The sequence below is a fragment of the Chelmon rostratus genome, chromosome 20 (genome assembly GCF_017976325.1).
Source record: "Chelmon rostratus isolate fCheRos1 chromosome 20, fCheRos1.pri, whole genome shotgun sequence".
Classification (NCBI taxonomy): Eukaryota; Metazoa; Chordata; class Actinopteri; order Chaetodontiformes; family Chaetodontidae; genus Chelmon; species Chelmon rostratus.
The window spans coordinates 18,343,032-18,487,210 of NC_055677.1; positions in this window are offsets into that span (position 1 = coordinate 18,343,032).

Sequence of the window (144,179 nt, forward strand, 5' to 3'; positions counted from 1 at the left end):
CCGGTGAAGTGATCTAAGTACAGGAGGAATATATTAGTTCTTGTCCCACTGAGTACTCTGGGACGGCTCCAGCTCATTCAAAATTTTGCAGCCACAGTCTTTTTGAGAAGTCCAGCCAGCGGGGCATTAGATTAATCTACCCTGGAGGAGAACTAGTTTTGCATGAACTAGTTTTTCAGCATCGAGACTGGATTTAACTTAACAGCAAGTCATGTTTGTTTCACACCCTGCACATACTTTTACATTTACTTATGTGTGTGTGACTTATGTGTGTAAACCACACCCAAAAGGTTGATGGTAAACATACAAAATCACCAATACATTTAAAATATGAGTGCTTAAGGTTTGCACTTTTTTAATAAGTGAGAATTATAGTTTAGAAAATGTTGAAGAGCCAGATCAATTGTTGTATGTACATGATGTACATCAGTTTCATTATTGTTTCAAATCCAATGTTTGTGACTGCACTTTCTTTTTGTACACAATGACACTCCATGATATTTCATAGAAAAATGACCATGGATGTTTTATACAAAGAAAGATAAACATTCTTAGCCTGTCTAATTCGGTAATTAATGAATTGTGATTTTTTAACAAAATGATATCTATACCTATAAAGTAACTCTGTATTCATACCTGGACTATCTGAAAAAGTGAGTAAAGTTCTATGATGGCAGTTCATGAAGTCCAAGCCCTTTTGATTTTTAATGTTTAAGTAACAGCAATTACAAAAAACTCATGATTTAAGGAGGATAAATAATGCACCAGCTCATCATGATTTTTAGGGAGTCTGCGAATATTTAAGTGAAAAACTGAAAATAGCTCACAATAACTCAAAATAATTCCATGGAGAAGTGGAATTTCTTGTTATTCACAAGAGCAGGAAATTTTAATGGCTGGAAAGTTCTGATCAGGGTCAAAATCTGTGTCACGACAAACATTTTGATCTCTGTTAAATTCAGATACATTAAACATACTCATCAACTGTCAGCTCATGTTTTGGGGTAAGACTGTCAGACAAAAATATAAGAAATTCTTTAACAGTAGGTGCATGGAGGGGAAATACGGGGGCACAATTAGTGCAGATCCACGATGTCCAAATACAAGATGTCATGTCAGGAATAGGTGCATGTTTTAAATGTAGCCCATTTTTACACAGAAAGCTATGAATACCTGAATACACGGACTTTTGGCATTTTGAACGTTTGTTTTTCTTACACATATAATATTGAGAGATAAATGTTTTAAAGAAAAAGCATGTGAACCAGTGTCTTAGTTCCACTCAGTCTAATCTGAAGGGGATTTACTACCCTGTTCCTTTTCATTTCTCAGATGAGCAATGTCCCCTCTTTTCCTGGCTTATTTTATCACTGGGATCAATTCCTCGCGTTTCTGTCGAACAGATTCTGAGTAGCCTTCACTAACAAAGACGTCTGTACCTTGGGGGAAAATTAACTTTTTTGAGTACAGTAAGCCTTTCCTTACATCTGAGAAACCTAACTACTGCTGGCCTTGGTTTTTCTCCTGGGTGGTTTCCCAGTGCAGCAGGAACAACGTGCTTGTGGTCAAGTTTCTGTGTTTCTGAGATGATTTTTCTGATCTTCTGCTCAGAGTCAGACCACTTCTCCCGGTCCGTCTCCAGAATTCCTTGAAAGATCAAATTGTTACAGCTGATTCTCAATAAGTAATCGGCTTCAGTCCATTCATATTGTCGAGGCTTGAGCTGACTGTTTTGATGTCATTGTTCAGGAATCCAACATCTTTGTTGAAGAAAACCCACAAAATAGGATAAAATATGTTATTGCTACCCCAAATTAGTAGCCCAGGGGAGATATTATAATTATCTCAAGTACAAGATCTCAGGAAAGTGTGTTTATGGGCATCAGTGGGCAATATCATTATTTATTTATTTATTAAATTAACTGTAAATGGACTGTATTTATATAGCACTTTTCTAGTCTGCCGACGACTTAAAGCGATTTACAACACGAGCCTGCATTCACCCATTCACACATGGTAGCTAGGCCATCTGCTCATTACGAGCATTCACACACCAATGCACAGCATCGGGAGCAACTCGGGGTTCAGTATCTTGACATGCAGGCTGCCGAGGCCAGGGGTTGAACCACCAACCCTCTTATTAGTGGACAACCTGTCTGCCTGAGCCACAGTCGCGTAACTACAGTATTAGTTATCTATCAGCTTGGATTATTATTTATTCACTTGTTTGTGAAGCAGTCATTAGCTGAAACACAAGAGGTAATACTTGTTTTTATTTACATTTACTGCTTTCCAAAGTTTTGATGGGTTTGTAAAAGAGCTAAATATTAATTCTACCTGATAGTTGACTTGTGCTTTTTCTCAAGGAGGATGTGCATTTATTTCTAAGTTGTCTAAAAGTCAGTCTGCTGCACCACTGCGCCTCGCTAGAGCTCAGGATTTGCCCCTTGCCTTGAACATCATTGATCATTCTGTGGTGAACCACAGGCTTGATCTATCCTTCACCAACCCGAAGCTTTTTAAAAGGTGTGTGTCTATCAATTATAGCAAGCAATGAATTGGTAAAAGATTTCAGTGGCAGTTCTGCATTTGGTTTTCAAAGATGTGTTGTACATTCTAGTCAGCAAGGTCACTGAGAAAAGCCTTTTAATTAAAATGCTTCAAATTTCTTTTGATAGCAATTGTAGAGATTGATCTTTCCTGTCTAGTACTTATAACACAGGCTAGAGGGCAGTGGTCAATAAAACAAGCACAAAAGCTCAGCAGCAGTAATTTTGTCCTGTCTAATCAGAATCAAATCTATCAGTGTTGATTTTGAAGGACCCTTCAAATTATGTCTGAGATTGACACACATCTCTTTTATCAAACACAGCAGCAGAGACTGAGAGTGGGGGACAGGACGCGTTCTGACTGTCACATCTTCATGCAGCGATGGCTTTGCAGGAATGTAGTGTGAGCTGAGTCTTTACAGATAAAAGCCAGGATCGTGCATGGTTTGGGTGGCAGCAATGATGTTAAAATAGAGATCCATTCTGTTGTAGAAGGTGGTGAAGATGTCTGGGTCGGGCATGTTTCTGGTACCACCGTAGCCTTAAGCCAGAAAGTGCAGCTGCCCTAGTCACTGCCAAAACAGGGGAGGACACTGGGCCTGAAATTATGCAAACAAAATCCTGCTAAGTTTCTTTGAATGGTGCATCTTAGAGCCATTAATGCCAACATGCACCCCAACAGCAGAGTCAGACGTGTGCTGACGTGGCAGCTGTTAGGCCGAGGTGTCAATGTCCTTAATGAGGGCATCCGGTGGCAGAAGGTACGGCAGCTGCTGATCACATTTTGGACCATGGAAGACCAAACGACAAGCACAGGGCCAGAGATGGTATGATCATCCTCAGCAACTGCGTAGGCGGATGTAGCAAGGAGCACATCAATGGAGCTCATCCTTCTTTCTCAGATCGTCTCACAGTCGATAGATGTCTTTCGTAACCTGCGAGTAGACAGGCTGACAATACTCACACACACCCATGGCCGAATTCGCAACTGGGCTGCAGCCACTAGGCTAAAGATCGGCAGGTCGATAGCAAGGGTGATACAGCAGTCGCTCCAGACTTGCTTGAATAGTTCATGATCCCAATGTTCACTTATTTGTGTGTACTTGAACATGATTGGTCTTTTTGTGAACACCTTTGGAGCAAGTCTTAATACCTATGTGGTGTTCTGTTGATAAAGTTTGACTTTCTGTAGGTGGTGCAAAGTCTTTATATCTAAACGACAAAACATGTGAGTCACTGGTTATCAAATTCCATGATGACCCATATGAGCAGTTACAGAAATGATTCATATGAGAGTTTTCTTATTAGTGGCACGAGGCAATGCACAAGCCACTGGCCTCTAGAGCTCAAAGAGCTATAGAGGCCAGTGGGTGATGTCATCAGCTAGAGTGCGAGAGGCAGTGAGAAATCGCTTGAATTTTTTTTTAAATTGCCATAAACTCCAAACGGTGAATAGGAGACACATAATTTTTTGATCTTTTTGTAGAAAAACCTTTCCTCTCTCATCAAAGTTGTCAAATTTTAAAGGGTTAGCCCCCACCAAATTTAAATAAAGAGGGATCTTGCACCAGCTGCACTGCTCTGCTGCTTCATGTAAGGTGTGCTCCAGCACACCTGATTCAAATGCTCAGCTCGTTACTGGGCTCTGCTGAGGCCTGATAACGAGCCATTCATTTGAATCAGGTGTGCTGGAGCAGGGATACATCTAAAACATGCAGGGCAGTGGTACTCCAGGACCAGGCTTGAGAAACAGTGGTATAGATAACACCGGCAGCCCCCTTGTGCCACTGTCAAAATTTCGGCGGCGCCGGAATTGTCTAATTACTACCTGCAAGGCTGTAGTTTGTTTAAGATTAAGCAATTAAAATGACTTGATTAAAGTTCCCCTGTAGTAACACGTACAGTAACAAGTATCTTCTTACCTCAACAAAATATCTTCCTCCTAAGAGGAAATGTTGGTTGGAGTAAAAGGTCTCAACATGTTTGATCCATCAAAGATGGAGCTCAGTGACACCTAAACTCACCAGTCTTGTGTGTAGAAAAGCACAGAATTTAGTGTACCTGTCTTCTCTGAGCCTCCTGCTGTGTCGGGAGATTTCAGTAATTAAGGAAGGCACACAAGCTCTTTGATCCATGTGTAATTACATGCATCCCTTAAATTAGGACTGAAGATGTAACACAGACATTGTTCCTGTATTTAATCAACCGCTCAGCTGTAGATGAGAGTATTTATATCAGTCACCCATTACAGATTCTACTTCAATTGCATTAAATTGTGTGTACACCGTTCACACCATTGCATATGTGTATAACTACTGACAGCATTTCTCCCAAATTCCAAATAAAAATATTGTCATTCAGAGCATTTATTTGCAGAAAACAAGAAAACAAGTTCATATTCATTTTTAGACAACACAATACTAATGTTTAAACTTTACACTTCATTCAGAAATCAATATTTGGTGGAATAACTTTGATTTTCAATCACAGCCCTCATGCGTCTTGGCGTGCTCTCCACCAGTCTTTTATATTCCTGTTGGGTGACTTTATGCAAAAAATCAAGCAGCTCATCTTTTTTTGATGGCTTGTGACCATCCAACTTCCTCTTAATCTCATTCCAATAGTTTTCAAAGGGGGTCAGGTCAGGGGATTGGGCTGACCACGACAGGGTCTGGATCTGGTGGTCCTTCATCCACACTTTGATGGACCTAGCTGTGTGGCATGGAGCATTGTCCTGCTGGAAAAAACAATACTCAGAGTCAGGGAACATTGTCAGAGCAGAAGGAAGCAAGTTTTCTTTCAGGACAACCTTCTACGTGGTTCACGCGTCCTTTGCAAAGATGCATCTGCCCGATTCCATCCTTGCTGAAGCACCCCCCCCAGATCGTCACCGATCCTTCATCAAATTTCACTGTGGGTGTGAGACACTGTGGCTTGTAGACCTCTCCAGGTCTCTGTCTAACCATTAGATGACCAGGTGTTGGGCTAAGCTGAAAACTGGACTCATCAGAGAGGATGACCTCACCCCAGTCCTCTATGGTCCAAACCTCAGCCTGGCTCTTCTCTGTTCTCATTGATGAAGGGCTTTTTTCTGGCTTTACACGACTTGAGCCTGTTTTGAACCGTTCTCCCGTGAACGTCACCCCATCTGCCATTGGCGATTCTTTTTGTAAATCACTTGTTGTCATCCTACGGTTGCTGAGTGACATTGGAATGAGTTGACGGTCATTGACGGTGGAGAGGCGTTTTCACCCTCTGCCTCTGCTGAAGCTTTGTTGTCCCCATTGTCTGCTGCTTGACCTTGTTATAATGAACCACCGTCTTAGAAATTTAAAGGATGGAAGCAACCTAACACTCACTGTATCCCTTTGCCAGTAAAGCCAGAATTCAACCCTTCTTTTCCACACTCAAAACTTTTCTTTTCAACTCTTTAGGCATGGTCAGTAGTTATTTTTTGATTCAAATTACTTTTGAGGTCCAACTAGCACTGCGTTTGCCATCCTGCTGATCCTGTTGCAAGAGGACAATGATGACCACAGTAGTGGTCTTTATACTTTTCCTTGTTAAATAAGATTTGGTTGTACCAAATCAGTACCTCATGAAGTATAAGGATTTGCTTGTGTTGGAATTCAACAGAGACTGGAATGGAATGGCTGTCATATATATATATATATATATATATAGACACACACATGCACAAAGATATATATGGTACCAAAGTTGTTTTGTTGAGATTAGAGGTCAATTATCTTGTTGACAGCTGACTGCACGCACCAATAAAAAGGTAATAAGTTAATTATGCAGTTATCTTGAGAAAATTACTGAAGAAAAGCAGAAAGCGCTGCTGCATTTGAGCTTCGGAAATAAGCTTGTGTGGACACTGCTGCAATGCATGATCAATAAAAGAAAGAAATAGGAAACAGCATCATTACCACCTGAAAAATGTGCCCAACATAACAACGTTAACATCAGCAGGCAAACGTTCACAATGGCTGTACCTACTTGTTGATAGTTAGTAGGTATGATGTTAGCAGCTGAGGCTGATGGGAGTGCCATTAGTTTTGCATGGACTTGGTTATAAACCCAACTGAATGAACTGAAAATTAGAACTGAAATTAAAAGTGAGTTTTCAAAATCCACAATGAACGCGTCCTGAATGAGCCTGAAAGTCACTCTGAACCCAAAATGTCAGCCCATACTTGATGAAAAGATAAGATAAGATAAAACGTTATTTATCTCCCGTCGGGGAAATTTGGGCATTACAGCCGCATTGAAAGCAGTGGGAAGAAAAAAAAGCAGCAGAGGTAGAAAACATTCAAAAAAAAAAACATAATACAAAATAAAAAGTAGACTATATATGTGTACATATTATACAAGCAAAAAGGAATTGATCCTCCTGAAAACCAAGGGAAAAAAAGTGTCTTACAATTTGGATGGACTTACCTCTCCTCTTTCCATAAAATATGCTTGTTGGTATCTTAATAGAGGAAGACGGTAAAGCTCCCAGCATGCAATCCCACAACATGACACATCACTGGAAAGCCCAGGATGTCCTCTACAGAACACTATATGGGTTGGTAGGGTAACTTCAAATAGTTAAGGAAGATGCAGGTGAACAGAATGTCCATTATAAAGGACATAAACGAATGGGCTGGGTCTCAGGAGGAAAAGAAAAAATAAAATATGTAGAAAAAATATATTTATATAAGAAATGTGTAAAAAGTGTGTTTTGCCCCAATAGCTGTGGAAAAAAACAAAACAATATAAGATGCCTTCAGATTAAAATTAACAATAAATAGTGTCACCACTATTGCACAGAAGAATAAAATATACAAAACAGTGAATGATATGTAATATTGCACAAAATGTAAAAGGAAATATGAAATATTGCACAAAACTATGGATATGAGCGTTATTTGTCAAACAAAATCAACACAGTCTTATGTTAAGTGATGCTGGAGTTGAATAGCCTGACAGCTGATGGTATGAAGGACCTGCGGTAGCACTCCTTCTTACAGGGTGGATGCAGCAGTCTGTAACTAAAGGAGCTGCTAAAGGCCCCCACTGTGTCATGCAGGGGGTGGGAGGTGTTGTCCATGATCGATGTCAGCTTGGCTAACATCCTCCTCTCACCTACATCCTCAGTGGTGTTCAGAGGGCAGACCAGTACAGAGCAAAAGTCATTAGGGTCATTAGGAAAAAATAATCTCTACCACATTTTGTGCCAATTCCACCAGTAGACATCAAGCTTTTTTACTGAATAAGTAAAAAGGTTGACCTGCTTTGGTCAGGGTTCATCCTCTGGATGGACGTACGTCCAATACTTGTCAAGATGTTTCACCCAAAAGCAAATATCTCAACCTAATGGTGGTGCACGAGGGAAAGTCAGATGATCACCAAAGAGGATACATTCTCTGGGACCATACATGCCAAACGATGACTAGATGGATCGTCATGAAATTTTGTCCATTCAGTTGCTCAGTTAATATTTCCACCTCGAGTGGCCTGACTGATGTCATTTGAGCCAAAGTGCTTGTGAGGCCAGTTTGTCACAGCCGATGTGACTTTGACACTCGTCGAATATGGTGTTCATCCGAGCCTCATACCAGCTGTTTCATTTTTTTTATCGTGTTGTTGGGAAACTATTAATCTACATCCTTTCTGTTTTGCATTTTCAGCCTCTGAAATTCGACACATTACTGAGAATTTCTTTCATTAATTTAAGTAGCTCTCGGTAGAGCGATTTTGCATAATTGAGACACTTTAATCAGAGTGGCAGATGGATTGTGAGAATTTTTCATTCAATTCTGATGAGGAATTCGGCCCAGCAGTTTTTAAAATCTGCATTTGCAACCATTTCTATTGTGTAATCCCACAGAGATTCAGTTTTCATCAACATATCAGGCAGCGTTCAAATTAAACATAATAGCCAAAGGTTCACTCTTAGTTTTTTTCCCCCCTACAATAACTTGTGGCATCTAAAGCATGATTTAGGAAAAAAAATATTAATCAACTTAAGGCCGGGGAAAGGTATGGATCCGGTAAATGACCAGGTATGGTTAAGGTGAGGCAGCTAAAATCATTAGATTAAGGTTAGGAACGGGTTTTGCTCATGGTTGAATATTGCAGATGTCATCACTGAATGCTGGTATGAGACAGGATGTGAACCCCTGGGCTCCAGCATTGAGGTTAAACGCAATAAATGTGGATGTAAATGCTGTTGCAAATTAGTCACATAAGCATATCATTCTATGAGACAGCTTGCCTAATGAAGGTGTGTCTCTTCCCAGTGCTATTTGATTGTCATCAACAAAAAACAATCCGACTGCCGCCTCCTTTTTATCTGCTTTCAACAGATCAGACCAGCTAGCACAGCACCACGCCGCCAGTTGTCTCGAGCTGAGTCGCCCTGCCCTTCTAAAGCTAATAATGCAATAAACCTAATCTATCCTTAATGCAATCACATCTATTCAAATCTAATCCTATTCCATACTCCTAATTGGATCTGGTGGATCATGTTACACCCTCTGGCTGCCTAGTTGTCATGGTGATGGGTGGTAGATACTTTCAGGGCCAGTGGGGCTGGGGGAGAAGACACATTGCATTCATTGGCTTTAAAGACAACATGTCCAACAAGAACTGTTTAATCTGCCTGCTGCAAACTGAAGGACACATCATATTCTGATGATTGTAACAGTGTGCAAAGACTAATAACAGAGTGTACATTCACCAGAACTGCTCATGTAAAAAAATCTAATAAAACATCTTCTTCTATCCTTCCTCTGACACATACACAATGTTAGAATTTGATGAAGGGTGCTATCTAAAAGGAAAATGCACTCTTTATATTGAAGCTTTGATCATCTGAATTGTATCTTCATGTATGTTTTTTTCTTCAAGCCATAAATTTACATAGAGATGTGCCAAAGAAACAACCATCACTACAAAACAGTTAGACAGTGAGATGTAGTTAATAAAGATGTACATTAAAAAGGTGGGATTGTGGAGGCAGTTTGGTGTAATAGTGGCCACGCTGTACACCTGCATGAATATGATGACACTTCTAGTCAGCTGGCCATGGCCATGCAGCTGATCGATAAGCTGTGATTGTTGAGCGTGACTTAAACAGCACAGTGCTCTCTCTGAACTGACGATGCTGCACTCCATTTAGTATGACGTGAACATTTGGTACATAAATGGAACTGTTAGAAACGAGGTTAACGAGTGCAGTGAAACTGAACCAAAACAGTAAGATTAAGGGCTGTAAAACCAAAACAATTCGATAAAATGGGCTAAAACCTCCGTAGAGGGGAAGGTAGCTGCAGGCGGTGATAAAGCTCCTGCGGGTTCGCACCTTTCACATCAGACATTCCTTAAACCCATCGATAATATGAAGATTTGACCATACCAAAGTTTCCTAAACACATGGCCCCCGGCAGGCGGTCTAGGAAGGGACTTGCTAAACTTTCATCTTATGGACTGACCTGAGCGTTAGACACATCACTTCTCAAAAGGTTGCAAAAAAGATAAGATACCCTGACTAATATGATCAGTGTGATTGACAGCTGAGTTGGGCTTTTGAGAGACCAGCGCTAAGTAGATGGAAATAGCCTAACACAGACCACCATGACCCAATCAGTATGAACACAGTTGTATAAATTAACAACATGGACCAAACCACACATTCACATTTTGTGTGAAATTAAATTTTCCATAGATTTGGGATATTCTCAGAATTCTCATTACAATTATTCATGTCTGAATTTCTCTGCAGGGCTGTTCAAAGGTTCTGATCGCCGGTAATTCCACGCTGTACCAGATTGATTTTCAAGGTGGCCTGAAACAATTTTAGGTGAGATTTAAATCTGCCAAGGGTCAGAGCTGCCCCCCTTCCCTGATTCTCTCTTTCTCTCTTTATGCATCTCCTTTTCTTCCTGGCTCTCACTCTCTGCCTGTGAAACTACATCTCCAGCCTTGTAAATAATTTAACTTTCAATATGATGTATTTAATTCTACTCAGAAAAGGATATGAAAATGTAATAACATTTGCATAATTGTGCATTAATTATACATTCAGTATTTTTTAATGAGTTAAGCAGACTTTTGGAGGCGGCAGATCCAGTCTGCAGTGCAAGGCGGGGTCAGTCGCTAATAAATCAGGCACAGCTGAAACCTGAGAGCGGGACCACGCCAGTGAAACTGGAGAGGTGGTGCAGGAAAATGATCCCATGTGAATGAAAGAAAATCGGGCAGCAAACGTTCGTGTTCTCTGGATGTCTGTGCAACAAAGACGATCAGATCAGTTTTTCCTTTGAACACAAAAACAACAATGAAAAGAAAATGGATAAAAATAGCAATAAAAGATGGACTGTGTGTCTTTTCTGCCTCACTGATCAGCATTTCCCCCCAGATTAAAGATAGCTGGCAACCCACACCAGATGACTTCACCAGTCAGACCTGACAGACACTAGATTGGTGGCTGGTGTTTTCTTCTCATTTCAGCGCCTGGTACTGAGCACACCACAGCTTAAAGAAGGAGCACACAGCACAGCTGAATGTCCAAGTGCCTCGAGGGGCACTCCCTAATGTTTTTTTAGGGTTTATTGATATTACCCAGAGATGATCATGACTTTTTTTTTTCCCTTTCCTCGCTACAACCCCAAGTAGTGTTTTGATTCTTCCCCTGGATACCATGACTGAATGTACAATGTTGATGAGAAATAGTCTAATAGACCAAACGAGCTGACGTTGCCATTGCTGGAGCCGTGCTACTCGCTTGACAAAAACATCCAGGCAGCAATTACATTTGCCTGCAAAATATATTTGGTCCATCCATGATATTTGATAGCTACAACCAGGACCTTTTTAACATTTCTCCAACTATAGCAAGTGCCATATTGCCATAGGTTTATATTCCCTGGTTGTGTGAAGCTGTGCAGTTTTGCCAATATCGTTACTGATGTGAGTTATTCGGTAAGAAGGTCTGGCTTTTCATGCTATGTCAACCCGCTGTGACCCAAAGAAGCGCACAGAATTAGGTAGTGGCATGCAGAGAGGACAGCTTTCATGGATTTTTATGCATTGCTGTGAAGTCTTGCAGCCTGCAACCTGTTCAGGTGCAGATTGTTGTTGGTGCTCTTACATAATAATATACAGGACATTTTTCTTTATACTGTCACAAGACTTCGTGCTGGGCTTAAAGGTGATGCCTGGTTGTGAAGTCTCAATCTTCAGTCAGTTGAGTGGGAAAACTGATGAAGCATCAGCCAGGCACAAGCAATACGGACAAGCATGCATGGCACGTGAATGGTGAAAAACTCTGAGTAATGCAAAATAAAGGCCAATACCAGCGCAAGGGAGAGCCATTATACGTGATTTGTAAACTCTGTGCAACCAAAGGGGGGGAAAAAATTAGCATCGTGTGACAGCTCTGTGCATGGAAGCTTTGTGAGTGCTCCAGACAAATTCTTGTCAAATAATCCTGTTATGTGTTGCTAGATAACAGAGCCTGCTGGGCAATGTTAAATTTACCACATAAATTTTGCTGTTGTATTCATGACATAGATCACAGTAACAAAATAGCAACAGTTCGTTCCTGCTGTTCACCTTTTTACCCATTCAGCAGAGGAAGAGTCTTGAAATGGGCCTTAGGGGTTCAGTAAGAGTGTCAGCCCAAAGCGTAGAGCATTGTATGACATATGAACCAATATGTCTTATAGCACAATTGCTCTTAAATTATTCAGCAGCCACAAACAAGAAACCCAAGTCCACATTTGCTCACATTTCACCCGGATGGCCTTGTAAAAACCGCTCACAGGGCTGGCAGCCGTCAAAAGCCTCTATTACAACCACATATTTTCCTCTTCTCGCTTCCTTTCCACTCTGGCTTTCTCTCATTCTTACATTTAGGCCAAGAAGCACGGTAATAGACCGATCATTATGACTGCATTGTAATTAACCACAGTGCAGGACCTTCAGCCTGAAGGCAAGTGTGACACATTGGGGTGAAGCCAGTGACTAACTGCGAGAGATCCGGCAACACCTAAAACTTGAATCCTGCTCTCAGAACATCACAAAGCGTATCACCGGTGACACTGCAGAACAAATTGTAATCACTGCTGCAAGCAAGGGTTTCAGTTCATTCTTGACCTTGGAAATAATGGTTTGACAAAACAATCTCAGCTCAAGCACAACCATGCCGACCATCCACAGTCTTCATCAGTAGATGGAGTTTGTCAGTCAGTTGTCATGGAGAAAGTTCTGTTGAAATGCAAATTCAATAGCTGTTTAGGCTTTTTTCTTTATTATTATTACACATGTTCAAGGGGGTACATACACATACTCGCATGAAAGAATAGAATAACAATGCAACCAGATGAAACAAACACATTTTAAAAGAGAGAAAGAAAAAAACGTAATTAAAAAGCTTCCCATTGTAACTTAAGCGTTACTGTATGTGTACATCAAAGAATGCAACACAATACGTATTATATGTAGAATATGTTAACAAACATTTATTTGAACACACTTTTAGGTCTTCCTGGTCTTCCACACTTTTAGGTCTTCCCTTCCATTGAGAATGAATTTTGAGTAGGTATAAATACTAAAGTGAATGATGTCAGGTTTAGGGTCCTGTTATTATGCTCTCTAGTTTACTGTCACAGTGTCATGGCTTACTGGGACACTTGAATAGAACAGCTATTAAGGTTACTAGTAACACCTTCACTTTTCCTGCTGTTACCAGTCACAATATCTGCTGTGAGATGGCGGGGCTATTCCTGTTTCTTCCTATGGATTATATTGTGGTACAGCTATTCTGCATGAACGAGATATTTGAGAGGAGAGAAACGTAATCCCACCAGGATTTCTTGGTTCAGTGTATCAGAGAGAATACTCATACTGAACATACAACTTCATGTCAATATTGGAGATCTTTCTTTTAATTACATCTTTCTGTCTGTGCATGGAAGCTGCTCAGTGGTTAAGTCTAGGGAAAGGTCATGGTTATGATTTAAAATGTGACGTGAACTTTCCTGGAGAAGCTTGGATGCAATGCATGTACTCACCCCTCTGCTTTGCTATATAAAAGGCACACCCTTTATTGGCACTAAACAAAAATAGCAAGATACAAAATCCTTCAATATGGACATAAGTCCTAGGGATGCTGGGCAGGGAGCATATCTGCAATTTGTTCTATATGCACAATTACAATGGGTCGGTTTTGACAAGAGTGTGGACGTGAATATCAACAATTGGTTTTCAGAGCTCTCTTGAAAGCACCTCATTATAAGAAGAATACATAACAAAAATCAATATATTGAAGTATGTATCTTGTTCAGTGATTCTCTGTTTCCCTCCATCTTTGCATCTTTTAAACAGAGGAATAAAAAGCACCAATTAATCTATTCAAAGCATGTTGGCCTGACAGACACGCATTAAAGCTTTAGCCAAAGTTTTACTGTGCTGCGGCTCTACTGACGAGAGTCAAAAAGGTACGTTTCACAGTTACAGACCACAGTGTTTTTTTCCGTTGTGAAGATCAAGGCTTAGATCCACAAAGCTGGACATCCTGGTATAATTAGGATAATAGGACTTCCTGTGATGACGTTTGTCCTGCCATTTCCCTCTTACTGAGCGAGACACCTTTAATGATACTGGCCCCAATAGCAGCTCGTTTACATCACCTCTATTAGACTAAAGAGGTGCTGCTCTGTGAATGTGTGTGTGAGTGTGTGAACATGTGTGTTAATGTTACCTTATTTCTGATCCTGACAAAACAAAGGATATGTAGGCACCTAAGTAGTGAATGTCTTAGAGACAGCAACAGACCAGTGGTTTGTTGTTTTCTTGTTACTCCCTATTGTGTCAATCATCATTACCCACAAGACCCTGGTAAAAGTTGAGTTAAGATACTGAAGCTTTCATTTGAAAGTTGACTGCATTTGACAATTTCACTAACAGATGACAATAATTGCTCTTTCCTGGTAAAAAAAAAAAAAAAAGTGTGTGTTGATGTAGAAATATAATGCTATGATGGGTTTTATTTTGCCTTTTGTAAATTTATATCATATTAATTTATAGATTTAAATCATGCTTTTACAATCAAACTATTTTTGGTGTTTTGTTGGCTTTTTAACCACAGGACCAAGTCTTCCTCAGTGAATGGAGGGTTTCATCATGTGACCTAAATCCACAACTTTGGTCACGAGAGGTGACGGTTCTGATAGATGCATCTGTGCAACAATTCTGCAGGGTGTTAGAACCAATAGAAATTATGGCCCAAACTACAAAATCGCTCCTTGGCTTGTGAAAAGACATTATATTCCTTTAAAGCTGGGTCATTTCAAACTTTGCCAGCCCTGTGAGGGGCTGCTGATACCCTGGACATGCAATGCCTGTCAGTCAGACAGGAAAGTTAATGTGTCTGTGACACTAGAGGGGCTTAAAACCATCCTCCCACTTGTTTATCTGGCCTATCTCCATTTGGTGTATTACACTACTGTTCACTGATATTTACCTTGCCCTGGGCTCCGGCCAGCAGGCCAATAACACCTGGACCGTCCTTCAAACCCAGCCCAGATAGATCCCCTGAATGGGGAAACGTCAATGAATCAATGTCAGCCCTGAAGCACATGGTGATGGTCTGATTGTTTGAGCGGGATTAAGAGGCCACAGGCTGCTTTGTGTGTGTGTGTGTGTGTGTGTGTGTGTGTGTGTGAGAGAGAGAGGCAGAAGCAATAGGGCTTGACAGGGCTTGTGCCCTGGATGGGGACCGAGATTGTTGATTGCAGGTCATCTTTCTTATCAGCTGCTGAGTGCCTGGATGTGAGTGTGAGAGTAAGGGCAAGTGAGGAGGCATATGACAACATTTATGTGTGTGTGTGCGTGTGTGGGTGTCTGTTTACAACAAAACTTTAAGCAATTCATCAACCAATTATCAGCAATGTTAATCATCAATAATTGATTCACCATTAACACGATAAAATGCATATTTTCCTTGAAGAAAGCTTTACTGCAGTAATTGTCTATTGACACAAACGCTACTTTTAAACTTGTATTGCCATACATCGTTGGAAAGATTAGACTCTTGTGACTCGAATGATGCACACGATTCCAAGGTACAATCACAAGAGCAGGTACAATTAATGCCCACAGCAAACAAACAACTCAAACAAATTGAGGCAACTGGCCAATGAAGTTTCACAGTAATCCACAGAACAGTACCACTCCAACAAAAGCAGTCTTGGTACATTGGCAAAGGTCCGGATGATCCAATCCAGTAAAATATTCCACCCAAAACACTGTAATCATCCACAGAAAGCAGTTTTATCATTTCAAATTAGCCAGCAGACATGCTCATTTTCTCCGCCATGACATTCTACACATGGGCAATGTGTTGGTTTCAAAATGGCTGCTGCACTCGGCTCTTTTGAACGACTCTTTTGACCAGGCAGGATCTTCCATGTCATGTCCACAGCCGACAATAGCAACAAGAGTCTGCGCCGAATAGAAATGCCTGCCTCTCTACTTTTGTGTAAAGAGCAAACCAATTCCAACCGACTGTGGAGATGACTAGCGTTTCATACAGCATATAACGAGGATGTGCTGATTCAGTGGGTAATCAAAGAATCAAATCAAAGAATTCAGTGTAAATAGGACCACAGAGGGATTACACAAGATTGGAAATGATAAATTTAGTAAATGCCCTCAATATAAAGATATATAGCCTAAATATAAAGAGACACAGAGTATAAATGAAGATAACACAAATATATTTTTGTCTAAATAATATAGTAAATGGCCTTTTTTGGGGGGGGGCGCCTTGACAAACCATTAGAAAAACGTGCAAAATATTCATTGTCTGTGGTATTGTCAGGATTTTTTCATAAACTTGGACTGGAGTAAGGCTGCTTTGGTCTCATTGTATTTTGCGGCTAATAAGGCCCAGATATAGTTGTCAGCAGGCAGCTAAATGCAAATAAATAAATACAATGAAACGAAAATTCAGGTAGAAACCAACACCTTCTCCATCAGTGTGTTTAAACTTGTACTACTCAGTGCCAGTTGTACTTACAGTGATTCTGAGTTTTATCTCTCAAAAGACGCAAAACTGTGTGTGTAGGAAGGAAAATGTCCTGTGTCATATTTAAAATCAGCATTGGATTTTTTTACTAAGGCCAATCTTTTCTAACCTTGACCAAGTGCTTTCAGTGCCTTAAATGAACCATACAAATATCAATCATGCTTTAGTCGCCACAGACGGAAGCTCAAAGGAAAACACACTCAGGATGTAGTCAATGAAGATTTCACAGATATGTTTAGTATCAACATTTTGCAGCAACTGGAAATCTTTTTCACATTATTTAACCCAATCTGTGCTGCTTAGCATGTCTTTGTTACACACTAGTATATAAACATATTGTCAGGGATGGTGGGGATTTAAGGGAGCTATGGGTAGGACCCAGATGCAGACTCGAGAGGGCACTTGGTTCAAATTCATTAATTTATTCAACAAAAAGAAAACCAAAGAAAACCAAAACTATGGGCTTACACATAAAACGAGGCAACACAGGGAAACACAACGGGGCATGGGTTAAGACAAAGAAAACACTGGAGATGAGGCTAAAGGGTCTGGGGAAAAAACTAAACAAATATTTATGAACATGGCCTGGACATGAAAAAAGACGACACAAAGGAATACACTTACTAACAGGCATATGGCAAAGACAAGGGTGACAGAGACTGGGAGGAAGACACGGACTTAAATAGACAAGGGAGGACAACTAATGACACACAGGTGAAAACGATTAGCCAATCACAAGGGCGGGAAAACAAAGGAAGTAAAGCAAACAAAGAAATATAACATGAACCTTCAAAATAAAACAGGACATGACAAAAACCAGACTATGATAACAAAAGGAGAATCTTCGACATAAAACAGACGTGACAAACACGGATCATGACACATTATGTTTGACTGGACAGGCTCGCTCAGTTAAACTGGCTTTGGTTCGACTCAGGGTCTTCACGTACATTGGGTCGAGCATTTTTACTCAAAAAGAGCATGAACCACAAATGAACTTTCGACTTATTGTTGATACGATGGTCTATCAACTCTGTTAGATATATTATTGTCATTACTATAAAGCTATATAGGCTTATTCTTTGCCACTTTTTTCTACGTTTCTTTTGTGTAACAGGTTGCATTGTCTGTGACTCAATACACAAAAGTATTCTGTGTGAAAAACACATATCTCAAACATCACATACACCTGCTAAACGTTTATGTTGCCTGGTTTCATTCAAGTGAATGAGACAGCTGCATTATTTTCTCTAAGGGCAACTGTCAGTCTGAGCAAGTCTTAAATGTTGTTGTTCCATATAATATAAACATGGAAATAAGCTTGTCGACTGTTTGCGAGAGCATCTGCTGGAAGTGCAGGGAATCAATGTTAGAATGCGGCATAGATATTTTTCTTTGTTAACCTTTTTCTGTTGCTGAGATAAAAATGGTGCAAGCCCCACCTGCCTTTTTCATCATATATATGTTTTTTTAATTGATCCTATTAGAAATAATTTACCACAGAATGAAGTCATACGTGCTTTTTTATGAGTTGTGTTTAGCCTTGAACAAATATTCAGAAATCCTCTGCAGCTGTAGCACCAATAACCATTAACTAATTAATATTCAGGCTCCACTAAATATCACAGAGTCAGAGCAGCCAAAACTTACAAGTACAATCATTACCACATACACCATTCAGACCTGCTCAAACTGCATGCCTCTGTGGCTGTGATTACAGTTTGCTGGTCTGTATAATTTGGGCATACTTGAAGATCTTTAACTCACAGCAGACAGTTTTGACTGGTGTGGCACCATCATAAAAGGACCTATTTCCACATCTTCTCCCCACCATCAATCTGCACTGCTGTAAACGCCATCTGAACCTCTGAAAGTTATATCACACAATAAAACACAAATATCTTGAAAGGAATAATATACTGACACAATCATACTGCCTTTTTATTTCATCTATCAAACTGGAATAGCTACCATATTCATATAGTGGAGGAAAAGGTTGAGATATGGGCAGGGTGAGATTTGCAGCAGCAGGTGACAGGGGGTTTAGAAATGATTATTATTGTCAAACGGTGCTGGTGACTGTAAGTTTTTATCTTCTCGCTGAAAACAGTTTATTCAAGCGCTGTCATTTTAGTGTCCTCTTAAGACTGTCAAATGGCAGATGTGCTGTGAGTAAGTGGCGGACTAGGCGATGGACCTGTAGCAATGGTTATTGCCATCCCATTCTGGTGGCATGGCTCAAGGGAAAATTAGCTAGGTATTTATAGATACAGGAGCAAATAACGAAGGTGTTACAGGTAATTCATACAAGGGCATCGCCTCAATGAACATAAACTCACCAACTGATATGAGGCAATGTTGGGGAAATTATAACAAAGGAAGTATTTGAGGAAAAATCCAAATTAACTGGAACACTTGCTGAGGGAGTGTGGCTCACTCGGAGGCAGAGTGTGCCCTCATGCTTACTGTCCATACAGAGAGCCTTTTGGCAGAAACTGGTGCATTTAATGTCAAAGTTACTTGGATTGAGTGCTGATGGTTTGTTTCTCTCTTTGTGTTTTGGAGATTTGCCTAAAGGTTTGTGTAAAAGTGATAACCACTCCCTGATATCATGATAGTCAAATAGTGACATAGTGATCAGAGAAACCTTCCTATGGATCTTTACATAGAAACTGTCACTCACACCATCTGACGACAAAACAGCCAAGGGTGAACTGTACTTGATGAAATGAGACTCTCTTAACCAGACTGTTTAATCCTTGTTTAACATATTTCTCATTTCTCCTCTTTGTTTCAATACCAAGAGATGACTATGCCTGAATCCCTATGTAATGAATTGTACCCATGTATTGTCTGCTTAACAGATGGCCTCATTTTACTCCTGTACTTCTTTTGTATTTCCTCCCCTGTTCTGAAAGTTTTCGCAAAAAGCAATTGCAGCAAAAATCTTTCGGATTGTTTTTCAGGCTTTTGGTAATTGTGATCTCATCGAACGCTTTGTTGAGATGTACTGGAGCAATATTTAAGAGATACAGTGACTCCGCAGGCCAGGGCCACAGGCTGCTCCTCACCGTAAACCGTGCCATATTTTACATTAAGTATAAGCAGTCTCCTCGTCAGCGAGCAGCGAGCACAATAGCTTTATGTCTTCTCCTGCCATCGGAAATTATAGCAGGCGCAGGGAAGTGTAATCAAAGGCAGAGGGCCTCATAAAGTCAACAAGCAGTTTTATCTGAGGTCTGGCCCATATTGTTCTGGAATCAGACAGCCCTCTACAATATGCCACAGGCTGCTTTCATCGTCAATCATCCAGGATCTGGTGGTCACAGCCTACAGAGGATTAACCAGCTCTGTGGAGCTCCTACTGCACACACACAGACATGCACATCACTAACACACAACTGAACAGGTAAAGAATCATGAATCCAATCCTAATGAGCACTCTGCCAACTCGGCACAAATGAACGGAGGCCAGTTTGTGGTGCTCGCAGCATTTAAAAAGTCCACAGCAACGTGTCCCAGTTCTTGTGGACAACTCACAGGCCAGAATCACTGGAAGTAATTCCCACCTGAAGACGAGTGCCAATTAAAGGTGTTAACAGAGAGGTCGTCGGATTATCCAGATGAACTGGGGCCCTGTTTCTGCGAGGAGAAGGTGCTGTTGAATTTTCTAAATGTACTTTTTAATGCTTTAAGCAAGGGCTTTCCCCCTGGGGGCTAGGACCACACAATGGGGTAACAGGGTGAATCCGCATTCAGCTCATGAATCATCACGCACGTCTACATGAGAGAATATTACCCTCCTACTTCAGAGAGCGCTCGAAAAAAGGTGAGGAATCACTGATTTAAGCAATTCTAACATCACCTCACAGTCAAAGCAAAGACACAGAAATCTGAAAACATGGACAAATAACACCCAAACTATGGCTGACTGCCACTAGAGTTTCAGTAGCCACGTTCAGTGTTTCCATCTGTTGTCGAGCGAATTTTAAGCAAAATTTTGAAATGTTTTTAAACAAAAAAAAAAAAAAAAAAAAAACAGACAAAATCCATAAACTGGTTCGGGGTGAATAAGCAAAGTGTTGTTTCTCCAGAAGTTGGAGGTATAAGATATGTTGTGCATGGCTTTAATAAACAGAGTAGAAGAAGAATACTGAAAACCAGAAACAACGACTTGCCTTAGCCACCTGAGACAAAAATGGAGAGCGGAAACAGCTGATCACTCATGTATTATGCCCACTACATCAGAACTTACTACAAAATTTAGGATGTTTTCATAATTTTTGCCATTTGCACAAAAAAAAAAAACCTTGATGGAAGCACAGCTAGTGACCTGAATCTTTAATAGAAATTATACCTTCTTTCAAGTTTTTGCAGTAATTTGTATTTCTCATTGAGTGTGGACGTCATTAAGCCTTTATGAAGAATGCTGATTCATACTTTTGTTCTGATCATAAAGAGCTTCCAATGAGAGCCGGTGTAGTCGTGATCAAATTTACAATTTTTCCAATTCAGTATAGTCATGATCACAATTTATGTGATCAATCAAACTGCATCATATCCGTCCAATCAGAAATGGGCCAAAATAAAGGTCAGTCTCAGCCTCATTTATTGGTCTAACCCTACTAATAACCTGCGCTGACACACACACACACTCACACGCACACACACACAGACTGTATAAAGCCCTCCCTGGGCCTGAGGCCATCGATCATCTGGCTGTGGTCTGGGAGGAGATTCCCAGATAAAACAGCGCCTGAACAGGCAACAGATTGATGCTGACCTCTCCCTCCTCAACCACAGCAACAACTGCTGCCACTTCCAAGCACAATAAAACATGTCAGCCCTTCACTGCCAGATTCCTGATTCCAGCTGCTGAAATTTTAAGCTGTGGCACCGACATGTGACATGATGATTTGCATCCGCTGCATTGATGCGATGTGACAGGACAATCATGCGCCATAAATATCATGGCTCGCACCAGCAAAACAAAGAAAACGAGAAATACAATCATACATACGTGGCAAAAATAAAAGGAAAAAATAGATTTTCGAGAAATGCTTTGTACTGTAGATAAATATTTGTCAATGTTGCTCGTGTCTTACAGAGAGTGAAGGCCAACCAACTTTTTCATACAGAGCTCAGTCATCCTGAATTTATCATCCGTGATAAATCTAAAGTGGTGAGAGCTGTACTTCAATAGATAATGTCCCCACAGTCCCGTACAGAAAGAAAGACTGACTTGATGATAATAACTCTGCTAAATAATGGAAAGCAATTTTAGTTTCTATGTAAAAAAAAAAAAAAAACGAGTTTAATCTGCAGCTTCAGTGTGGATTTTGTCAGCCACTTTGTCATCGATCCAAACACCAGGATTTGAATAATGATGTTCTTTCAGCTGCTTTTTATTTGATGCACTCATATGGATCCCTGTTAAATTTATGTTTTTGCCTCTGGAACATATATTTGGTTTTTATCAGCCTCTAACACAAGCTCATAAGCATCAAAAACATCTAAAGTTATTGTATATTCTATGCTTAATAGTAAAACAATTGGTCTGGAGCTTCAAGGAACACCTTTTCTTCCAGGTAACAATTTAGATTAGAGCATTATCTTGTCTTATACACCATTATCAGTCTAGGAGGCAGTTACTGAACCATTTGTGAGCACTATAACTAAATTCTTTGGCATGGAATGATGTAAATCATCGAAAAGTGCCCCAAAATGTCTTTTACTGTTCTCAGCAGATGCAATATTGTTTAATACAAATGATATTGCAGAAACTGTACTATGTTTGCTTTTTTTCCTGAAGCCAGACTGGTGTGAGCTCAACAGAGCTGCTGTTTAACAAAACCTTCCAGGTGTTGTAATTAAATGCAATAGCTTTGTAATTGGCAGTAACTTATTTCCAGGCTTTATGCAAAGGGAACATGTGCAACTTTCTGGTCTTTGGGAGTTATCCATAGTAAATCGTTAGGGTAAAAGTATGTGTTGTATATTTGCAATGATAGGAGCAGAGACTTTCAGAAAAACAAGTCCAGACTTTCTTCTCTCAGTAGTTTTCTTGGGGGTCGGTGGCCAAAGGCGCTTCAGCAACTACACGGTAAGAAAAAAGTTTGAGGCTGAGCTGATGCTACACTAAAGGCAACAGGATCATTTTTATGGTTTAATCTACTGAACATTTGCTCACAATCCATGATTATCAAATGTGCATCTTGATGAGCCCTTGCTGATTCCTTGAAAAAAATTATTATTGACACTCAATAGCTGTTTGAAGGATCTCAAGATTAGAGCAACTCGCTCCCCTGTCCTGTTTCTGGTGGTGCTGTGGCGTGGTGTGGTGTGCTGTGATGTGGCAGGCCTCTAAACCATCAATTAAACTATTAGACTAAGAGCGGAAAATGAGGAATTATCCGCATCAGTTGTAATGATTCGTAATTGCTGGCTAGCATTAAGAATTTGTCTCCCGATCAACTCTGCAAAGCCAAAACCTCCCCGTCTCCCACTCCCTCTGTCCCTCCATCTCTCTGTCTCCATCCAACCTTACAGATCTAATTTGGTGGCTTCAGACTTTCTCATGACTTTATTAAAGGATTTTTCAGATCTCCACTTTTCTTTTACTCTGAGTGGTTCAGCTACACAGGCACAGGCTGGGGCGGCTGTAAATTAGATGACTCGATATCACATCAAAACCGATGAAGGTGGACCCCGAATAGCAGCGGCCTCCTTCTCTCTACTCATCTCATCTGTTGTCGCTCATCGGCCCTCTAAAACCAGCAGTGGGAAGCAATAATAGGACCTTGATGTCACTCACTGGTCGAGCCTTTTAAAGGATGTGCTGTCCTTAAAAACCCTCTGGTTTGATAAACATTTAGATGAAAGGCAAGTGGGTGGTGGCCAATGGGAAGCTGCTTGATCAGTCTTTTGTTTCACTGGATGCAAGCTTCCCATTCTGTGTAGAGGAGAGAATAATAAGATTTGGGTACAATTTAGTTTCAATATTTGGATACACTTATGCTGTGGCCGAGGCTGCCTGTCAGGTTCACAGTGAAAATTGGTAAAATTATGACCAATACTGCCATTATAAAAACTAAGGCAAAGCATGAGGAAGCTAAGATGGTGTACCCTAATTTGCCTGATATGTATGACATGAGTTAAGCTAACCCTTGAAAAAAACTTGTCTTTTAAAACTGAAATGTTGGCCCTGTCAACTACCAGTTGATTCTGACGAGGAAGGCAATGCCTTGAAACGCAGACACGATTGTTGTCCTCTGAATAGAGGCTTGTCTTTCACTTCAATTAGTTTCTCTTGGAAAGTATGACACTCGGCATCTTCTTCTCTTCTCAAAAAGTCAGTCGCTACATGCGTGTTGTGTTCGTGGACCACATTAAAGAACATGCAAATCTTCCATTTTTTTATTTTCTTTTTTTCTTATGGCCTGGAGGCCAAAGGGTCCCCACCCCAGCATTGCAGCACTGACAGACGGCAAAATGACCTCAATCTTTCTTTGTTTCTGTGTTTCTTTTGTTGGAGATAGTTTTGTTGTGGTTTCACAGGCTTGGCTGTCTGACAGCATATCATCCCTATAGTTTTGCACCTTTGCTTCTCTTTGTATCTCCCCGCCTTGTCATAAAAGGGTGGTCCTCTGCAATTGGACGCTCCAATTTGTCAACTCAACAGAAAATCCTCATTGGCACATGAGTTTGGAGCAAATGGTCTCTCTCTGGAGGTTACATGAGGTTCCCATGAGGTTACACTCAATCCTACCGGTTCACACCACTAATTGGACATTTCAGTGGGCTGGTTAAATTGGGCTCTCTTGGATATGCAGCTCATGCATATTGAGAGCTGTCCCATTCTGCATACAGGTCCCACTTAACCCAACATCACTGTTGATGGGTTGTCCAATCAGGGCTGATCCTTAATGACTGACCTTTCTTGGGAGAACTGCTTGGAGGTCCCTGAATCAATCCTTCATTTCACCACAGAAACAACCCAGACCACACTGGGTTCCTCCCAACCCACACTGAACCACACATATAAACACAGAGACCGCAGACACACAGTCAGAGCCATAACAAGCTAAGGTGAGAGATACTATGATTCTGGACCACTAATTCTGTCTGACCACAAATAACCTAAATAACTCTGCAACATCACTTCTCAGCCTACCCGTCTCTCTTTATTTGATCTCAAAGTGACCTCACCAGACTTCTTTGGTTTCAGTGGCATCCTGAAAATCAGCTCCCACAAGAGCATGCAAGCAGAGGAGTTGACTCAAGGGAGGAACTTTAGTTCAATTTCAGCCAAGAAAAGCCTGTTATGATCAGAAGACCTTCCAGGAAGTGGGGGACAAGACCTGGTACTACAGCTTTACACAACCAGCATGACAACGTCTCTCCAGGAAATCCCTGCCTCATTGGTCAGGACCCCACAGAGTAGTGGACAAACTCTCCCCTGTGGCATATCAGATCAAGACAACCAGGGGATCCCATGAAGCTTGTCAGTGATGAAACATGAGAAACCTGTTGATACTCTAATGCTTCACCAGGCCCCATTTGTATAATTCATTTTCTAGAAATATATTGTCCATGCAGAGGGAGGAGGTCCAGATTCCAAATAGATTTTGTTTGAAATGACTCTTAAAAACATAAAAAAAAGCTACTGACAAAAAGTTGATGCGCTCCCTTCACATCTGTCTGTTGAGATGGTCCATGATGATTTCAGCTGCTCAGTTTCCATCTGTCGTCAAGCCATGTACAGAAGCAGGCTTCAAAGCTAGATCAGGAGGTAAAAGCAACACCTGAAGAACATCAGTCAGGCTTTATTCCACACTGCTAATCATCTAAAGACAGCGATCACCTGGATTACTCTGAAGAATCTGATGACTGACTGATGATTGTAAGTGTAAGTTTGTGAGTAGTAAAATATACTAATAGTATGAAGCAGGCAAGGTGAGAGGGAGACATCCACAGAGAGAACTGAAATTGAAATAGCTTTCGTGAAATTCCTCATTTTGGTACATTATTACGTTTCTGTGCTGACTCAGTTAGGTGAGAATCTCTCATATCATTTATCTGTAATTTGCAGGTGTTATTTCTAACTTTTTAAATTAATATAAGGGTTCTGTTGAGCAGTTTAGAAGTCAGAGTATGTAGATATTGTTTTTGCCTTTGTGTTTTTATGAGGAAGCACTATAACTAGGTTCAGATAAATTGCAGTTTTCACTGAAGCTAAAGTAGAATATAATACTTACTTGTAGGGTATTGTAGGATGTTTTTGCATCCACACGGCTTCATTTTCATGACAGTAGCTAATCGCTGCTGGATTTGGTAGGTGGGCTGAACCAGGTTGTGAGACAGCTGCTCCGGTGAAAAGAGAGAACAGGGAACAAGTGGGGGTGAGTGCCCACATGAAGGAGGGTCATCTGCGAAACAGATAACATGACTTAACGCTTTCAATGCATACGCTGCCATCCTCCATTGTCACTAACTAAACCCTTTAATGGCCTTCTCAAACATTTTGAGCTGTGACATCTTGTTGAAAATGACTCTTACACAACTCAGCCCGACCAAACGTCTCTAGCACTTGAAGTTGAAGTCTAGTTGAGTATATATATATATATATATATATATATATATATATATATATATTGTATATCTATCTTCTATCTTCTTCTATCTGAAATAATAATATCAAATGTGAATATGTACAGTCCTGCTGAAAGGTTGCATCAAGATTGAACAACATGGCGGCCGCCAGCTGAACAGTACACTGCAATGTTTTCTGAAAACATTTTAGGTGAGAAATAAGCAATGTGGTAAGAGAATCTTACACTGCCTAGTTTGACAGTTTGATCTGATGTTCGCGAGCCTGGTGCCCACTGTTTCCCATTATCACTCTCACCTCATCCAGCTCTGACTGCTTTCATGGCCTTCAGACTGATTATAACTCTGTTCTTCTGTGGATTCTTGTGCTTTTATAAAGAAAACAGAGAACTCTTATCAATGTGTCTGAACCCCTTGCAAGGCCATAATCTTGCACTCTCACGAGCAAGCTTGCTTCAACGATCTTTATTTCAGATTCCCATCACAGGATCCATTGATTTGACACCCGCCAACGTGTCCAATGTCTCTGCACCTTAAGAGTAAGAAAGATGTTGTATTCTTTGTGAACATAAAAGACAGGACACTACTGTTGGTATTTCAAATACGTCAAGGCAACTGGCACGCTGCAGCTAAAAGACTGTTGTGGGCAAAATATGAAAGGCCTGAACACAGCTAAATTTACTTCTGACATGCCACAATGAAACCAGAATCCTTTCAGATGGTGTCACACTGTCAGAAACTTTTTCACATCAAACCCCAATGGTTCGCAGTGCAGGCATCTGTTGCATTGACATCACACATCCTTTTTATTCATTATTTTTCTACACCTGTTTTCACAGATTTGCAACGGAGATTTTCAAGTTAATACTGCATGACTTTGTAATTTACTTCCTTCTTTTTTACATGACAATGTCTGTTTTTGCCTCTAAATTGCTGTTAAAAAATGTTCTTGCTCTTCTTTGTTTCCAATGTTTCTGAATGCTTTTGACTTCTTATAACTACCGTCAGTGTCATTACAATAAATCTGTACAATGGTGCTGATGTAACTATGATTGGCTGCAGGGGCAGTTAAAGGCCATGGACTAAACAGGTAAGACGTGACCTTTGTGAAGATTTACACATCCAATCAGCAGCTAGTCAGAGTCATTAATTAGAATTACTCGCCTTATTGTAACTCAACTCCAGCCACATCACTCCATGTTGTTTAAAGAGTACTTTCACTCCGTGCAGTTATTAACTGCATTATGCTGTAAATTAACACAGGTCTTTTCTATTAGGCTGTTTTAATCATTTTGTGGTACAATCTTAAAGCTGTGACTTTATCAGCCACCGTATCTCTTTGGTTCGTGAAGACCATCACAGGGTAGATGAATACAATTATTTTTTCTGTTGTCTTTAACTTCCAGTCTTCAGCCCCAACCGATGCTGAATGAAGTGACATCACTTGAGGATGTTTATCATACCTCACACAGCTCCCTCTGGAGACAGCAAAGGCTTTGTACAGCATGCAATAAGATAAGTGTCATGTCCCGCCGTGTCTGATGTGTCTGTCCACAGTGTTTAGTCTTGTCGGGCACTTCCTGTTTTATTGTGAAACCCTAACTCTCCTCTCGTTTCAGACCCTGACTTCCTGATGTGCTTCCCGCTTGTCTGATTGTCTGCCCCGCCCTGATTGTCTCCACCTGTTCATTGTTACCTCATGTATATATAGTCCGGTCTCCCTTTGTCTTGTGCCAGATTGTCTTGTACGTCATGTGCCCCGTCTCGTGTCTTGCTATCTGTCCTGCTAAAAAATATCTACGTAGTGAATTACCTTTGATACCTTAGCGTCCTTAGTTCTCTTTTGAAAGCCTTAGCGATTTTTGTTCTGGTTTTTGACACATCTCTGAGCCCTGAGTTTTGCCTGTATCGCCTTCTTGTTTTTTTGTTAATAAATCAGCCATAGCGCTCGCTTTTTGTTGGAACTGTGTTTGGTCTCCTGCATTTGAGTCCTGACTCCTTTGAGCCCTTGGGCTTATCAATAAGATAAGATAAGATTAAAACAAAACTTTATTTATCCCACGCCAGGAAAAATTTAATTGTTACAGGCAGCAAACAATAAAAGATATACATAGGAAGACAAAAAATGCTATAAAAAAGGTACACAGAACAATAGAATAGACAATCAGGCATGTAAATGTACATTACATACAAAGAGTATGAGAATACTGCTGCCACAAGAGTACAAAATGTATGCTTCCTTTAGATTAATAAGAATAATAAAATCGTGTTAATACTATTGCACAGAAGAAAAATAGAAAACAGTAAAAAAAAATGTAATATTGCACACTATGTAAATGATATGAGGGTATGTTGGCATAAACGACAAAAAAACAACAGATATGTGTGGGACCATGACCTAATGTCATTTTTAAAGGTTCACAAAGAGGAAAAAGCAAATCGCTAGCCTCATCAATTGTACATCCGTAGGAACACACGATTGGCCAAACTAGTGACAGAAAAAAAAGATGAGAAACACACAAGAAAACACTTAAACAAAGAAAAATGGTCAGAGCTGCCGCAACAGGGAGCCACTCGTGCGGTGCCATCTTAGTGATCCCCAACATCTGGAAACATGGTGATATGATGTGTAAAATATGTGCAGTTTGCCTTTAATTTGACAAGTGCTTTGGAGACTTGAGGACTACAAATGTCTCTGTTGCATTTTAAGGATAAAAACATTGTTGTATTTGAAATAAAAACTCTGGTTCAGTGCAGACTAAAATTGATCGCTGGCAATTATTCATGGAAACTCTTGTCCTGTCCCAAAAAAGAAAAATAGAAAATGACTAACCAGAAGTCAATGCCAGACTGCAGAAAATGACCATTCAGTCGTAACATTAAGTTAAGTTGTCAAAGAAAAGACTGCTGACAGGGAGCATTGGGGTGGCTAATGTGCCATGTAACTATCCAGTCATCCACTTCTTTCCCACAGTCTCTCTTTACTGTGAGGCTCTGCCACCACACCCCCACTGTTCTACCATTCTTCTTCCTTCCTCCAACACGCCATCCATGCACTCTGCCAATAGTAAGTACTCCCCTCTTCCTGGCAGGTTGCCTGATGCTACAAGACTTTGATCTACTGCCTCCTTTTTAACAAATTCCCCATTTCCTGGTGGAGCTGAAGGGATCGAAGGAGTCTGGGGAGGAGGAGGAGGAGGGGGAGGCACCCACAGAGGGAGACAGAGTGGGGGTGAGACAAATGGGCAACAGAGGAAAGATTGAAAGAGAGCTGGTGGAAGCCTAAAAAAATAAAAACTGGTCGCCAACAAAGCAGCCTTTTTTTTTCCCCCTCTCCCCTTCCTTTAGCCACCTCCTCTTCTTCTTCTCCCTCAGTTTCTCAGGGATCATCAAGCCACAGTGTGGCAACATTTCAGAGTTGGCTGCTTATTGGAAAGCTGTCTGCCCACGTTGATGCAGCCCTTCCTTAACTTCCACACCACACACTGGATATGAAAGTAGCTGACTGCAGCTTCCCTCATACGTTAACAATCTGAGAACTGAACAAAAAGTTTGTACTGGCAGCAAACAAAGCTCAGAGCTGAATACTTTACTTTGTACTTGCTCAGTAAAGTCCATTACTCACAAAGTAGTGACACATGTGGGTGTTGAAAGTGCACTGGTAAGGGTGATAGTAGTAACAAACATGAGCACACAGCAACAGAAAGATGGTTTTGAACTCCAGCACTCTGCTATTTTAACAGAGAATAACTAATAATGGAAAATGGAAAAAGGGCAAATGTAAAATAATATGAACAGAACATCTTAATATGAAGTTAGGACATCTATTTACCTCATTTTACCTTCTGAAGAAAGAACAAGGCCTTTATCTGCAGCAGGCTCGCATACGCAGGAGACGGGTGTTTATTTCTCCTTTTTCAATTTGCTGCGCAAACACTTCCTCCATGTTTACCTGTTGTCTTCATAAATTCAGGATGTACATTTCCACACCACTAAATCCATCAGTACAGCAACAGAGTCATGTCACTCTGCTGCTCTCACTTTTTCTGCTTTAACAGAAATGCAGTTTTCATTCAGCAGTTATCGCCAGTTGCTCCATTTTTTTCCCCCTTTTTCGTTTGCCATTATGCTCTCATCAGTGTAACTTGATGCTTTCTGCAAAAATGTTGCACGTTAAAAGCCTCTCAAAGCATCGCAAAAGATATGTTTCCTGTTCTTGGTGGACTATTAATCTGAAACACCTGCAGAAGTGTTTCACTGACAGCAACTTTGCCACGTCCGATTAATTAAAGCAATGGCAAAATAGAAGCAATTGGAAATGTTTCATGAATGAAAACGGTGGTGAATAAGAAATGGCTGAATTTACCATGTGAGATATTTGTTAATTACTTTTTGATGTCCGTCCAAAATCAAATCGCACAAAGTGGTGCTGACTGTCCCCCTCATCTTCCACATTTTTTAGCGTGCGGTCGTCTTGTTAAAAAGCTTTATTGGAATTGTCAATAGACAGGGGTCTAGTGTTTATGTTCAGTGAGCAGCAACGTCATGATCCATCGATCAAGCATGAGAAAAGAAGTCATACGTTTTAGTGCTGAGAGGCGGATTGAAACGTGTAGTGTGAGTCCAATAAACAATTAAATACAAATGTGCCTTGTCCAGTCATCTTTGGGCTGAGTCAGACAAGTTTTGGAACAGCATGTAAAATTTATTTGCAAGAGGCTGGTCCGTCAGCACAGCGGGGATGCCAGCACAGGAAGCCCTTGCCATAAGAGGCAAGGCACTGTACTGGCCAATCATATTCATACAAACACACGTTCTTGGTGCTGGTTTCAGGTGGATGATGTATTTCTACTGTTTACCTCGCGATTGTGATCACGAAAGCTGAAATACTAGAACTGTACAACCCAATGTGAGTATTAAAAAGCTGTTTGGCAGTGTCTTGGCTCCTGATAAGCCTTTAAATGCATGGACTTCATGCATTAACTTGTGCTACTGGTACCTTAAACAACATCCCCCAACAATAAAGCCCACTGCGCTGTTTTAACGCAGGGCTAATTTTGATCTGAATCCATACCAGTGTGACACATGGTGTCCTAAAAAACTTCAACGTTAAAAGGGCTTTTTTAAAAGGCATCATCCAGCTTTAGTAGCTATGAATAAAACATTCACCTGTGGAACCTGACGTTTCTGCTGCAGTGCCACCAGGTTCTGAGACCAGTGCAGCCATTTGCACAGTGGAGCATTAAAAATCGGCAGAACTTCACTCAGGTTGTCCACCTCTGTTTAAGGCTTTATGTTTATGTTTCATCATTCATTTGCGAGTCAGATCCATTTGATGTGTCCTTTTGTCTCAGTACCATCTAAAGGTGAAACCTTTTCCAAATAGAAAAGATAGATGGTGTGATGATGTGACCGCCATCCATCTTCCTTCTTCTGTTTGGTCTGAGGTGACAGGAGAGCTACCGTAGCTTCCTGCCTTAAATGTATTTGGCTGCAAAGCAGAGGAGAGAGGGACTATATGTCTCTCGCAAAACAGATATACCCTGATGGGGCACTATACTCTTCATATTTTATTGAAGCCATCATCTGAGTTGAGTAAACATATTAGCGTCTACATTATTAATTCCAATTTCTCTTGGATTCTGTTTGTTCGCTCCCAACCCTGTATAACTGAGGTCAAATTCTTCCTCTATGGCAAACATTGCCACTACGCTCCCTCATGCTGGAGAGAGAGAGGGAAGCACGGCCAGAGACACAGTAAGAAAGAGGGGCACGGGGTGGAAGGAGGTTAAATACAAACTGTTTCAAGGAGAGGAGATGCGGGCTGACTGTGTGTGAACAGTATCTGAAGCTTTTAAAACCCCAATTTACTGTACTGACAGTTTAGAGTGCAGTTCACAACACAACAATTTCAACTGTGTGCACACTGGTTGTGTGGTTGCAGTATTTACCACAAAAAGCCATGTACTGTTCACTAGCCACGAGTGTACAGAGTGCACCTGTTCTCTTTGTGTGGCAGATCGGACATGAACTAATAACAAGCTTTTGCAGGAACTCCAGTTCCTTCTCTTGTTTTTTTCTCTCCAGCTGCTCCTGTAGTTCATAGCTAAGTTCAGTCGGTCCATCATTTTTGGTCCAGAGTGAAATGTCTCAACAACTATGTGTTGGATTGGCATGTACAGGCTCTCGTGGTCCCCTGTGGATGAATCCTCCAGACTTTGGTGATCCTGTGTATCCTTAGTGTCACTTAGTCTCATTAAGTGAGATGTGTCAACAACTAATGGATGAGCTGTCATGAAATCTGAAGTGAAGGTTTTGCATTTTGGCATATATACAACACGTTTCTCCGTTCTCAGGTGATTTCTGAACTTTTCATCAAGCACCATCATCAGGCCAAAATTTCAGTTTGGTCAATACTTTGGATTAAGTGCCTGCAAACTAATTCCCATCATTCTTAGCTGTACTTGTTGTTGTTGTTGTTGTTGTTGTTGTCTGAATATCCAGGCCCTCAGGGGTTAAACCCTACTGTGACTCTGGTAATCCCCTTACTTTCATCTAGCGCCACCATGAGGTTGGTAGTTGTTGATTTTTTTTTTTTTTTTTCTTGCTCAGACTGACAAGTTATGACATTAAATGGATGGATTGCTTGGATTACATTCATGTTCCCCACAGGATCAAAACCGCCGTCATCAGACACTGAGGCTTGGCCTTTACCAACGTGTGTTCTGAACAAGCATTCCACTGTGCACCTATTGTACTACATGGAAATTGAACTTTACCACTTGGGTGAGAAACATCTTGCATAGCCTCATCAGTCACTATTTTTTGCAGGTCGTCGCATAAAGGAGCTACCTGGACCAGATCCTGCTTCAAAGGCAACAGCCTCTGTTGCTGTGCTTGTTACTCTATGTACTGCACTGAGTTGTAGTACTTAATGTTGTTTAAGGTGTCACTTTGTTTCCGAAAAGACATCCTATATCAATAATTGTAGAAATTAACACCAATCATCAATCAAATAGAATTTGCATTACTAGCAGTTTTACAAATACGTACTTCAATAATTTCCTTTGATTCTCCGAAGGCTGGTCAGTGACTGCGGATTAAAATGCAGCTAATTTACATGAAACACAGTTATGTAAATTATCCTTCACATATAAACCAGTAGAATTAATTAAGGAGAGGGAGGATTTCATGTTATTGTTGTCTTTAGTTGCACACTAAAGGTTGCTTGTTCTGGGTTCTTTCTATTTAGTAAATACATTTAATTCTTAGGTTTCCACCATTATTTCAACATTATTTGTGTGGCATCTAATCAGAAGGTTGCATTAAGGACTTCATGGAAAAAAAACTAATTAAATATATACAAAATACAATTAGTGTTAATTATATTAAAAGTGGAAAACACAATAACTGTAACAACTGTATTTTCAATAAAGCGTAATATTACGAAAAAGTGGTGCCAGTATGTGTGTGTCTGTGTGTGTGCTAATTCATCCACTGTGATATTTCCTGTGCCTGCATGATTGTGTCTCTGCATGATGGTGTAGATAATCCCTCCCCACCTCTTCAGCTCATTTAAAAAGGTCTCCAGCTCTCTGTTGCAAGCCCCAAATGAATCACTCACAATTAATTACCCCGCGAGTGCCAAAAGAGTCTGCAGCCCCCTGCCACCACCCATGGGGCCTTGTCTAACCGTGGTGGGTCTAATCTCTCACTGTGAGACCGGATATACCATGTCCTACTCAGAGGGGGTCGGTGTTTGTCCCGGTCAGCTGGGAACTGCTGCCCCCTCTCTCCCCCTGCTGCCAGATCTGTCTGTTAAGACAAGATAACAGATGATAGCGTGGCTGATGCAACAGCCAACGCCTGCTGGGAATGGCTGCTGTTGAGTAGATGGATACAAACGGCCCTCTCAGACCTTATCCTTCTCACATTTTCATCATGGTTTCTTATTCTTGTCAAGTCAAATCCAAACAGAAACATGATGCCTGTCAACATGCTAACGTTCCATCCAATGAGTACTCAGTAGTCCCTGCTACATTATTACATGAGCACTCAGTATGCGTAGGTCAGACCACACCCAACTTCAAACTCTGCCTTCATTTAATCTCAACTCCACACCTGTGAAGTTTCATAACTGCGACAGGCCGACAGACTTATTTCCAACATACTGAAACTCATCTCAGTGGTAGTTTCCACTACCGTAGGAGTCTCCAGGACAACATTTTGCCATGATGATACACACACACACACACACACACACACACACACACACACACACACACACACACACTATGTGAAAATAACACCAGCCACAGTGTCTCCACTGGTAACTAGACTCACACAGAGCAATTGGTGTACACTCACACAGAATTGTGTGTCTCCTGTACTGTCGTTACAGTGAGTGTGGTCTAAGAATGGTGTAGTCTTCTCATCCATGCATGTAACATGCTGCAAGATACAATTGCAGAGCAGACAGATCCGCTGGCTTTTCATTTCAGTTTTCTTTTAATGATCTCCTTAATGTACTCGATACAGAAACACAGTCTCCTGGGTAAGCTGACAATAATGGAGGTTTTTGGTATTACATCAGTGGATTTTTTTGATAAATCATGTGTCTTTCAGACATTTTGAAATGGTGGATGACTTTAAATATGACAGTATCCGTATGCCACAGCCTTCATTGCTATGCAGGAGCTCAAATCCTGAGCACTACATGACTGCAACTGGGAACAAAACACAGGACTGTTACCAAATTCAACGAAAAATTGACAGCACATGTGAAGTGAAGCGATTTATACCTGTTAAATTTTTTTTCAGGTTTCTACAAACCATGATTTTCAGCTTCCATTCACTTTTAGCAGCACATAACAGATATCAGAACCAAACGTTTTCTTGAGGTCTACCACTTTGGTCCAGGCTGAAATGTCGCAGCAACAATTGGATGAATTCCAACTCAATTTGCTGCAGACCTTCATGATCCCTGTAGGATGAATCATATCGACGTTGGTGATCCCCTGACCTCTCCTCTGCACCACCAGCAGGTTGCAATGTTTTGGTTCGGGGTGAAATGTCTTAAAAACTACCACATGGATTGCAATGAAATGCTGTATAGATTTCCATGCTCTCCTCAGGAAGAATTGTGATAACTCCTGGTGATCTCCTGACATTTCATCTAGCGCCACCATCAGGTCGACATTTTCACCAGCAAGTGCCAGCAAAACTAATTCCCATCAGCCTCAGCAGTACTTTGTGTTCAATGCTAATTAGCAGATATTAACAAGCTAAACTAACCAATGTTAGCATTGTCATTTCAACAAGCTGACATTAGTGTTGAGTTCGAAACACCGCTGTGCAGTCGCAGAAAGCTGCTAGCATGACTGCAGAGTTGTAGCCTTGTTATGTACAAAGACTTGTACCTTTATCTTTTTATCCTTTGTTAATGATTGGAGAGAGTTTGATGACCATCTAAAATTGTCTATACAAGACACCCAAAATAACTTCTCCCACTTCTCGACTTCACTTGAATTGAAATTATTTACAACCACTGTTGTGTCCTAAGTCGAGACGTTACCTAGGATACCTAATACCTGGCTTTCAGCATCTGCTGCCGTTGAGCAAGGCACTTGAGCTCCAAACTAATCCACTCTAGTTGCTCAGCAGCTACTAGCAGCAATGTGTAGCAGCAGTGCTGCTAGTGCCCGTGCTAATGTGTGTTTCTGTGTGTGGATGGGATGAATTTTTAATGATCCTCTTGGAAAACTGAGTCACAGGGTCAATAATAATAGGATACAGCAAAGGAAAAAAAAGAATCTAATGAATGATAAGTATGAATGAATCACGGCATTATAAGGGTGTGCAGAACAGGAGCAGCATAGCCTAATGAGACTGAAATTGAATATAAAATTGGGTGTTATATGAGATTTGTACGGTAAATCTGTGGTTTATGATGCATGTGTGATATATGAGATGCAGACAATAAGTTTAAAATGATCATATCAAGATGTCTTTAAGAATACGCACATATGCATCTTGTCCCAAGCTGTTCTTATAATGCAAAACCCAGCGTGGGCAGTGCTGATGTTTAAAACCCTAGCCAAGAGGGAGAAAAAAAAATAAAACACTGATTTATTCTTTTATGTCTGACTCCTCCAACAAAAACAAATTGAAAGGAAAAATAAGAATAGAACGGGGAAGGAAAAAAAAAAATCTGTGTTGGACTACCAGCACCTCGGGGCAAGAGAGATCTGTGGTTTGTGCATGTGCTTTGAATACAGAGCGCAGGCTGCAGTAATGGCTGCCAGAGCACAGGGAGGCGGACGCACAACACACATGCACATGTGCAGTGATATGCATACGCAGTTGCACACACACACACACACACACACACATACACACACACATGCCTTGGAGAGTTACATGTTCATTACCTAGAAGATAAGACCTGAGAATCTGAGGTCAGCAACCATCTCATCAAGTATCATGCAAGTGAAAGAATCACTGTCTACCTAATTAAACGTCCCTGTATGTCCTGTTTCAATATTTTTCTATGGTTTGTGTTTCTGTTTTCTGACATTAGCTTCTCTCATTGAATAAAATAAAGTAAGTAACCTATGACATTATGAAGTTTAACTACTAGCTATTATATATATAAGAAAAATAAGCACCGATAGGAGTCTCTTTCTCAAATAATGCTCGTCTTCTTCCTTAAAAGCTGACTCCACAACCTGCAGTATTCAGCCCCTGCCAACGCTGACTCAAATGACATCACTTGAGGACATTTATCAGAGTGCCCTGGAGACAATGAAGGCTTTATACATATCACATATGCAGTAGAACTTCTCAATACCTGGAAACGCACTTCGATCTGTAAAATTTGTGCACTTTCCCTTTAAGAGGCCTTGGGTTCCTTTAACGTACATCTGATAGCATTAATAAGACAGACACTTTGAGTTCATCTCAGAAGTGTCATTTATGACCAGAGGTGTGGATTCAAGTCACATGGATTGGAGTGGAGTCAGGGTTGAGTTACAAATCCGGTGACTAAACTGAATCCGCAAGTGATGGCGGACAAAGAATGGTAAGTTGAGGCCGTAGTGTTCGTGTTCTTTGGCCAAGTATTGCAGCTAAGAGCTGAAAAACGTAACAAGACTTGAGACGTGCTTACAAAACAAAGACTTCTTCCTACCTCTGTGTACAACTATCGTTAGAAAATTCTGTTCCTGCAAGTCCAGCCTCCGTTATACTGTACTGTGTTACCTTCTTTCTTTCTCTCCTCCTTCTCTCCTCCTCCTCTCAGTATAATAGTGTTTGCAGGATTTCTGTGTAATTTATTTATTTGTGTTGAAATTTCCTCATAATTTATTTACTCTTTATTTTCAGTGCTATTATTTTCAGGATGAATTGTAACTAAATGCTGACATTACTGGCGAAATGGAAATCTGCCATCGACCATCTGGCGATGCTCACCTTTACTCGCTCTCAGTAGCCTTGCTGTTCACTCAGCACCAACTGCCTCAATGGGCAACATATTGATTAATAATTATTTCCGTTTGGATTCTTTATTATTTGACCCTTTCAGCTGTTAGGAAGTGTGATATATATATATATATATATATATATATATATATATGTTTGTCCTGAAATTGTTGCTATGTTGCAATATTAGTGGTGGTCTGAACGTCAAGTGTTGTGTAACCTGCAGGCTGGTACCAGAATGAACCCAGCTGTCAGTCACCTCATTCAGCCTCATGTACACAGCAGAACAGGCACACAGCAGAAGAGATGGAGAGCTGTTCCCTGATACTGTATGTGATTATAAAGAGTTTGCTCTGAACTACATTATGCAATGTAATAAAGCATTGAAAGGCCGCACAAATGATCAATCATCAGCTGAAACAATTAGCCTATCATTGTGCTGCACTCCCCAGGTGTAGCTGAGCATACAATGACACCACACAGCAGGAGGAATACCACATCCAGAGAGCTGTGTGCGATAAAACCATTCGGCATGAATGCAGCCATTATCCTCAATTTATTGACAGGCAAGAACAACTAAGCCAAAAGCAAAACAATTCGACAGATGATGACTACATCAAAATGTGTGTCATAGATAGTCTAACAGTAAGAAACACCAAAGAAACAGATGAAGTAAAAAAAAAAGGGATGACTCTTGTTAGAACTGTTTCAAGTTTCTTTTCATTTCAAATGGAGCCATCAACTATAATAAGATCAGGTGTGGTGCTCCAGCTGATATAACCCCCAACCACCAGCATCTGCCTTTAGTTTCATTTTCATTAACATAGAGTAGTAGGGTACAGTCAGCACAGTGAGTGATAGACAACATATCACACAAGGGGGGGCAGGACAAAAGCGGGCTCGGCCATGCCAAATGGGTATCTGAATGCATTTTCCCCACCTTCCATCCAGAGGGAAGTTCATGCATTCCAGTCACAAACTCATGATAACAAAGTCGGAATTTGATTTTAAAGGTCTGGCAGTGCTGTGTGGTGTGCATGCACGCTGCCGTCCCCGCTTCAATCAAACAGCATGCCACCTTATGGTTCTCAGTGCACCACGCAGGAAGACAGAGGCAGGGTATGAACGTTTCAGCCCCATGGACAGAGGCAGAGAGACTGGATTTGAATACATCACGATGAGAGACAGAAGGACGACGTTTCAACATCTCAGCACGCCAGAGAAAGATCGAGAGGCTGGTTTAGCATGTTTCAGCACCATGGAGAGAGGCTGAGGGCTACGTTTGAAAGCCTCACGACTGTGGACAAACACAGCGAGACTGGAGTTAAATCTTTCAGAACCATGGAGAGAGACAATGAGACTGGGTTTGACACAGTTTGTAAATCCCTCTATAGTTGTTCTGCGGCACAGTTATCTCCCTGAAAGTGTCTTTATTGTGGCCGTTTTTAGAAATGTTTGTATTGCGTTGATTTTGTGAGTCCTTCCAGTGCGTTTTCCCCTCAAGCTCCAGTAGTGCAAAGAAGAGGCTGCCACTTGGGATGCTGATGTTCTTTGATGGCCTGATGATGTGTGAAGCCCACACCTGTGCTGTCTGGTCCAAATCATCCTCGGCTCGCAGAAATATCGTTTTAAGACACTGATTCCAGCTTGTCACTATCAGTTTGCATAACTCCCACTCAAATCCGAATCCAGCAACCATCATGGCTGCAACCAAGGCTAATATTTGGAGATTTCAACCATATTTTATGTTTGACTTTAAAATCCTGTTTGTGGTTCAGTTCCTTGTTTCTATAGGTAGAGTATGCTCTACATAAAAGGCTGTTTGCTCACTAAATGCATTTGAATGGGGCAGTTCAATTTACTTAGATCTCTGACTCATATGACAGTGGTGATAATAGTTTTTTTTGTTCTGTGGAGTTTCTACTTCTTCTCCATTTTTATTGTATCTACTTGCATTTTTATTTTCAACCTTTCTCTATTTACAGTATCTATACTCATTTCTGTCCTTGGCCAGCTACAACATCTGAATTTTCCCATCAGTCACAAATTCAATTCAGTTCCATTCAATTCAGATTACAAATAAGACAGATACAACAATCACAGACAGTCATAGCACAGCTGCACAGATACAAAGCTAAGGAAAAAGAATTAAAGTCAAAAGGAGTCAAAGTGCGACAGTGTGACAGTGGAGTAGTGCTGATATGTGTGTGTGTGTGTGTGTGTGTGTGCCAGTTCAGTAGTAATGTCATCATGCTGAGTGGCTCATGTTCCCTCCCAGCGGTCTTGCTGCTGATCTTTGCAATAAAAGTTTATCAGTGTACCAGCATATAAGAATTAGTGGCATCTAGCAGTGAGGTTGCAGATTGCAACCAACTGATTTCCCCTCGCCTGCCTCCTCCCTAGACCCTACAGCAGGTCAGCAACACAAAAAACATTAAAGGTGCTTTCTAGAGCCAGGGTTGTTTGGTTAGTCTGTTCTGGTCCGCTGTAGAAACATGGCAGTGTAACAAGGCAGATTCCATGGAAGAGGACCTGCTTGCTATGTCGATATAAAAAGCTCATTGTAAGGTAATGAAGTCACAGCAATTCCTATTTTAAGGTGATTATGCACAAGGAAAAAATAGTTATGAATATTAAATTCCATTTCTGCCATGTTCGGCCAGTAGATGACTCTTACACACTGGTACTGGCTTTGATATGGAAGAAGCTGCTTGTAGCCAAACGTGTAAAGCAATATCACTGCATGCACGTACTGTGTTGCAGCTTGTACTAGATAAGGCCTGATGGTCTAAAGGCGGATCAGGAAAACTTAAAGTCTGTCTAACAACAGTAGTCACACTCAGTCTTCGGTTTGACTTGACTTGTCAACCTCAAACTGATGAAGCTATTTACATCAGATAAACTTTGGGACATATTTTTCCACAGAATGAGAATTTGTGGATTTTGTTGCCCTTCAGATACACTGGAAGCACATTAGGAGGGATTCTTTTAATGGCCAGTATGGGGAGGAAAATGCTCACAACAAGCAGAAACTATTTCAGTGTTCATATTGGCACTATTGTCTTAAGACTTAAAAAAAATGGTGAATAATCATTTTGCCTTCCTTTTTTAAGTTGAATTTGTATCTACAATGTTGTAAATTATCAAGAAAGGTTCAGTTTTCTCAGAAAAATACATGCAGACTGTTTTACGAATGAATAGTTTAAGGACTGTTTAGATCAGCCAATCAGATATATTTGGTAAACCATAACTGATTTAATTGACACACAAAATTGTATCTTCTGCATATGGTTGTGTTTGGTTCCCACGTTCATACTTGAATATGTTGATCCATGCCCAAAGTCTAAATTATAAGATAGCACTTTATTGATCCCACACTGGGGAAATTAACACAGACATGATCACTTGTAGCTGTGGGAGATGTATGACACACGGATACTGTGTGGGTTTATAATTGTCCAGTTAGACACTTTGTCCGACATTAAACTGCCTTTAATCAAATTAAATATGTAAACATGTTGTTCACTGTGATATTTAGACCTCAGAAATTATTCCTAAGTAAAACAGAGCCTTTACAGGGAAGATACTGAACAAATCCCACTGTGGGTCTTTAAGAACTCATCATCTCCAAGAGCATACTATTTTAAAACAAAACAAATGAATCCAGCTATCCTTATACATCCATCCTTCATTGGTCTTCACCTTAACTTTTGTGTGTTTGCATGTGTGAATTATCATCACAGTAGAGATGCACTGTATATCCCCCCAAACAAGCAAACTGCCTCCTAAGAATTACTGCAGCGTCTCGCCCAAAGCCTTGTCTTCCTCCCCGTCTCACTGGTACAACTTCCACCCCCGTCTCTTATATTTCTGCCTGAGACTCAAAGACACAGCAGTTATTTATTTCTTGTTGGAGATTCATTACTTGGTGGTTGCTGGCATACTTTGATTGGTTGGTGTGGGCTTAATAAATTCAGGCTGTCTTCACCCGCCTACTTCCACACAGCTCCCCACCTCAGCTAGTTCAGACAGACTGTGTGCTTGTGTGTGTGTGTGTGTGTGTTTGCCGATGGGGTCTCCAGCTTGTGAAACAGAGCTTTGTAAAACGCAGCACCACAGAGGTGTGTGTTTGAGGACTAACACAGTCTATACTTAGAGCCCTGCGGGCCGATGGACGTCACGTTTTCTCTTTATTTCTCTTTAGTAAAGCTAAAGAAATATGGTTCAAAAGTTGTTGGAATCTGTAGACTCTCCACTTCTGTTCCCTTATTCTCGCGAGATTGTACCTGACTCACAGCAACCTAAAGCAGGCCGAGAGGAGAGCTCGACACGCTCATCTGCCTCTCATTGTGCGTGATTGGTGGCTTTGTGGGTCCGTCTACGTTTTGTCTGAAACTAACGGATGGACACTCAGGAAATCAGTAAGAACCTACCCATCACCTCACAAACACCGCAGTTTTCCTTTCAGCCAGCACAGGAGAGGTTTGAAGAATGGCAATGAAGCTTTCAACAGCAGGTTGGAAAGGCTTTGACTCTGAAGATGAAGAGGATTGCCAGAACAATATGGATCCATTTCGAGATGGATGATATTTACTATAGAAAAACTTGCACATAAGCTTTGTTTTGCAGTATCACAGTAACAGTGCACACAGTGCGTAAATGTGACCATCGTGGCTAAATGCTGCTTCTCTGCACAATCAGTGAAACTGAGATTTATACATCATCAATAGTCATTCAGTGGCAAAGTGTCTGCGTTTGACACTCTGAGGAATGAGGTTTGTTATTTCCTTGTGTAAAAGTGACTGTCACTTGCAACTAGAATAGATGAATGCATATCTTTTGGCCACTGACTGTTTCAACATGCCGTACAGATTTCTTTCATAGAATTTTATTTACCTATGTGCGTGTGTGTGTTTCACCAAGGATTTAGAGCTGCAGGGCCCAGTGAACCACAAGCAGCATGTCTCACACAGCGGCCAGCTCCTTCACTGCCTGCCATCAGGTCAACAAAATATCCACATTATGTAAATATTGTAAATGGTGTGTTTTTGTCTGTTTTTCTATATATATATAGTATATATTTGGTGTGTTTCAGGTCCAAATGATCTCTTTACACAGTCAATTATACACAGGCTTCTTAAGAATGGGATTTTAAAAACATATGCAAAAATTGATAAAGTGCCCTTGAACTCAAGAGAGTTTTAAGCATGAAGTCTGACAGACAGACACACACACACACACACACACACACACACACACACACACAGCACAGCCATCCTGTTCGACTTTGAGGTGGTTTCGTAATCTTTTCTGTTTCATTTGCCAGATTTTCTATTACTGTACTAACAGTAACTCCCTGCTTATTTCAAGTGAGACAAATCATCACCTCCTCTACTTCCTCTTCTCTTTCCCTTCTTCTTTCCAAGGGAGACACAAGATACCGACCAGAAAGTAACTGTTGAAAAATATGAGCAAGCTAGAAAGTACTATACATCCATCCATCCATCCATCCATTTTCTTCCGGGTTGCGGGGGCAGCAGTCTAAGCTGGGATGCCCAGACTTCCCTCTCCCCAAACACTTCCTCCAGCTCTTCCGGGGGGACCCCGAGGCGTTCCCAGGCCAGCCGAGCGGCATAGTCCCTAAATGGTCAGATGATAAATACGGTGAGACAGACCTATCAGCCGCTACGTACCACAAAAACACTGCTCATCTCCGCATTCAAAGACACAGAACTCTGCAGATATTTCATTTGAGAGGAGTCTGACAATGATCTCATCATCTGAGGCCCATTCTCCCTGACAGCCAACCACATTCCACCACACTCATGTCCGGAAGCTATCTGTTTTGCTACCAAGGTAAATAAGGAAATAAGTCTCCTTCATTACAAACCCACATTTTAATAAATCCTTGGACAGTTGTGGATGTGTTACCAAATGAGCCTGCTGGGCAACCCTCTAAGAAATGTTGTACTACTACTGTCATGCTATGAAAGACTCCTTTCATGTTGATCTCTTTCAACCGGAACACACGTGTGATTATTGCATCAAGATCTGAGTCAGTCCTTTAAAGCTGAGGTTGTTTTCTTTCAGCCGTTAACATATTCATCACAGGGTTGATTCAGAGTTGACCAGAAAACAGGCAAATTGATTGCTCAGAGATTCCAAATGGATCTGTGCAGTTCATCTGTAGGCTACACATGTGCTCAGTACAACTAAGGGCACCTCACAAAAAAAAACAGTAGATAAAAAGAATCATTTTATTCTAGCTGCACCGTCTCACTGTACTGAAGCATTTTATTAATTTATGCATTTATTTAGTTTATTTATAGAAAATGAGATAGAGAGAGAAGCTGTGGGAGCAGTATCCGCAGGCCACCTGTGCTGCCTATTGACATTTTGGCTGTCTTCCATTGGTGTGCATGTGTATGTGTGTGTGTGTGTGTTCGTGTGTATAATATTCATATTGTGAAGGGTCACAGGTCAAAAGAGAGCGCTATCCCTGAGCCCCAGGCGGAGTGTCCAGCCTCTCCTGATAAGCCCACAGCCCGCTGCATTCTATTTGTTGGAGATGGGTTTCTTCAGTTCCTGGCAGATAGAGCAACATTTTCACCAGAGATGTGAAGATTAACTCATGTCTTGCTTGTCTGGGTCTTCTTGGAGATATGTGACTGTGTGCGTGCCCGCGTGTGTGTCTGTTTGGTAGCGGTCAGGGTGTGTGATGTTTAGGTCAGATTGCATGTATTCAGCAAAAGGTCTCCCTCCACCTCCAGCAGCTGCATGAAAATCCCAATAACTGCACATGCACACGCATCAGGGAAATGTCCAACTCCAAATGGCTTTTGAATGCCTCGGTCATGCTCTCCAGTTCAGCTGTGTGTTTGAATTGAATAAGTGTTGAAGTTATGAAGAGGAAATATAATGTGAAACTAAAGGGATTTCAAAATTGGGTGAATTCAAATGCATCTGAGCAGAATCTTCTTTATATCTTTGCATATGTTTGGGAATATCAACGTCCAAAAATAATAATAAATGTGTATGTAATAGTGCACACCTTTTCTCACGTTTTCTCCCAGTTTGGAATGCTCCTCTGCACAACAAGGACTGCAGTGTCCTGAGGAGGGCTGTAGAAATACATGTGCTGCCTCTGACACAGTGTTGCTTGCCACTTCCTGTATGTTCCCCTACAAGAGGCCTCCATACCCCACCCCCAGTGTTCAGAGGGCCCAAACAAGTCTGCAGTGGATTCCAAGGATAAGAACCCTCGTATTCCAGCTAACACAACCCATCCTTGTTGATAAAGTCTATAATTGGAACATCGAAATAATCACTGACAAACCAATACAAAAGAACATTTATCAAAACATTCTCGACGATATAATTACAAAACATCAATAAATTGAACTGAAATACAGGCATATCAACACAAGGGCTCAGCGTGGCACTTTTTGCATCACTGCACTGTATAATTCTTCTGTCCAGTTGTACAGAATCATAACATGTAGAATATATCACTGCAGACCACAAATTAACATTATATAGGAAAACTCTCGCATTTTTACAGCTACAGTGGTACTGAGGATGCTTTGGTTTGCAGTGCAGACAGCAAAATGCAGTTCAAAAGCTACATGCTGCCCTTGTTGCAGCCCTCAAGTAACTGCTGTCACTGCTGCTGGTGTCAGGGTAACATTATAAAACAATAAATCACAAGGACATTCTCCCTACTGCAGATGCCAGTGAGTCATTATAAGCCTTAAACATGACAAAACAAAAAAATATGACTTGCTTTTTAGCGGGATGTCTTTCATTTTAGTGTAGCTGTTAGGTCTGTTTAATGACTGACCACATTATTTCATCTGCTACACATGGCCAACCCAGCAGTGAATGTACAGGACTGACTGTGTGTTTACATACAGATACAGTCTCTCATGAGTTTAAACTTTGTGAGCGTGTTTGCACTGAGTGTAATTTCCGTATTGAGCTCAGACTAGTAGTCACTTTGTCATGGCAGACAAGGAAGTCGTTCATTTCCAACATTGTTGACAGTGGCGATCAAATGTTCTTCTATTTTGTTCGAAGCTATTTTCACAGTTCATTGAGGTAGAAAACAACAGTGTCAAAATGAACGTGATTGGTTACCATATCTGCATGTCAGAGAACATTTGCATAAACTTGGATCTTTGTATCGTTGAGCACGTTTTTAGTCTTTTATAACATTCAGTTGACTACGAATGGCCTCCTGTAGTGTCTCCGGTGTCCACTTGTGTGAATGAGGAGTCAAAGGCATGCCAACACATAGAAGATGTTCAGATGACTGTTGGTGCCAGATGTGGTGGTTTGTCAGAAACCACTAATATCACACGGTCTCTGGAGTTTAAAGAAAATCATTCGAAAAACAAAACAAAACAAAATCCAGTAAGTGACACAAATACTTAACAAGCTGCTCTTGCCAAGCAATGATAGCCATGTGCATTTGTTTTGCATGTTGTCTGCAAGCCATTCGCATTATCCACATGGTCTTTTGATTTGTTTTGCATGTCACAGAAATACCACTCCAATCGAAACAGTATGTACACATACACACACTTTTGGTGAAAGAAAGAAATCAGCATGCTTTGTACAATCCCAACCCATAAACTGAATGCACAACCCTGAGACATGTACTGTTCTCATACAAAGACACACAAATGCACAAAAACATGTGAAACATTTGAATAATTTTGAACAACCCACATCTAATCTATGTAACTTCATGTGCTCATGGTTAGTTAGTGCTTTTTCCTTCTCTTCCCGCATACACGTGCACCAAATGTACACACACATACTGTATGTGCATATACAGAAGAGCAGAAACTAAATAATGAACGCACAGCGGCAGTGAAGCAGCTTGGCACCTTCACCTCAGGTGAAGTTCCAGAGAAAATAACTTCCTAGATTCACACACAGAGATATACACACACTGATTGGCCGTCAGCCAGTCCTCTCAGCTCTGCTGCCCTGCATGTGGACATGATGGATTTTGATGATGATTCTCACAGACTGTGAGCTGAGCTCAACCTCAACCTGTCCTGATATGCTTCACTGTAACATGTGTGTGTGTGTACGTGTTCATGTGTTGATTAGCAATTGCATATATTCACATCAGTCTTTTCCTGTTACGTGGGGTCCTGCGAGTATGGTTGGCATCTAGGGACCAATCTCATGTTTGACAAATGGGGTCTTGACCCCCCTCGTCTCCCTCCGCCTTCTGTCCTGACAGACGCATAAATGCAGTGTGGCTGACTGGCTGACTAACGTATTCACACACCATTGCTTCCTCTCTAAAAACACACACAGAGATAGATACACCCTTTTCAAATACACACACACATATATATATATACACTCAGGAATAAATATGCAGCTGGGTTTATCTGAATATTCATGGGGCATCAGCGAAACAATAAAGGGGGTTGGACAGCTGATGCTTCAGCTTGCAGAAGGCCTTTTATAAAAACTCAGACTCATTCTCAGCTCCTTTTGGTTGTATGGTTGTTCTTCCCTGACTACAGGTTCATGAGTCAATACATCATTACAGTTTTTCTAATACATCTGATGTTTGACCAAAGTACTGTCCTGCTGTGATATGGATTTTGCTCAACAGCTTCAGTGATGTAATGCTGGGCTGATATCATAGCAGAAAAAGATTAGCTTGAAACATCGCTGTTACAGCTTGGAAGCACGGAATAGTGGTTGTTTTTATGTTTTGTTGCAAACTAATATGTCCAGTATGCATGGATTTCTTGATTAGCAGGTAAAACGTTGACATCTAGGGGCATCCAAAACCAAATCCCTCCAAACCTCCGGACCTTCCAGCCAACTGTGTCTCCTTGGCCTCATACAGTATGTCTCTGGCCCCACACATAACCGCGGACACATCCTTGACTTTTAACTCTGGGCATATCTCTGAATTCCCTGAACAAGACCAACTTTGTCTCTGACCACACATGTATTAACTTTGATGCACCTTCACGACCTTCTACAGTAACCCAGAAACACACAGTCCCCTCTCGCATCATTAACGAACAGTCTGCAGCCACATTTTACAGCTACTTTTCTGGTCTGGCCGATTGCCCGACTCTCTTCACTAATATTAATGATCAAGTTAGTTGGTTTAATGAAGTGTGTCCATCAGCCCTTGATGCTTCTGCTCCATACGCGTCCACAGTTGTCCCAGTTATAAATACCACCTCTTGGATCAACAATGACATCAGACAACAAAGAAACGAATATAGGAAAGCTGAATATAGATGTAAAAAACCTGAATTTGAAGTTCATCACCTCCATATGAAGGAGCTATTGCCTACCTCTCTGCAGATTCTTATAAACACTGTAGTTAACATGCGTCCCTCCTCTAGTCCATGTGATAGAATTTCTAAAAAAATCCTTAAGAACATCTTTCCCATCGTAGGTCCCAGCTTGCTCTCTGTTTTCAACAACAGTTACTTGAGGGCTCCAACAAGGGCGGCATGTGGCTTTTGAACTGAACTTTTGAACACCACACTCCCATACTCAGTCATTCCAGATCTGAAGAAAGTGTGTATCCTGATTTCAGTTCTGAGTGTGGTCCATGTTCATTTGTGTGTTGGGTGGATGTGTGTATTTGCTGAGAACACTGTTAATATTTTATGCATGACTACTGACTAAGCTGCTGTCTGTACTGCTAACCAAAGCATCCTCAGTACCAATGTAGCTGTAAAAATGTGATGTGTTTTCCTATATAAGGTTAATTTGTGATCTGCAGTGATGTATTTTACATGTTATGATTCTGTACTACCGGACAGAAGAGTTATACAGTGCAACAATGCAAAAGGTGCCACACTGAACCGAACTGTTTTGATATGCATGTATTTCAGTACATATGCTAAGACATATCATATCACTGTTATGCTGATGATACACAGATCCTGTGATTACTTAGCTGCCACCAAAGAATGGATGTCTCCTCCACCTAAACCCCGGTCCTGAGCACCTTTCCTCTGCAGTTGGTCGATTTCACTCAAACATGAAATCTACTGCTAGGAATGTTTCATGTATAAGATGTAGCTTGTCTTCTACAGATCGTGAACTATTGATTATTGTCAAGCGGCTCTAAACCTATAGGTAGTTAAGAATGCAGTTGCCAGGCTATTAACTAGAACTAGCTGATGTTCCCACTTTACCCCTGTTCTTGCTGGCTGCTGGCTTCCTGTAAAATAATAAATAAATAAATGACAAGATCCTGTTGATTACATGTAAGGCTCTGTATAACCTTGCCCCCAGTTACATTTTTGACATTCTCATTCTGCATTCCACTACTCGACCACTCCGATCCTCTAATCTTTTATCCATCCCACACTCTGCAACTGCACAACTGCAAACCAAAAGGCTATCTGATCCCTGTTGGATTTGTTTTCTTGTTCGGACTGCCTTTTCTGGATTTGACCTTTGCCAACATCACAAGCCTTCTGTACTTTTGATTTTTGCATTAATCAACCTTATCTCAGCCTCTAGCATCTGCGTTTGGGCTGGACCTTTAGTACCTTGTTTGCCCATATGCACAAATATTACATTACAAACTGGCCAGTTCGTCATTGACCCAGCAGATGCTGTATCAGATTACCTTTAAGACCTGATTGCTGATCTTCTGTTGTCAAAAGATTTTCAGAGTAAGGTATCTTTTGAGGAATAAGTGTCCTCAAAGCACTGGTTAAGGAACTTCTGTTCTGGTTTGCAAACCTAATTTTGAACCATTCAGACCAAAAATTAACTTCAGTGGTTTTACTTATGAACTGGTGTCCAGACTGAGGTATGGACAAAATGTACCTGGGTGGAACAAGGTAGTCTGACTATGGTATCAGTCAAACTGTGGTATCACCAGTGTAGAGTCAGAATGCATTCTGTACTGCTATTTGGAGGAACTTTCAGGCACACATCATTGACGAGTGTGAAATGAATAAAAAATGATTTCCCTAACCTAAAGATGTCTGTTGGCAAGCAAGGCAATAACCACAAGCTGATGCTGCCATTCATTTATTATCACTGTCTGAATGAGATCTGATAACAACAGTTGCAGACTGTCTCAAAATGTAAAATTCCTTGTAGGAAGATGCAACTGCTCAAAAATGTCCAAAAAAGAAAACCAAAATGTCCTTTTGCCCCACAACTTCCTCCAGCTACTCTCAGGGGAAGTTCAAATGCTCCCGGGCATGCTGAGAGATGCAGGCCCTCCAGTATGCTCTGGCTCTACCATACAGTCTTCTCTCAAGCCTTTGTGCCTCCCCAAAGGGAAGCAAAAGAGTGAAGACTTGAAATTAAAAATCACTTTGAATCAATTTCTCTCATTAGTGCATTCCATGTGCGAGTTGAGTCATTGCAGAGCAGCAATTAAGCCAAAACATGAAAATATACACTATTTAGAAAATACATCAATTTTAATCAAAGTCTGCAGTTCATATATATCGTGTTTTTTGATACAGTAGCTTATGGTGAGTGTGATTTGGTGATACAGCCCAGAGAACAAGAAAGTGGAAAAATTTTAACTTAAAGAAAGTTGAAAACAAGAAAAGAACAACTGCAAGTCAGGAATAAAACAGTATACATGCAGCATTATGCTTAATTTGCAAATTGCATGGCCCTTTGTAGGGAATTGTACTGTCACAGGCTGTGTGTGTGTGCATGTGTATAGGGACATGCATGTGTGTGTGGGAGGGCATTGGCTAAAATGTGTGTTGGTTGGTTGGAGGATAAACGAGGGAGCTAGGATGCATCGGAGTATGATGGCCTGGAAAAAAAAACTCCTCAGGTTTCTGATGGTCCTGGTGATGATGGAGACGTCCCTGCAGCCAGATGGAAGCTTTCTCAAAAGCCAGTGAGTCAGGTGTAATGAGTGTGCCACTATCCTACTGACTACTGGCTCAGTCATCATACAGAACACTCACAGGCACTTGATCCAGGCCTGTTAGCCGCCTGGCTGTTCGCATGATACACTCTGATCTGTGTTTGGTGTGGGCAGAGGAAGCAGGGTACCACACATTGATGGAGGAGGTGAGGACAGGACACTCCTCTCGGTGGCTCTGTGGAACTGGATCCAAAATTTGCAGAGATGTTCATCTTTCGGAGCAGTCTGAGAAAAAGCATCCTCTGGTGACCTTGCTTCATGAGATGAGATGAGTTTCTCCCATTTCAGGTCGCTGGTGACTGTCGTAGCCAGACACTAAACTCCATCACCTTTACAACTGCATTGTTGATGAGTAGTCAGAGATGTCAGGGTGGGTGTTTCTGGAATTTCATGACCATCTCCACTGTCTTGCTGACATTGAGCTCAAGGTTTTTATCTGTACACCAACTACGATGCTGTGTTCTTGTTGGTCAACACATCATTGTTCTTGATGAAGTTTAGGCTTGTGATGTCATTAATGAACTTAAACAGCTTGATGGATGGGTGGATATAGGTGCCGTCATTGGTGTACAGGCAGAACAGATATGGGGAAAGGACACTACCCATTGGTGGTGAGAGAATAGACAGGCAGCTGCAAAGCTGCATCTCTTGCTTAGAGTGCAGACAGTCTGGGTGTATAGTATTAAAGGCTGAACTGAAGTCCATGAACAGAGCTCTGACAAAGGTGATGGATGGGTCCAGGTATTAAAGTATGTGGTGGAGGCTGAGGTTGACAGCATCGTCCACTGAGTGGCTGTCTCTGTTGATGAACTGTAAAGGGTCCAGAAGATTGTCTGTGATTAATTTGAGGAGGGACAGAATGAGTCTTCAGAAGTACCGGATGACACCAGATGTCAGAGCAACGGGTGTTCTGGCATGAAATTCTGCTCATCTTTGGAACTGGAATGATGGTAAATGTTTTGAACCAGGGTAGTACATGGCATTCAGCGATGGACTGACTGACTGGTTAGAGCCTCAGTGTGGCAAGGGAGACGTCTTCTTGGTCTTTCCTTAGAGTAAGCAATGTGAAGAGTTTATGGACAGGGGGACACTGCTTAGCCTTTTTGTTTAGGAATTTAAGTGTTGAGAGTCCAAAAGAGGTTCTTGGAAATGAGGACACCCAGAAACTTAAAGCTGGTTGATACATTTAACCTACATCCCTGAGCACACGGCCCTGTGGGACACCTATCTTCAGGTTAAAGTTTGAGGAGGTGTGGTCATCTAACCCAACATACTGGGGTCTTTTGGTTTGAAAGTCCAGTATCCAATTGCAGTTGTTGGGGATGCCAAGGTCATCACATTTAGTGGTCAGTTTGGAGGGGATGATGGTGTTAAATGCTAAACTGAAGTTAATGAACAGCATTTTCATGTGTGTTGTCCAGGTGGGAGAGGGTGGAGTGTAGGGTCATGGAGATGAAATACTCCATACATGTATTCTGGCAGTTGGCAAATTGGTGGCAGTCTGCTTTGCGTGGTAGGTTTTGAGATGAGGGTTTAATGCAGTGGTGTGTTTGAAGCACCTGGGGGCAACTGCTGAGCCAGTAACATCTTCCAGATGTCAGTCAAGACCTCAGTCTGCTGCCCAGCACAGGCCACGATGCCATAAGGTTCACCAGACCAGCATGTATTAATTGCTCAGTGAGGCACACAGGCTGGTGGGGGACAGTGTGTGAGGGCTGGTTAAAGCAGGCATGAAAGATGTTCAGCACATCAAGGAAGAGACATCACAGGTTAGGGGGGTTGTTTTTGGTGGATTTGTGCATGATACTCCATTGGGGGTCAGAGCTGTTGGTGAAGTGCTCAATCCTTAGCTTGTGGTCATGCTTGATCCTCTTGCTGCCCCTCTTCAGGATAGCCCTGATGAACTGGAGGCACTGCGCATCACCTGATCTGAAAGCAGTGTCTCATGCCTTCAGCAGTAGGTGGATCCCTCTGTTCATTCACAGCTTGTGATTTGGCAGTGCTGTAATCCTTTAGAGCAGGCATGTCAAACTCATTCCATAAAGGGCCGTGTGGCTGCAGGTTTTTGTTCCAACCAAGGAGGAGCACACCAGGCCAACCAATCTACATCAAGGGTTCACTTAGTTATCAGCTGAAGACTGAGACCAACTGATTAATTGATTCCAGCCTGGTGTGCTCCTCCTTGGTTGGAACAAAAACCTGCAGCCACACGGCCCTTTATGGAATGAGTTTGACATGCCTGCTTTAGAGCATTGTTTCTCAACCCTGGTCCTGGAGTACCACTGCCCTGCATATTTTTGATGTTTCCATGCTCCAGCACACCTGATTCAAATGCTCAGCTCGTTACTGAGCTCTGCTAAGGCCTGATAATGAGCCATTCATTTGAATCAGGTGTGCTGGAGCAGGGATACATCTAAAACATGCAGGGCAGTGGTACTCCAGGACCAGGGTTGGGAAACAGTCCATTAGAGGGTAACGACGGTATTGATGTTTGTGTCAACAAAGTAGGAAAAGGGGTCAATGTTCATCTGGGAGTCCAGACTGGCAAACGTTTTCCGGTCTTTTTGTTCAAACTGGTACAATAGTACAGAGTTCATTCCCTCTGGCTGCAGCTGCTCAACCTTGAACAGATTCATCACTCCTTAAGTTAGTTAGAACAAGTCCAAGGAGGGCAACTGGTCTCTTTCATAGTGTTGCCCTTGATGAAACCCTCCTTGGATAAGAAAATCTTAACATAAATTAGGCTGAGGCAATTCTATGTTTGTTATCGGTAAAAGTCCCAAAAACACCAAGTATAAGTCAAGTTATACCTGATCTTCTTCATCTTCTTTCATGGCATCAGTATTTTCTTCTTGCTATACTTGTCATGCCTACTCTGTTTTTTGTTCCAGAAAATCTCTGTGACTGACCAGTGTGGTCATCCTATTTATTTCTTCTGCCTATCACTCTAATGTTTGAATTTGGTCTATGCAAGCTAAGGAACTGGAGAAACCACTCCACCATAGTGTGGGAGGATTTTTAATATCTCCAAATGCTGCCTAAAAATATATTAAAATGTCTGTCAGTGGAGAGTCTCATGGTGATTGATGCTTTTTCAGCAGATTTGTGACCATGAGAATAAAGTTTAGGAACAAATACTTATGAAATATAAATGTTGGATACAGTTGCAAGGAGGCAGGAGCAATTTAAAGATGTGCCCCTGGTTCTGGAAGTTACAGTTGCACTGATTTTTCTCACAGACAACTCTAGGTGACTGAGCATTAGAACACTTTCACAGCCTGGATGAGCATGAAACTGCTGTTGTTCAAGCATCAGTGAATAATATGAACAATTTTAGGTTATTTGGCTACTACTAAAGGTAGGCCGACAAGCCGGTGTACATAAAAACGTCAGGAGTCAAGTGCAACTCTTTAATTGCAATATGGCAAGAAACATCCAATTACCCAGCTTTAGATTCTGCAACATGCATGCCAACAGCTGTCAGGAGCTACAATGTGCCTTTTTTTGATAAAACTGACAACACAAGTGTTTTCTGCTGCTTTGATTTACACCTCTGACTGGTTTCTTCAACTAAGAGTCAGACTGGCGGAAAAAAAAAAAACATGATTTTTCTGAAACAAAGTTGAAATTGTTAGTCAGACCACGAAGCATTACTGTGTCCGTTTGCCAGTGTTCCTTTGCATGTATGCTTTTGCTTGATTGCAGAAAATGTGTGTGTGTGTGTGTGTGTGTGTGTGTGCACGCCAGCAGGTAGCTGGGTCCATTCATCAATGTTTGAAGATAACAGGCAGGGGTAAGTGGTGTCTGGCCCAGTGTGTTAGCCTCTCCTAACTGCACATACACATAGCAAGAGTGGTTTCAGAGTGTGTTTCAGAGTGTGAGCTTTGTGACGGTGCATGTGTATTAAAGAGAGAGAGACAGACAGAGACAGTAGAGACATTGCTATCATAGCCAGGGCTCCCTTGAAAAAGACATGTTGTGATGTCTTGGTTAAAAAATAATATAATAATAACAAAAAACAATCGATAAATAGATAGTCAGCTGGTGTATAGTAGCTGGTGAGCAGTGAAAGATTATGAATCAGAGTTCATTTATCATGTCAGAAACCGTAGTTAAATGATTGTGAAGGGAGTGGATTAAAATGTGTGATTGTGTGTCTTGTGTGTGTGTGTGTGTGTGTGTGTATACATTTGTGGATGATGATATGGAATGATCACTGTCATGTCATTTTATTTTCACAATGTAAGTTTACAGTATCCACCAAATGTGTAGCTTAAGTAAAAGCTAATGGTGTGTGTGTGTGTGTGTGTGTGTGTATGTGTGAGCATGTGCTTGCTCCTGAGAGGTTGGATTAGAACTGTTTTTCAATTTCCTGGGTGAGGCATCACAAACTCCTGAACACCCACATGGGTAGCAGGTGTAAAGCTGACTTAAGGGAGTCCAGCACATTGCCAGTGTGAATAGCAATCAACCTCACCCACCCTCTGTGTGTGTGTGTGTGTGTGTGTGTGTGTGTGTGTGTGTGTGTGTGTGCGTGTGTGTGTGTGTTTGGAAAAGGCTACTTTTGGCTCTATGGAAAGCAGAGCTCATGTTGATACTTTGTTATTCAGCCTCTCATTACACACTGCTTGGCACACACACACACACACACACACACACACCAGTACCCCCAGTGAACGCACTCTGACACAAATCCAAAATCACAAACACACACATTCAACTCCAGCATGATAAATATGCAATATTCTGCCCTTGCCAAAACACATAGCACTGGGACTGGGAACACTGGAAACACTGGGCTTCAGTCTGATGCTATCAAGACTGAACTGGTCTGCTTCCATGCAATGGACCTTAGCTGAAGCCAGAGGAACTCTCTGATGGATCACTCTGTGCCTTACGTACTAAAACAAGGTGAATCCATAGCACTCAGTGTTGCTCTGTCAAGTAGAAATGCTGCCATTTGACTAAAATGTTGCCTTTTTTAAAAAGTATTGGTATAAAAATTAAAATATTCACTATAAAAACAGCTGCAGCAACACACAGACATCTTAGTTGAGCTAGGTGAACATAAGTTTGCATCAAAGATGGCCTGTTTTAATCTGATATCGTGGGTGGAGCTGATGGCGTCAGGCCATGTGACCTGCTCAGAAATATCAACACGTGTCTCCATCTTTGAGAAGCAAACAGCAGGCTGTTGCTGTCGCTGTTGCAGCGACAGCAACTGGAAGCTAAAAGACAAACCTGAAAAAGGGAACAAACCAAAATATTTGGCTGGCCACAGTAATCAATCTCGTGCCACCCAACGATTTTTCCGTGACCAGTGTGTTGCCAGTGTGGTGATGATGATGTTTTCTTCCTGTGCTGCTTTCTTTGATTTGTGTTTCTGTGTCATCTTTCACAACTGTCCTCACCAAAAAAAAAAAAAAAAATGACAGGCTTTTGAGAGAAACAATTTCAAAAATCTGAAATCAATAAGTCAGGCTCTAAAACTCAAAGACTTGAATAAAAAAAGCCCCATACACTAAATGGCAATTAACACAGAGTGTGAAAGATTTCTGACATGAGTAATACATCAAGGCTAAGAGACTGAGAGAGAGGCTGAAAGAAAGATTAATATGGGTGGTTGGGTTTGTAAAAATGTTCCTTCCCTTCTGTCCTTGCCTTTTCAACTGAGAGAAAATTCAACAAGTTAAAGTCTAAAGTATGCCAAGTATGTGAGCGATTTATTATGACAGTCCATTAATGTACATTATGGTAACTGGTCTCCTTCTGAAGTGCTTTCCAAGAGGAACTGAAATGTATGATTTTGCAGCACAGACAAAAAACGGATGCTTTTTTGTCCTTTCAGCCTCTGGCTTTCCGATGAAAGATCAACCTTTATGAGTAATTCCATTCAAATCGTGTTCCTGGAGGAAAAAAAAAGATTCAATAAGGAAGGTAACAAATTCTCATACAGAAACAAGAAAAGATGAAGCAACCATATAACCAGTTTGAAGGGCTTCAGTGGGTTATGAATGACCCTGGATTTTCAGAATGCTTGATAAAGATCTTCTGTGTGAGAGATGAAAGTGTTCCACAACATTATTGCAGGTTGGAGGCTTGGTTCGACAAACATTTCCTAAAAGCAGAGCTGTAATGGAGGCATAAGAATTTTTACAGGTTAAGAGGTGACGGGCAGTTTGTTGTTTGTTGCAATGTAACTACTTTGAAAAAAAAGCCTATATTAGAAAGGTCACGGACCCTCACGGAGACTCACCACTCAATGAAAAAATTAAGACACTCAGACAGGATCACTGGCTTCCATTAATCTCCCCCAGGGTCCAATTAGGTTACAAATTAACACAACAATGCTTGACACTGCAGTAGATAAAATGTGAAAAAGATTAAAAGCAAAAAAAAAAAAAAAGCTAATAAGCAAAAACATGTTGGCCCCATCATCAGCTTGTGGGGGCTTTTCTGAGACTTCTGGAGGCACTTTTGCCCTGAACTCCAACTCATTTGCAACCCTGCTGTGCTAACTATGAAGATTGCTTTCTAAAGTGAATCACCACTGATGCACTTTTGTTGGATTGGACCATATCATACTGTAAGCTGTTATTTTTTCCATCTTATTTACCACGGGGGGTGTGCACAATCATCCTTGCTGCCAACCAAATGTTGGTACTGGCTGATGAAAGACTTTGGCAGACTTGATTAAAAAAAACTTTGAATTGAACTGAGCATTTTTTAAGTATTTATCTCTACAGTATTTTATTATATTGTGACTACTGACTGATGGTCAATAAATAATTTACTTAATAGGCTTAATGGATCGGTTATATGCCATGAGAACAACTTTAAGGTTGCCAGGTTGCAAAATCCTGCCGGGGTCACATCCAGCCTACCAGAGATTCCCATCCAGCCTGCAGAATATTAATGAATTAAGAAAATATTTTCAGAAACGCATGCATCTAATTTTACTCACCAGTGGAAGTGGCCCAGTCTGTCCTGAGAGTGAGCATGAATTAGCTTGCCAACCCCTGACATAGGCCAAAAAGTCTGTAATGAAAAGTTCACCCGTTCTCTTCTTTTCCTCACTTGGTTCTATCATCTGTCTTTGCAGCATTTTCTTCTAAATGCTGCACATGTGATAATCAAATTAGTGATTTTTTTTCTTCATTTGTCCTCACCTTTTCTCTAACACCTTGATGACTTTTGTAGACTCGCTCAGATTTTTGTCATTTTTCCTTGTTTTTGTGCTTCTGCCATGTAGCCTATGGAAATGGTTTCATTTTTTGTCTGTTTGGACGATCAGTAGTCTGCACTGGGGGTAACTGAAAACAGGTGCTCTTAGACTACCTGTTTCTGACTTCCTGTCTGGTCCGAACTGCTCTGTGCACCTTGACACTGCTTTTGTCAGCAGAGTGGACAGCCGCTTCTGGGATGATTCTGAAACATGGTGCTGCGTGTCTGGTGGAATCACAAGTTTTGTCTATAATGGCCAGGATCAGCTCCGGCGGTGTAATCAAGCCACAACAGTGAACCTTGTCTTGTCTTGTGTCTTTGTCTTTGATCTCATTCTTTTGGTCACTACCCAACTGTCATGTCTAGATGGGTGTATAAACATGGATCCGATGTAAATCGAGAGTTCCTCTTTCAGACTCAACTCTGACAATGGTCAGGTGCAACCGGTGCACCGCTGCTGATGCCACCAGCCTGCTGACATCATGCTCCGTCTTACCTTCACTTCTGAGACCCCTGGATATTTCATTTTATTTAAATCCCTTCACTCAGGATGAACTCAGTGACTCCCTCCCAATTCAGAGAGAGAAAATGAAAATTAGAAATTGAAAAAAAGCTAAATCTTTGATTCATAAAGACAGACATGCAACATATCAACATTCCCTTTTACTTTTTAGTGAAGGACAGAGAAACAGTTTAAACCACATGCTGAACAACGACCTCAGTCCACTTCCTCCTGGACTGTAAGTGTGAGTAAACATGCCTCCTTGAATTCAAGAAGTCCCAGTGTTGTAAATTTTTGAAACATACTCCCTTCATATGGTTTGCTTAAGGGACATTAAAAAGATGTTGGGATCTCACCGCATGGGTGGACAAAGACAGACCTGCGTGTCCCAAAGCCTGATAAGAACTCAAAACAAAGCCCAAAAAAGTAGTGCTAAAATCCCATCAAGCCTTGCAAATCTAATCTGAATGTAAGATCTGGCTTAAGTGCAAATCCTGGTGTCCCAATGGACGAGACCTACTGGAATTTTTTGGAATCCCAACGACATGGCCATGACATCATCAAGATATATAGTGCTCCCACTCCACCTCGCCTTTCCACTGCAACATGAAGTTGTTGCAGGAGGTGTTTCATTCCCAATCAAACGTTTGCTCTTTAATTAGCCTAAGCAACATTCCTTTAACTCACTGGACGAGTAACAGAGAGTTTGTGCTCACCGAGCATGTATGGATCCCGGAGGACATCAGCTGTTTGTGCACCCGGCGAGCTCACTGTGCCTGCAGAAGTAAAAACATGGATTAACAGAAGACTCAAGAAAGAGAAGGATAACCTCTTTGCCCTGCTCTCTTTCAATTAAGTCGACTCTCCGCTGTTTCCTCCGCTGCCTACGAGGACCAGCCTGCTGTTAAACCACTGACAGAATGTCCACATCACCATCTGAGCTAGAAGAAACGCCAGATGCACTGGATGGACCGAAAACATTAATGGCTACCACAGCAACCTCAAGTAAGAGGCTTTTGTCTGGTCAGCGACAGTTTCATGATGACTGTAAGCTTCACTGTTGTATAAGCTTGCTATATTGTTGCGACCACAGAGTCCTATTGCCCTTAGTTGTGCCTTGATCATTGTGTTTGCTGCTTATTTTTGTCTGCTTAGCACTTTACACTGACTGTGCGCCATCGGGCTTGGTTTTGTGTTAGTTTAGCTGTACTTTATCTGTTAAAAGATCAGAGCCACAGCTGACAAACCCTGAGCGGTAAAGAGACTGTTATTTTGTCTTTCCGTGGCAATTAGGGTCTCCTCTGGTTCACTGTAAAATGTGTCTTTACAGACTACTCACACACACCTTAAAGGCACAGGAGTAGACCTCAACTTTGACTGCCGCCATCTTGTTGTCAGAGACGTGTAAACACATCCTCAGTCTCTCTCTCGCTCTCTGAATTTTGCTATTTTTGCTTTACCGGTAAATCTCTTTATTAAAGGTTCAGTGTGTAGGATAATTAGGATTATTGTGTTTTCGTTAGAATGAGGGGAGGGAGGTCCTCTTCCACAGAGTCCGCCATGTTTCACCACCATGTTTCTACAGTAACCCACAATGGACAAACCAAACACCAGCTCTAGTAAGCGCCTTTAGCGTTTTTAGCAGCCACCGTAGGGGAGGGTGAGGCAAGGGGTGCTCACTTTGCCATCTGCAACCAAGTGAATACCAAGTGAAATAGGTGCCACTTAATCTTACACACTAGACCTTAAAGAAACACCTACACCACTGCTTCCATCTGTTGCACAAGAATTTATTTCTTTTTAAGAAAGTTTTACTTTCCCCTACAAGGAAGCTCAGCACTTTTCATGCTATAAAGAGCTGCATTAAACTGAGACACAGACAGAAGGACAAACGTACAGCATAGGTACAAAGGTAAGGTAGAGGGAAGAAACAGGCCGGGTTTGAGGCTCGCAGGAGAGGAGACGCACACATCAAAGGGACAGATGATTTTCATGCTAATCCCACCAGCAAAAATAGGGGAGCTGTGACCATTAGCACTGAGGTGATGGCCAGTGTGTGATGCCTCACACCAAGGGATAGCAACGAGAAGAGAAGGATCTAATGTAAGTGAGTACACAGCTAGCTGCATAATTCCCACTCATTGCTTTTAAAGGGTCACTTCACCAGAGATGGAATTCAAGTCACCTCCGTTACTGTTGGGGTTCAGGAGGTATACAGTGATAGACAGTACATTCACTCAAGCACTGAACGTCACTTTCTGTAGAAACATTATTCATCTACTTGATAACACTGACCACAATTTGGACAACTAGACTTTGCAGGCTGTCAGTATGGTATGATGGCAATGGTGCACGCTTTTTTTAAGCCCATGTTTTTGGCCTACATTGTTTTTAGTAGCAGTAAATTATACCTTAGAGACAGTGACGGCGCTAACCCACCGAGCTGTGCCTCCTCCCAGTCAGTCCTGAGTTCTGTCAGCGTGAAAAAGGTCAAAGCTTCAAGTCAATTATGGAACAATGCAAATCCATTTCATAGGACCATCTGCACTGTCTGCTCCTCTTTTCCTCAGCAGCTGGACGGAGGGGGCGGGGACGCCGGTTACAGACAGACAGACAGATCGAGCAGATGGCTCACACACTCCTCGCTTGCAATTAATCTCTGGCTTTCGCTGCAGCTCTTCTTAACCTGCACTCGCTGGCCCAATCATTGAGCTACACCAAAAACCATATGGCTGGGAAACTCGCACAGGTGGCAGCCCGTCCCGGGCGTGCCGCCAGAGCAACATACTAACACAGGCGACTCACAAACACAGACAAATACACACTTCCTCGTGTGTACTAGTTACACCCAGCACTGATACATGCACACTTAAATATAAAACCGACACTACTGCATCGTTTAACTTGCTCTAGCAGTCCTATAGACTTCATGAGCACATGATGAGCACATGCTCAGTGCATGAAAGAAGAAGTAACGACACAAAATGTATTATATTATATAAAGTACATTATTATTTCATCGTATTGTTTTGACAATATTTTGAACACATCACCCATCTCTACTTTGGCTGATGCTGAAACTTTGGCAGACCTTGATCACAGAATATTTCCTGCAGACTTTGTAAATCTTTATTTGTGCTAACAGCCGGATGACATGCCTACTCGGTTTGTGTGGATAAATGTACAAATATAAAGTCAGGAATAGCTCCTTGAGCAAAACCTGAGATCTAGGCTTTGCTCAAAGCTATCCAGATAACTCCAGTTGGAACGGGGCCCACATAAAGTAGCACATTTAGAAATACACACAACCTGTTTGCTGAGGACAAACACTGCTGCTCATCCTTTTGTTGTGGGGCCTGTCCAGCACCCTATATGTGGGATCCTGACTGAAATGCAGCTCCTATATCTGCACCAGGTCTTCATTTCTAAATGACAAAACGGGCCAGAGTCACAGCCAATCAACCCATTTGGCTACTCTGAAAATAAGTCAGAACATTTCTGATCTGCCACTTCTATTGTTAAGGTCTAGTTAAATTTAATCATCTAATAGGCCCTTCACAGAAGCCATTTCAACGTGTCACAGTAGGAAAAGCTCAGATGTAAATAATGAACAATGGCTGAATTCCATTCAGCTGCTTCAGTTTCAGGGTCTTGGTATTGTCAAGCTCACTGTCACATTGACATGGCTTATTTGGGACACTTGGATAAAACAGAGCCATTTGAATGTCATTAGTGACACCTTGCCCTGCTGTGACAAGTCATAATATATGAAGAATACGAGCTGGTTAAAGTTGCAGTCATTAATATCACAGTCCCGGTTGCTTTGGCAACTCCTGTTATGGTAGAAAATGACATATATGTGAAATTTCTGAATTACTGTTAAATCGTGTGTTGAACAAGTTAAGACTGTCCAGCTTTAAAGTTTAGAAGACATTGGGTTGTCTCAGTGCTTGTTGGAAACAGGTCCTGATTAGAATTAATTTTTTGGAAAGAAGACGAGACAGCTAACTCTCTTGCTGCTTCCTGGGGAAAATTTCTTTCAAGCTGATCACTTTTCCTGAAAAAATCGTTTAGTGTCCAGCTGAATAGGATCATTTGTCTTTCTTGTTGATGCTGCAAAATTTCCAGACTTTGGCTAAATCTGTTCCAGCCTTCGAGTGTCTTGTACAGCAGTGAAGCCACTCTCTATATTACAATGCGCAGTCACATTCTTTCCCTCAGTCCGCCTCCCTGCATTATCAGACTAGAGCACTCAGTTTCTTGGGACAACCCACTTTCTTATCTTTTCCCTCTCTGGTCTAGAGGGATGTGCCACAGCAACAAGAATTGTTTTGCATCACTGACTCTTATCCTCATATTTTTATTGCTGTATTGCTACTTTTCAACCATGTGATCTCTGGCCTATGGTGAAGCGGCTGTCTGCTGTGACACATGCACCTGGACAAAGACACTCACACACAGCCTAAAACTAATCCTCTCGGTTGTTTTCACTTTTTATCCCGCACTGAGCGGATGCTTGTCCTGCCTGCATCAGACACATATTACACTTTGCTTGAACAATACATACCTGCCTCAAAACCGCAGAATTTACCTAATTTAGAATTGGCAGAGGTTCCAGTGTTGTTATGGCCATTGCATAAAAATCTCGTTGGTTTGGTGACTTCAGCTCCTCCACATAAGGTGAAATGCATCACTGCCACAAATAAAACAACATCATGAATCACAGGAAGTGGTTAAAGGCATTAAGCCTGTCATTAAAGGTGTTTTAGCTCTAGCTTTAAAGCCACACACATTCTCTTTATCCCCAAAGCCAAACTGACCTGGAGAATGGCTCTTCTCAATTAATGCTATTGTTTTTCCTACATCATGTATTATATTGAAGGCAGTGCAGAGTTTTTTAGAATCATCCATACATGTACTTCAGCAGGAAAGAGAGACTTTGATGACCTTGTGCTCTCTGCTGAACTATGTTTCATCAATATGCCAATGATCTCCTCCTTGCATCCTCTTCTGCACAAGATCATAAAGCATTGCTCAGCAAGTTACAGTTCTGTCAGCAGAGGGTTACCTGCTTGGGATATATTTTAGAGAGTGGACAGCTGCTGTCTGCAGTGCCTCCTCCACACACACAGATGTGGGAGATGAGTTCTTGCGATGGACTCTGCCATTCATGCTGTCACACTGGACTGTGCGCCTGACTCCGTTCAGTGGAATGAAAATACGACAGCTGCATTCCCGGACTTGAAAGCTGCTTTTCCATCTGCAGGGGCCTCGGGCTTGCCAGACTATAGTGAGAAGAACAGCTTCACCTGAGGCACCTCAGTGATAAAAGGACACCTTTTACTTCTAAAGTCACCAAACAGCTGTACAAGTGTGTGTGATTGACTAGAAATTGCATGTTCCTTATCACACCCAGACAGATAGAGAGAATGATTAATGACAATAATTCGGATTATTTCAGATTACCCATCACCCGTGGTTAAAGGTGAAAATGGCGGTTTTGTTTTCATACTACAGGTCTCACGGTTGTACTATGAGCAGTTATACAACAGAAGAACAGCTGGTGTATCTGTTTACAGTGCAGCAGTAAACCTGTTAGCTGAGAGGATTCACTGCATCGTGTTGTTTAAATAAAGCCAATAATTGGATGTTTGCCATCGTCTGATCTCGTGCTGCATGGACAGCATGGGTAGCTTCCTATAGAGCGGCAGGACGCAGCAAAAGCAAGTAACCGTGACGAAGTCTCGGAGGTGTGATAGTTCTCACAAACCACAGTTAGAGTCACGTCTCACTGAGGCTGTTTCTGCTTCCTCCATCCCTTTCATGCAGAAACTGAGAACAAGCCACTGCCAAAAACTGACAGTGGATTGATAATTGAAAATTGTCCGCAGCCATCAGTAAAAACCTCAAACAAATCACAGACTGGTGTCAAAATAAATAAAACTGTCAGTTGAGCATTATCTTTTATTTTTATTGTATGTCTTTATCAAACAGCTGACAATAGAAAGACGTCAGGAACTGAGGAGAGACAGATGAAGGATGACACGAAACAAAGCTCCTGTTTCACATTCAAAGCCGACACGTTGCAGTTCATGGTCAGTGCCTTACCCACAGGCCACGAGGGCGCCCCTGTTAAAATCTATAATGAGAAGCAGGAGCAGTAGGAAATGTTTGGTTTGCGTTAGCATCACATTTCCAGCGTGTAGGATTTATTGGCATCTAACAGTGAGGTTGCAGATTGCAGATTTACTACACTGAACAGAGTGTGAACATGAATTTCCCCCAAGGGGGTTTGATAAAGGAATTCTCCTTCTTCTGTAAAGTTTTAAACAGTGGTAATCGGTGTAAAGCCTCACCTCTGATTGAAAGCATCATCAGTTCCAGTCCGTCTACTAAAAAGATGTTTCCACAAGTTAGACTACTTGTCAGAAATATTCTAAGAAGAAATTATCTCAGACGCAGCAGCTGCACTTGTTGTGATCAGTCTATTTTTATTCACATCTTTATTCCCACATGCGCATCATACTTAGCTTCATTTCATGTTTCAGGTGGGGAGTCACTAATTGCTTTACTTTCTCGTGTGGGTGTGAAGATGTAATTTTCTGCTGGTGATGTGTTTACAGGTGACACTGGCTGGTTTGAGAGAAAATCAAATATAGAGCTTAACATACAGGATCACACACGCACACACACACACACACCCACATACCTTCAAACCCTTTGTCTGTTTTCCCAGCACGCTTATGTGTCCATCTGATTGATCACAGAATAAAGAAGGATCAAAGATTTGGGCCTTCTTCACACAACTGATTGCAGGGCACAAGATAAAGGAACATCAGTGTGTGTGTGTGTGTGTGTGTGTGTGTGTGTGTGTGTTGGGGGATACAGAAATTGTGAAACCAGGTACAAAAACTGTATGATCAAAACAGTATTTCTGGACGTTCATTCTTTGTATGTATGTGTGTGTGTGCGTGTTTGTCGGGCTAGGGGGTGGGATGAAAATGGTGTGGTTGATGATGTATACATTTTGAAGAAAGAGACCCGGAGAGACAGAAAATCCATGTACCAAGTGTTGTGGTGCCAGGTGATCAGAAGCGAAGGCAGTGAAGGGGAGAGGATGAAATGATGGAACAGTGGGAAGTTCAGGGAAAGACAAGGCAAGCCAAGGCTCACACACATGTTTTGTGATGGATTCCCACTTTAATGTTCCCCACTGGAAGCTCGAGCAAAGTTTAAGTCATTTTCTTTGAATGAATGCAACCATCTCATCCAAGCACGGAAAACCTGTTGCAAAATTTCAGCTGTTCTACTCAGGTCCTTTTTATGCACAAATGGACTGAATTTTTCAGTGAATGTTCGGTGCTATTCTCTGGCATTCCTTTGACACAGCTGTGAGGGGTGGAGCTTTGATGGTAACTTTACCGTACAGTGCGGTTTAACTGAGCCTTAACTGAATCAGGTCCAGCTGACCAAGTCCGGTTTTAGCTTGTAAGTCATATCCATTACCTAACAGTAAAAAAATGAAAAGGCCTAATGGAGGAAAACTGTTTTTCAGGCATATATATGTATATATATATATATATATATATGCATATATATGAATGAAAAGACAAATCAATGATGGATGAAAAAAACGAAGTTGAAATGTTGAGAAAAGTTGACAAACTTTGCTCAAGCTTCTACCGAGGAGACAAAAACTTAAAATCTGCGTGGAGCGATGAGGAGACTGACCTTCCTCACATTTATGTATGAAATAAACAGAAATGCCGTACATCCGTCATGCTTTCCACGTGGGTTTCATCCAATATCCTGTTTATCAACACCAACATAACATCTCGTTCCCAAAGGTAACGGCAAAAAACTTACTGACATTTAACTTCTGATTGTTGATGATGAGGTGAGATGATCCAGATTGCTTTGGATCCATGACCCACACCTTCAGCCAACTCAACAATGAGCACAAAATGAAGAGGAAGATTATCAGTATAATTCAAAAAAGTTTCAACAATAACAGATTGATAGTGTTTGGAATTTTATTCTGGATTCACTTCATATTTGTAAGGTTCTGAATGAAGAAAAGAAATGTCAGAATGTAAATGAGGGAGAAAATGTAGCTCTACAAGAGGAGTGGATAGAACCACAGCACTCCTCCTCCTCTTTCTTTCTCTTCCAGGCCCATTAGCTGCCGATCAGAGCTGAGGTCATAATTAAAGAGCTGACCAGGTGCTGCAGATGGTAAGTACACCTGAGCCCAGGAGAGAGCGGGCGGGTGGAGGGATGGCAGGAAATGAGACACACACTGACAGAGGATGAAGAGCGAGACAGAAGGTGGGAATTCAAATTCTAAAAAGCCTTCTTACAGTTTGAATAACACCACACATCACAGCGAAACCTCCTCAACAAGCAAAAAAGTCATGCTTGATAATGAAGCCCCAGAGAGACGGAGGCCAAGTCTTCTGAATACCTTCAGAGGAGGCTTCTGAGGATGAGCACAAGGTTAGTCTTGTTAGAGGCTGCGTTCATTTGACAGTGTTTGAAAAGCCACTTTTATGCCACAGAGAAATCACATTTTGATGGAAATCTGGGCTCCAGTAATGAGTTTGTCATTTTTTTAATTCTTTTTTTTTTTTTTTTTTTTGGAATGAGAGCGCAAATGAAATGTGACAACATCATTATACATATTCATGAACGCAACTCGAACTGAAAGCAAAGAGAGAAGCCTCGTCACAGAAAGCATATTCCTCATCTATTTCACTTCATAGCGGTATCACATTTGCAACCGATGATGCCAAACCAAAGATTTTAGTGCTGAAAAAACTAATTACCTTGATCTCAGTCAACTTCAAGTGAAGAAAAATTCAAAGATGGACCATGTTTTATACTCTCAGGCTCTGTTCACACATCCAATAAGACAAATAGTGGAAGTTGTGCTATTGTTGCGGCGACAGGTGTTTTCTTGGCTCGTGCCTGGTGGATGTTCGGCGGCCCGCTGTCATCCTGACTGTGCTGATGTGGGAGGAGAGGCACAGCAGGATGCATGTCAGATAGAATCAAGTGGTGCAGTGCATTTTTGGTGTCACATCTGATCAGGAGTCAGAGCAACTGCCTCTGAGAACCTGTGTTATTTGTCTGGCTTTAGCTAGTCAAGGACTAATTAAAACCTCGACAGCAAGCCTTTATTTTAAGCTGCTCTAATCAACATTTTTATATTTGCAATGGACCATATGTGATAGCTTGTACTGTGTTATTCAGCTTATGTCAAAGCACTGTGTTGTGGTTTGTGGTTGGTCAGCATCACTTCTGTCTCAGTTTATCATTAAATTAAATGTAATTTCCAGTGTCAGTACAGTGATAATAATGAAATCTAGGCCACATTTGTAAATCTTCGGTATAAAAGGCACAACACCAATATGTTATTTGGTAATTTTATTTCATAGTATGCAAATAAAGTGTTAAAAAGTGCTTCATGTAACATTTTCGCAATAGAAAAGCGCATTGGCATGCATGTATCTGTCAGCGTACCAGACTCGTTCACTATCCAGCTGTATGTTTCTAGTTAGGCTCCCTCCATCTAATCCTCTCCTGGTTCCTCACTGAGCATGTACTTTGCATTTGAAGAAAATTGAAATAGTGTGACATCAGGCCGGATATGTCAGTGAGCGCAGTGTTGGCTGTAAGTGGCAGAGGGATGAGATGGAGGCAGCTCAACGTGTTCTCCTTTGCAAAGAAGCTCAATTTGTTTTAATGAGTTAGCATCAATCAATGGTGTTAGAGATGGTGAAGATGGGAGCTGTGGCTGCTCAATGTGTGTGTGTGTGTGTGTGTGTGTGGGAGAGAGAACAAGGGAGAAAGGTAAAAGGAGCATGCTAATATTTCTGAAAGTGTGCATGTGTGACTGTCAGTAATTGCAGCTCAGCCTGAGAGTGTGTGCAGCCGGAGCGAGGTAAAGTTGACCTTTCCAAGTGTGACAGCTAAATGGCATCAGCAGCCAGCACGACACAGAGCGTGAGGGGGGAGGAAGGTGTCGATGGAGTCGGCTGGCCTGGAGGCTGCTCTCACTTCTGATGACTTTGGGTTCTTGAGGAACACCACCAGACAAGCTGCACCACCTCCTCTTTTTGACTGGTTGTTTCTGAACTGCATCACTTCAGAACAAACATAGCCCTACAGGCCTCTATTTAACACACTGAGGTTAGAGTTTCTCTGCATGTTTACCATCAACACAATGTTGCACTAACCGAATCATTACAACATGAATTCCAAGGTCACAGAGGAAATGGACTCACAAAACAGTCTCAACTCAATGAAGAGTTCAGAGGTTTTAATGTCTCTCCAAACAAAACAGCCAATCCATCAAACAAAGGTATTCAGGTGACAAAGGCAGGGTGAGTAGTCAAAAGTCCAAAAAGGGTCATGCACAAAGAACGCGAGAGTCACAAAGAACCCTGGAAAACAACACAGGATGAAGATAATCTGGCAAAGCAAAGGGAAAAGACAAAGGGTAAATAAAGGGAGGAGCAGGTGAACATTAAGGCGCAGGTTTAACACATCAGGCTAATTAGGAAATGCGGGGAAACTTGACAGGAACTCGAGGAATGAACAGAAACCTACCAGAATAAAACAGGAAGTGAAGCACATAACACTAACTTGACAGATCGTGACAATAAATACATTTTGTAATGGTTTTTGAAAGCATCGACCATGTCGATAGGCACGTTTGCAATTCATTTGGTGAACTATTGTTTAAAAAATAAGCCGCTTTATGGGTAATGCTTTGTCGTTGTCAGCTATTTTCAGCTCTGTCATCTCATTTTATGCAGAGAAGCTCATTGTTGTTTTCATTTCTGTATTTTTTACAGTTTCACATTGTTTTGTACTCAAGAATGGCAAGCCTGTGCATTAAAACGCCACTCCAAGAAGGACATGTCTTGTTATTGAGTCAAAAGTTTAGCTAGCTGTCTAGTTGAAACACAGACGTCTCAGCGAGGACAGTATAGGATGATTCCACACCTCACAAGCTATTGCAGTAGGCAGCCAATTAGTGTTGTGATGTTCACGAACGAACTGGTTCTTTTGAACGGCTCGTTAACATGAACGATGGGAACCGAGTCGCAGCTGGGAACCGTTCTTTTTTTTCCAGTTACAAGGGGAGGAGTGCTGCCCAGCTGTGCGGTGCTTATTAGATATGCAAATAGCATCACGCTACCTTGTGCACGCTGCCTTCACGTGAGTGCGCCAGTAACAAAAAAAAGCAAAGAAGCAGAGTGATATGGCACCATCCTGTGGAATATTTACAATTAATCCAGATCAGACTTTAAAATCTAATCCAGACATGTCAAATAACGTTGTAATCAATATTTCAGAATAATTTAAACTCATATTGGTGGGATATCTAAATTAATTCCTCCCAGTGATTATTTCCAAGATAAAACGAGTTAAGGCCAGACTGCCTTCTTAAAACTTAATAAATATAAAAATGAGCCAAATGAGCCAGTTTTTTGAACGGCTCTTTGAAAGGAACGGCTCACCAAGATCCGGATCCCCTCAAAGAGCCATAAATCCCATCTCTGCAGCCAGTACATTTTACCAGAATCTTTTTTTTAGCTGTTTTTTTATCTGCCACAATCTGTCCATAACCTTAACCCATGTGTAGATGGAGTTAAAATGAGTTAGTTAGCATTGGATGTTAATAAAAGTTGGACATGACTGTAATCCGGGGTGTTGCAGAGTTGTGCCATATCAATATTCTGTTTGTATCAGGGCCGGTGGGGCTCGCGGGTTTTCAGGACTCAAAATGTGTTTCCAAAAATGTGCAAACTAGAAACTTGAATCAACTAACACTCATGGGTAGACAGGGATATGATACAGAGCTAGGCTTGGCTTGGACAAGGGACACAAGACAAGGGAAGACGCAGACTATATACACACGAGGTAACAATGAACAGGTGGAAACAATCAGGGCGGGGCAGACGATCAGACGGGCGGGAAACACATTTGGAAGTCAGGGTCTAAAACGAGAGGAGAGTAAGGGTTACAAACTAAAACAGGAAGTGTATGACAAGACCAAACACCAGTGAACAAAACAGATCAGCAGTTTTGCCGAGACATTACAGTTTGGTAATAAGTTCAGACTCATTGCTGAGGGCAGCATATTCAGGATAACATCTGCGTATCACAATTATACAATGTGGTGGCTGTGGCTCAGGAAGTGGATCTGGTCTTTCACTGATCACAGGGTTGGCGATTCAATCATTATCCCTGATGGAAATAGTGAACACTGAACCACTAATATAGAAAATATGGACGTAAATCTTAAGAGTTCAAACTGTGTAAGGAACAGACTGAAATCTGTGATTATTTTGTTCTATCAATATTTCATTTAGGGCCATTAGAGAACACTGAACACTTCATGGACATTAATGCTCCGAGAGCTATTTAATTTTGTATCTTTTTAATGTGAGTGTTTTGAGCTGTCAGTATGTGAATTTGGGAGACTTGTGATAGACATGTGCTGGTTCCTTCACTGATATTATGAAAGGGTGCCATGTACTTGTCATTTCCTGGTCTCAACAGTCTAATTCGTTAGTTACATTTTACAGGAGCATTTTACTTTTTTTCAGGAGCAGCCAGAGAGTGTACAGAGGAGGCTTCAATTCTTAGACCAACAGGGTTAAAAACAACCAAAGATCAGGTGTGCCTGGTGGGCCATATTGACTTCACAATACAGCTTTCCTATTAATAAGTATATTGTATGTACGGTCGCTTTATTGTATTATCAATTAATTCTGGTTGCTGAGTATTGACCCTATCTTGCCCCTCCATTCTTTTGTTTGTTCTGTTCCCTTGCCTCTTAAGTGCTGTTTTCTGTGGTAAACAGAAGACAACAGTCTCTGTTCTGACTGGTTCGCAGCCTTACACACTTACCGTCTTTACATCTACATCAGATATCAAATTAAAGAGATGATCCTGATGTAAAGTTAGCATTCATTATCCTTTGGTGGGTCTGAGGGGGCGTTTTTCTCAGTTCAAAGTACGACTATTACTACTATTATTGTTATTAATAATAGATTTGAGAGTACAGTGTTCGATCACTGTGTACACATGAATGAAGTGGAGCTGATGTACAGCTGCAGACCTGTCATGACAACAACCCGTGCAGAGAAATTTGGCCTCACCTTATTTGACAGTCGAGGGAGGCGTCGTTCATCTGCCGATTGGGTGCCACTTGCTGCCACTTAGTGTCACAGGCTGCCAAATAGTGCCACATGGAGGATCTTGGTGTCTCTCCATCTGCAGCAATGTTAGATGCCCTGAACAGCAGCTCTGGCTGTCCAACATGTTCTTATCTCAGTGATGCACAAAGCCTTCCAGCCAGAAAGCTTTTCTAACACGTGGTTGGTGTTGCGAAACGGTCACAGTTCGGTCAGGTTTAGGAATCCTGTGTATCTAATAAAGACTGTTAGTTTGTAAGCTCATCTGTTAAAAGACATGAATTTGTGCTAACAGGTTTTGAGATAAGATAAGATAAGATAAGACTTTATTCATCCTGAGCCGGGGAAATTTGAGTGTTACAGGCAGCAGTCAATAGCAGTAGGAATAACAACAGAATAGAACAATACAAAATAAAGGTTGACTATGTTGCGATTTATTGAACACAGGGAAATTATGAACGTAGTCTGTTGCCAATGATTTTGCAATTGTGTGTCTTATTAGTGCAGCCATTGAAAGGTCCTTAATGGATTCTTTTCCAGTTCATGACCATTCTATATTTTGTAATGGGTGAGTCCTTGAACACTATTTCAAAAGAGAAAAGAAAACATGTATGTCCCGTTTTGTGTTGTGCATGTGGTCAATGTTCATGCTCATTGTCAATATTGCAGCCGTTTACAGGTTGACTTGGTGAATATGTAGATCTTAGCTGTTGCATATCCGAATCTGTCCCTTTTTCTGATATATAGCTGCATATTTTCACATTACTGTTTACAGGGTTAATAAAAACATGCTCTATGTTAGTCCACCTAGCAGCTATCAGAAGTAGTCTCATTCTGGTTGTTAAGTGCAGATCAGCAGTAGGTAATAATATGAATAATGTTGCCGTTTATAATCAGAATTCAGACGTTCTGACCACAGAGAAACTCTCAATAAGTTTGAATGAAATTATTGTCAATAATGGTGAGATGTTGTCATTCATGTGTTTCGATGCAGCTTGATATTTTGCAGTGTGATCTGCACAGGCACACATGAATATATGAGATTATGTTCTTCTTATGCTAGTAATAAATGAAGATTTCAACAAAACATTTAAGGTTTTTGTGAATATTTTTGTGATCGAATCAATGCACGATGCAGTGGAGGAGAAAAGCATCGCTCCTTTCAGCTTCAGCTTGGAGAATAAAATTGGTCATTTGTGGAGACCTGCATTGAGCCAGCGACCTGACAAAGAAAAGGAGAAAAAAATAAAAACATCAATTATCAATAGTAAAAGTCGATCAGGCGAGTACTCAATCACTCGTCTTTGTTCTCCAGGAAAAAGTATTGAAGGAATTTACATTTTGTGAAACTCAAGAACTGGTCATTACAAAAAATGTGCACAAATAAATACCTCAGTCTGTCCTCATTATCCTGCCTGTTAAACCCTTTGTTTTGCTCTGCAGCCTTGTCAGACAGAAAACCACGTATGTGCTGAGCTACGAGGCGCTGGATCTTCTCCCCGGGATACTTTGTCCTGCCTAAAAAAATGAAAATTTAATCATGATGAATAGAACCCTTTGACAGGATTTTCAACTGCTTCTCATGGTCTTCATCAATAAATGTAGTTAGAGTCGTCATCACATGACCAAAGTTTCAGCCACACGAAGCCAGTGAGTAGAACTTCAGTCAGGTGGTTCTAAATGAGTCTTCTTGGAAGGCCGTACTGTTTTCTATAATTAGCTGTCAAATTCTTCTTGGTGTGGCCATTACTCTTGAACATATTGTGACATTTCAGCCAAATTTAGATGACATACATCTAGTCCAAGCAACCCAGCTGGTTTTCAGCTTCAGAAAATGCACAACAAACTTGGTGATGGTCAGTAAACCTGCACATCCATTCACTTCATAAATCCCCGGGCTGTTTCCGATTTAAGATGACTGCTTACCCAGCTCGGTGATTCACCTCCTACTGCTGCTCATCCACATTACCCTTCTGTTCCCGAGGACCGACGCGAGCTTACAGTGTCCATTATGGCGTCTTTGGGGACACGGTTCTGTCGAAGTCATGAACATTTGATGGGGACATTAGCGAAAGGCAACACGTCATTACATGACCATTTACACATAATCACCCACTTAAGAAGACCCCATAGGACAGAACTACATAGCATGGACCATTTACACGCTCGATGTGTGTCTGTGAGGATGCTGGTGTGTGTGTGTGCGTGCGGGGATGCATGTTTGCGCATATGCTCTGGCCTAATAGTCCGTCTGACATATGCCTTATGGTGATGTTCAGAAATAACGATCAAAATGACCCATGTGCCTTCTCTTTCATGGCATCACACTCCAGCTCTGTTCTGTCTTTCTGTCGCCTGCCTGACACACACACACACACACACACACACACAACACTCTCTCTCATTGGGAATTACTGTCTCACGTGAAGAGATTGAGAAGCTCTGTTTCTCATTTATGATTCCTCATCTCTCCCCCTCTCAGGTCCTTTGGCTATGACGCCTCTCCATATGCACGCTATGTATGTTTACCAGTGAAGGGGAGGAGGGCAGCCAGTGTATACTGCCCTGAGATGATACACTCTGGTCACCGTCCATGGTGATGTAAACACAGAAGTCGGAGCAGCAGGAGTAGCTATTCAAGTATGTAAGTCCAATATTTCAGCTAACATAGATTGCTTTAGCATATTTAGATAGCAATGATAATGTCTCCTACATCGTATCTTCATAGAGTATACACAACCAATTTCCTCAAACTGATTTGCTTAAATTAAGCAACTGTATATAAAATCAGATATTATATTTACATCATAATTACAAACAATGTAATTAAAACAAGCAGCTGCAACAGGAAAATGCTGCTTAGCCTACGTGTTATTATCATCAGTATTAACGATCTGCTAGTGACAGATATTATAATATAGAATGATTCGACAGTTAGATGAAAAGATCAGCACCATTCTCATGCCTGTGCTTTAGCTAGTTAGTTATTTAGGAGCCAGGAGGCGATCAGTCTGACAGAAAGTCTGGTGGAAACAATGAGCCGAAGTTCAGAAAGCCCCTCTAAAGCTCACTGGTTCACACATTATATTGTGATTGTTTGATCTGTGCACAGACAGAAATGTAAAAAAGAGGTTTAGAGTTTTATGATGTGATTTATTGATGAACATCAAATCTGTTGCTTGCAGAGCAATAGTAACAGCACAGAACTCCCTAACAGGTGTCTTGTGTGTGGTTTTTGAAGTCGCCGTGGTCACACATGAGTTCAGCTATCATCAACTCAGATGGCAGTGTGCATCCATGAGAGGGGCAGCTGCATCCTGTTCTACAGTATAATCTATGGCAGTGATGGGCAAATAATCAGGCCCACCAGCAAAAATGTTTCAACTTTTTCATTATTGTTCACAATTCTATTTACAAAGGCTTATTCAGATCCTTACTTAGATTTGGCAATCAAGGGCACATGTGTGGCGCCCCACCACCAACAAGGCTTAATTCAGGGTCAGCAAGCTTGATGAATTCTTATAGAATTTTTGAATTGGGCGAGTGAAGCAGTTTTGTACTTTGAAGCATTTTAATTTTACCTCCAATACAGTTATACAAAGAAGTCCTCAGTGGCTGTAACCCCATCCAGGTAAATAATCACCAGCTGCTAATAATACAACCCCCCACATGAAGAGGCAGACAGCCTGAGGCTATTGTTCCTTATTCTGCTCAATTTAAATAGCACATAGTGCTGAAATGCAATCAAATAATCTAACTACTAATCTAACTTACTGTCGCTACCTGCAAATCCAACCAAACTGTTTTCTAATTTAATATTTGTGTTGGCTCCTCAGTGAAAATTGCTTTACAATGTTTATGCATGCATAGTGCAAGTAAAACGGGAGTTGTGGGCCTGTAGACGGCTGGATTTATTAAAACAGGAGTATGTTCCACATTAGAAATTGAGAAACTGAGAAATTAGAGCTGAAAAGCTTTCTGTGTGGACACACCTCATTTTTAATGCTATGCAGCCCAATTCAACACCACAACCTTAGAACTATTGTCTGTTTTTTCTTGAGTGCACTGTAGGGTTTCTATTTTTCTGGTCACTCAGTGTACACACAGCTTTTCTTTTCTTTTTTTTTTTTCTTTTTAAGGGCAACATATTCATTCTCAGTAAGTAGACCAGGTTTTAAATAGCAATTTTTTGCATTTACAGTTTTGAAGCTGGATGTCGGAAATCTTTCAGATAATTGTAATGACTTTTATTGAAAGGTTGATGAGGGACTGAGCTATTTAAAGATGCTGTACGACACACAGGGCAGCACCTACAGTTGACACTTCAGCTTTTCAGTGGTTTTCTGAGTGATATTCTACTTTCTCCTATGGGGTGAGGAGGGCAGCAGGGGTCTGCCCTGAGGTCCTGGAGCTGAGGGAGTTCTAAATCTGAGAGATTTAACATGAAATAACTATGTACAAACATATGCACGTGTATGAGTATATTAAGAAGTATGATGGATTATTTAAAGACTTATTTTGTTTTTATTTTGATGCTAGAACCATGTTTTTGGTTCGTTGCCTCGGGACACCTACTGCCTCGGGTAATATCATGCTAAAGTGTGGAGATGTGCTCGGATGCATAATTATGACCACAGCCAATGTTCTTACTTTACTACCTGCTGATACCGACAGGAAATGGACACCAGCACGTTTCATGGGCAGAAGGAACAGCGAGGTGTAACTAGGGTCAGGAAGAGTGGATCCCCCAATCAGGTTTGAGGGACAGATAGAAGGTCAGGGGTCATGTTGTGACACACTGGGGGACTCTGCTTGCTTATGGGGACAAAACATAAGTCCCTTTAATCTAGTTTATAAAATTTTACGATGACTGGGCTTAAGGTAAGGTTAGACTTAGGTTAAGTTTAGGGAAAGTCCCTATGTCCCCAAAAACACGACTGCATGCACTTGTGCGTTGGCGTGTGTTAGTTTGCATGCGTGTCAGTGGATGAAGGCTGTATGACACATTCTTTGAAATCACCTCTGCTTGACATCCACCAACAACTGCTTCCTGAGGTTCCACACAGTACAAGAAAGTGTGGTTTGTCAAAAAGAGAAACACTGAATTAAACAATAATCACACAAGCACACATTCAGACACAGAGTGACACGCACACACACACACACACAGTCATTGTTGTCTTATATGTTAATGTGGACTGTGAGAAACATTCATACATGATGTGTTGGTTGTCATTAATAGTAGTTATTAGTTGTTGTTTTTTTTTTTTTTTTTGATGTTTTGCCTCAAATCTTCTAATTGTGATTGTTTGGAGCTACTTGGTGTTTGTCAAAAAAAAAAAAATCTATCTTTGATCAGTGCTCATGAGGGAATTGTTGGGTCTCTGTAGATAAAGAGTTTGGTCTGTACCTGCTCTATATGGAAAGTTTCCTGAGACAACTTTGGTTGTGATCTGTATAAATAAAATTGAATAGAACTTAATTGAATTATCTTTTTCCTTATTCACTTATCATATGTACTACAGAAAACCTTGGTGTTTTAGTACCCTCGTACCAAGGGGAAGGGGATTTTGTGATGTGTATTTTTTAGGGACACCCAAGATGGGGGGATAATAATGATATCAATTCTAACACTCAGATTACCTACATTGTGTGCATAGTAATAAAAAGCAAAAAGGTAAATTATGATGTCAAATTACATGGCAAACATGACTTTAATTGCATTCAGCATTTCTCACCAAAAATCAATCATGTTGACTTCAATTTTCTAATTTGTACCCTTTCTTCTTGTCTTTAACTGGGGCATTTCCCTTTTCAATGCACCAGCTCCACCCATCATTTCTTCAAACCTGTGACACACAGCGCGTGTTCTTTCAAAATGCATTCAGTCGTTCAGGAACTGTAGTGGTCAGGAACTTCTCTCTCTTCTGTCTGTCTTAGGTGTGTGTCTTTCCACCTCCCGGCTTGTAGATATCTGCTGATGAGGCACATCTGCTGAACCTGCTTTCCTGCTGTGCATCAGCTCATCAGCCTGGCAGCACTTCAACCCCGGCTCTACTCCCACTCATGGCCAGATCAGCCGGCCATAGCTCCCGTCATTCCCTCTGCCCACTCAAGCTCCTCTACTCTCCACCTCCATTTCCTTGTTTTTCTTTCATAAATCTTCCTTAACTTAGCTGAAGCCTGTGTTTGTGTCCTGTTTTGTGTCCACTGTGCAAGACTGTAACAGAAAGATCTGACCAAATGTGGACCCAGCAGACATAGACAGTCAACTTCCTAGCTTTCCCTTTTCTTGGTTTTGATTTTGGAGAGATGCAGGGTTTTTTTTATGGAGGAAGGCAGACTTCTTGAAACTTGGGAAACTGAGTTTGCTCAGTGGCAGTGTTATGCTAACTCATCCTTTTCGTTCTGAGCCTGCCACTCCAGTCTCCTTGCTTGGCTAGCTTCCTTTCTGCTTTCATCTACAACAATTCTCAGGGGTCTGCCTAGTCAGCCCCCACAACAAAGCGAGGCCCCTAACAATGTAGAGGCTCCCTGTCATCCGGATGACTCTCTCTAGAGCCAGGCAGCCTCCAGACTGCTAGTTTCTAGCCAGTAAACCAGTTGGCAAGCATGAACCCAGCTAGTTCCCTGCCTGATCCTGCCATGGAGCCACCTTTTGGGAAGCCCTCCAGAAAGGAGTGTGGGTCCTACCCACATCGTGCCTTTCAGCTCCTGGTCCTCACCGCTGCTTGGCACTATGAAGATCCTGCTGACCCCAGCCAACATCTTTACAGTCGCTGGGTGGGCCACCACCAAGTCTGCTCCTGATCCTTATTGGTGGCCCACTCGACAACCCGGTTCCCAGTAGGCATCTTGCCAGAAACTCGCTCCAGGTTCCCAGGCAGCAGTCCAGATGACACCCGGGCCTGAGCTGCAGCTGTGTCCAGTTTCTGAGCTGGTTCGCCAAACAATTATGAGGCAGTTTTAGTTTTTGTGATCTAACCATAACCATTCCATCATACTTAACTTACACACATGCTAGAAAAAAAATAAACAATTAAAAGTTAAAGATGTTAACATTTTGCAGTATGAACATCTGTCTGTCCTGTTATAGCAAAATGTTATTTAGGCAGGATTATATTTCTCCACAAATATAATTTAATGTACAATACATATATAAAGTACTAATAGTTGGAAATACGAAATAGTTGCATGTCACCTAAATGGGGAACTTCACCAACTGTACACATCAAAATCAGTTTATAGGTGTTGATGAGAGAGCAAAGTCTGATAACTATCCTCATGTGAGGTCACTTAACTCAGCATCGGTTGGGTCTGAAAATGAAAAATAATGTGGGTGGTGTGGAGCTAAGAAGAATCTTACCAGACCTCCACAGCCTGCTCCTCATCTCCGTCATGGCGCATAATGTACGCCTACATTAGGCATACATTATGCTACAGGTTTTGCCAGGGAAGAAGAATGTGTGGAATAAAGGGCACGATGTCTCTGGATCTGTTGCATCGATTTTGAATGTTCGTTTTTTTCAAAATGTTAATCCTGAGTTCAACAGTGTTATACAGAAGGAGTGAAATGCCATATCAGTGGGGTCCTCTTTAAATTCATAAGAGATAAACCTGCAATTTGAGGTTTTCATAAATGGAACTGGGAGAGGAGAATGTTAATGTTAGAATGGTACAATGCTCTCCTCTCTTGTTGAACCGCTGCTGTTGGAGAATGTGTTTGAGAATGCGGTCCTTCATAACCCTCCTACCCCACGTCTGGATCTAACTCGTTAATTTCCAGTTATGAGATGTAATAGAAGATCCCCGGTTCGATCCCGCCTGGGATCTTTCTGTGTGGAGTTTGCATGCTCTCCCTGTGCAGCGTGGGTTTTCACCGGCTTCCTCCCACAGTCCAAAAACATGCTGAGGTTAATTGATAATTCTAAATTGTCCGTAGGTGTGAATGAGTGGTGGTAGGCTGGCGACCTGCCCAGGGTGTCCCCTGCCTTCGCCCGAGAGACGGCTGGGATAGGCTCCAGCCCCCCCGTGACCCTGCAAAGGATTCAGCGGTGTATAGATAATGGAGATGTAATTCTGTTTATTCTTGCTTTGTAAAAAGTGCATAAAAAAGTGTCTGTTCTTTCATACTCCTTCACCCTCACCACAGAACATCTTCAACATTGATGCCCCTCAAGCACGGCTGCTCAAAGAGAGAAAAAGGAACAGCTCAGTTTACTGCTATACACTGTAGCATGGGAAGAAAGAAAGAATGGATGTAGAAAACGACCATCTTTATGTGCCAAGTCCATTAAAAACATGTCAATCAAATCAGATGGATAACCTTGTGACACGCAGGGCGATGCTCAGCTGTGTGTGCGTGCATTGCTTGGAAATAAAGTTGTCAGTCAACAAGATTACAAAGACCTCTGTAATATTGTGGCAGAGGGCCACAGAGCTCTAAATGTGTGTATGTGTGTGTATTATGGGATAGCAGGAGATATTCAGAGTGATGGTGGGTGATGCCTCCCTGTAATGTTTCTGTGGATATTCTTTGCTGTTATTGGTGTTGGCTGAAGAGTGACCCAGCTTTATTACAGCCTGACTCCCAGGCTGCAGCCCTTCCTCCACTCTTCCTCGCTCGCTCTCATATCTGTTGCAGTTTCGTCCTGTCTCAATCTTTCCCTGTCCCTTTTCCTGCTCTCTCTTGTGAATTTCTATCCCATCCCCGAGGTGGCTTCTGTTAAAACGACCATGAGATTGGCCCGAGTGGTTCCTGAAGAGGTAAGAATGTTTGAGAAATGAGGTGATGGACAAAGGGAAGCTGCAGGGGTCCATTTCAACACGCCGGCCAACTCTGCTATTTGGACTGGGAGCTTTGCGGGAGGACAGGGGCAATACAGAGAATAGGCCAAGAGAAGGCAATAAACACTTTGTGAAATTGATGTGGAAGCAGGAAATTTAGGAAACGCTGCAAGGGCAAACAGCATTGTATAATGCATTTGCTGACTTTCCCATGTATTGCTCGGTTTGCCAAGGATGATAAAATGAAATGCTTTTGTGTTCCTTTCTGCTATTGATTTTTTTCTCTGCTTTTTTTTTTTTTTTTTTTACCATTTAGCCATAAGCCATTAGCTGCCCAGTTTGGCATTTAACAGCTGTTAGCTTTGTTGTTCTTGTTGTGTTTGTTTACCTGTTAGTTGGAGATTTTTCCGTTTGATGAGGCACATGAGTGTTTTGCAGGACAATGAGATGTAGTCAGTTTTAGGATTCAGTTTAATATGGTCCCTGATCCTGTCTCTCTAACACAGGCCAGGTACAAAGGCAGATGGCTGAGGGGTTGGATCTCTCGCTGACAGGCTCTTTTCCATCTTTCAGTCTTTGATTCCGATCCACGATATTTCCTGAAATGACTGCAATGTCATCACGTGATGATCGATTACTGACACACAATATCAGATTGGTTGATTTTCACTCTTGCATTCTAAATTCATCAACAAGATAGAGCTGTCGTCTTTGGTTTGTGCTTTCATCCACAATTAGTTACTTTAAGTTTATCTTTTCACTCATTCAGGTCGACATTTATTAACTTTCGTATCATTAAACAACCAACACAGGTGGGTGCAGGACGGTTTTCCAGCATTTGTCAGTTTGCTAGATTTTTTTACAATAGCAAGCAAAGCCAAGTGAGTTGAGGTTGAAGACTGAACTGTTTCAAGTTAACAAGAAGTTTTTGTTCTGTATGTGTGCAGCAGTTAATTATAAATACTTTGCACTTGTCATGGCATCATAAACATCGAGCCTGCAGTCGAGTGCAGTGTAATTTCTCCCATTACTGTCTTATCTGAGCTTGGTACGTATCTGGCCTCACTTAACCTCACGATTGGGTCATTATGATTAGATCATACACAGCCTCAATAAATGCACTAAAGTCAGGAGGCAAAATGCTGTTGGGCTTGAACTGATTTTTATCACTGCTCTACTAATTGCTTTGTCGGAACAAAGTATTATTAGATATTCATTTTTTCACTTATAATGTCACAATGAAATAAGGGCAGAAGAGGCCACTTTTGAAAAACATAAAGTAATTATTGCGATTTGTCTTCTTAATGTAGGATCTTTAGGGGAAACAGTTTTATTGTCAGTGCTGCAGCACTTTTTACTTGATAGTAATTAGAGTGACTGTAAAGCAGTGTTTTGGAGAGCTGCATCACTTCTAATCTGTGGGGGTTTTGGTTTCCTTAGAGATTGTTCATACATACATGAAATGCTAATTAGTTCAAAATGGAAGTCTGTGTCGATAATTAGGGCAATGGGAGGAATGCCAATTAGTGGACCAGTGAAGTGACAAAAAGCTGACACAGGCTGGTCTGCTGCTTGTGCACCACATCATGGACCTGCCTCTAACTTTTGCACAGAAAATACTTCCAAGCATTGCTTCAGTGCTGTTGCATGAGTGGAAACCATTATTGAAGTAAGACTACTGGGACGCTTACAGTTATGCTTCATTTAACAAGCAATACAGTACAATGGATCCATTATATCAACTGGAATTTGTTTGCATGTATTTTATGAACTGTAAATGTGAGCAACCACCTGGGAAAATATGTCAAGATTAGTCTGTTAGTGGAAATAACATGTAGAATATGCATGCATTTTTGCAGGGTATCCTAATCACTATTACAAATCATATACTGTTAAGATAGAGCATGGCAATCCATCAGTGTCATCAGTAACGAGAAGAAATAAAAAACTGGACATAGTCAGACCAGTCAGTCAAGACCAACTCCAAAAACAGTCAGAACTGCTTCACAATAAACCTGAGCAGCACAATACTCCCTAAATTAACGTGCTGCTGCAATCAAAGAGGAATAAAATCACTTTATCTGCATTTCACAGTCCACTTTCTCTGTCTCACCTTAAAACCTTTTTCTGCTGTGATCATCTTGATGATGCACCACATGATCAGAGCTGACGCTCAGATCCATTTGGGTATGAGACACATGGACTTGGTGGTCTCAGTTTTTATAAGGTGAAAAAGACCTGTGATAAAAGCTTATTTAAGTGTTTCTTGTAGTCAGCAAATCCCATGAAAACACCCAAAACAACGCGTTAGTACGTTTCACAATACAAGGCTTTCTTTTTTTTTCTTCCCTGTCTCTCAGCTCCAAGCCCATTGGGTCCCACTGAAGACATGTTGTGAATCATAAAAAACACCTTGCAAATGTTTCTTTTTCAAAAAAGGCACAATAATTTACTAAAACAGCTGCTCACTGTAGTTTTTATCAAACAGTACTCAAATAGAAGGAAACAGTCCATTTCTTAGGGACTATATTCAGCAGCAGATTAATCGTCATTTGTTGTTCTGGTGAGTATTTCTTGCAGCAGGATAGTGTATGTGAGATTGAATCAAAATAAACTACTGTGTGTGCTCATGGAAATGAAACTGGTGTGTTTTTAATAGTTTTTAGACAACGATTGAGCTCTATGGCGCAGAGCAAGAAGATGTGTTAGGCTACTTGTTAGTCGATACATTTATTGTTGATTTGCATCTTTTCATGGGATTGGTTGACAAAAATAAAGATATAGAATATCACACTTTAAAAAGTGGTAGCCCTTTATAATGTTAGTAATGAATTATAGCCTACATACAAAAAGTGGGAAATGTCTGATGCATTACTTCCCAGTTTGATATGACCTATTCCAATTATTTATGCTAGTGAATGATTCCAGGTAATGGCATACCATATCATCAGCCAATCAACATAGTATTCCCCTTTTCTCGTTGTCTCATGGCACTGAAAATGTTGTAAATTTTGTGGATTTAAAAGTAGGTGTACACACACACACACACACACACGCACACACACACTTCATCTTCATCCTGAATATAAATAGACTCACAAAAGTGTCCCTACGCCCTTTACTCATCAATACCTCACCTTGTCTCTGTCTGTGTGAATGCCTTTAACAAGCTGACTGCACCACCTCTGCTCAGGCGAAATAACAGGATGCAGAACAAACAGCTTTCCAGCAATTACTACATCTGATATATAATTTCACCCTCCTCTTGGTTTACAAGCTGTAGAAAAACAGTCATAATTCTGCATTTGGATGGGGGTTATTAACCGCTGGCCACAGGTGCTTTGAGGCTGACACTCCCCAAGCACAAGAGGTAATGAGAGGTAACACCTGCCATATATAATAGGTGTGTGTGTGTGTGTGTGCATGCATTCACATGTGTGTTAGAGGTTGACAGCTCAATGTAATTTGGACAATATAATTAGCAGGGCTGGACAGCTGCTGAATAACCTGACTATTTATGCTTTTAATACGGGCTCCAGGGTTTTGTGTGTGTACAGGCAGTGTTTGTCCTGGTTTGATTTTGCCTGCAGTGAAAACTAATGTGTTGAAGCCTTTCCTCCCATGTGTCATGAGGAGCTTTATCCATTTCAGTGCCCGCCATGTAAAACGGTCAAATCTCACAGCAAAATCACTTCATTCCAACCACTGGATTTACATCAAATTCATTTATTTGGAGTTGGGGTGGTTGAATGGGTCAAGCACAGGACCTTCACCCAGGAGACCGGGGGTCATGTCCTGTGTGAAATCAGAGGTGAATATGGATTTCTTTTGCAAGTGAGGTCAGTTAATCTATGTGACACACATAACAAACGTCCTTCTTTGAAGCCAAACCGTGACTGTTTTACAACCACATGCTTGTTATTGTTCTCAGCAAGCTTTATTTTGATGTTGCATATTAGGATTGCTAACCATGGAGCCCCGCACATGCAAAACCAATGCGAGAGGGGTCCTCACAGCATTAGAGTATGAAGCTTAGGACCACCTGTATTTACATGAAATCTCCTGGTTTGAGTTAAAAACTGCTAAATGGGCTAGCTTGCTAACTGAGAGCTAAGAACATTATTCAATGGCATTCACAAATGTGATAGTGTTTTCCAGAACTCAGCCTCAAATATGTATATATATATACATATATATGTATATATATATATATGCTTGTTGGATGAAAGTGCACACCTACACAAAAACTCATTTAGAGATTTGTTTAATCACTTGTTATCTGTTCACAGGTCCAATCTGCTTTCATTGTACATTACAGATGAAAGAAAAAATACCTGTTTTTGTGAGCCAGTAATTAGTGAGGCTCTGAGTTGTTGTTTGTGATAAAACTGCACGTTTAGCAGTAAAAACACATCACACTGACAGGGAACAAAATTGGACACCATGAGGGATTTCTCTATTTACACAGTGTTCTCTAAATAGGAAATTGCACATTAATCGAAGCCTGATATCTATCACTCAGGAGAGTTTAAAGAATAACAATGTTTGAGTGTTTTTTATCTTCATGAATAAGGCTCACTGGGATGCAGACCTTTTTTTATTTAACTGTGACCTTCTCCCCCAGTTTGTTAAGTGCTCACTGAGGCTGTGTTACAAGTCATAACCGTATTTAAGATCGACATCCAAAATGTTTTAAAGCCCGTTTTTTTTGTGTTGTGTGGTCACTGGGGAGATGGGAAGAGGGAGACATTTGGAGTACAAAGTCTTGTACGCTCCACCACCCCATAAAAGATGTCCCTCTACTCAAAGGCAGCTGATTTTGGACCACAGCCTTTGGCAGGCTTCAGGGGGGCAGCCCTATCAATAGTGTGAGCTTGAGATGTGTTGTGCATGAACACACACATGCCACTGTTGACACCACACCAGCAGTCGCATATGTCGGCATCTTCACTCCCCCCTCTTTTTATGATTATATTAAGAGCCAGAGTGGCGTCAAAGGCAACTGGCCACATTGATTTGTGCCCATGCCAGGAAATCCTCTATGGAATAAACTGACAGAGGCGACAGAGACAGATTCAAAACAAGAATGGTCCAAATTTAAGCGGCAGAGGCATAGATATCCTGAGTTTAAGTCCCTGTGGCTCAAGCTTCACAAAACCCAACTCAACTCAACAGCATCTTTCATCAGACCCTTCCCACCCACATCTTTCAAACTCCACACCTCCAGGTCAGAAGACCCCATCTGCTGATGAAGGCCACCTCCAGGTCAGAAGACCCAATCTGCTGATGAAGGCCACAATATGTGCTCATATTTTTGTCACATCCCTCACACAGACTCACAAGGTAACCTTTTGCATCTGTATGAAATGCACTGGGCTTTCAACTAACTCCACTGTAAACCCATCTGTGACTGTATGAGTACTCACAGAAGTGGAGGTCAAGGTATAGTGGCGGGTCACACACATGACCTTCACCCAGGAGATCAGGGTTTTTGTCCCGTTTGAAGCCTGAATCTAACCAAACTGCAAGCATGCCACCCCCTCTCCTTCATACTCAGGAGACTTTTCCCCTCTGCCCCTCTTTCTCTGTTTGTCTGACCCCGATTACACCTGGCATTAGCATGCATCTTGGGAGATCCAATCACAAGCAGAGAGTCAAGCATGTAACAACCAGACTCCACACAAATTGCAATTGTTAAAGTTCTTATTATACATAATTATGCATGACTTCTTGTCTGATGACACAGAGGGTTACTGCCCACAATCAAATAGAAACTGTGTTTTAAATAAGGAATGGAGTTGGATGCAGTACAGATTCAAATTCTTAACCCTTAGGTGCATAAAATAGGTCAAAATGACCTGGTGGTTTTGTTTTATTGCTTTGTAATGAAAAGTTTTTATCATTTTATATTTCAGTTATTCCTCAAAAACTTGCTTCAGACATCATATATTTCATTTTTATATCAGAATATCAGAAATGCTTCCTTCCATGGCAGCATCTGGACACAATCTCTACACAAAGTGGGCTCAGATCAATGTGCAGTGAATGTACAAGCTCCAAGTGGGACATCCAGATGTCTAGCAAAGCTGGCCTGTCCATAGATCTCATCATCGAGCCGGTGCCGATAAGAAGTATGAAAACAAGTGGTGGCCTCGCGAGAGGGTGAAGCATGACAGAGCAGCAATGTTTGACGTGGCTGAAGTTCACAATGCCATGCAAGAGGTGACGGGGGAACCACAGCACTGGTCAGACGCAAGACAAGCTCGAGCAGGGTCTTGACTGGGGTCCATGATCCCCATTCTGTGAAAGCTGATAAGGTAAGGATAAGGATTGACTGTGTACACATTCAAGTAGATAGATCAGGCAATCACCATGTGTAAAAAATCTTCAGCGAGGGTTGAAACATTGCAGATAGAACCTCAACTGCTGTTCCAGCCACTCACAATCGCTGCAAAAGCTTCACAAGTCCTAGTTCAGTTTGAGCTAAGAAGTCATTCTCTAGTGCTGCTTCAGCCACAAAAGCCAGTGCTAGCAGATGCCATCTGGGCGCTCCACACACCTGACCTTTCAGGAGTCACAGGCCATGTTCAGTATGTGCTGGGTGATCAACACTTGTCCACAGTTCAGCCAATGGACACATGGATCCACGTACAAGGACATCTCCAAGCTATACAGCGAGTATGTCAGAAAGAGGTATGGAGAGGCAGCCGTGTTCAACATTTATCAAGTCTCATGGCCTCTTCTTCAAACCTGTGGCGAAGAAGAGCATGAAGAAGCCACATGTCTGGAACATTAAGGCCGTCAAGCATAACCTGGGTCCTAGTTTGGTACTCACATCCTTTTGATCCATGCAAAAGCCAGGTGTAATGCTACCTGCCTTAATGGCACCGGCAAAGGAGCTTCCCTCGACAAATTCACATCCAGCTGTGCCATCAATGATTAAACCACAGTGTCAGCTTCCAAATCAGATGTTGTGTCAGCAGGAGAGAATGTTTCAACTGTTTCTTACATACTTATCTGCTCTGCTAGCTACATTAGCTTAGCAGTTAGTGATGGCTTCTCTCTCCCTCTCATTCTCCTGCTCGATCTTGCTCGGTGTGTCCTTTTAGAGATACTGGTACACATAATAAATTATTTGCTGTGCTGGAAGCAACGTTTAGTGAATTGGCAGCGTGGCTCTGCACCATGGAAAGTCAATCATTAGGTGTGGTAGAGATAATTGGCGGAGATAATTGACCTGGTCCGATTAGGAGAGACGGCATCCATCCCACTTTAGACAGAGCAGCTGGCACTTCTAAAAATCGGATCAAGTTTATTCGTGAACAAAACCAATGACAACCCAGAGTTGAGAGCAGTTACCTTTCAGGAGTTATTCAAAAAAAACCTAATAAAGATTCACACCACCACTGCAGTAGTATAACAAGATAGGAGAATTAAATGGGGATCCTTAAACATCAACTCTCTGTCGCCTGGAGGTGTATTAGCAAATGGTTTATAATCAGATTAGAATATCGATTTATTTTGTCTGACTGAAACCTGGCTGTGTCATGAAGAGACTGTTAGCCTAAATAAAGCTACCACCCCAGTCGCATCAGCGCTGCTATGAAGTGAAAAACAGATTTAAGCAGCACATGGAAGAATTGAGATTCTGTGGTGTCGCCAGAGTTTAACTGTCTGTCAGACAAAATTCTGACATCGAGTTGAGTTTCCCTCTCTCTGTCGCAGTTCATTTCAAACGTTGCGTTGTTAGTAAATGAGAGTCGGATTCCATCACCTTTACCCCTGAAAAAAGCAAGCTCGCTTATTCAGATGCCTGCTGTGAGGGAGGGTTAACTTCTCAACATCATTTCTACCGATCATGTTAAGGAAAGTTCTGTCTCGCTCAGTATTATATGTGCAAAGCATCCTTTTATGCATTTCATGGTTTGCATTTGTGCCATTCTCTTTCAGAGCAACCTTTGGCACATATATGCAACCTTAGCTGCTTGTTACTGACTTAAATAGGCAATGTACTGGAGCATTGCCGATTCGTCCTTCATGTCATACATGACCAAACGAAGAATACGATGTGTCTGGAATCAGAGCGCGGTGGAGGATGAGCTTTGATCCAACTTCAGCCTCGCTGGCATAATTGACGATGCGCTCCACCATTGACAAGAGACAAAGCACACATTTAGCTGGCCCATTTAGCCGGCCCACTGAGGCTTTCAGCCGCTGCTACTCTGCTGATCAGTCGCTGTCACTGCATGCATCAGAGATGAGCCTCCATAGCAGCGGGGCTATTTGAAATCAATGGGGTCATAACTGTGGCGTAAATAGATAGAAAATTGGGCTGCTCGCTAGAGGCTAGAGGAGCATGTGGCCTACATCAATAGCTACTACCCCAAGTGGAAGAAGCTGCACTCTCCAAGCTCGGGGTCCAAATTGAATTCCATGGATAGATAGATGGGAAAATGAAAACATTGATAAACCTCAATGAGCTGCATGAAAGCTTCAAATATGTGATTTTTTTTTCTACAATCAGCTGCATGCATGGGGCATTTTTATATGCTGGGACATTGGACTCTGTGTACTGTACACCGTATTCTATTTGATAATATGAGAGCTGCCAAATTGGCAGCTGGAAGATGATGGATCGTTGTTGTCATGAATGGCAGCGGTAATGCTCTGTGCCTGGGGAGCAGTTGGACAATGTGGAAACTCTAAACAGTACAAAGGCTACTAGAACAGCAGGGATGATCACAATTGGTTATATACAATCACCTCTTTACGTGCAATTTGAAAATATAAGAATGGTTGTTGAATAATTTATTTTTGGAAGAGGCTTCACCTTCGAAAATATGTCCTGATATTTTTCTTTTTTCTCTCCAAAATGTTTTATTCATCACAGCCACAGTCATGGCTGCTTTGATGAACTGAGTCAAGCTACAAATGTAGTTTGAAATGGAGGTGAAGACGCTGTCATACTACAGTATACTGCATGCGCATCTGTTTGCTTAAAGCCATATTTAGATGTGTTTATTTGAAAAAATGACCCACCACTTTCACTTCAAGTCAGAACAACTGTTCATGCATGAAAACCACTGAATTTATTCTGTGTTTATGTTTTCTTTCTGTGTTGGACAGTTTGTGAACATCAGTAGGAAAGTCATTGCTTATTTATCATTAATTCAGATCTGATATTCATTTTACAAACTAATGAACACAGTTTAATTGAAAGTGGCATACTGGGGACTACCATACAGTTGGGGGACTCACATAAGACAAATTTTAAAAGAATAGTTTAACTTTAAGGCTATGAGATGTGGACCTTGAGTTAAGATTATTTTTGCAATCTATCATCAGGGTAATTTGCTTAGATTTTAGAAAGCTCCCTGCAAAGCCTCGTAAGACTGTTTTCGCAGGCTGAGTAGTACCCAAATGACAAGTTAATTGATATCCATGTGTAAAGATGGCGGATTGCCCCTTTAAAAGAAGAGTTCAGTATTTTGGGAAATGTTTCCTTGCTGAGAACTTGTACCAAGTTAATGTCTTTCTGTTAAAAATGGAGCTTGAATCAGGTCTTCATGAGTCTAGCTTGGCATAAAGATGGAAAGGTTTGGTGGACGGATGTGCTGTTGTTTGTCAAGTCATTAAAGTCCACACATCTCCCTGAAATCGCGGCTCTTTTTTCACAACTTTTATATTTCTCTATGTGGCAAATAAACCAGATTCAGTCTTTAATTAAGAGTTGTTGGTAGATGCCAGGCCAGCTTTTTCTGCCTGCTGGTGGTCTTACAAGTTTTCATCAGAATATACTCTCCCATGCACCTGTCTTTGTTGTGCATATTATATGATTTTAAGAATTTTTTCATTAAAATGTTGAAATTATTATCAGCAATACAAATGATGCATTCTTTGAGGGGGCTGTGTCCCCCCGATACTGAGAAAATACCACCTCCCACTCCAATATACAGTAGAAAATATGTTAAATATGTCCTCGTTTTATGAACCCTGTTAAAGGATCTGTCTCTGCAGAGAAACAAATGTGTGACCACATCTCATCTCATTTGTACAATCAGTTGGGGCCATACATACATCACTTTTGTCCTTTGCTCACAAGAAGGACAGTAAAAGAAGAGATCTGTGTCAATACGTGTCCATCTGTTGCAAACACCTCATCACAGGTTAGTTAATGATGTTACTGAGTATAGGACAATGCCAATTGTGCCTGTAGATCAGTGAATCAGAAGCGAGTCCTAGTGACAGTGTAACTAATGTTTTTACTATGAAAATAGGTGCACCTGCATCGTGCAGCAAGTGCGTGAGCAGGCCACGTACTGGGGCAGAGGGAACTCACCAAGGCTAGCTTGTTCCCACAGGGGTAGTTGTGGAGGGAGAAGAGAGGATGGAAGAAGCACCACTGAGGGTGAGAGGAGGGACGAGTCGACCACGATGACACCACAGCATTATCTGGCCAGAGGATCATCAATCCTTAGAAATCCAGCAGGCTCCACATGCTTTGTCAAGCCACACGTTTTCGACGTGACCACCCACCTGAAATTTGACAAAACTGACAAAGACGAAATTTCTTGTACATTTTAATTTTAAATGGCTTTATAAGAGCACAATATCGTATACATTGGTTTTCTTTTTCTAAAGCCAGTCAGGTTGCCTAAAAGGCTACAGATGACACAGCTCTTCTGCCAGCTGATCGTAAAATGAACTAAGACAACGTCAAGAAGGAGAATATTCATAAACATATTGTCCTTATTTAAAAAATTAAAAGGAAAAGATCATGGAATGGCTTCAAATAAGTAGAATAAGTTAGTTATGTACATTACTTTGCTAACCCTAACCCTTACAAAAGAAATCAGATCATCACTTTTGGTTGGAAGCGGGAAACTAACCCCAGTCTCATGGGTGAAAGTCCTGTGCTTGATCCATCCAACCACTCCAACCCTCCTCCATATGTGGGCTCTTGCTCTTTGTACTGTGTCTTTTGACGCACTGGGAGTGAGAACGGGCCGGCGGACTACCCCGCATGGTGATAAATGACTAAAAGGGTACGCCGTGCTGAAAAGGTGACGCCAAGGGGTCCCGACTGAGCGTCCACACATGATGAGTTGGGAGTGAGAATGGGTTTTATGGGGGCCCTAATGTTTTAGAAGAAAAGCCATCAGTCTGAGTCTTAAGTCGTCCCTGTAGTTTTCTGTTGGATCAAACTGTGTTTGAGAGGAAATTCTAGTCTGTCTGAACTGCACTGAGTCTCTCTGCCTTTTTCCATCTCCGTGTCCTCCACATCCCGAACTGTCTGGAAGCTAATTGCAGTAATTAATTTGTGTGACCTACAGTTGCTTCCAGTTCCTGTTATAGCCCGGTCTGGGCATTACTGGAGTGTGAAATCAATTTACTGCTAATCACTGGAGGTGGGTGTCTGTAGGCTGGGTCTGGGGAGCCAGTGGACACATGAGATAAAAGCAGCTCTTAATTCTCCTAATTCACTGCTTCTGTTCCGACAGCAGAGAGAGGACAGAAGAAGAATGGATGGGAGAGAAGGAAAGTGCTGTGATCAATGGCTTCAATCTCTAGCTCCATTCTAGGTGTGTTGAGAGGATGGACCGACGCTAACAACTGCTCTGCTGTTGCCCCAAGTGCTTATATACTATATGTAATGCTGTGTCACTCACAATGACATTGGCAGAGGTACAGTGGGGGCATCATTGTAAATCAAACGTTACTAACAGAAGAGATACTTTAGATTACAAATCACAAGGATATCAAGGAATGCATGTCAGATCTACACAGCCTAATCAAATTATTCTGGACTTTTGCTATATTACTGTATTCGCCATGTTTGCTGCTCATATCTGGAAACACAGTGACAGCCCTGCCTGACAGAGGGTACATCCCAATTCTTTTAAATTACATCCATGTTTCCCTCACTTCGTGTCTTTTCCTATATCTTATCTTAGTATATGCTATGCTACTTATACTACATATGGTTAAAAGTCAATTATTCAAGATGTCACTGTTACTGTGATTACATCTCTGTCCACCCTCTGACCTCTCTCTCTCTACCCCTCTTCTCTCTCTCTCTACCCCTCTCTCTTACTCTTGCTCTCTCTCTCTCTCATGCTCTCTCTCACTGTCTCTCTCACTCTCGCTCTCTCTTTCTTTCTCCCTCCCCTACTTCTCTCTCTCTCTCTCTCTTTCTCCAGCTCTTTAATCTCTCTCACTCTTGCTCTCTCTCTCTCTCCCTCTGTTCTCTCTCTCTATCACTCTCTCACACTCACTCTCAGGTCAAAGTTGAATTAGTCAGATGTGTGTTCATGGTGTTATTGTTTACCTGTAATGTCTCTTCCACATGCTGTGAGTAAAGGTGATTCCACCTGTCTGACTGCTTGTGATCTTTGACTCACTTTCACTTTGACTGTCAGTGGTTTAGATCATCGGTTGGCTGGTAGTTGCCTTAAGGTCCAAACTTCTCCTCGGACACCAGATCACCACTCATAGACCGGTTCAACACCCACTGTGTTTATTTTCATCTGTCCATTCAGCCTGTCTGTGGATTCAAACCCAGGACCATTGCTGACCACTGAAATAACTCAACTAAAACTGGGGCTTAAAGCTCATTCAAATAAGAAGCCTCATACAAACATTTAATAAAACACATTGAAAGCATCGCAATGGCAGTCACAACTAACTCAGGCTTCCTTTGAATACCAAAATTGTAATTACAGCCTATAAATGGGATGATGGAGGTTTCAGCCAAGGCCTGTACCTCCTTTTCCTCATTTTTTGTGTTCAGAGTCTATAAAACCAAACTACGTTTGTGTTATACTTGTGTGCACCTGTTGTTGAGTGAGCTCGCATCCCAAAATCATATTTTTGTTCCCCTCACTTTCATAGGTACAGGTTGATTTTCTTGAACATTGGTCCCTTGCTGTCTAGCCGCTGCAGTGACACAGTTTCCCAGGAACGAGAGTCAGAACTCAAATGCACGACACAGACAGGATTGGAGTAAGAGGCTTCAGGCCGGTTTAATAACAAAAGATACTATGTACAAAAGGAAGAACAAAAGGCACACGGCTCAAAAAATACAAATAATGACGCTAAAAGGGCAAGGCAAAAACAAAAACTCTCTCAAGACAATGACAATGATTAGACGCTGGACTGACGTGAGACACAAGGCAGGACAGGGGAGATGCCAACTATATATACACAGGTAACGAGGAACAGGTGGAGACAATCAGGGCGGGGCAGACAATCAGACAGACGGAAAAAACACCAGGAAGTCAGGGTCTGAAACGAGAGGAGAGTTAGGGTTTCACAATAAAACAGGAAGTGCAAGACGCTAGACTAGACGCTAGTGAAACAAACAGCTTAACAGACACGACGAGACATAACATGCAGTCCAGATGAGAGAAGGTCTGAGTTGCAACAAATGTTAATTCACTCATCTTCATCTGTTTTTGAGTTGTTACCATGTGCTGAAAGCAAAAAGCTCATCTATATTTTTTTTTATTTACACTCAACTTTGTCCTAAAATACAGATCTATCACAGATTTCTAAAAAAAAAAATAAAAATAAGTCACAGTTGTCTGGATAGTAATGATACAAATACAACAATTATGTATCAGAAAATATCAGGTATCAGTATGAATGAATTTAAAGTAAGATTAAAATACAGATGTTTAAGCATTTTTAGATTTTTACTATTGAAAAAGCAAAAAACTCAACTCGCATTTGCTCCGTTCATAGTGTTTTTTGTTTTTTTGTTTTACTTCATTTTGTTTTACTTCACAATTTTAAAAAACGTGAATCCAGCCTCAAACAATGCAGAGAAGCTACTTTGTATTTCTCTTTGTGACTGTAGTTATCTGCAGAAACATTTGATCAGTAAGTATGAAATCAGTCTGCGACATAAAATCAGCCTCCTGGTGGCTGTGACTTGGAGGCTTTTCCACCAATCTAAACCTTGGAGAGGTTCAAACTGGGAAGGTCAGAGATAATGACTGTGAAACACTCCAAATCATGCTCTTGCAGAATTTCAAAAATATGGACAGTGCCCTTGGCAGAGCAGTTATTTAACTCAGAGAGCTCCTCTCAATCAGCAGCAGGCGGGACGGATTGGGCATATTAAGACCTCAAACACCCTGAAATATTACCACAATACTCTATTCAAAAAACACTAAAGTCACATTTTACCGTTTGGGCCATGTGAGAAAATTGTTCAAGGTAACATCTTACAAGGCTTTTCAGAAGAGGAAGAAATAAAGTGTTTACTAAAAGTATTGTGTTGGAAATATTTGGCCATGAAATACCTTCAGTAGTGAATTCATCCTCAATATCACAAAGCCCTGAGCAGTATATTGCATCAGAAATATATTTTCCCTCCTCGCTCCTTTTCTCTTTCACTTTCACCTCAAAGATGAGCAAACAGAGGCGTGTTTCGCCTTAAAAGCGAGTAGAGCTTACCGCTTAGTGTTGCTGCCTACTGTTAGAGGAAATGACCAGGTGACACTGACACGGATGACCTTTTCCTATGTGTGTGTTTCACTGCCTCCTGTTGCTCAAAGAAAGGTCAGTAAAAGAGAAAAGATGTTGAATCTTCACATAATCTTCGTGATCCTGTCTAACAGGAATGTCAATAAATAGAAAGACATTATCTGCATATGAACAGAGACTATGCTTTGCATAGATATGAACAAAATTTAAATTTGTACAGTAGTGTTTTGTTCGTGCAGTAACGTTTGAGAGTAGATTGGAAATTGGCAAGATGTAGATAGGGATTGCCTCAAAGCCTCATACAAAATGGCTAGCAATTCCCCTGTTTCGCCAGATAAAATTACTGCTTTTGTCAAAGGAGTCTGGTGGCTTTTCAGAGAATGATATAACACCTAAAGCGATTAAAATATCCTAAATACACTTTAACTGATGTAGATTTTTTTTGTGGGCCTTTTTCTAGGTGACTAAAATGCACATTGCTGCTGCCCCCGTCCACAACAGCACATTGCTCAGCTTCCATCACCGGTACACCTACTGCTTCTCTGAAGTGGGGGCATGCCAACCACCACATACTGTAGGTGAGACACTAACTGCAACAAGTCCCGGAGTATCCCTTTAATGAATAGACATATATTTAACTGAAACAGTCTCTGATTATGACTTTGAATTACAGCCGTCTGTGTTTGTGTCACACGTTCAGTGGTATTACAAAAAGCGTTGTGCAGACAACGTGAAGAGAAATATTGCACTTGGGGTCGAGCTATATTGCTGTCATTGGCCTTGGCATGTGTCCACACCGATAACCACAGCGCAACCTCCAGTGTCCCCACCCATCTCTGACACCCTCAGGGGCCCCTGAGGGATGCTGGATGCCACTTTAACCGCAGGTATCTACTGACTTCTTTTAAATCGCACCATCAATGGTTTTCTTGGCTCTTTGGGGAGTCTCTTACACTGTAAAGTAAGAACACACACACGCACAAGCACAGTGAGCCCTGAGGCCATTCTATTGGTATGCAGACAGTGGATCTCATCTTAAGCAGGGGTTTCACTCACTATCCTTGAGACCTGAGCCAGCAGCACTGTGGTCCAGCTGAGTGTGTGTGTGTGTGTGTGTGTGTGTGTGTGTGCTGTCTTTGTGAAGCTGCAGGTCAGCAGCAGCCACACCGTTCTCTAGGTGACTGCTGGGTCACAGTGTCACACACAAACACAGGAAGCAGGATGCAAACTTGATGTTGTTACACTGGCCACTAATCTGAGAGAACGCATTAACCAGAGCCAACCAGTTGTGCAGTCTGATATAGTCTCATAGACATTCATCAGACATCACGCCCTCAAAATGAAACATCTTTATACCAGAGCCACAGACTGCAACAACCAGTCAAAAATGATCAGTAATTGGTTAAATAAATCCCTAAAATTAGGCATCATCAAGAAAAATGGTCTATGGTAAAGGATTGGTTAGGTTTAGGAAAAGATCTTGGTTAGTTTACGGGAACTTAATCATCAAGGTTACAATTATAAACAGGTTAAGGTTAGAGGATGATGGTGGCCACGCTTAAAAACAACCAGTTGATTGTTGGTAGGAAAACAAATAGTCTCCAGTGTTAAAGTCTGATGTTTCAACGCCGGCCTCCTCCCTCTGTGGACTTGCTCTATAAAAATGCCACCTGACTTTCTCCTTTGCTCACAATTCGTACGGCCTCTAGTGGACTTTGTCTCTTGAACATAAACGTATGTCACTGAAGCCGGAAGTCTCTGATGGATTTTATAGTTCACCTTCATTTTCTGTGATTAAGTGTGATTTATGTCGAGGGCTGTATCCATCTGAATGTGTCTCTTGCCCAATTGGACTTTGTTGTTGTGTAGTTGAATGTTTTGGAATTTTCTGGGGGGGTTTTGTCGACAAAAAGTCAGCCCACAAATGATCTCTAAACCTGCAGCAACTGGCTACATCCAACAGGATCTCCTACTTCTTATGCTCATTGTACTTTCAATGAAAAACCATCTACCACGCAATAATAAACTCTGCCAGCATATTGTTGTTACCTGTGGTTTATGTGTGTGTGTGTGTGTGTGTGTGTGTGTGTGTGTGTGTGTGTGTGTCTGCATTAAAACCCAACACACTACAATGAAAGTGAGAAACCCCAGCAGCATCCCATACAGCGGCCTGATATCAGTGCCGGGTCTGTTGCTGTCTTCTTATGAGCCCTTCACATCACACACAAGCACCAATCAGGACGACAATGACAACAAAGACATACATTTTAATAACAGCATCAGTCAGCAGTACGGACCTGCCGCTGCCTCTTGTAAAAGTGCATGGGAGGGTTGATTCAGTGCCACGTAATACCTCGCTACGCATCCATTACACAAGCTTTCAGAGCTCTCCTCCCGTTTGTTTGCTTTTGTTATGTATATGAGAGCTATTATGTAGGGCAAGTAAATGTATTGGATGGAGAGCAAGAGGGGGCACGAGGAGGGGGTAGGTTTTAATAATATTCTTATGTGTTTGACACGAGGGAGGGCTATTTCCCTGGAGGACAGTCTTCAGGACCACGCTGCCCGCTCCTCCTCCTCCTCCTCCTCCTCCTCCTCCCTTGTTGCTCCATTATCTCGCCCTTTCTCCACTTGATATTAAGACAACAGGATTACGCCAAGCGACGACAGGGAAAAAGCAAAAAGCAATTTGGCCTGAAAGAAGGGTGGGGGTGGGGGGGCTGTGGGGGGAGGAAATGCATGGCTGAAGTACTTGACTCCAGTCTCCACTTTTCTGTTTTCTTTTCTTCGATGGCAATCTTTCCCTGCAAGGATACAAATATCACCATTTCTGGGTATTTGACTTAATTTCAAGGATTTCTCTTGTAGAAATCTGTGTATGTGTGCAGTAATAATTTGGATGCTAATGGGTATTCTACCTTGCAAAGGTGATCAAAATACATCGCAAGCATCAACAGCATCAACAACACAGTTTCTGATTGGCTAGCAGGTGTTTGTATGTAGGTGTTTGTTTGCAGATGGATTAATAATATCATGTATGTAGTAATACTATATACCTATTTGAGCTAAAGGGATTTCTTCTGAAAATACTTATCTGCTTTTCCTGAGGTAATATGTTGAACGTGGACTTTTACTCATGGGAATATTTCAACATGGTTGTATGCTTTTACTTAAAGGTCCAGAGTTGGATTTAGTGGCATGTGGCAGTGAGGTTAAAGATAGAGAATAGAGAATAGCCCTCACCTCACCTCCCCTGCAGCGGCCATTAAAAATGTGAAAAGCACTCTCTAGAGTGTTTGGTTTGCCCGGTCTGGGCTGCCGTAGAACATGGCGGTGCCACATGCTGTTTTCCACCCACTGCCTCTGTAAGTATGAAGAACTCATTCTAAGGTAACAAAATGCAAACAATTCCTATTTTTAGGTGATTGCGCACTCATGAAAACGGAAATCTATTCATTATATCAGTTGGATTGACTTTTTCCAAATAAAATGTGTATGTGACAAAGGAATGGGGAAGAAGGACAGAAAAGCGAATGTCAGGTAGGACGCAAACAGAAGAGCGACACAGACGACCCTGACCCGATGAAAAGAGGGAAAAGCAAAGAGTCAAGACATAAGTACCTATAGAGGTGCTGTGCCACATTTAGCTCTCACGTGGATAAAATGTGTGATTCAAAAGGAGTGGAAGAAATTTACTGGAGCGCTCGAACAGATTCAAGAAAAGGGGAGACGGCGTGTCCATTTACCTGCTGTCAACATCTCTGCTATTACCTGAACATTCATCTTCTCCAGATTCAGATTTCAGCACATCAGACTGATGTGTGACTCTTGCTGATTCTTATTTAACACATGAGCACTGAGTGGCATGACGGCTGTGAAGAAATGGAGAATCTGATATGGGCAAAGTCATTAAGGATTAGCCTTGCGGTGAAATTAGATTTTTCCTTTCAGCACAATGTTTTTAGAACTTCAAATACTCAAAGTGCCACCAAGCTGATCTGCTCGTATCAAAAATCCCATCTGGACTGAAATAAAGTCACATGGGTATGTATGGAGAGCGAAGGAAAACAAAGTCCTTCTTTCTTGCTGTTGATAACACGTTCTCAACACCTTCCCTGAGGTTGATGAGTGACTTTATTTTCAGCACCATTTTCTCAAGTTCCGTCAATCAAAACAAGCTGGATGGGTCAAGAAAGCAGACAAACATCCCGACTAATAAACCGACAGGAAGGACAGAGGACCGGCTGGCAGAGAACCATCAAGTTTGATTATCAGACTCTTAGCTCTGATGCCCTTTACCTCTTCCCTGCCATTCGTCTGCTGCGTTTTCTTAATGAAAAGCCAGCGTCTGGGCCCGTTCCGGATCTATCTGTGGGAGAGGAGTTCTAGCCGGCCATCGCTGACGCTGATCAATAGCCTGCAGAGAAGACAAGCAGAGCCCTGGACTCTCAGGGCTTAATGGGAGGGAATGGGACTCGAAGTAGAAAGAGCAGAGGTGTGCTTTTAAAGGCTGGCCCAGTAATCTTGGCGGAGAGAAAAACCTCGGCAAGACAAGAGGAGTGTGGGTGCAGGCGGAGAGTGGGGGATTGAAGAGACAATTATGTTTAAATGTGACTAAATGGTCACTAAAGGTTGCTGGTTGCAGCGCAGAGGGTTTGACCTGGGAGAGACAGGTTGTTTATGCTTGAAATACACTGCCTATTGACTTTTGACTTTACGATTTGTAAGTCCGGGATTCTGTGGAAAGCGAAATGTATGTTTAATGGTTGTACTTCACAAGAGCAACTTTGAAACCTTGTAACATCTCAGAATTTCAATCGGAGCACACGCTGCTCCTGAACGCACTGCTGTAACAGATTTGACGTGCGGAGCATCAACAAAGACCGGCTGTCTGCAGGCATCTTTAGATTTTTAGCAGTGGTTATGTCTGGACTGGTATTTTGCTTTGCTTTCTTTATTTATAGGATAAGTCTGGAACCACTATGTATATTTCTGATTGTGCTGATCATTTCACTTCCCTGTCTGTGGCTCTCAGCTGCAAGCCCATTGGTTCCTACTGAGGAAGTAAATCTTCAATAACACCTCACAAATATATGCATAGTTTCATTTTTTAATAAGACTACATTTCCAAACACAGTTGGTGGTGGTAATTTTTCTAACAGGCGGAAATAGTGCATTTGTGTGACCTATTTGTGGAGTTGAGTCAAAATAAACTACAGTGTGTGTGTGTTCGTGTTCATGCAGCGATGGAACATGGCAGCCATTGCAACAGTGTGGGTCGCTGATGTACTTTAATAGGGATTGCTACACTGTCAGTAACATTTCGAGATCTACAATAATCTTTTGAAAAAATAAAATCAGCAATCCAAATCACCTCCAGAGTCCAGCCTCTCTCCTGTCCTCATGTCTTATTCATCCAATCAGTGCATCAGTGGCTGACTATGATTCCTTTCCTCATTGATGAACGTGTCTTTTCCGCATTTTCTGTTTTTCTCATGTTCCAGGCGGCAGCTCCTCCTCTCACCAGATGACTCAGGACCACTGCTGGGAGGCTCAGACAGCCTCCTGCAGAGTGCTCGGCCAGAAGTCCGTAAAGCCTTTTATTGCCCATTTGCTGTGCAACAAAGACTTTACTGTCTCTCTCTTATTATTATTATTGTTATTATTATTAATAATGATAATACTACTACTAATAATAATAATAATAATAATATCCATAGTCATATATTGGCTGACAGTTATTAACCTAATATGGCATAATGCATAATTCATCATGGGCACACCCTTACCTCTGTACCAGTTTAAGAAACAACATGGTTTCAGGCCATTCATCTCTAGGACACCAAACTTGTTGTATTCAGTGTTCTTTGTGATGTGCTTCATGATGACCCAGATGAAGGCCAGATGTTGTAACGCTGGGCTCTCCATAAACTTGGAGTTTTGACCTTTTTGGACAACTTCCCTTCTCCATGCAAGGTATAAAAGGTAAAATTGGGCAAGAAATCACTTCTCTACAGCTGCAACAAAGATAACAAGAGACCAATGCCAAGTCCACACATGCGCAGGGATTTTTCAAAACATAGCTTTTTCTTTTGGCCTTTTGTCCACACACAAACGATCAGTGAAAATGTCACTTTTGGAAAACTCCATCCAGGGTGAAGATATTCAGAAACTGAAAAGACAGAAAAGATTTCCATGTGGAAATGGAGTACAGAAAAACTGAGTTTTTTTGCTTGTGACAGTGTGTGCTATTCTCTCCTCCTCGCTCCTCTCGCTGTTAGGCTACCTGTTGCAGGTGGCTTACTGGTGATAGCTTTTTTTCAGGCTTCTGATTGGCCAACAAGACGTTAGGGTTAGGATTATATCGCTGTTTGTTGGTTCGGCATGCTCATAACAGCGCTTCAATAGTGTTTTTGTGTTTTCATATGGATGAAGACTTTTTTAAAACACTGATTGGGTGGATGGGATTCTTTCTTAGAGAAGGAAGAAGGAAAAAACTTGATTTCAAAAATATCCATGCACTTGTGGATTAGGCATAAAGAAAAGGTCAATCAAGCACAGTCGGCACATGCCCACGCTGTCTCAGGAAGAGTTCTAATTAGATACAATAATTAAAATCACTTATGTGGGTGTACATGGGTGTGCAGAGGCTTTAAAATGTGCACATCATCTTTTTAAATAGCTAACTCGCGGCACTGATTTAAAAACACCTGGCCACAAAAATGGACTGATGCAGCTATACAGCTTGTTGTAAACTGACTTAGAGAAAAGCAACTTTTAAAATAATAATTGACTCTAGCACTTATGATAACACTGTGCACACCAAAGTAATTGCTGAGAGAAAATGAAAGCAAGGAGCAACATGATAAAAACCCACTTCCTGCTTCAACATTGACCTACCATAATGTAGTGAGTAGTAGTAGTAGTAGTAGTAGTAGTAGTAGTAATTTATTTCAATCCTTATCAACAATTTTCCAAAATAACTGCACATAAAAAAAAAAGATAATAATAATAAAGGCTAGTTATAATAAACTGTAGCTTGCTTTAAAGCAGCTTCCATGGCAACTGGAAAGGAATTAGGGTCCTCAGACCTAGTTCGAATGACATGCTGTCAAACCGTGTTTGTAATCAAACGTGTTTATTGCTGTTCTGAACGGCCACACTGGAAGGTGGAGTGAAAAGCCCTTCATCATAGAGAGGGGGGAGACGAGATGTTGTTTAAAGACACATTTAAATAACAGAGCACATTTACAGACAGTCTCTCCTGACGAAGACATTCATAGCGTTACAGTCTCACCTCTGCGAAGAAGCCAGTCAAGGAATGAAGTTGGTGCGATGTCAGATGTCGGTTTCCAAAACATCTGACAAACAGGTCCGATTAAGCAGTTGAACACATGAACATGATTATCAGACGTTATCAACGGGCTGAGTTTTCTTAAACATAAGGAACAATTTCTAACACCCTTTTTTTTGAAAAATGAAAAGTAATTTCATCAGACAACCTAAAGATTTCACCCCACTAATCTGGGACGATCATACAAAATGTTCCAATTACAAATCCTTTACAGGGAGCTGATGTTCAGCCAGGTTTACAAGTCTAGTCTGAAGCCCGGGGAAAAGGCTTGTTCTTGCCTTCCATTAACAGGGTGTTAGGCACCTGACACCAACAAAACGGCGCTCCGACTGGACAGAGCTCCTCTCCAGCTGTCATGGAAATAGATGCCGATGAGATTCAATCCTTTTCTCCTGCAACAAGGATTAAGGGAAGTCTATAAGTCCTTCCCCAGCAGTGCTGGTAGGTGAAGAATTGGAAAAAAGGCTCTCGGATGGTGGAGAGAAATATGCCACACTTCATACCGCTATTCTGGAAGCGCTTTATTAGCTCAGTTCACATGTAGTGTAATGCGTTTGAGATGTCTGTGATCACTCTGTTTCTGTTCCTGATCTCTGAGAGTCTGATCAATACGTGTGAGCATCCAGACTCTCTCCTAAAGCTAATTCCTTTTCAGAAAGAGACAGAATGTACCGTGGCTCTAAAGGCTATGAAGTGACTTTGAAAGCACTGCTCTGAAAATAGCTTCGATTCATAGCAGTTCTAATAGTGGGTTATTGTCGAGCTGTTTCTTAGTTCAGGTATTTCATTTGTCTTGCATAATGAAGGAATTCAAATACATAGAAAGTAAGACAAATCAATATCACAGAGTTAATAATGACTATTTTCCATTTAGGTGAGCTGTTTGTGGTATTGTACAAGCTGGCCGGCTGTCATGGCTTTCTGCCTGTTGTTAATGAAACTTGTTTCATCTGTGCTTTTCTACTGCGACAAGTCAAATTGCCTACCGTGAAAAAAGCCATCCCCATACTCAACAATGCTGTGCCTGCTGTGGAAACCTAAAGTGTACTTCCTGAGTAGTTCAACCTGCCTCAGGAGCTGCTGATCCAGTTCTCCTCTTTAATAATCCAGTCTGTTCTCTGTACATCCATCACTGTCTGGTTTGGATCGGCCCAGAACAGGAACGTACTAGAACAGTCAAGGCTGCAGAGAAAATCATTGGTGGCAACCTGCCCTCCGTTCAGGACTTACAGGAAACGTCACTGCCGGAACATCATGCCCTGGACACAACCTGTTGCAACTTCTCCCCTCCGGTAGGCGCTACAGAGCACTGTACAACCACACACAAGGACAGTTTCCTTTTACAGGCCATCACTCTGACCAACGTTTACATCAGTCACACAGTGTCAATAACACCAAAACTTCCCTTTACTTCCATTATAGTTTATATTTTTACAGTTTTTAACGTGCACCTTTAATCATGCACAGCCACGATAAGATCTGCATGCATCAACATGCATATACCGTCCTGTACATAACGATCCACTCCATGTCCATCCGTTCAATGTTTACTCTATTTCTTTGCATCTATTTGTATCGTTAACAACTTTCAGACCAGAAACTTAACTTTACATTTATGTAATAAATGGACAGCATTTATATTATTCTTTTTTAGTCTACCAACCACTGAAAGCTCTTTACAACACCTGTCACATTCACCCATTCACCAGAGCAATTCACGGTTCAGCATCATGGCCAAGGACACTTTGACATGCAGGCTGGAGGAGCCGGGGACCGAACCACCAAGCAGCCATTATCAGTTTTTTTCATGACCACCTAAGTACATTGAGAGAGCAATGTAAACATAAATAGTCAATAAAGCTGATTCAGATTCTGATTTTGATATGTCAAATAACTTGGGGTTCTACTCTCCTGCAGGTTGCTCTATGGCAAACATAGTTTTTATGGCAAAGGTGCAATTTAGACTTCTTGCATTGGCCCTTGTTCAGTCCTGGCACCAAACGAAAGCAGCAAGGAGGTAGGAGAATGCACCTGGGCCTGTGTTCATGCTGACTAGGTGGTGCAGTGCAATTTTGGTGAGCTCAGACCACCTCTTATCGCAAACACGGGGCAGTTTTCATGGTTTTAGTTGGCAGAGGCGCACACACAGAGACCTCTTCAAAATCACTAAACACCTTCTGTTCAGTTTGGCCTTTTTCTTTACTACAAGCAAAACCTTTATTTCATCGACTGCAGATTGATATGTGCATCTAAATACATTTTTTAATGCGACAGCTAAAGATTCGTATCAGCAATATCATCCACGTTAGTTGAATCCGGGAAGTGCAGTTGGAGCAGCTGAGCTGTTCACAACATCTTGTAGAATGATGTTTTCTGTGCTGTTGGTCAAACACCTTGTTAGCTTACATGTGTTGCACCTGAGTGACTGAGTGAGTAATTTTACACAGCAGCAGCAACCTTGTTAATCACTTAACATGGTGACAAGGTCTAAAGGTAAATAATGCTCTGTGTCTGTAAGCTTTTACTTACAGATTCCAGGTTCAAGACTGAAATCATGACGGCTGCCCTTAAGATGAAGCCTGAAATTTAAACTAAACTATACATATTGATAAGGAACGTCCTGAAAACTTTGACTTTGAACACAGGAAGTTCAGGTTTTTCTTCTTATCCATGGATGGAGCAGAGTCGTATATGGGTCCAATTTGCAACTTGACACCTTCAAAGCTCAACATGAACCCGTCTGTTGCTTGCAGTTATTTCTAAATCAAATCCAGACACCATCCATCCTGTTAATAAGAGGAATAAGAGCTGACCTGACACATAATTGAATATAGGCTCAGAGCTGCTGCTGCTGCTTCTTTATTAATTGTTTGCAGCCACTCCAATAGTCCTGCAGCTACATCAATAAACATAAGTCAGATGCTGTCAATGGCAGAATAAACAGGCAGCTTATTAAGGGCGATGTACAGTATATTAATGTTTGGGGTGCCATGTACTTTTTAATTTTGGAGCGTAAGAGAGAGACCCGAGCCTCCCTCTCACCTGTTGCTGCTGTTAAAGGGGATGAGCGCAGCTCACATGATCGGCTGCTGAAGCTGCTTCTGATTCTGTATTCCACCTATAAATAGTGTGTTCATCCTCTCTTCCACATCGCGCCCAGCTGCACCTGTTTTGCAACAATGCTTGTGGTCACCGAAATTGCAGAAATTTGCTGGTCATGTCCATTTGTGTTGCACCTGGAGATTGTTCTTATGTTGTGCCTGTACCCTATTTCAAATATAGAACCCTTAGTCTTTGGAGAAAAGACATGATTGCAATAGAAGAGTCTCACATTGGACCAAATGTGTTGGCAGAATTCACTGAGAGAACATGAAGAGAACACGGTGTCCAGGTAGCGACTTACAACTGAAACAATCTGTGATGTGGAGCGGTCGTCCACTTATCAGAAGGTCGGTGGTTCGATCCCTGGTCTCTGCGGTTTACCTGTCGAAGTATCCTGGGGCAAGATACTGGACCCCAAGTTTCCCCCGATGCTGTACATCCGTGTGTGAGTGTGTTAATGCTTTTAATGAGCAGGTGGCCTAGCTACCATTGTGTGAATGGGTGAATGCAGGCTTGTGTTGTAAAAGCACTTTGAGTAGTCGTCAGGCTAGAAAAGTGTGATATAAATACAGTCCATTCACCATTTAAGACAAGGCCAAATCATTTTTGAAGCAAAACCCAGAAGACTACTAAGAAACACTACAAAATGGGACAATTAGTCTGTTATAGTTTAAGAATTAGCCAAAAACTAACAAAAAAACTAAAATACTTTTAAGAAATGAACATCTCCAAACTAGAAATCTCAAATCCCCCCTGTGATGTCCGTCCAGCAGCATCAACCAACAGCAGCACTCTCAACACTGGTGCCCCAAGACACAAGTTAAGGCAAATTAAAGCGACTGTGTACAATTTAAATGTGTGAACTACAAATAGAAACTAATGTACCGCCAAAAATGCAAAATCAACTCTGAGTATGATGTATGAAACAAAAGCTATGTGTCACAGTCCATAATCTGAAGATGTGTCCTCATATCTCTGTTTGCTGATGTTTGCACAGTGTGATTAGAAAGTGAATTAGATCAAATGTGTAAGCAATAAAAAAAACTAAGCTCTGTCCAGGAGGGCTCCAATGTTTGTCTGGCAACAAAACAGTGACTACTAGACTCCAGGAAGTCAGTGCACCTGGCCAAAGATGTCCCAAACTGTTCCTTTAACACTTAACGTACAAAAGCACATGATCACGAATCTTTTATTCAGTGGTGGCAGGTCACTAAGTATGTTTACTTAGCGGTGTACCTAAGAACAATTTTGACATATATGTACTTTGTGTGAGTACAGTGTATTTTTGTATGTTTTTTTTACTCCACTACATTTATTTTATAACTTAAGTTACAAGTTACTTTGCAGATTCTGAATAAAACATGAATGTTATTCATAATAAAATATTATTATTATTATTGACTTTATTGAGCCCCGAGGGAAAATCCACAAGCTCCCCGGGAGAATATAAAATAATGACATTTTGTTCCACCTTTACCAGCTGCAACATTAAAGTGATGAACGCAGTCATTCATCAATAATTAAACACCAGTAATATAATATGGGCCATTCTGCATAATGAGTACTTTTACTTTTGGTACTTTGACTATATTTTGATGGTGATGCATTTTTAGATGGTTTTTCATTGCGTTGCTTTTACTAGAGCAAAGCAATACTCTTACTCTTAGTATTTTTTCATGATGGAACATTTACTTTTACTGAAGTAAAACGTCTGAGTATTTCTTCTGCCTCTGCTTTAGTTAATATTGGCATTAGCAATGTGCGTCGCTTGTTGCACCTCCTCAGGTTCATGAAAAAATACAGCATGCAGCGGACTCCGGGAAGAGTCGCTTTAAGAAAAGACACATGTTGTGAATATTGTGAATGTTAATCGCTGCGATTGTTTTGGCGTGGCTTAGAATGGATTCCTCACACTTTCACTAATTGTGTCAGAGCAAACAGCCCCACATCCCCGATCGTAGTCACCAGGAGGAAGCTCACCTTAACAGGCTTGTAACAGTGGGTTTCTTGTATTTACAGGCCATCTGATATCACCTGAGTGCAGCCTCAGTGCTGGACTTGAACAGAATGGCAGACAGGTTGAACTGTCTAAGTGTTAGTGTGTTAAGGCTGCATTTTAATTGCTTTTTGGCTCCATACGAAGAAGGCTGTTTGCCCTGTGGGTGTATATTGGAGATTAGTGCTCTCGCACTAAAGCACTGTAGTGATGGGAAATTATGAAATTTCAAATGCACTCTTCATGATGTCAAAAAAGAAAAAAAAATTACAAACTGGAATTACCCTTTAGCACATTTTCAGAGTTCTCAGGGACCTGGAGATACCCTGGAGAGGGCGAGGAGGTAACACGCAGAAAGAGATAGAATGAGATTAATGGTGAGAGAAAAAAGACAAAGAGAGAGAGAGCATGAGAGAGAGAGAGAGAGAGAGAGAGACATTAAAGGTTCAGGCAGCATGTGTGCCTCATCGCTGTAGCAATTAAAGCTTAGACTTTTGTCTGTTTAGAGGAAAAGGAAGAGACAGAATTGATTGTCGAGCCCTCAAGCCATAAGTCAGAGCTTCCCAAAAACAAACACAATATTCTTACCACACACACACAAACACACACATCGCCACGAAAAGAGTCCTCTTTCAAACGGAGAAGGCACACACCGACCTCCCTTTGGTGATGTGTGGAGAGTGGAGGGTTTAATAAGAGAGACAGTGTGAACCAATATGGTGTCTACGTCTCTCAGTTTGCTTGAATTGCAGAACGATTGCCTGAATCCAGCGTTTATACTCCGACTGACAATCGAACTTTATAAAGTAAAGAAGGAGTCAATAATCTTTGCTGCATTTCCAGTGAATATATTTTATCATACAGTCACTTTATGCTGCCCAAGTTTCAATTATGCACATATTTATGATCCTTTAATGTCATTTCCAACTTGCGTGGTCTTGTATTTGTCTCATAATCTATTTGGCCCAAAATATTTAAACCCAAATTGAATTTTGTTTAACACGGTTTTCACTCATGTCACATGATCTTCATCAGTGGATGGAGTTTGCTCAGTTGTCATAGAAAGACCCTCTGCCTCATCTGCTGATGAAGATCATGTGTTATGATCGAAAGCTTCACAAAAGAGCCTCCATTCGCGGAAGCCTGAGGGGGCTGATGAGTCCAGTATTAACAAACGAAAAGCAAATGTTTTTTTCTTGCACTCATAGATGTATTTATTAGATTTATTCAACACATTACTGATTCTTCTGTTGTCTCTTTAATCTTGCTCGCATCAAGTTTTTTTTTTATGGCACTAGGGACATTCATTGATTTTTTTTTTTTCTGAACACTTCCAATCCATCCGTTGACTTAAAAGCTGCGTTCAAAGTTCATTCTTGAGCATGTCCAAACAGCAGCTGACAAAAATCATGTGATATCACTGAAAGGTCCAGAGTAGCACTAAATCGACCCTGAGATTAGATGTTTTAGCACTGGAAAGTATTCTTGAGTACTGTTGGTCCATATTCTGCAACAGTAATACTTGTAAAACTTCATTTCACCCCTGAGGTGTAAATGAGTCTGAGGATGAACATGCTGCTAATTGAATTTCGATGAATCTGTCGTCAGGTTTTTTTTTGTGTGTGTAAGAGACAATATGAAAATCCAGTCACAAGCTGCAACAACCAACCAAACACAGAGTCAAATTACACACACCTGAGAGAACGCAACTTCAATGAATCATCAAATACATACATAAAATTAGACATGCGGAGCATCTTAAGTATTACATTTTTAAAAAAAGGTGGAAAACACATAGAAGCAGGAGATCAGTCAGCAGTGCAGTCCAATTCTGAGCTCACATTGTGTTTAAAGAGATTGCTCCATGTTCTGATAACACCACTATTACTCATGTTTATGCTCTTACCTTTCTTTACTTTTGCTGCTGCAACAATGCAATGTCTCCGCAGGGAAATTAAGTTGCACACAACGAGCTGATATGCTCACACACACACACACACACACACACACGCAAGAAACTTACATGCATTTACAGTATGCGTGTGAGAACACAAACATATGGCGACACACTGATGCAAGCAAACGTGCGCTGACTACACTGTCCGTTCAGCCAGCGTGTGAACACACTCCTACACATATGCACGCACACACACATACACACACACACACACACACACACGCACACGCTGACAGTGGAACACACATGTTCCAGTGTTATTTAAAGAAGTCCAATTAAACGTAATGCTCAAAGTAATCTCTCTCTCCACTTTCATTAACTTGCGTTTCTATAGAAAGGCAGGCGAGATGAGCGCTGACAGGGACCTCCCACGCCTCTGACGGCTCCAGCCAATCAGTGCTCTTGCGCAGTGCAACAGCAGCCTCTAGTGGCAACATGGACTCCAGGGCTGCAGAGCCTTTAATTGGGCTGGATTCATCCTCAATCAGGGGTCACACATGTAGCCCTGTGTCTGAGGCTAATTTCACTCCGGTCGAACTAGATTTTTTAGGCTTTTCAGGTGTCGGGAAGGAACACGCTACTCCACAAATATCTCAGGGTCTGATTTCTGCGATGCTGTGGAGCTGCACAGAGCAGAGCCAAGCACTGACAGACCCAGGGTTCAGGGCTTCTTTACCGACAGCTAGAAACTAACACCGCTAGGTGAGGGTCACTGTTCCTCAGAGCGAGGCATTACTGAGCCACTGCTGAGGATTTATAGGGACGTGAGTGGCTGCTGAACTGTGTGTGAGTTTTATGTTTATTTAATTAAACAGAGCTTTTACACTTTGTTCACATTTTTCAGTATTTACGTAGGTCTACTAGGCCACTGATTTTTAATGTTTTTGACATGTACCAATTCAGTCCAAACTCACATGCTTTCATGACATGCTGCATAAACTCTGAGTTGTTGAACCACACAGAGATGTTCCCCTCTCTAATTGTTTTTTTTTTTTTTCAAACAGCTTTAAAGGGCTAGAGGCATTTTCACAAAAAACACAAAATTCGGAAAAGTCTGCCCATGTTGGGAGCTGCTGTGATACACAACCTTTATTGTGACTGTTATTTGTGGCCATTTCTGGTATTTGTCACTTTTTGTATAACACGTTGTATATTTTACTTTGAAAGGTGCTGTGGCCTTTAGAACAGGGGGCTCAAACATACAGTGCGGGGCCCATCCAGCCTGCAAATATTTTGTTGGTGTTTTTTCCAAGTGAACATGAGCTGCAGCCACACGGCCCTTTATGGAATGACTTTGACATGCCTGGCTTAAGATGTGGGATTGCACATTAAAGATGGCAATAGCAGAACCATTTGTGTTTATTATTCTTATTCATTATTAAATTATATATATATATATATATATATATATATATCCTGGCATTGAATGTGACTGCTACTTGTCACATCTGCAAAGAGAATTGTGGTGCCCCTCAGAGAGAACAAACAACCTGGCCAGTGGCAATCTGATGTGAGACCCCTGGTCTGCAGCCAGGATCTTCACATTTTGACACAGTTTCCCAGGCACGAGAGTCAGGCCTCAAAATGCACGACACAGACAGGATCGGAGTAAGAGGCTTCAGGCTGGTTTAATAACAAAAGATACTATGTACAAAAGGCGCACAGCTCAAAAATACAAATAATGATGCTAAGGATTTTAAGGTTTTCAAAAAGGCAAAAACAAGAAACTCTCCCAAGGATAACACACTGACAATGATTAGACGCTGGACTGACATGAGACACAAGGCACATGGCAATCTGGCACAGGACAAGGGGAGACGCCAATTATATATACACATGAGGTAACAAGGAACAGGTGGAGACAATCAGGGTGGGGCAGACAATCACACAGGCGGGAAAACACACCAGGAAGTCAGGGTCTGAAACAAGAGGAGAGTTAGAGTTTCACAATAAAACAGGAAGTGCAAGACCAGACTAGACGCTAGTGAAACAAACAGCTTAACAGACACGACGAGACATAACACATTTTTACCTTTTTTGTCACGTAGTTCTCACTTGTCCTTAATTATTCCACTATTACAAGCTGTCCTTTATATCTCTGCTATGCTGATTAGAAAGAGGGAGGGGGAATGTGAAATAATACGTTTTGGAATAAAAAAGGAATGAAACTATGAAATGATTTTTCTTTCAGCTTCCTTTGACAATGAAACTTTTATTGTGATTGGCTGTTGAGTTGGTCTGAATTAGCAGATAATCATCATCATAGCAATCATATAACTGGTTCTGTTTGTCTGTCTGGATTGAAAGAAAAAGGATTGAAAGAAAAAGACGTTGTGATGAAAAGAAAGAAAAAGATGTTGTGATGAAAAGTGACATGATGAAAATAAATAAAAAACAGACTTTGGGAAAAAAAATGGAAATCAAAAACTGTTATCAAAAAATATATACCTTGAATAAACTAAAGGCAGGATCAAATAGTGAAGATAAGAATGACCTGTGGGTTTTGTATTAGGTATTGGATAATTTAATAATTCTATGGTTATACTGTATCAAGCGTATTCATTATATATGATCGTATATGTCTTTAATTTATTTGTTCAGTGTTGGACACTTTGGTTCTGCATAAGCAGCTCTCAAATATGAAATTCTCTTTTGCATCATGTCCAACTTTGTGTCCTGTGTCTCTTCTGGATTTGATTTTCCAAACACAACTTGTCAATGCAACGATGTACATGCAGCCAGAGAGCATAAATGAGGCTTCAGTGGCTGTCACCAGCACATGAAAGACCATAAGTCAGGAGACTTTTCAACTCGCTTGACAAGGCTAAGTTTAACATATATTCACTGTGTGCATTCTTATTTTCAGGTGAAACAATGGAAAGCTGTCGGGGCAGTGGAGATACCCACACTCAGCAATATACAACATGACGGTGATGCCTCTCTATGTGTTCCTGCATCGACATCTTCCCAATCCTGCAGGTATGCAGACCCAAGGCTAATGATGGCTCTGTAACAGCCCAGCTTCATTTTCCATCCATGCTTTCATGTGCATATCAAAGCTCTTCATCAAAAATGAATGATTCGCTCTCAAAAAGATACACCTACAAACACAACAAGGTAGCCCTCATTGAAATGTGAAGCGTGAAAGAGAGCAATAAACCAGTGACATGGCTCGGCAGGAAAATGATATTAATGAAGGCCTGAGAGAGCCGTGTGTGAGCGCGATGCTGACCCTGTGTCAGTCCACTCTGATTGACCCCACTGGAAGTTGGCTCAGGACCAGAAGTGCTTCAGTCTTATCAGCTCACAGCATCCTAAACAACACAGGACTGAGGAGGAGGTGGTGGCTGGGCGCCCTGCCATTCAAATGAACTGCTGTGCTATTCTCCACATTCACTCAGCTCCAGAGCTACACAGTACTAATTTATTACAGCATTATTTTCATTGGTTATGATAACATTGTACTGTCAAAGTAATTAGTGAGGTCTGGGCCCATGGCAACAAAGACTGGCAGGTAATAAACAAGCAGTCAGATGAGGTTAAAAGTAAGCAAACTTTGTAAGGCGCACACACACTGTGATAAAAGTCACTTTACATGCTTGCTGCATGTCAGACTGTAGGATGAGTCCACTAACATCCCGGTCAAAGCACGTATGTCATCGGCTCGCATCATCCACCTGTGCTGCTCTTGTGTTTTGAAAATGCAGCAAAAACAAGCTTTGCACAGTGATGCTTTAAGATAAATGCTAACATCAGCACGCTAACATGCTCACAGTAACAATGTTCACATTACTTATGTAATGTAACTCCAGATTCTATGAGTGTACGAGGGGGTGAGGGTCTGCCGGCAGGTTTGACAGGCCAGGCACAAGTGGACAGCTTCAGAGCGGCTGAACTTCCTGATATTCACTTCTGTTCTTCGCTTGTTGACTGCTTGACATTGAAGAAATTTTGGGGAGCAGAGCTCAGGACGCGACTGTACAATCTTCAGGACTGCGCATGAACACGGGGATAAAGCCGATAGCGCCAGCTCTCAGAGGGCGAAGCCTTTACGTAAGAGAACATGCAGGTAAAATGTTTAGCATGGTCACCATCTTGATTCAGAGCACCAGTGTGCCATCACTAGCACAAAACCACAGCTGAGACTGGTGAGGATGCCTTAGTTTTGCATGTTTCTTCATTAATCAAAGCACTATACCAATCAATATGTTGACCTGATTGTGATGCAAAAGGAAAAGTTAATAGGTCACAGAAGTGATTACACATCTGAACAATATCTTGGCCATCCATCTAATGGTTGAGATATAGTTATTGTTAGTTTTAAGCTGCTAGTGGGGCTAAAAATGGTGCTTGGAGTAGATGTACAGATGGTATGTGGTATCTACATGTACATCCTGGTTTGTTGATGTGGGTCGTAGTTGACACAGGCACCAGTAATCAGTGGTTGGTAACAGTCAAAACCAGCCATTGGTTGACATGTCTCTCATTAGGATCTGAGACCATCTTTTTGGGTTGATGATATCTGTGATGGTGATGCTTTCAAAAAATTTCTTTCACAACTGTCATCATCGAGAACAGCATAAAAATCCCACATTGTGCAGTATCAGGACCTTCAGTTTATTTGCTTTATTTGGGGGTCACTGGAGGTGAGCACACCTGAAATCAGTGATAATTTCTAACTAACTTCGATCAACCTGTCTGATCAGCTGACAGCTTGTGTTTCTTGACCTTTCTTTTTAGCGATGTCGCCATGTTTAGACATGCCAGAAATGAGTACAATGGTAATGTTTATAGTGGGCTATAGTTTAAATAGTCAGCTTTAGTCTTTCTAACCAGAGACATTTATTCTGCCATTTGTGTGTTCACACATAATGGCAGAATAAATGTGTTCAAAATGTATATTTCTGATGGATTCAGTGGGTATATAGAGCTCATATTAGCCCCTTGTTACATATTAAAGGTTGGTCTGTCATGCTGATGCTTGTTGTAATTGCAGTTCCTGACAACAGTGACATAAACAAGCTGGACAACCTGACACATAATTAATCTTCAATAAAACAGATCCATTCTTCATAACATTGCAATGTAAAGTGTTTCATAGAATGGGTGCTGTGGGAGGCCACTCTGCACTATGCTGATGCTTTAATGTTTGATGCTGTAAAGAATACAATACAATACAATAATCTCTGATTGTCAAGTAGGCCTATATAATTTTCAGTAAGCACTCAATATTTGCATTAGCATGAAATGGTCCCAATTAGAGATAGAAAGCTCTGACATTAGCATTTTGGCACTAGCATAAAGCAGTAGCATCAGACAGCTTGGATTCAAAAATATTGGTGGTGTTTTCTGCTTTCAGTAGCCTACCTCACATCGGTGAAACACTCAACTCTGACAAGAACCGGCTGCCTCTTTTTTTTATTTAATTGCAAGGCTGTGCATTTTTGTCACGAAACAACCATTCTGGCTTAATCACAGCAGAGTTGCGTGTTTCTGTGCCTTTATTCTTGAGCGCATGGTGCAGCATGCTAATGAGCTAATGCAATCCCACTGTTACTGCAATTAGGAGTGTGTACAGCGGCTAATGTGGGGAAATAGTGGCTCAGATTAAGGGCTAATAGAAACAAGTGTCTGCTGATGTTGCTTTCTGTGTAAGGTGGCAACATCTCAAAGGTGCACTTTAACAAAAAATCATGTCTAAGAGTCTAAAGCCTATCCCATAATGCCTTGCAAGGGGTGCTTTAAGAAATACAAGAAACAAGAGGAATATTGGATATTTATTTTTGTCCTATTGTCTTCTCCTCCCTTTCATTTTCTATCATCCTTTATTAATGCATTTGCAACTGCCACTCCCCCACCCCATCACCGTGTACCCCCCCAACGCGCGCACACACACACACACACACATACACCACACACATTCTTTTATTTGCTACTGTAGCATGCCAGTCTTTTACAGCAAATGGCTGTTTTTATTTCAATTTCACAAAATTGGATTTTAATGGATTCCGCAATGAATAACCAAGCAAGAAATTATTTTTCAATATCCTCCCATGATATTCCACCATCCCTCTGTATTAGTGGAATTAATACTTGAAGCGTGCTGGAGATGCTGCATCAGGTGATGCAGGATTTGATTAGGAGTTTAAAGTTTTCTGCAAATCAGGTATGGGGGCACAATCATGTTTTCTTTTTATTTTTTAATCTAGGAAAAAATCCCTCAAGCAGCAGCAGGGAATACTAAATTGCTCGAATTTGATTATCATACAGGGCAAGTGCCTTTGCCATTTCCTCTCATGTCTGGGAGCACTTTAGGCATATGCAGTATTTCTGTCTTTGATGGTGTAGGGAACATCTAACATTTTCACTGTGTAGAGTTGCAACTGAATAGCTGCTATTGTTGCCAGTCCTTTCAAGACCCCTTTCCAGAGGTATTGCTCCCTGATTGTGCAGTTGTCTGGTGTGACAAGATAAAAGCAAAGTGGTCTGCATACAAATAGCAAACAAAGTGCTGTTACCCTGTGTGCCTTGGCTTTTTGCAAAGAGTCTGTGTGATAAAAAGCACAAAAGTATATAATAACATTTGTCATTATAGCGCACAGTATACAATGTCCAAAATACATTTGCCCACACTTTTTATGTACATTGCACAGAGGACTTCTTCTGAAATATGTTAGTGCACTTTTAGTGGAATTTAGAAATTATGTATATGCAAGGTCCAAGCTTAGAGGTGCCAGTGCTCCAAACAACGCTGCCCACCTGTTTTGACTCTATCACAGCTCATCCCATAGGCTGGGAAAGCCACCCATGAGGAAAATATTTACATTGGCGTCTTAAAGTTGGATAATTTTTTGAGGACATTAAAAGTATAGTGTTATGTGATTTTATCTATTTTGTTGCTAAATTGCACATGGAAATGAATGTATGAGGTCTGGAGAAATAAAAACACGGTTGTCGGTTAGAAAAGGATTTAGTGGCATCTAGTGGTGAGTTTGCAGATTGCAGCTAACTAAATACCCCCTCCCTCACCCTCTGCTACAGTGGCTGCTAAAGAACACAAAAGGCCCTCTCTAGATCCAGTGTTTGGTTTGTCTGTTCTGGGCAACCCTCCCCCTTTCTAGGAAAAATATAGCTCATTCTAAAGTAACAAGAATACAAAGATTCTTATTTTCAGGTGATTATACACAAATGAAAACATACTTATGAATAGGACATTCAATTTTGGCTAATAGATTTCTCTGCATCCTACATGCTGGACCTTTAAGTGCAACTATATTCGGGAGACCATGCTTGTACCCAAATGGAAAACCGACTACATAAATCATTTGTGACGGCTGTCTTTCTGGCATCAGGTATTTCATTGACAACTTGAAGTGCTGGGAGCTTTTCGACAAAGAATTTTGGTTGTTTGAGATTACAGACCCTGTGTAGTAGAGTAGCAGAAAACTTTTTATATATTTCTGACATGATAGTTTGGATGGTTAGTTGTTCTCCACTGACGGCACAAGGTATTGTGGGATTCCATCTCCTTTCCTATCATAAAGGATGCTCCTGTGTTTCCTAGGAGATTCTGGATGGGGGAAGAATCTATGGTAAACCACTGTAAGATGTTCCTGTCTTTTTGTCCACCCCTCGTGAGGAGGTTTCTGTAAATATGACCAGTGTTAGAAATCAGCAATAAATGCAACTGGTCCCCAGGTTGCTACATTCAGATGTTGCCAACTCAAAATCAGTGGTTCACTGCTTCCACTTTTCTGTATGGCATTCAGTGCCAGATGGCCAAATCTCTGCAGGAATTTATCATATCCACTATATATGATGCACACACTCAAATACATTGGTACTGGTATGACAAGATAGGCAGACTTTTGATGTGACACACACACGCACACACACACACACAAACAGAGACACACACATGCATACACCTAAGTCACCAGCGAGTGTCTTCATCCCTCCAAACAAAGAGGCAGGGGGTTGGGGTTACCTCTCCTATCTCTTACTGCTCTATTTCTTTCATTGCTTCTCCTCTTCTCCTAATCAAGGATGTAATTAGTGCTTGCCAGACAAGCAGTTTCTGCTTGAGCAGAAACAATGGCTAACAGTGATGTGAATGGACACTGGGTGAATGCACTGCTCATCATGCATGCATAGGCACAGAATAGGGGTCATGGTGACAACAAATTGGAATATGAAGAAAAATACAGTACATTATGTGTGTGTGTGGGAGGGGGGTATATAGTATGTTAGGTCTTGTCTAATAGTCCTGGTATTGTTCACTGGAACATTGCTGTCTAATTACTGGACCCAAGTACAACAGCTGGAATGGAGCTTCTCTCCCATGAGGTGAAGCGTACTTGTTTGGAGGTGTATGCTGCTTTTTCACTGTTTTATATAACCCTTCTGGATGACATGTGGGGTACAAAGAGATGTATGGTTGATGGGGAAAAAATCCACTTTCAGCTGTAGAGGCCAATCTCCAGATGAACTTTCACATGTCAAGGACTTGTTATTGTCCTTGCATCTATTTAATTGGGATTTTACTCGAAAGAGAAATAAAAATACATATTTAGCTAATGTGAAACTAACCAGTTAGACTGCATGAAGCAATCTGAATTTTGGACTGGAATCCTATAGTCCTGGACTACACGTGCTGAGTAACATTGCAGTCCAGCGTTTAGATGCAGTATCTCTACAATTTTGATGTGATTGTGATGGTATATGGTAAGCTCTTAAAGTTGGCACTACATCTGTCCTGGAGCTTCAGTATGTTGCCGCTGCTGGATATGCAGATGAAATATCTTCTCATGCTAAGCTAGGGCATGTCATCAGTGATTTATCCTGAGATCAGCGGGTCTTTCAAACCTCAGACACCCTCACTCAGGTGACTCTGCTGAAGTTAATCAAGCCTTAGCTTGAGCCTTAGCTACACTCTCCCGTAGATACGTTCTTCTGATCCAGCACCACCTGGAGAAACTGCATACTGCGTGGTGTTACAGATGGTGCCAACCTCAGTGTAAGCCCAACAGAGGGACTATCCTAAAAAGCCTCTACACTCTGGCTCCACTGGCAAGCACCTTGCTTTCCAGACTTTGCTGTGGCAGTCATTGACTAAGAGGTGTCAGGTGTGACAGGTGTGAGGGTTGTCTTGGCAGTGTGCTGAGTGAATCTGAGTTGCCTTCCCAAATCCACTGTCAGCTGTCAATCCTGTGCATTGTTGAGAATCCCTGTTGTTGCCCAGGGTCTTGCCCGTGGCTTCTCTTTGGCTCTGATGAAGATGGTTTGCTTAGAGGGTTTTGACCTCCAGTGATGGCACTGCAGATGATCTCTGCAAAGGTCCTGAGGCCCTGTTCATGCTGCCAGTGATATCGGCCCTCCTGCAGAGCCTTTGGACAGCAGCTCAAGATGGGTCCCTTTTCTCTGGTAAAGGGGGCATGCTGATGTATCGACCAAGTCAAGCAGTGCAGGTTGGACAGACTGGGAAAGGACATCATAGACAGCCTGGACTAAGAACCTGATTACTCTGATCTCCATAGATCAGTCCACATTTTCTTCCTCTCCACAACCTGCTCCCATCTAGTCAAGGTGCCTTGCTATCTCATTCTCACTACTCTGCTGGCCCTGTCGTCCACAACAGCATTACTCACCTCATTCTGGACCAGTTGCTGCTGCTGCTCCTTTCACTGGGCAGGGTTCTAATGGGGGGGCTGTGATTGTTCCTCTGGCTATTGTTCCCATCAGGACAACATGGAGTAACCATGACACTGCCTGTTCAACTGCACTTTCTGTCAGTCTTGACCACTACACCTGCCCCCAAGATCTTAGGATCGTTTGACTCTCAGAACTGCAGCATCTCCTTTGCACGCAAGACCATAAACTCCTCCTTAATTGACTTCAGAGAGAGCTCAGTTTGCAGGTGGAGGGCAATACTGTTCAGCTTCACTACAACAGGTATTCTTCATGGCTGCTTTATGCCTGAGAGCTATCAAAGACCTTCCCCAGGCTTTACGCAGGCTTCTCTGAGATGGGCTGGGATTGGTGTTCCTTATATAGATAAATGGAACTTATCCACTACTCTGCCTGTCCTCAAGAGATTAATTTCAGTGGCCTGAAGGACATCCTGGCCCATCCCATCAACCTCTCCAGCTCCTTCAGGATCCATATGCTTCCACTGACTCAATAGTCACTGTTAAATCATCCATGAATGCACGGATTGGTGGTTGGCTGATCCTGACTTCAAGCTGGGGCCTCTGCATTCTGGTTCAGCAAATATCACCAACCTCCACCTTCCCCTCAGATGTTGTTGGCCCTACTGAGACTCTGTGAGGCTAAAATCACTGTAATAATCTAGGATAAAAAGATGATTCTAAACTGGTTGATGTTCGTCTTTAGAATCCACACTCCTTCCACAAACTGCCACTGCTGTGCTGTTTTGCTTCTTCTACAGATCACCTTAAAGATCCACAAAGCTGGTGAAGCCCCTTGGGAGAGTGTTTGTACACCTTGTAGGATGTTCTCCTAGGTCCTGGTGCTGACCTGGACCATGCTTTTGTAACCACATCCTTGACTTCAGCACTTGTTCTCTTTGGTCAAATGCTTCAACAGGCTCTGGTGGTCTACGGCCTTACAGATCCCTTGTTCTAGGTCTCTGAGGGGTTTACTGAAAGCATTGTGAAGGTGTAGGGAGATTTCCTTCTTCGAGCAGGCTAGGTATTCACTGTGTCTCTACCAGACGACCTGCCAGGTGAATCCAAATGACTTGTTAGTGAAGTCAAGTATGACAGTATTACCTTGGGGATCAACGGCAGTGAGTATGACAGTATTACCTTGGGATGGAGGCAATCCAGTCACAAAGTCCACTAAAAAACAGACCACAGTGCCTGGCGGGAGTTGAGCCTCTTAGCAGACTAGATGTAGGAGAGATTTTTGTGGTTGGTCCAGACCACAAATGATTGCTCCGAGCCTTAAAGCCAGTGGCGCCACTCCTCCAATACCATCTTAACACATCATTGCACAAGGGTGTAGCTTCTGGCCAGCACCAGAGCATTGCGGCAACACCGCTCCCACCCACTTCCACCAGAAATTGAAGGGCTGAGTTAGGTTGGACGAAGCGAGCAGGCCCTTCAATCTGGAGAAGGCGGCAGTGGCTGGGATGTAAAGGGAAGTCAGCCGGGTTGCCTTGACAACAAAACCTGCCTCACATGGACCATGTGCTCCTCCTGACTTTGGAAAATCTGCTGAATTCACCACTGGTTTAAAGGTAAATCACAGGTAGCTAACTCCTCCTTTAATTGCTCATTCAAAGCTTTGATGAACACATCTCTTCCTTATTCCACAGAGACTCAGCAGCCAGTGTCCAGAATTCCACGGAGTAATCCGCCACACTTCGGGTTCCCTGTTTTAGGTTTAATAATCTTCAGGACACAATTCCAGCATCATCCGGATGGTGAAACACATTACGAAACTTAAAGATACACATTTCAAAAGACATTCTTTCCAGTGGGCCCTAAGAGGCTAGAGAGGCAAGAACATGAGATAACAGTGTGTCTTGTGAAATGACCAAGTTAACTGAGTTTATCAAGGTTTGTTGCTGTTCATGGAGTGTGTCCAAGAGTTGTCCATGTTGTCCTAGCAGTCTTCCCTGGTGTGACAGGGCTTGCTGCAGGCCTTTAATCTCCATGTCTGAGTCAGCTGGGTCCATGCTAGTTGAATCGTTTCATGCCTTAATGTTTTGCTGTTATTCTTGCCCCCCATTTTTTATACATATTTTTTTTTCATCTCTCCTTATCTGTATTATTGTATGTCTTTCTTTTAGTGCACTTGTCCCTTTTCTTCCTCTTTTTCTTCCCTTCCCCCTCTGTTCAGCCACTCCTCCCTGTATAAATACCCCCCATCCTCCCCCAGTGAAGGTAGTATCAAGCAAAATTAAGTGACTTTGTAAGTCATCAAGGCCATGTCTTATTATTGATCTGGTATGCACAAGGTGAAATAGGGTAATCATTGGAGAAGTAATTATAAAGGGCCTCAGATTCGGTCCTCCTCCTCGCTGTTTATCGGCGCACTCATTAAAAGACATTGGCAGGCAGACGGGGCCTATCTCTCCATTTGCCAGTCGACCACACCGTAAAAGTCGGTGGGTCATGGCTCCCGGTAGTGTGATAAGCGGCATTCGCTAAATTGGTGGAGGACTGATTACATCCCTGAGGAGATGAGCGATGAAGCTCTCGTCTCCATCCGAGCTGTCTATTTCTATTTCATCCAGCACTCCATCTCTTTTAGCCTTCCTCTATCACTGCTCAGTTAACTCAGCCTTCCCTCGGTCTGTCTGTCTTCTCTCTGCCTTAAACTGAATTGCACTTTCATTAAACTTTCAACCAGGAAGGTGAGTGCCATCTTTCCATTGGCTTTACTGTATTAGTCAAATTTACTGAAGGTAAATGGGTAACTGTTGATAACATGGTTTCTAATCATAGTTTTGGGCAGGGACCCAAAGGAACAAGTTACCCAAAAGGACAGCCTATGTGGACATCTCTCATTAGGTGGGTTCCATACATCACCCTGTGCACAGGATGGCATAGCTTCACAGATGGGAACCACAGGGTCTAACTTTGAACAATCATACACTGGCGGTCTGAGGAGCACACCCTTTTCTGTCCTGAGTTTTTAGCAGGTGTGTCATCTTCTAATGTCTTGTTTTGTCAAACAAAAAGCCCAAAATCCAAAGAAATTCATTTTTCAATAGATAAAACTGAGAAAAGATCCTTACCTTTAAGAGGCAGTCAAATGTTTGGCTTTTTTGCATGATAACTGATAAAACGGACTGGCTGATTATCAAAATTGTAGTCAAGTACTTATCTGTCAACTCATTAATTTGAGTAGTTTCAGACCTGTTAAAAAGATTTGTAAAGCGATAAATTTTTATTTTCAATTAATCCCCTGCAATGCATAACTGCCAGCTGATTTGCGCTTACCTCCTCTCTTTTACTGACTTTTGTGTCTATTGGAGCAGAAAACACAAACCTTTTGAGTGTGAAAGTTCTTTCTCTGCTTTATAAACAGTAGTTTGACCAAAAAAAAATCTCCACTCAGGGTCCACATAGTAGCTCTCTCCACAGTCATCAGTACCATCTAATTAAGTGGAAGAGTTTAGACTCCAAACATTTTTGGATGGGTGGAAGCATCATTGTTAATCTTTGTTGTGTTACAGCAGCACATGTCTTACAATTTTATGTTTATTTCATCCCCCCAAAATTAACCTCCCAAAAGTTTGCAGACGTTTGTCAGGATGAAGAAGGAAACCAACAGAGCCTCTGTGTTAACGCCCTCCTCCTCTGCAGCCCTGCTGTCCAACGCAGCTGCTCCCTTGATAATGCACCTACAGCAGTTACAGTGCTGAGTGGGGTTGCATTCTGTTGCCTGGCCAAAAAAAAACCCCACATATAACACCTCGGAGCACTTCAAGAGAAAGCCAATTAGACAAGAATGAATTCTCATGGCTGTTGTAGGAAAGCTTTAATACGGAAGTGTTTAGCTTCATAGCAAAATATGGCCACGGGGCCTGACGCTGCATGCAGTTGTGGAGGCTAAGGAAGTGACGAGGTGAAGGAAGTCTGTACAAGAGGACACCATGCCAGAGCTTTAAAGAAGAACAGCCATCTGAACAAATTCCAAACAATGTACAACATGACAGAATATGAATAAATTAATCGGAACACATGTAATTGGTTATCCCAGTATGTTCAGAAAAATTCTATGATTACAACTATGGTTGTATTTGTTTGTTTGCTTAAGAAAACTTACTCCCACTTAACTTTCCTCGTCCTAATTAACAAAAAATGACAAGCTCCCTCCTTTGTGGAGGGCCAATTAGCCCACCAAATTCACTGTCATCCACTGAGTATTCTTGGGGGAACTGGCCTCCCACAGAGCTTTATGCTGCTGGTGTTTTTCTCACTAAGTGCTTTATTTCAGCTAATGAGCAAAGTGCCAGACAATGATCAGAAACACATAATCAGATACATATTTGTGTTCTCCCCCTAGTTTGTCAGCACAATGAGTAGTAGGTCAAGTAAAGTAAAGAATCAAGGTGCTGAGGAAGATGGTAGTAATATAGTAGTGTGTGTGTGTATACTATGTACGTATTATTTATATTTTATTCTCACTTACATGTATTTTCACTCTTGAGTTTTGTGGTAACTTTTTTTTTTTGCACGCAGCACTGATGCTACAGAGGTTTAAAGTTTTGAACAGCGCCACCCAAACCACAACAAGAAAGGTTTTCAGACAAACTTTTCATCTTCAACATCTATGACGCAATATTTTTTTGTACATAATGTGTTACTTAAATTGGAAATTAGCAAAACGTTAATATTTCACCATAGATGTATGTACACCTCACAGAACTTCGCAAAACGGGTGAAGCCTGTGTTGCTTAATCTTTCTACTGTAGTGTTTGTAAAATAGAAACAAATGTTATCATGGTAACCAGTTCACATGCAGTAAGACAAAAAATAATAGACTTAGAAAGTAATTAGACCTGTATTCAGATTATATTAAAGACCCGTTACTGTCACTATCTGCATAAAATAAAGAATTTTGGTATGAAAAACCACATTTTTAGTTCAACCTAGTATCCTGTCACATAACTACACATCTGGCATTTGTAACGAACAAAACTGCATGAAAACAGGTAGCATATTGTGATGATTTTAATTGTGGACCGATCTCCTACCTATAAACACTTCTGAATTAGGAGCTTCTCTGTATACGAATATGCTGGCCATTCCCTATGAATTATGGGAATTGGTGTTTGATATATAGATTCAATGCAGCTAGATGATTTTTAATCGCACATTAGACGAACATAAGATAAGATAAGATCAACTTTATGAATCCCCAGCTGGGGAAATTTGTGTTACAGGCAGCATCAATGAAAATAGCAATAGCAAAGGCAATGGAAAATAAAATAAAATAAAAAACACAAAATAGAAAATAAAAAGTTGACTATATATATATGCACATTTTTTACACATTTTTTTATTGGCAATTGAAATTATTGAAAAATATTGAAAAATTGCACAAGGACTGAAACAAAAAATTGCACATGGTTGTATGGATAAGTGAAGTATAGTTTTTGCTTTATTGTACAGTAGATAAATATATATGTGTGTGTGTGTCACAGTGGAAATAAAAATGTATATGCAGAGTGTAGTATTTATGCAATATTGCACAGGTTATAGCATGAATGAGATAGAAGGATGTTTTACAGTAGTGCAAAGAAAAAGAGCATGTGTGTGGACACACCAGTTGAATAACCTGACAGCTGTTGGTATGAAGGACCTGTGGTAGCGCTCCTTCTTACAGGGTGGATGCAGCAGTCTGTTGCTGAAGGAGCTGCTGAGGGCCCCCACTGTGTCATGCAGAGGGTGGGAGGGGTTGTCAATGATTGATGTCAGCTTGGCTAACATCCTCCTCTCACCTACATCCTCAGAGGTGTCCAGAGGGCAGTCCAGGACAGAGCCAGCTCTCCTGACCAGTTTGTTTAGTCTCTTTCTGTTCCTCTCAGAGCTTCCACAGCCCCAGCACACCACTGTGTAAAAGACTGCAGATGCAACCACAGAGTCATAGAAAGTCCTCAGTAATGTCCTACATACTCCAAACAACCTCAGTCTTCTCGGAAGATAAAGACGACTTTGGTCCTTCCAGTCCAAGGCATCAATGTTAGTGTACCAGTCCAGTTTGTTGTTGAGGTGCTCTCAATGTCCAAACCCTGGATGTTCACCTGTGTGATCTGTGACACCATCCTGCGGAGGTCGATCATCATCTCCTTGGTCTTGCTGGTGTTGATGTGCAGGTGGTTCAGTCCACACCGGTCAACAACAACCAACTAGAATAGCAATGCACCATCGAGTCACCTCTCATAAACACAATATCTAATACAATAGACTCAAGAACCTCTTGGTTAGATTTAGGGGAAGACTGTGGTTTGGCTGACTTCCCCCTTTGCACCCATTATAATTCCTATGGCTGCGAGAAACAGAACAGAACTGTTGTTCTTCTTGGGAGGACAGTCTCATAGGACACTCAAACTCATTCCACATGGCAACAGTGGAGCCAACCAGTTTTGTAAGTCAATTTAAAATAAATGAAAAATAGATGAACTGCCACTTGACTATGTGTCGGTGTAGAAGGCCACTCACAGACCTGCAGGGATATTTAGCTGCATGTATCACTGTGTACGCTCATGCTTTGCATATATTCAGTCAAAATATTTCATCTTCTGTATTTCCACATTAATAATATTTATTTATTCACTTAGATGTGAGTAAACTGCCCTGATTTTAATTTCATTATTCAAATAAAATGAAACTGCTGGTGAAGGGGAAAGAGATTGTGTAGCAAAGTGAAGTGGGGAATCTAAAAGAAAATTGAAATCTGGTGATAAACCCTCGGCTTTAACTGATCTTTATTACTCACAATGGAAATTAACTCTAAATAAACTTACTTATTTCACAGATTCAAGAATAATCCTTGTCCCCTTGTCAAATTGATATTTGCTCATCTATATTCTGGTCGTCTATACATATTATTCACTGTAGATAACTGTAGATGGCCTCATCACACTGTTGAACACTCCGTTGAACATTACATTCTAGTCCAGGTTGTATAGATTGGCTGGATTTGTTGGCCACACAAAATGAGCCATGTCCACTTTCTAGATACAGCACTGAAGATACAGAACTTCACTCATGTGAAGTCACCTCATTTATTGATCACCAAATATATTGTTAAAGGCCCCTGCACAGGTATTTCCATTTAGGCTGACGGACCTCTGCTCTGGTGAAGCTGGGCGAGGCTATATGTAGTTACATTAGGTCACCAAATTTCACAAACCAATGAGAATGACAAGAGTGTAAAAAAAAAACTAATCGGGTCAGGAAGATGCCACTCAAGAGTTTACATGCACTATTCTTATAAAGATTACTAAATAAACTAAATGCTAAGGTATGAAGTGAAAACACCAGTGGAGGTGTGCAGGTTCTTTAACAGTACACTTATTTGGGATGAATTTCACCTGGCACCCTGAAAGTGGAATACAGCAGGTGAGAAAGTGATAGAAAGCTGCTGTCAAGACGGACAGTTTCAAGTTCAAATAAATGAATTGTGATCTGGAATTGTTGGTAAAAATCAGATCAGATGTAGCTGCTGCACTGATCTGTATCGCTGTCGGCAACAAAGGTGGATTTTAGGTGCATTTGTTGACAGCTTGGTGGATCTGCCCTCTGCTGCGTCAGCACAGGAGGTGTTGCGGCTATGGACGGCCTCCCAGCAGGGACCAAGTGAGACAGTAATCTAACCAGCATGCACTGTGCAGTGATCTGTGGCGATCAGTCTGCCTCGGCCTGGTTTGATGGTCAACGGGTTGCACACCTCCGTGGGTGTGCAGAGTCTTTTTTTGGCCACTGAAGGCAGCAGAGCAAGCTGTTAAGTCAAGTCAATTTTATTTATATAGTCCACCATCACAAATCATGCCTCAGGAAGAGCAACAGAGGAGAGGTGCCTCTCCCAGGTTGGACAGACTTAGAATAGATGTCATGTATACAGAAAAGATCAGCAAAAAGTCAAAATGTATACAAGTTATGTTGACAAAATATATGTATGTATTGTACAGTTTTTATTTATTTCTTTTTAATATATGTATAAGTAAGGAAAAGAATCTCCACCGGACTGCTACTACCAATAATGAACTACGCTGACATCATATACCAGAATACATCAGAGAAATACCTACACTCTCTTGATGTTGCATTTAACAGTATTGTAGATTTGTGTTAAGATGTCCCTACAGAACCCATCACTAAGTGATTGTATTGTATTGTTGATTGTTTTCATGTATAGGACCCCCTGGAAGATGAGATGATGCATCTCAAGGGGTTATCCCTTAATAAATTTGTTTGAAATATGTCTTGTCACAGAGGTTGAGAGTAACGCAATTTCGATTCTCTGTTTGTCTTATACATATGGCAGAATTGACAATAAATCTGACTTTGACTTTGACTTTGACAAGTGGAGAGCATGAATCCAGGAGCACGATGAGCACACACAGCTTGGCAGCTTGTGGGAAACAAAAAAACAAACAAACGAGATCGAAGAGGAATGCAGCCATAGGTACTAAGCTTCATACGCACAACATCAAAATAACATTGACATATTCTCAATCTGTAAAGTTGGCAAATGCATGCAGGGAAATAGGACTGAGTTGGGCCCTCATGTGAGGAGGGCCCACAGTGGATGGGGGAGGGGCCCATAGAGCATGCCTGTGTACAGGGTCCAGACTTTTGTGCTTTGCCCCTAAATGCTTGCAAAAAAAGTTGACTATTTACACATCCAGCAGTTACTGCGCATCATTAGCATTCATTAGGAGGCGTGTTAGTGTCCGCCTGATGAATGTGAGTCCAGTATTCACTCTCCTTTGGTCCTGTTTTTGGGAGAAAAACACCTGAGAAAAAACACAGTGCTCTTTAGCTGCTAAATGCTCCACGTTGTTGACCAGCTGGTCTCTGTCTGTTGTTTGGTGCTGAGCAGCCAGTGTACAGTGGGCTTGTTTGACCCTTTTCCCTGGAAACAGCTGCCTGCTGCCGCAGCTGAAAGACTTAAACAAAACAGTAAGGTTGAAAAAACAGAAAGCTAAACGACTCTGTGGAGCTGAGGGGAAGGGCAGACTCTGTGATCGTTTTTTGTGGACTTGTGACGACACCTTTCTCAACAGTAATTGGATCTGTTGTAATTGATACATATTGATTAGTGCAGCTTTAATAATACAATCTGTTGATGTCAAATGTGATCTTATGTCTGCTGATGATAGCTTAGATGACGGTTTCAATGTAATGATCTTGAGATGACGATATATGTGGTGGGACTGTTACAGTACATCATCTTCTATCTGTTGGTCATGATAGTCAACAATAATACGTGATGCATTACATTTCTATCTTCCATTAGTGACGGTTGCTGTGGTGAGCTTTGCTCTGGGTTCCCCCTCCCATTTCTCTTCATCTGCTTGCAATTAAACCACAGTTTTGGCTGCAATATCTTAGCAGCTCCATGATTTACATTAATGGCTTTATTTAAATGAGCATGTCCAAATCATAATAACTGAGATTAGCCTAAAAGCAAAGGACTCTCCAGGCTGTTTCAAATCAATACAGAGCTGAAATAATAGCTCCAGCAGAAACATTTGATAATTGACATCGGTTCCCAACACCAGCCCACGCACACACGCTGACACACGCACACACACATACGTAAAGACATCAGAATGACTGCATGTTCACACTGATTAGCAGACAAGCCAGCAAACACGCCCTGTCGATGTAAAACGGCGGACAGAGTGGCGTCCGTCTCTAACAAGATGATTCCTGACGCTGATAGTGAGCGGACATGTGGGCAGAGCCGGGTAATGGTGGCTGGTGGCAGACACACTGCTTGAAAGGCCCGTCTTTGGTATGGAAATGTAGACTGCAGAGAGCAGATATGATAAAATGCCTGACTTTCAGAATGCCAGGGGCTGTTTGGACATCTGCTGTGTGCTGTGCAGCTATCTGGCCTCTCTGAAACACATGGGAAATCAACATGCACACATTATTTCAGGCAATATACACATGGCTCTGTGGTCAACCCACACAGCCATGTACTTAAAGGAGAAATCCATCCAAAGGAGCTACTGGTTATGTATGATGCATACTGGATCCGTTTTGTTCGCATTCCAATGGATGACTGGCCAATTACAGCCACTGAGACGTCATGTTGAGGCTTTGTGTTGTCTTCAGTATGGAGAGTAAATGTCAGGTGTCAGCCTCTTCTAGATTTGAAAAGAGATGTTCTCCTCCTGTGCCAACACACAACAATCATACAGACAGGAAGAGGCAAACAGGTCTGCTTCTCCACTGACAGGAGTCTTAATAGACCAGAATGCAATGCAGCAGCCACAAGACATCACTGTGCTTTCAGCTGTTGCTATCCACCTACATGAATAATCCACTGCCGATCAGAAATTCAACAGAGCCATATGTGTACTGGACTGGGACCATCAAGTTAGTGCATATTTCTATGTTTCTGAGGTTGTCTAAAAGCATTTGAGGACACAGAAAATAGCAGAAAATAACTACCAGAAGTAGAAATAAAGGAGGAAGGTTTAGGCAAAGTAAAAAGTCAGAAGTAATTTCGTGTTAACCATAGGTACAAAGAGGCATAAAGAATGGCACTTAAATGGATTGTTCACAATGAAAAGCCTTAGCTTTAGCTCAGCTATTAAATCACAGAAATGCACCAACACGCATCAGCTCACTTGTCTTAACCCTGCAAGGCCCACTGTTGCAATTAAACATCAGTTTTAGCTAAACTAACAAAAAGACCATTTTACATTCAGTCAGTGGGTCCTATTGTTTAACCCTGCAATGCTATTGGATGGGTAATGTGTTTATCGGTCCGGCCATCAGGCCATGGACTCACACAACCTGCAAACTTTGGAGGTATTTGGGTTTTACAGGGTTAAAGGAATAATCAACATTAGTACTCTAATGTGAGCCAGCAAACAAAAAGACAGAATAAAAAGGAGACTTGTTACAGAAACTGTACATTTTTCTTCAGGTGAGATGTTTTTATTAAGCTAAAGCCAAACACCTCCCGCCCTGCTCGATAGAAATGTCTGGATTACAAAGAGTAGGTTTAACAGATCCAAGCCTTTCCATCACCTTCGGGACAATGGCGTCTGGGGACGCAACACAAACTTCTGTTTTGTCAGTATTTAGCTGCAGACAGTTTTCTGCCATCCAAACTTTAATAGAGTTAAGGTAATTCAGTTTTGAAATATTTTGAGACTCAGACTAAATGTATCATTGAACATCATCTGTATAAAAATGGCAGAAGATACATTTGAAATTGCTTATCATCAGTCTGTGAGGAAGCTAGTGCAAACAGCATTGGGCCTTGGACAGAAGCTTGGGGAACACCACAAGACAGAGGTTCAGTTGATGAGGAATAAGCAAAGCAAAGTTATCCGAACTGTTAACATGAATGTTAAAATCACAAAAGTAACCCAAATCAAGATAGTTTGAGAAAAGACAAAAAAAAAAAACTAAATTCACTTCGGACCGGCTGTGGACAGGGACATCAAGTTCACATAAGAAGCAACAGCTTGGCTTTTTTGGCCGTGCTGCACACACTGAAGAGGACAGATTCTACATCCAAGTCCAGCTGCCCTCGATTCAGCCCTCCCTGGATAACCATGACCTGGATGACTGACAATCTTCACGGACGCCGTCATGCCCTGACATTTTGACAACAGCTAACATTAAGTCGGCTGGCCTGTCTGCATGTGCAGAGAGCAGCTGTGCACACGGCCCTTGAATTGGACTGTGGGTTCCCAAGTTGAGGTGACAGATGGGTTGAAACTGTATATAGTGTGTACAGATTGTGTTTCATACACGATCTGGCAGTATGTTAGATGAACATACAAAGCGTATGGATCCATGTATGATGATAATTCACTAAAAAAATTGAGGGCCTTGCAAATTTCATGACAGTCTAGTTATATTTTGAAAATTGGGTAAAACACATCTATGTTTGTTGCTTTTTTTATGCCATTATTAACACAATCACTACTTCTACGCTCTATCAATTAATATTATTATGTTGCGAGAGAGCTGTCATTCTGAATATTGTAAACTTTTGAAAGAAATGTGTGCTCATTCACAGAACTGTGATTTTATAGGCAAAATGTGCAATTCAAATGTGCGTTCTCAAAAGGCTCAATACCTGGACCTTCATCATTCTGATTGTGGCCCCCCCACCAGTTCAAAGTCAGTGTTACTCAACCACAGCAGAATGGTCTGTCCCGCTCTGTGTGACAAATGCAATCCTGTGAGATCAGGCAAACCAGAATGTCTGTTTCCTTGTTTTAAACTGACTGATGTGTTAGCCTGCACAATTCACTGGATCCACTATCCACTATCTAATAGTACTCATTAGATAGAATACTATGCTTCATTTCCGCGTTATTTATATAATTCCCTGTATAGTAGGTACTCGCATGCATAATGAAGTGGGATAAGTGTGAAACAACTGCCGGTATAATGATTTATTTCAACATTCAAAGGTGCTGCAGTGATCATCCAGACATGCTAATAACTTTCCACACTTAATATCTAATATTTTTAGGAGGGAGGATGGAAAGAAAAACATACCTGCAGCTCACAGATAAGACTATAGCTAGTGATTGAAAGGATGCAGACTGTCAAAGTTATGACATAAACCAGTCACGAGTTACAGTTATTTTGATCTTTGAGTTCTGAGTTTTCTGTATGAAGCAGCAACTGTAAACTGGTTCTGGATTAAGGTTCAAGGTCATCTTCATTGTCCTGATTTTGTTGTGCTGGGTTCACATAATGACAGAATACAAAATGATAACATCAGTAATAAATCACCTAACGAGTGCAGGGAAATGGAAATTCATATCAAATTCATATACTGAAGTGCAAATGTGCCAGATGAGAGCAGGGTAGTGCAAATAGGTGCTAATTGCTTGAGATGAAAGAAACATGGAGTCTGTTAGTTCTCTGAACAGGTGCCCTGAAACAGCGGCCTGAGGGCTCAACAGCTCAACCTCCCTCTGGCGTGAGTGGTCCTGGCGGTCCAATAGAGCATCACCCCCCCCCCAAGGACCTCCCTTTTATAAAGGGCTTGGTCTGACTGGCCCCTGAGATCTTACTGGCAATTTAAGAATCATCATCTCAGTAGAAACATTAAAATAGTTTTGTTTATTAGGCAGCTAAGATCTAACTAGAAAATTCCCCCTGGGAAATTTTGAAAGGGACACGGGGTGCGTTCGAGCCGACAAAATTATCTATGTTTTAAAGTTTGAATGAAGTCTCTAGGACAAAGTATGGCCGAGCAGCGGACAATTGAAAAAGGCTGAAATTTGAGGAAATTTCCCCATTCATTTCTTATGGGAAATTTATCGCAGTTGTTTGCGTCTTACGTCGGCCTTCGATGGTCATAGCTCGAAAACCGTAAGAGATATCAAAATGTGCCGAGGGTCATTTTGAGCCGACAAAATTATCTACGTTTTAAAGTTTGAATGAAGTCTCTAGGAGAAACTATGGCGAAGCAGCGGACAATTGAAAAAGGCTGCAATGTGAGAAAACGGCAGATATCAGAGGTAGTCAGTCCCTGATTAATGAATTGCTCTCAGCTGTGTTTCTGTGGCTTTCTCCTTGTCTGTCTCTGTTGATCACCTCAGCTGTCTGTGTCTGCTTCTCTCCTCTGCTTCATGTCTCTGTTAACATGAATTAATGAACTGAATCAATAAACATGAATGGAGCTAATGCTAACGGAGCTAACAGAGCTAACACTAACGGAGCTAACAGCTAGCGGTGCGAATAGAGCTAACGGCGCTAACGCTAACAGAGCTAACTGTGCTAACAGAGCTAATAGAGCTAACGGCGTTAACAAGGGGGCGGGGGGATGGGGTTTTCATTATGCATTTGTCTGTGTGTGTGTGTTTATGTATCTGTCATTGTGTGTGACTGCGTATGTGTGTGTCTTCGTCTGTTTGTGTGTGTGTGTCTGCTTGAACTACACAAGCAGCCCAACCAGCTCCTACATGGAGATGTGTATGGTATATGTGTGTCTGAATGTGTGTGTGTGTGTGTGTGTGTGCGTGCGTGTGTGCCTGTGTAACTTCTGCCCCACCTGCTGATAATTACCTCTGCACCTCTCCCACTGTTTACCTGTTCCTGTTCAGTTTTGACGTGCTGTTTTTAATCACTTTTTAGCTGTTGGTTAGCCCTTTTTGTGTGTGTGTTTGTGTGACTACTGTCTCAACCTTTTTGCGAAACTGCTTTCTGAAGCTGAGTTTAACTGTTTGTTGGACGGAGATTGTTTTCAAACAATGCCCTTGTTTTGACTGAGCTCGTTAAGATAATCACTCTCAGGCTGGTTGTCCTGCAGATGTGTGTGCGTGGGTTATTGACCGGTGTGTGTGTAAATGACAGTTGCACCTGTTAAACTCTTCCCTTGAAAAGCGGCTTTTTCGCTGTCGGTTTCTTCCGAACAACTTGCGATTGTGTCAAAACCGTAGCTGCTATCAAAAAACCGATTACACTGTGAGATGCGGACAAGTCTGGGCCAGATGTACGTGTGTTTTATGTCCAGATATTCTTTAGAAAAATGACAAAATGGTCGACTTAAAAAGACTCTGCCACTCAGAGAACAGGAGTTTGTATTGTATGCAGTGAGATTTGGGTTCGGCGAACCTCCTGAACTAAATCCTCTGGTGAGAGAACCGTACCTCGTATCAGAGTGTACTATAGATCATCGGACTCCCGAGAACTTCCTGAGTCCGACCATCATCTCGTTTTATTCCTGACACAACAACTTTTCGTTTTATGGCGATCTAAAGACAGGAGGCATTTCTGCTTTGCTCACAAAACAGCTCTGAATTTTAACATGGGACTTAATGGGAGAACAGGAGGGCGCTGGCTGCACAAAACGTCTCACTATTTAAATTCAGTAAGTCTCTCGGCTTTTTCGAGGACATCACACGAAAGAGGACAAGTTTGTCTACAAACTGATCCCAAAATTATGCGTGTAGAGTGTAATTTGTGGCCGTAGCGACGAGAAAAAGAGAAGATTTTCAGATCGTTTTTAGACTCTGTGCCACTCTAGCACGCACTCTAGCACGAACATTCCGCGCAATACACACCCATTATAATCTCAAAATTTCCCGCCAAACGATCACTGTCATTGAACAGTGACTGATCAAAAACTATAGGACCAATCAAAATGTGGATGAACACACCAATAGACCAGACTTGGGTCTACATTTTAAAGTTGAAATGAAGTCTCTCGGTGAATGTATGCCTGAGCTACAGATGTTTGAAAAACTCCAATTTCAATCTTGTTTTTTTCGCCCGTCCCATTCATTTCTTATGGGAAATTTATCGCAGTTTTTCGCGTCTTACGACGCGAAAAACTGCGATAAATTTGAGAAAAGTAATAGCACACCGATCCCGAACAATACACACGTTTTGATATATAATTTGCGAGGGTTTTCTCAAAGCTGCGGGGCGAGTTTGAGGACGAAAACTTGGAGGAAGATGAAAAACTAGAAAATTCCCCCTGGGAAATTTTGAAAGGGACACGGGGTGTGTTTGAGCCGACAAAATTATCTACGTTTTAAAGTTTGAATGAAGTCTCTAGGACAAAGTATGGCCGAGCAGCGGACAATTGAAAAAGGCTGAAATTTGAGGAAATTTCCCCATTCATTTCTTATGGGAAATTTATCGCAGTTGTTTGCGTCTTACGTCGGCCTTCGATGGTCATAGCTCGAAAACCGTAAGAGATATCAAAATGTGCCGAGGGTCATTTTGAGCCGACAAAATTATCTACGTTTTAAAGTTTGAATGAAGTCTCTAGGACAGGGGTGTCCAAACTTTTTGCAAAGAGGGCCAGATTTGGTAAGGTGAAAATGTGTGGGGGCCGACTATTTAGCCTGACATTCTTTGAACCATTAACATTAAATACAAATTAACTTTTTGGGATTTTTTTAATTACAAATGGCATACTTTTACTTTTACATTTTTTTTTACATTTAGGTTTTTACTGAAATCACAAACCACAAAAAATTAAGAAAACTATCAAGGATATCTAAGTTCATGTGAAACATTACATATTATTCACTATTATATGCTCACTGTAGGAACAGTGCTGAAAACAAAACAATGATCACTGCATATTCAAACTGTGATTTTGACCATCACAAAAAAATTAATTAACTGAGATTTAAGAATTTATTCAACTCAGAGGACTTAACAAAAATCTTGCCTGCACTAATGTGAAGGGTGATACTGGGATCTTGACTGCAGTATGTAGTCCAGGTCTGGCTCAAGAGCAGTGGTTTTGATGCGCAAGACGTCACGCAGGTGAGAGTCACTCAGTCTCGTCCTCATGCGGCTCTTGTTAATGTTCATAACGGAGAATGTCTTCTCGCACATGTATGTGGAGCCAAACAAGCTCAGCATTTTCTTAGCAAATGTCCGAATTGCTTGGAACCTGCCTTCATCCAGCTGGCGGTAGAAGTTGACAAGAGGGAGCTGTTGGTGCCGACTGCGATGCTCGGCGTCACACTGCAGCTCAATGAGCTCCAGTTGCAGGTGGTCTGGAGCGTCATCAGGGTCCACGGAGAAAGGAGAGGAAAAAAGCGTGATCTCCTTTTCAATAGCTGCAAAGTCCCGAAAGCGCTGCTGAAACTCCTCAACCAGAGATGAGATGTCTGCTGCATACTTTGTCATTTGCGCACTGATATTGATCTGTGGGAAACTGGTCACAATTTCCTGCAGCGACGGGAAATGTGCGGTATTGGGCTGCGCCTGTGACAGGTGTCTTTGGAAAAGTAGCAGCTTGGTCCGAAAGGCTTTGATGTGTGAATACAGTTGGCTTACCACTGCATTTTGCCCTTGAAGGCTTGTGTTCAGCGCATTCAGATGTCGCGTTATGTCAACTAAAAATCCCAAATCAGCCAGCCAAACAGGATCATTTAATTGTGGCATGGGTTGTCCCTTTTTAGTCAAGAATTGTCCAATTTCCTCCCTGAGAGAGAAGAAGCGCTGCAGCGCGGACCCCCGACTGAGCCACCTTACGTCGGTGTGATACAAAACATCTCCGTATTCAGCCTGGATGTCGAGAAGAAACTGTTGAAACTGGCGGTGGCACAGCGCTTTGGAGCGAATATAATTAATAGTCTTTATCACCGGTTTCATAACATTATCATACTTCAAATATTTGGCACAGAGAACTTCTTGATGAATAATACAGTGGAGTTTAATGGCGCTGCCTCCTTCTTCGCTGACTTTGTTACAGACAAGGCTTGATAATCCACTCCGCTCGCCAGCCATGGCAGGTGCGCCGTCCGTAATAATCCCGGTGACTTTATTCCACTGTAGTTTCATGTCATCTACGGTGGAACAAACAGAAACAAATAAATCCGTTCCTCTTGTTTGGCCCTTCAGACTCTGGAGGTCCAGAAGCTCTTCACTCACGTTCATGTCATTGTCCACTCCTCTTAAAAAGATCAGTAACTGAGCGGTGTCGGACGCATCCGTGCTTTCATCGCACGCTAACGAGACAAAGTCAAACTCAGTTCCTTTTGCCTCTAACTGTCTCTTAATATCTAATGAAACGTCTTCAATTCTCCGTACCACAGTATTACGAGCCAGGCAAATATTGGCAAACTCTTGCTTCTTCGCGGGACAAATTTTCTCAACCATTTTCATTACACAGTCTTTAATAAATTCACCCTCAGTGAAAGGTTTGCAGTGCTTTGCAATCAGCGTTGCCACTTCGTAGCTTGCCTTTGTGGCATTTTCATTTGACTCACGGGCTCTTGTGAAAAAGCTTTGCTGTGCCGTTAAAACAGCTTCCAGTTGCTTCACTTTTTCACTGCGTTCGTTCCCAGGTAGCTTGTCGTAGCTAGCATGTTTCGTCTGGTAGTGCCTCTTGATGTTGAATTCCTTGAAAACAGCCACAGTCTCTTGGCAAATTAGGCAGACACAGTTGTTTCGTATTTCAGTGAAAAAATACTCAAATTTCCACTTGTCCTGGAAGCGGCGGCCCTCGTGGTCAATTTTCCTTTTTTTGTTTACAGTCGCCATGTTAGAAATGGGCTGGGCTGAAACGATCACGCAAGGCCAAGGGTCACGGCGGCCAGAGTGCGGCCACAGGGCTACTGCCATCTTCTGGTGAAATGAAAAATAGCTTTTTGTACACATGTATTTTATACTGTGGTCAACAGTGCTGGCGGGCCGCATATTATTGATTTCATGATAGAGGCCGCGGGCCGGTAAAAATTTGTCCACGGGCCGCAATTGGCCCGGGGGCCGGACTTTGGACATGTCTGCTCTAGGAGAAACTATGGCGAAGCAGCGGACAATTGAAAAAGGCTGCAATTTGAGAAAACAGCAGATATCAGAGGTAGTCAGTCCCTGATTAATGAACTGGTCCCAGCTGTGTTTCTGTGGCTTTCTCCTTGTCTGTCTCTGTTGATCACCTCAGCTGTCTGTGTCTGCTTCTCTCCTCTGCTTCATGTCTCTGTTAACATGAATTAATGAACTGAATCAATAAACATGAATGGAGCTAATGCTAACGGAGCTAACAGAGCTAACACTAACGGAGCTAACAGCGCGAATACAGCTAACAGCTCTAACGCTAACAGAGCTAACTGTGCTAACAGAGCTAATAGAGCTAACGGCGTTAACAAGGGGGCGGGGGGATGGGGTTTTCATTATGCATTTGTCTGTGTGTGTGTGTTTATGTATCTGTCATTGTGTGTGACTGCGTATGTGTGTGTCTTCGTCTGTTTGTGTGTGTGTGTCTGCTTGAACTACACAAGCAGCCCAACCAGCTCCTACATGGAGATGTGTCTGGTATATGTGTGTCTGAATGTGTGTGTGTGTGTGTGTTTGTTTGTGTGCGTGTGTAACTTCTGCCCCACCTGCTGATAATTACCTCTCTACCTCTCCCACTTTTTACCTGTTCCTGTTCAGTTTTGACGTGCTTGTTTTTAATCACTTTTTAGCTGTTGGTTAGCCCTGCTTGTGTGTGCGTTTGTGTGACTACTGTCTCAACCTTTTTGGCAAAGCGCTTGGTGAAGCTGAGTTTAACTGTTTGTTGGACGGAGATTGTTTTCAAACAATGCCCTTGTTTTGACTGAGCTCGTTAAGATAATCATTCTCAGGCTTGTTGTCCTGCAGATGTGTGTGCGTGGGTTATTGACCGGTGTGTGTGTAAATGACAGTTACACCTGTTAACTGAAAAGCGGCTTTTTCGCTGTCGGTTTCTTCCGAACAACTTGCGATTGTGTCAAAACCGTAGCTGCTATCAAAAAAACGATTACACTGTGAGATGCGGACAAGTCTGGGCCAGATGTACGTGTGTTTTATGTCCAGATATTCTTTAGAAAAATGACAAAATGGTCGACTTAAAAAGACTCTGCGACTCAGAGAACAGGAGTTTGTATTGTATGCAGTGAGATTTGGGTTCGGCGAACCTCCCGAACTAAATCCTCTGGTGAGAGAACCGTACCTCGTATCAGAGTGTACTATAGATCATCGGACTCCCGAGAACTTCCTGAGTCCGGCCATCTCCTCGTTTTATTCCTGACACAACAACTTTTCGTTTTATGGCGATCTAAAGACAGGAGGCATTTCTGCTTTGCTCACAAAACAGCTCTGAATTTTAACATGGGACTTAATGGGAGAACAGGAGGGCGCTGGCTGCACAAAACGTCTCACTATTTAAATTCAGTAAGTCTCTCGGCTTTTTCGAGGACATCACACGAAAGAGGACAAGTTTGTCTACAAAATGAGCCCAAAATTATGCGTGTAGAGTGTAATTTGTGGCCGTAGCGACGAGAAAAAGAGAAGATTTTCAGATCGTTTTTAGACTCTGTGCCACTCTAGCACGCACTCTAGCACGAACATTCCGCGCAATACACACCCATTATAATCTCAAAATTTCCCGCCAAACGATCACTGTCATTGAACAGTGACTGATCAAAAACTATAGGACCAATCAAAATGTGGATGAACACACCAATAGACCAGACTGGGTCTACATTTTAAAGTTGAAATGAAGTCTCTCGGTGAATGTATGCCTGAGCTACAGATGTTTGAAAAACTCCAATTTCAATCTTGTTTTTTTCGCCCGTCCCATTCATTTCTTATGGGAAATTTATCGCAGTTTTTCGCGTCTTACGACGCGAAAAACTGCGATAAAATTTTGTAAATTAATAGCACACCGATCCCGAACAATACGCACGTTTTGATATATAATTTGCGAGGGTTTTCTCAAAGCTGTGGGACGAGTTTGAGGACGAAAACTTGGAGGAAGATGAAAAATAATAACTAGAAAATTCCCCCTGGGAAATTTTGAAAGGGACACGGGGTGCGTTCGAGCCGACAAAATTATCTACGTTTTAAAGTTTGAATGAAGTCTCTAGGACAAAGTATGGCCGAGCAGCGGACAATTGAAAAAGGCTGAAATTTGAGGAAATTTCCCCATTCATTTCTTATGGGAAATTTATCGCAGTTGTTTGCGTCTTACGTCGGCCTTCGATGGTCATAGCTCGAAAACCGTAAGAGATATCAAAATGTGCCGAGGGTCATTTTGAGCCGACAAAATTATCTACGTTTTAAAGTTTGAATGAAGTCTCTAGGAGAAACTATGGCGAAGCAGCGGACAATTGAAAAAGGCTGCAATGTGAGAAAACTGCAGATATCAGAGGTAGTCAGTCCCTGATTAATGAATTGCTCTCAGCTGTGTGTCTGTGGCTTTCTCCTTGTCTGTCTCTGTTGATCACCTCAGCTGTCTGTGTCTGCTTCTCTCCTCTGCTTCATGTCTCTGTTAACATGAATTAATGAACTGAATCAATAAACATGAATGGAGCTAATGCTGACGGAGCTAACAGAGCTAACACTAACGGAGCTAATAGCTAGCGGTGCGAATAGAGCTAACGGCGCTAACGCTAACAGAGCTAACTGTGCTAACAGAGCTAATAGAGCTAACGGCGTTAACAAGGGGGCGGGGGGATGGGGTTTTCATTATGCATTTGTCTGTGTGTGTGTGTTTATGTATCTGTCATTGTGTGTGACTGCGTATGTGTGTGTCTTCGTCTGTTTGTGTGTGTGTGTCTGCTTGAACTACACAAGCAGCCCAACCTGCTCCTACATGGAGATGTGTCTGGTATATGTGTGTCTGAATGTGTGTGTGTGTGTGTTTGTTTGTGTGCGTGTGTAACTTCTGCCCCACCTGCTGATAATTACCTCTCTACCTCTCCCACTTTTTACCTGTTCCTGTTCAGTTTTGACGTGCTTGTTTTTAATCACTTTTTAGCTGTTGGTTAGCCCTGCTTGTGTGTGTGTTTGTGTGACTACTGTCTCAACCTTTTTGGCAAAGCGCTTGGTGAAGCTGAGTTTAACTGTTTGTTGGATGGAGATTGTTTTCAAACAATGCCCTTGTTTTGACTGAGCTCGTTAAGATAATCATTCTCAGGCTTGTTGTCCTGCAGATGTGTGTGCGTGGGTTATTGACCGGTGTGTGTGTAAATGACAGTTGCACCTGTTAAACTCCTCCCTTGAAAAGCGGCTTTTTCGCTGTCGGTTTCTTCCGAACAACTTGCGATTGTGTCAAAACCGTAGCTGCTATCAAAAAAACGATTACACTGTGAGATGCGGACAAGTCTGGGCCAGATGTACGTGTGTTTTATGTCCAGATATTCTTTAGAAAAATGACAAAATGGTCGACTTAAAAAGACTCTGCGACTCAGAGAACAGGAGTTTGTATTGTATGCAGTGAGATTTGGGTTCGGCGAACCTCCTGAACTAAATCCTCTGGTGAGAGAACCGTACCTCGTATCAGAGTGTACTATAGATCATCGGACTCCCGAGAACTTCCTGAGTCCGGCCATCTCCTCGTTTTATTCCTGACACAACAACTTTTCGTTTTATGGCGATCTAAAGACAGGAGGCATTTCTGCTTTGCTCACAAAACAGCTCTGAATTTTAACATGGGACTTAATGGGAGAACAGGAGGGCGCTGGCTGCACAAAACGTCTCACTATTTAAATTCAGTAAGTCTCTCGGCTTTTTTCGAGGACATCACACGAAAGAGGACAAGTTTGTCTACAAAATGAGCCCAAAATTATGCGTGTAGAGTGTAATTTGTGGCCGTAGCGACGAGAAAAAGAGAAGATTTTCAGATCGTTTTTAGACTCTGTGCCACTCTAGCACGCACTCTAGCACGAACATTCCGCGCAATACACACCCATTATAATCTCAAAATTTCCCGCCAAACGATCACTGTCATTGAACAGTGACTGATCAAAAACTATAGGACCAATCAAAATGTGGATGAACACACCAATAGACCAGACTTGGGTCTACATTTTAAAGTTGAAATGAAGTCTCTCGGTGAATGTATGCCTGAGCTACAGATGTTGAAAAACTCCAATTTCAATCTTGTTTTTTTCGCCCGTCCCATTCATTTCTTATGGGAAATTTATCGCAGTTTTTCGCGTCTTACGACGCGAAAAACTGCGATAAATTTGAGAAAAGTAATAGCACACCGATCCCGAACAATACGCACGTTTTGATATATAATTTGCGAGGGTTTTCTCAAAGCTGTGAGGCGAGTTTGAGGACGAAAACTTGGAGGAAGATGAAAAATAATAACTAGAAAATTCCCCCTGGGAAATTTTGAAAGGGACACGGGGTGCGTTTGAGCCGACAAAATTATCTACGTTTTAAAGTTTGAATGAAGTCTCTAGGACAAAGTATGGCCGAGCAGCGGACAATTGAAAAAGGCTGCAATTGAGAAAACGGCAGATATCAGAGGTAGTCAGTCCCTGATTAATGAATTGCACTCAGCTGTGTTTCTGTGGCTTTCTCCTTGTCTGTCTCTGTTGATCACCTCAGCTGTCTGTGTCTGCTTCTCTCCTCTGCTTCATGTCTCTGTAACATGAATTAATGAACTGAATCAATAAACATGAATGGAGCTAATGCTAACAGAGCTAACAGAGCTAACACTAACTGAGCTAACAGCTAACGGTGCGAATATCGCTAACGGCGGTAGCGCTAACAGAGCTAACTGTGCTAGCAGAGCTAATAGAGCTAACAGCGTTAACAAGGGGGCGGGGGGATGGGGTTTTCATTATGCATTTGTCTGTGTGTGTGTGTTTATGTATCTGTCGTTGTGTGTGACTGCGTATGTGTGTGTCTTCGTCTGTTTCTGTGGCTTTCTCCTTGTCTGTCTCTGTTGATCACCTCAGCTGTCTGTGTCTGCTTCTCTCCTCTGCTTCATGTCTCTGTTAACATGAATTAATGAACTGAATCAATAAGCATGAATGGAGTTAATGCTAACAGAGCTAACAGAGCTAACACTAACAGAGCTAACACTAACGGAGCTAACAGCTAACGGTGCGAATAGAGCTAACGGCGCTAACGCTAACAGAGCTAACTGTGCTAACAGAGCTAATAGAGCTAACGGCGTTAACAAGGGGGCGGGGGGATGGGGTTTTCATTATGCATTTGTCTGTGTGTGTGTGTTTATGTATCTGTCATTGTGTGTGACTGCGTATGTGTGTGTCTTCGTCTGTTTGTGTGTGTGTGTCTGCTTGAACTACACAAGCAGCCCAACCAGCTCCTACATGGAGATGTGTATAGTATATATGTGTCTGAATGTGTGTGTGTGTGTGTGTGTGCGTGTGTGCCTGTGTAACTTCTGCCCCACCTGCTGATAATTACCTCTCTACCTCTCCCACTTTTTACCTGTTCCTGTTCAGTTTTGACGTGCTGTTTTTAATCACTTTTTAGCTGTTGGTTAGCCCTGCTTGTGTGTGTGTTTGTGTGACTACTGTCTCAACCTTTTGGCAAAGCGCTTGGTGAAGCTGAGTTTAACTGTTTGTTGGACGGAGATTGTTTTCAAACAATGCCCTTGTTTTGACTGAGCTCGTTAAGATAATCATTCTCAGGCTTGTTGTCCTGCAGATGTGTGTGCGTGGGTTATTGACCGGTGTGTGTGTAAATGACAGTTGCACCTGTTAAACTCCTCCCTTGAAAAGCGGCTTTTTCGCTGTCGGTTTCTTCCGAACAACTTGCGATTGTGTCAAAACCGTAGCTGCTATCAAAAAACCGATTACACTGTGAGATGCGGACAAGTCTGGGCCAGATGTACGTGTGTTTTATGTCCAGATATTCTTTAGAAAAATGACAAAATGGTCGACTTAAAAAGACTCTGCGACTCAGAGAACAGGAGTTTGTATTGTATGCAGTGAGATTTGGGTTCGGCGAACCTCCTGAACTAAATCCTCTGGTGAGAGAACCGTACCTCGTATCAGAGTGTACTATAGATCATCGGACTCCCGAGAACTTCCTGAGTCCGGCCATCTCCTCGTTTTATTCCTGACACAACAACTTTTCGTTTTATGGCGATCTAAAGACAGGAGGCATTTCTGCTTTGCTCACAAAACAGCTCTGAATTTTAACATGGGACTTAATGGGAGAACAGGAGGGCGCTGGCTGCACAAAACGTCTCACTATTTAAATTCAGTAAGTCTCTCGGCTTTTTCGAGGACATCACACGAAAGAGGACAAGTTTGTCTACAAAATGATCCCAAAATTATGCGTGTAGAGTGTAATTTGTGGCCGTAGCGACGAGAAAAAGAGAAGATTTTCAGATCGTTTTTAGACTCTGTGCCACTCTAGCACGCACTCTAGCACGAACATTCCGTGCAATACACACCCATTATAATCTCAAAATTTCCCGCCAAACGATCACTGTCATTGAACAGTGACTGATCAAAAACTATAGGACCAATCAAAATGTGGATGAACACACCAATAGACCAGACTTGGGTCTACATTTTAAAGTTGAAATGAAGTCTCTCGGTGAATGTATGCCTGAGCTACAGATGTTTGAAAAACTCCAATTTCAATCTTGTTTTTTTCGGCCGTCCCATTCATTTCTTATGGGAAATTTATCGCAGTTTTTCGCGTCTTACGACGCGAAAAACTGCGATAAATTTGAGAAAAGTAATAGCACACCGATCCCGAACAATACGCACGTTTTGATATATAATTTGCGAGGGTTTTCTCAAAGCTGTGGGACGAGTTTGAGGACGAAAACTTGGAGGAAGATGAAAAAATAATAACTAGAAAATTCCCCCTGGGAAATTTTGAAAGGGACACGGGGTGTGTTGGAGCCGACAAAAATTATCTACGTTTTAAAGTTTGAATGAAGTCTCTAGGACAAAGTATGGCCGAGCAGCGGACAATTGAAAAAGGCTGAAATTTGAGGAAATTTTCCCCAT